A 121,896-nucleotide genomic window follows, 5' to 3' on the forward strand; every position below is an offset into this window, starting at 1 on the left:
AGATATACAGAGAGGAGGAGAGACAGAGATAAAGATCTCCTGTCTGATGATTCACTCCCCAAGTGACTGCAACGGCCGGTGCTATGCCAAGCCGAAGCCAGGATCCAGGAACCTCTTCCGGGTCTCCCACGCGGGTGCAGGGTCCCAAGGCTTTGGGCCATCCTCGACTGCTCTCCCAGGCCACAAGCAGGGAGCTGGATGGGAAGTGGAGCTGCCAGGATTAGAACCGGCGACCATATGGGATCCCGGCGCATTCAAGGTGAGGACTTTATCCTTTCCAATAAAAATAAAATAAATCTTAAAAATAATAATAACTACACCTCCAAGAGTGGGGAGATGCTGCTTAAAATAACCACAAAGGGATTCTTGCTGGAGCCAGGTCAAGGGTGCTGAAATATCACCTGAGGAATGAGACAATCAGGTAGGGTAAGATTCTGGCTAAACTGACTTAGCGACATTCTTGCTGGAATCGGATTCTTGAGACCTTTCTTAACGATAGGACCTGCATGAAGCAAAGCTAAGGGCCTGACTGGAATTTGATTAAAGAGAAAGAAGGAAAATCAGGAGCAGGTATTTGACCTCTTAGTAACCCGTGTTGGGGAGCCTGGGTTCCATTCCTGCTTCCTTGAGAGCAGACAGTGGGTGACACCTTCAGGGGCGGAATCCCTGCCGTCACCATGGAGATCTGGACCTCTGGGTGCTGGCTTTGCCCTGTCCGGACCTCTGGGTGTTGGCTTTACCCTGTCCCACACTTTACCATTACAGGCATTTAGGAAGTGAACCAGTGGGTGGGAGCTCTTTCTTTCTGTCCATCCGTCTCTGCCTCTTGACCTGTTCAAAAAAGGTCCAGAAAAATGAGTTTCTTTTTAGTAACTGAAGTTTTAGTATTTTATCTTACTTAAGAATGAGGTCATAGCTACTATTTAATTTGCAATGAATTTAAGGATTCGGGTTGCTCAAAAGAAAAGAAGAATTATTTTTGGGCAGATATGTGAGCACTTTCGATAAAACTATTATTTCAAGTAATTTCTGCATTAACTGTTTTTACAGCTGGTGTGTGGTGGATAAGTAGCACAAAGAGGCAACACAAGGTCTGTGGGTTTTTGCTTTACTGCTATACTTAACTGAAATCAAGTCATTCATTGTTTGACTGCTTGCTTTATGTGTGCATTTGCTTATCAACTGAATTTATAATGTTCACAATCTTAATTGTATTGTAAGGATAATTGCTACTCTGACCAATGAAGTGGGGGTAAGAATGGATATACAGGGATGGGCGCTTGGCCTGCCAATGAAAACAGCCACATACATGTCAGAGTGCCAGGATTTTATTTTTATTGGAAAGTCAGATTTACAGAGAAAGAAGAGACAGTGATAAAGATCTTCCAAACACTGATTCACTCCCCAAGTGACCACAAAGGCCGGAGCTGAGCCAAGGTGAAGCCGGGAACCAGGAGCTTCTTCTGAGTCTCCCATGTAGGCGGCAGGGTCCCAAGGTTTTGGATCATCCAGCTCCCTGTTTTCCCAGGCCACAAGCGGGGAGCTGGATGAGAAGTGGAGCTGCCGGGATAAGAACCGGTGCCGATATGGGATTCCAGTGCGTGCAAGGCAAGGACTTTAGCCACTAGGCTACTGCAATGGACTCACAAAACCCATTCTTTTTATGTAGGCTCACAAGGCAGACATTTGGCACAGCAACTAAAGGTACCACTTGGAAGTCTGCATCCCACATCAGAGAACCTGTGCAGTAGTCCCAGTCCAAATCCAATTCCAGTCTCCCACTAATGCGTATTCAAGGAGCTAATAGCTGCCATCGGGTTCCTGCCATCCCACATTGAGAGCAGCATTGCGTTCTGGGCTCCTAGCATGGGCCTGACCCAGACCTCACTGTTGCAGCCATCTGGGGAGTGAACCAGCACAGGCAAGATCTGTCTGTGTCTGTCTCTGTCGCTCTGCCTTTCAAACCATATTTTAAAGTTTATTTCACACACAAAACGATAAAGTTTATTTCAGAGCCAGGCAATTTTTTTTGCACCTTTTTTTTTCTTTTTATTGTATTGTTGTTGACAATCTTAACATAGTTAATTGCGGTTAAAAAAAAAAAAGGTTCAGGGGGTAGCGAAGTGGGTAATACTATTATGTCCATATTGCTTCCATCATGTATCTGAGGTAAAGGGGGATATTGAGGGAGAAGCCCCACCTGGTTTCCTGCCCACCCCAAGTCCCGGATGTGGGGCATGCTCTGAGATATTTGCTCAAGTGGTTTTAATAGTTCTCCAGTTATGAATTGCTGCCAGTTTCGCTCGATGAGGTCGTCCACTGATTGATATGGTCCATCATAAAGTCTCCGTTTCCCCATATTTTGCTGCCAACAATATACAGCTGAGATGAATGATTGACCTGTTCTGTCTTCTGTCTTTTCTTGGTTAGAGTTCTGAGTCCAGCAGTTCGATTGAGGAGATCTCCAAAGAAACTTTGAGGTATTCCCAGACCAGATTCTTGTATGTTCTAGCAAGCACGGGGCCCGCCACAGTCCATCACCACGATCAGCTGGTGGTTTCAATTGCTGGGTTGGTTCTGTTTTCAGTCCCGAGTTGCACTGGAACCAATGGGTGTTGCAGTCCAGCCTGGTTCGGCCCAGCACATACTCAGCCCTTATATCAACCAGTGGGAGCTGCAGCCTAGTCGGGGCGACCCACAATAACCCCCATCAGGCCCACCCGCTACCCTGGTTTGCCAGTATGTGTAGCAGTAGACCAGTCTGTCCCCCATCCCATCTGGTTCTTGTGCTTGTCAATGGGTATTAAAGCTTAGTTCCATCTAACCAACTCAACCATCCAGCCCTCACGGATGTTGTGGAGTGCCTCTCTGTCTAGCCACCCCAGCCCCCATCTTAGTTGTCATGCCCTCCCGCGGGAGTAGTGACCCAAGAGGGGGGAACCCACTATTTCCCTCCCAGGTCTCTCTCAGTCCCGGTTTATGCACTCTTTAGGTGGTTCTGTGATTTGACTTGACACAATTAGTCCCCAGTGCCAGCTTCTGCCAGCTGATGCTGCGGCAAAGCCCAAACATCCCTCACCCGCTCTAATTTATGCTTGCACCCACAGGAATAATCAGCCCAGCCTGGCTTTTCCCTGATCTAGTCCACATGCAGCACACAGGTGTTGCAGCCTTGCTTAGTCTTGTCTGTCCTCATCCCAGCCTACGCTCTCCAGTGGGAGTAGCTGTCTGGTGAGGGGACCAGCCCCTTAATCCCTCCGCCGGCTCTGCCCCTCCCTTCCTGGACCTCGCGTGTGCTGGTTGGGTGCTGCAGTCAAATCCAGTACAGGCAACCTCACCCTGGCATTTCATAATGTGTACTGGTTTTGTCGCAACCAAACCCGAGAGCCAGGCATTTTTAAATCCATGCACAATTCTGCAAAGGCAGAATTTTATCATATTTAATGCTAATAAAAGAGGGGCTAGCGCAGTAGCATATCAGGGTAACTCTTGGCCTGTAGCACTGATATTCCATATCGCTGCTGGTGAGTGCCTCAGCTGCTCCACTGCTTTTTTTTTTTTAAGATTTATTTATTTTTATTACAAAGTCAGATATATAGAGAGGAGGAGAGACAGAGAGGAAGATCTTCCGTCCAATGATTCACTCCCCAAGTGAGTGCAACGGCCAGTGCTGCGCCAAGCCGAAGCCAGGAACCTGGAACCTCCTCCAGGTCTCCCACGCGGGTGCAGGATCCCAAAGCATTGGGCCATCCTCGACTGCTTTCCCAGGTCACAAGCAGGGAGCTGGATGGGAAGTGGAGCAGCCTGGATTAGAACCGGTGCCCATATGGGATCCTGGCACGTTCAAGGCTAGGACTTTAGCTACTAGGCCACGCCGCTGGACCTGCTGCTCTACTTCTGATCCAGGGCCTTGCTTGTGGCCTGGAAAAGCAGTGTAGGAAGACATTGACGAAGCTCCTGGCTCCTGGCTGCAGACTCACTGAGCTCTGGTTGTTGCCATTATCTGGCGAGCAGATCAATGATGGAAGATCTCTCTGTCTCTCCTCCTTTCTCTATAAAATCTTCCTTTCAAATAAAAAAAAATCTTTAAAAAATTAGAAGATAGAATTTAGTTAGATTTAATTGCCAAAGATGTAATCCAAGTCTTGGGAACTTGAAAAACATTTCCGGAGTTAATTTCTGAGTAGTATAGAAATATTTAATTACGAAGAGCAATTTTTAAGAAATCTTTAAATCAATTTAAACAAAATTATGGTAAGGAATTTTATGAATGAATTTGGTCATATGACCCCAAAGTAGAAAAACTTCACATACATACATGGCATATATACTGGTCACCAGAAAGGCCTGGGGGCTTTCTTTCTACTAATGTTTTAGCTATCACTCAGCAAGACAACAGCAATGCGGTTTCATTGTTGTTCCCTTTACATTTTATGCATATTGTGCTTCTGCCAGATAGAACGAATTAAGTTTACCACTATCTGTGAAGGAGAGTCATATGATTTTTCTTTTAAAGCTTTTTTTTTCAAAAGGTTTCTTTATTTTTATTGAAAACAGAGATTTATGGAAAGGGCAGAAAAAGAAAGATCATCCTATCGTTGAGTCACTCCCTAGATGGCCAAAATGGTCAGATCCGAGCTGACCCAAAGCCAGGAGTCAGGAGCCTTCTTCGGGTTTTCCCAGGTAGGTGCAGGGTCCCAAGGCTTTGGGCTGTCCTCAACTGCTTTCCCAGGCCACAAGCAGGGAGCTGGATGGGAAGTAGAGCAGCTGGGATACGAACTGGCGCCATATGGGATCCTGGCACTTGCAGGGGAAGGATTAGCCAACTGACCCATTGTGCCAGGTCTGACTTGTAAGATTTTTCTTTTGACTTGATATGTACTTTCCTTAAAATTATTTTTTTTAAGATTTATTTTTTTTTATTACAAAGTCAGATATACAGAGAGGAGGAGAGACAGAGAGGAAGATCTTCCGTCCAATGATTCACTCCCCAAGTGAGTGCAACGGCCAGTGCTGCGCCAATCCGAAGCCAGGACCCAGGAACCTCTTTTGGGTCTCCCACGTGGGTGCAGGGTCCCAGTGCATTGGTCTGTCCTCAACTGCCTTCCCAGGCCACAAGCAGGGAGCTGGATGGGAAGTGGAGCTGCCAGGATTAGAACCGGCGCCCATATGAGATCCTGGCGCGTTCAAGGCGAGGACTTTAGCCGTTAGGCCACACCGCCGGGCCCATTTTTTTTTTTTTTATTTTACTTTCCTTAAAATTAAAAAATTTATTAATTTAGTTTATTCTCATTTTATGTGAAAGACAAAGACAGAGACTAACACGGAGAGATCTTCCATCTTCCAGCCACTACATCCCAAGTGTCCCCAGGATTGGACCAGACCAAAGCCAAGAGGCAGCACCTCCACTACTTGAGCAGCCACCTGCCACTTCCTCCGGTGCACACTAACAAGAAGCTGGAGAAGAAGCAGAGGTGGAGCCCAGCACAACAGCAGTGCCCTGACCCACTGTGCCTCAATACTCTGACCTACCTCACCTGCACTCTTCTCCTCTTTTAAAGATTTGTTTACTTACTTGAAAGTCAGAGTTAAAGAAAGAGGGAGACAGTGAGAGAGATCTTCCATGTGCAGTTTCACATCCCAGGTAGTCACAAAAGTTATGGCTGGACCGGGCAGAATCCAAGAGCCAAGAGCTTCATCAGGGCCTCCCACGTGGCTGCAGAGCCACAAGCACCTGACCCATCCATTCACTGTTTTCTCAGGCCATTAGCAGGAAGCTGGGTAAGAAACAGAGCAGCCAGTAGTTGAACCAGTGCCGGGCCACAGACACGGAACCTTATGGAGCCTGTGACATTTTCGTGAGACACCAAGGAGAGCTCAAGTAGCTGTCTGGAACAGGGAGAAGTTTGGAAGTACTCAGGAGGACTACTGCAAAGTCTGGGGCAGAAAAGGAGAGAGGGAGGGGTCTTTTTTTTTTTTTAAAAAAAAGAGTTATCCATTTTTATTAGAAAGTCAGATATACAGAGAGGAGGAGAGACAGAGAGGAAGATCTTCCATCCGATGATGTACTCCCCAAGCTGCCGCAATGGCTGGAGCTGAACCAATCTGAAGCCAGGAGTTTCTTCTAGGTCTCTCACTTGGGTGCAGGGTCCCAAGGCTTTGGGCTGTCCTCGACTGCTTTCCCAGGCTACACACAGGGAGCTGGATAGGAAGCCAACCCTCCAGGATTAGAACCAGCACCCATATGGGATCCTGGTGTGTTCAAGGTGAGGACTTTAGTCGCTATCACGCCAGGCCCAGGGAGGGGTCTTAGAGCAGAGGCAGCTAGGGGACATTTCTCTTGCTTGTAAAAATCACCAAAGTGTAAAACAACGAAAAAGGAAGTACAGCATATGGTTAGCAGGGCTCAAGGAATACTTTTCAGTCCACTGAGAAGTTCTCAGGGGAGGATCAAAAAGAGAACGAACAAAAACCCCTCACCAAAAGCCAGGAACTTTTTCTAGCCCAAGTACCAGAGAGTATAACTCCCCCGGAAACAAAGAGCCAGTGAAGTGGCCCTAGCGGCAGAGTGACACTTGAAAGAGGGAGGCAAGAACAGAGACTTCAAGCCCAGCAGGTGCAACTCTGCCTCACAGAGAGCACTCAGAATTCTCTCTCTTTTTAAAATTTTATTTTTGATGATGTGTACATAGCTGATTAGAGTGGGCAGTGTTGGGGATTAGGGGAAAGTGGGTGAGACCATTGTTTCCAAATTTTCTTTTTCTTCTTCCTGTGTCTGGGGGAAGAGGGGGAGATGGGTGAGAAGCCACACCCAGCCTCCCAAATGCCTCAGTACCCAGGGATGGGGACCAGCCACCTGATGTCATCCCAGGGTCCCTGATGTGGAGCATGCTCCAAGGGTTCTGCTCAAGTGGTTTCGGTAGTTCTGAAATGCTGCTGATGACAGACCCAAGGATGAGGACATAGTCCACCTTAAAGTCCCCATTCACCCAGAAATTTGCTGCCAACACTTGGTTGGGGTAGTTAACCCAATTAGTTATGCCCTCCTTCCTCTGCTGTGCTACCAGATGTCCTCTAGAACTTTCTTTTTTAAAAAAAAAATAGGTTTATTCACTGAAAAGTCAGACTGAAGAGCAAAAAGTAGAAAGAGAGAGAGCTCGTTCATGCACTGGTTCACCCCCCACGATGGCTGTGACTGCAGCCACTTGGACCAGGTTGACGCCAGGAGCCAAGAACTCCATCTAGGTCTCCTATGCAGGTGGAAGGCTGGCAGTACTTGGAACCATCCTCTGCTGCCTTTAAGGAGCATTAGCTAGAAGCTGTGCATCCTAAAATAGGATGTGGGGTGGGCCGAGCTGTAACTGGAAGCAGGTGGACCAGGCAGGGCCAAGCAAACCTCAACTCACAAGGAAGAACAGAAATCAGGATGGAGCACAGGTCATGCCAAGCTAAGCTCTTACACCAACTGGTCTGCACGAACCAGGGATACTACATCAATACAACATTGAAGACAAAAGCTGAGACAGGTGAGGGGTTATGCCATGTTGGGTTAGAGCAACCACTGGCATGCGCATAATCTATGGCTGGGAATAGATGTGGTTGGGGAGCTGTGAGAGTACACCCTTGCTGGGTTGGGGTTCCCCCTGGTGAGTGCAGGGGCCATACTGGGGGCTGCACTTTGGTCTGGATATGGCTGCAATCTCCCTTAGCACAAGTGTGAACTGGGGCTGGGCGCAGCTAACCAGGCTAGACGCCAGCACCATCTGGTGCTCTGGAGGACCAGGGTAGATGTGGGATGGACTAGGCTAGGTCTCTGGCCCCACTGAGCCATGTGAGCCATGTCTGGGTATGGACAAGACTTGACTGGGCTGAAACATCCAACAGGAAGAACCAGAATGGATTGAAGGCCAGTCACGAAAGGTCACTGTTCCTGCTAGGACAGGAGGAGGACTAAGTAGTCCTGGCCCATGGAACCACCGGTATGTGCGAGATCTGGCAATGGGAGAGGTTCTGATGGAGGAGCTTGGGAAACTCCTCTGGCAGGACACAGTCCTTACAGGTGAGCGCAAGAACCACGATAGGAGCAACCCAGACCAGGACTGGGAAAGGTACCGACCAGCATACATTTGGCATAGGTTGAGGGCAGACCAGGCTGAACCAGTTCACATCACCTGCTGGCAAATCTGAGCACCAGAATAGAGTGTGGGTCGGGCCAGGTATGGTTGCAGCACATACCAGTTTACATTACAGCTGGGATTGGATGCCTGCTGGGCTGGGCTGGCTATAACCCTCACTAGCGTCAGCTGGAATTGGGAGTGGGCTGGGCCAGTCTGGGCTACAACACCCATTGGCAAAATCCAAGGTGAGGTGAGCTGTACTAGACTGGGCCACAGTGCACAACCAGTACACGTGAAAACCAGGGAGGGAGGGGGCAAAGCCGACAGGGGGAATGTGGAGGGCTCCTCTGCTGGACAACCACTCCCACTGGACAGCATGAGTTGGGATGGGGGCAGAACAGACCAGGCAGTGCTACAACACCTGCAGGCCTAAAGTAAATCAGAACAGGGAAAAGCCAGATTGGGCTGACTGTTCTGACTGGTGCAAGCATAAATCAGAATGGGTGAGGATTGGTTGGGCTTTGCCATAGCTTCAGAAGGCAGAGGCTGGCACTGGAGGGCTAAATCTGTCAAGTTAAACTCCAGAACCACCTGAAGAATGCATAATCCGGGAAAAGGAGTGACCTAGAAGAGAAACAGTGGACACCTCCCTCTTGGGTGACCATTCCCAATGGAGAGCATGAAAACCAGGGCAGGGGAAGGGGTGGCTAGACAGAAAGGCACCAACTAGTATGTGTGTGGGCTGGATAAATGGGTTTGGTGGGGCTGCACTAGGCTTCAATGCCCATGACATGTATGAGAGCTAAATGGGATGTGGGACAGATTGAACAAGTCTGTGGTACATACTGGCAAGCATGGGAGTCAGGGCAGGGGGCAGGCCTGGTGAGAGTTATGGGGAGTCACCCCACTAGGCTGCAGCTCCCACTGGTTTGTGTGAGGGCCGAGTATAAAGTGGTTAGGATCGGGATGGACTACAACACCCATCAGTTCACATGGATGACAGGACTGGAAACAGAACTGACCCAGCATTTGCAACAACCAGTATATTCATAAGCTGATTGGGACGACTGACGGTGACGAACCCTGCGCTGGCAAGCACACACAAGAATCGGGTCTGGGATCACCACTGATGAAGCTTCTTTGGAGATCCCTCCAACTGAACTGCTCATCTCAGAATCCCAACCATGAAGAGACTATGTCAGCCAGTGGATTCTGAAGAGATTTCATCGCACTTGGAATGGCGAGATTGGCAGCAATTCAGAACTGTTCAACTGTCAAAGCTGCTTGAGCAGGACCCTCGGAGTGTGCCCCACATCAGGGACCTGGGATGGGTGGGAGGCTGGGTGGGGCTTTTCTCTTTATCTATTCCCTTACGCCAGATACAGAAAAAAAATGAGAAAAAAAAAAAGCAGACTTTCTTTTTTTTTTTTAAGATTTATTTATTTTTATTACAAAGTCAGATATACAGAGAGGAGGAGAGACAGAGAGGAAGATCTTCCATCTGATGATTCACTCCCCAAGTGAGCCGCAATGGCTGGTGCTGCGCCGATCCGATGCTGGGAACCAGGAACCTCTTCCAGGTCTCCCACGTGGGTGCAGTGTCCCAAGGCACTGGGCCGTCCTCGAATGCTTTTCAGGCCACAAGCAGGGAGCTGGATGGGAAGTGGAGCAGCCGGGATTAGAAGCGGCGCCCATATGGGATCCTGGGGTTTTTAAGGCTAGGACTTTAGCCGCTAGGCCACGCCTCCGGGCCCCCAGACTTTCTAAAATAAGGGCAAAATTTATTCACAAAAAGTTCATTACGCGTGGGAGACCCGGAAGAGGTTCCTGGGTCCCGGCATCGGATTGGAGCGCAGTGGCCCGTTGCGGCTCACGTGGGGAGTGAATCATCGGATGGAAGATCTTCCTCTCTGTCTCTCCTCCTCTGTATATCTGACTTTGTAATAAAAATAAATCTTTGAAAAAAAAAGTTCATTACTGCAATATTGGTAATAGTAGAAACTTTGAAGTAAACTAGATACATTTACATACATGTGTATATATAGAAGAAGTTAGCCAAAAATGCATGTCATGGAGAAACTATATACGAATTTCAAAATCTCTGCATCAAAATAAGCTTATTCTAAATTTATTTTCCCATGAACTATATAAATATAGATAGATAGATATATTCACTTGAAAAGTAAAGTGACAGAGAGAGCTATCTTCCTTCCATTGGTTAATTCCCCAAATACCCACAATGCCAGGGCTGGGCCATGTTGAAGCCAGGAGCCAAGAACTCCACCCAGGACTGCCAAATGGTGGCAGGGACCCAAAAACCTGAGCCATCTTCCACTGCCTTTCTGATGCATTGGATCAGCCGTGGAGGGGGCCAGGACTTGAACAAGACCTCCAACAATATGGGATGCAGGGGTTCCAAGTAGCAACTTACCTCACTGCACCACACTATCAACCTCTCCATGAATTTTTTTTTTAAGGTTTATTTATTTGAAAGTCAGAGTTGGAGAAAGAGAGAAGAAGGTGCAGAGACAGGCATATTCCAGTAAATGGTTCATTACCCAGTCGGCTGTAACAGCCTGGCCTGGGCCAGATCAAAGCTAGAAGTCAGGGGTTTCATTCAGTTCAGGAGTTTCACTCAGCCCTATCACTCAGGCACATGGGCTCAAATATTTAACACTTGGGACATCTTCTGCTTTCCCAGGCTGTTAGCAGGGAATTGGATCAGAAGTGGAGGAGCCAGAACACGAACCAGAGGCAATAATGGGATACCGGTGTCACGGGCAGGGGTCCCTCTGTGAACTTTTTGAAATACCTTCACAGCTAGGTGGCTTTCTGTGTAGTTCAAGACAATGCTGCAATGAATGTCCTGAAACCCATTCCCGGTATGCCAGGAGTCCACCTGATAGCCCTACTAAACACAGCAAGGTTGTTCTGCCCAGCTTGCTCACTCCTGTGACACAGGTATCCATTATGAACATGTTCCAGTAATTTGACACAAAAGCAACTGTACACCATTAAGCACTGATATTTATCTTATGCTTGTTTGCACCAATAAGTAAGCGAAAGTGGTTTAGAAGGACACACATAAAAGTTAGAGCTGGAAGTTCTAGTATAATGGCTAAGATGCCATCAGGGATACCCTATTGTCTCTTTATGACTCGCTGCCTTTCAAATAAAGAAAAAACAATTTTTTAAACACACAAAAAAAATAACCAAGCAAGAAAAGCTGGTGCAGGCCAACTGAAGCAGGAACTCGTTAAGGAAATCAACAATAAAAAACAAAAGCCACAACTTGCTATGTTGAGAAATTTTCAGTTCTGTGTTACAAAAGATGTTAAAATTAGGAAGTCATTGACATGCAGGATGTCTGCCTTTGAGATAAAACTAGAGCATGGATCCATAACCACCTGCACGGCCTTGAAGGAGTGGCAAAGTTAAAACACACGATACGGAATGCTCGTTGAAGATACTACGCATATGATACTTGGATCAGCCGAAATCAGGAATAAAAACGAAATTATCCAAGGAAGGATTCATGGAGGTGGATATACACAGGAAACCCCTAAGGTTCTTTTTTTTTTTTAAGCTTAATTTTATTTTCATCACAAAGTCAGATATACAGAGAGGAGGAGAGACAGAGAGGAAGATCTTCATCCGATGATTCACTCCCCAAGTGACTGCAATGGCCAGTGCTGTGCTGATCCGAAGTCAGGAGCCAGGAACTTCCTCCAGGTTTCCCACATGGCTGCACAGGGTTCCAAGGCTTTGGGCCGTCCTCGACTGCTTTCCCAGGCCACAAGCAGGGAGCTGGATGGGAAGTGGAGCTGCCAGGATTAGAAACCGGTGCTCATATGGGATGCTGGCGCATTCAAGGCGAGTTTTAGCCTCTAGGCCACTGTGCAGGGCCCACCCCTACGGTTCTTAAAGGTGTTATATCAGTACCAATTGCTAGCATGGGCTGAAAGGAGCAGAGAGGAGGTTGATCAAAGTGGATTCTCCAAGCTCCCTCAAACTCTGGGCTTGGTATCGTGGCGCAGTCAGTTAAGCCATCACTTGGGATTCCTTCATCCCCCATCAGAGTCCAAGCTCCGCTTCCAGTTCTAGCTTCCTGTGAATGTGCACCCAGGGAGGCTGCAGATGACAAAGCAAGTACTTTGGTCTCTGCAACATGGGAGACCTCAATGAAGTTCTCAGCTACTGACTTCAGCCTTGTCCAGGACTGATGGTTGTGGATCTTTGGGGAATGAACCAGCAGACAGAAGTTCTCGCTCTCTCTCTGTTGCTCTTTCAAATAAGTAAAGATAATTATTATTTTTTAAAGATTGTATTGTTATTGGAAAGCCGGATATACAGAGAGGAGGAGACACAGAGAGGAAGATCTTCCATCTGATGTTTCACTCCCCAAGTGAGCCGCAACGGGCCGATGCGCGCCGATCCGAAGCCGGGAACCTGGAACCTCTTTTGGGTCTCCCACGCGGGTGCAGGGTCCCAAAGCTTTGGGCCATGCTCAACTGCTTTCCCAGGCCACAAGCAGGGAGCTGGATGGGAAGTGGAACTGCCGGGATTAGAAGCGGCGCCCATATGGGATCCCGACACGTTCAAAGCGAGGACTTTAGCCGCTAAGCCACGCCACCGGGCCCCAGTAAAGATAATTATACTGAAAACAATCTATAGGCAGGCCACACAGCCATTTTGTTAGAATTGCATGCTATCTTCCAAGAAATAGGAAAAATCAGAGGAAGGAAGATGGTGCAGGTTGGGGGGAGCAAGTAGGGTTTGCTGAACCTACCAATTGATCCAAGGTCATGAACAGTAATGGAGTTGTCCAAGCTGAATTTCCAAATTGCTTGGGACCAATGATTCCCATCTCTACCCCTTTCATTCTCTTCCTTTTTGTTTTTTAAAAATAGTTATTTATTTTGATTGGAAAGGCAATTTATAGAGAGAAGGAGAGATAGAAAGAAAGGTCTTCCATCTGCTGATTCACTCCCCAAGTGGCTATAATAGCCGGAGCCAATCTGAAGCCAGGAGCCAGGAGCCAGGAGCTTCCCATGCAGGTGCAAGGTTCCAAGACTTTGGGTCATCCTCTACTGCTTTCCCAGGCTACAAACAGGGAGCTGGACTGGAAGTGTAACATACAGGAACCTGGCACTTGCAGGATTAATTAACCAATTGAGCCATCGCACTGGGCCCTCTCTTCCATTTTAATTCAGGATACATGTAACTGGCATCTTATGCCTACCCCAGTAGCGTGCTTTCGGAGTAGATTATCTTGTTCTTGAGCTTACACATACTCATGGAGCCCTACCCATAAAATCTTAAGTCTCACAGTTTCATGAGGAATTTTGCTCCAGAATGAATCATCTACAGGGACTCACTCATGTCTAGTTTAGTTCATGTCCATGATATAATATGGGACGCATGAGATGCAGATGAGACTGTGGACCAGAGCTGATACGTAAGATGAATGTGAAGTTTTACAAACCCACCAGCAGACTGTGATAGGCTGAACAATGATCCCCAAGAGACATGCTTGTTGAAATCCTCAGCACCTTACACATACATTCTTTATAAAGAAAAAGAGAATCTCCACATATGATTAATTTAACATCTTGAGACTTATCTAGGTCAAAACAATGTGATCACAACGGTCCATAAAAGAGGGAGGGAGAAGGTCAGTTAGAGGAAGACATAACAAGAGAATCAGGAAGGGGCTGGCTTTGTAATGTAGCAGGTAAAGTGGCTCTCTGAGGCTCTGGCATGCCCCGTGGGCACCAGTTCCAATCCCAGCTGCTGCATTTCTAGGCCAGCTCCTGCTAATAGCCAAGGAAAAGCAGTTGGGCAGACGGGTCAAGCACTTGGGCCTCTGTACCCATGTATAAGGTCTGGAGGAAGCTCCTGGATCCCACATTAGCTATGGTCATTGCAGCCATCTGGGGACAGAACCAGACCTCTCTCTTTCTCTGTAACTCTGACTTTCAAATAAACAAATCTTAAAAAAAAAAAAAAGAAGAAGCAGGAAGATTTGAATATGCTACATTGCTGGCCTTGAAGATGGTGGAAGGAAATACAAGCCAAACGATACAGGTGGCCTCTAAAACTCAGAAAAGATTCTTTTCCAGAAAATTTTCTATGGAGAAAGCCGTGCTGACCCATCTCAGACAGCTCCTTTCTGGAACTGCACACACTTGGAGTGGACACTCGGCAGTGGTTAAGACAACAGTTGGGATGTCCACAACCACATTGAAGCATGGGGTTTGAGTCCCAGCTCTACCATGTTCACCCCAACTCCCTGCTAACGCATCCCCTGGAGGCAACAGACAATAGTTGAAATGTTTGGATCATTGCCCTCATGGGGGACCCAGGTTAAGTTCAGGGATTTTGACGTCAGCCTGTCCCAGGTCTAGATACTGTTGGCATTTGAGTGAACCAATGGACAAAATCTCTCTCCCTGTCTACTTCTCTGCCTTTCAAATTAAAAAAAAAAAGTGAAGAATTGATTTTGAAAGATGTTATACTTACGTGGGTGCTTTAAAATTTTATGTATGTATTTGAAATGTGAAAGAGAATCCTCCATCCTCTGGTTCACTCAAATGTTCACTGTAACAGTTGGGTATAAGCCAGGCTGAAGCCAGAAGCTGGGAACTCCACATGGGCGGCAGGGACTCAGGTGCTTGGACACATCAGCAGCTGGATTGGAAGCAGGCAGCTGGTACTCCTCTATGGAAAGCAGCATCCTAAATGGTTGTGCTACAATGCCTAACAAAATTTATGTTAAGACCCTACATGTGTGGTAATTTTTTTTACAGTAGCAGTAATAACCGAAGACCAGGTCACACTGAACTTTGGTATAAACAGGTGCTTAGGTTAAGGACACAATCAACAATCAGTTAGTGAAACAGGATGTGGAGATATGATGATCAGCTCCATCAAATACAGGTAGCACAAGGAAGAACTACCCAGACTCTGTCACTTCCTGAGCTACGTGAGGCTCATCCCTTCTACTCCGCTCAGCCCTCTCAAGGCCAGGCCCAGGCAGGTGGATCGCAGTCCAGTTAAACAAGAACTTTCAACAGGAGTCGCCTAAAAATGGATTTCCCAATTAGATTGCTGGTGTGGCCAGTTGATGGGGGTGGTAAAGTGGGCATCACGGCAGTCTTCAATTCTGTTAGTGCCATATGGACTGCAATTTTCTTTTTTTAAGATTTATTTATTTTTATTGGAAAGGCAGATATACAGAGAGGAGAGACAGGAAGATCTTCCATCTGCTGATTCACTCCCCAACTGGCCACAACAGCCGCAGCTGAGCTGATCCAAAGCCAGGAGCTTCTTCTGGTTCTCCCACGTGGATGCAGGGTCCCAAGGCTTTGGGTTGTTCTCGACTTCTTTTCCAGGCCACAAGCAGGGAGCTGAATGGGAAGCAGGGCCACCAGGACACAAACCAGCACCCATATAAATATCGGCGCGTGCAAGACGAGGACTTCAGCCACTAGGATGCCATGCCAGGCCTGCAATTTTATTTTTTGTGTGGTTATTTGAAAGGCAGAAGAGAAAGAGATCTTCCATTCACTGGTTCACTTCCCCAAATGCCTGCCACAGCTGGGGCTGGGCCAGGTTGAAACCAGGACCCTGGAACTCTATCTAGTCTTCCATATGAGTGGCAGGTATCCAAGTACTGCTTTCCAGGGTGCACACTGCAAAAAGCTGGAATCAGAAGCTGGAGCTCAAAGCCAGGTATTCAGACATGCGATGTAGCCATTCCAAGCAGCACCTTAACCACCATGCCAAATCCATCCCCACCTGTCAATCATTAACACTCCGCATGAGGCCCTCCTTCATCGCCGATACCTGGATTTTAGGCTTTCTCTTTGGAACAGCACTTCCATCCCCAGTTCACTTCACACAGGAGACGCCTGGGGAGTAGTTTAAAGCACAGGTTCTGAACCAGCACTGTAGCAGAGTGGGTAAAGCTGCTACTTGAAGCACCAACAGCCTATATGACTGCTGGTTCAAGTCTTGGTTGAGCTCCCTGGAAATGCACAGAGGATGATCCTTGGGCCCTTGCATCCAAGTGGAGAACCCAGAAGAACCTCCTGGCTCCTGGCTTCAGACCAGTCTAGCTCTGGCCACTGATGCCATGTGGGGAGTGAGCCAGTGGATGGAAGCTCTTTTTCTGTGTGTGTGTGTCTCTGTAGCTGCCTTTCAAATAATTTTTAAAAGAAATTTAAAAAATGCAGATCCTGAACTAGGAAGTCAGGGTTGGCTCTGGTGAGGCTGAAGTTGATGGTCCACAGCTCCTTTAAGCAACAAAGTTCTAAAGATTGTCAAATGAGAGAGCACTTGTGGAAATATACTGCACGTCCCACACAGCCTCTGGTTCAGTTCTGGTGAGGCTTGAAAGTTTATATTTCTGATCAATGCCCTGATGACAGCGATGACATTCAAATGTTTTGTAACCCATAGTACTGACCTGTGTGGAATTTGGTATCATGTACCTGACCTGCACAATTTTATTTTCTTTAATATTTTAAAATCTTCACTTTTGAGGCATAACACACACTTAGAGAAAGACAGAGAGAAAGATTTTCATCTGCTGATTCACTCCCCAGTTTTCTGCAACAGAAGGGGGTGGGACATGGCAACTGCCAGGAGACAGGTACAGTAGTTTTCTGAGCCAGAGATGCAAGCACTTGAGGACTGCTCACCTGTGGCCTCCCACGGTGCACACCCAGGACTGCTAACCTGAGGACTGCTCACCTGTGGCCTCCCACAGTACACACCCAGGACTGCTCACCTGAGGACTGCTCACCTGCTGCTCCCACGGTGCACACCCAGGACTGCTAACCTGAGGACTGCTCACCTGTGGCCTCCCACAGTACACACCCAAGACTGCTCACCTGAGGACTGCTCACCTGTGGCCTCCCACGGTGCACACCCAGGACTGCTCACCTGAGGACTGCTCACCTGTGGCCTCCCACAGTACACACCCAGGACTGCACCTGAGGACTGCTCACCTGCTGCTCCCACAGTGCACACCCAGGACTGCACCTGAGGACTGCTCACCTGTGGCCTCCCACAGTACACACCCAGGACTGCTCACCTGAGGACTGCTCATCTGCTGCTCCCACGGTGCACACCCAGGACTGCACCTGAGGACTGCTCACCTGTGGCCTCCCACAGTACACACCCAGGACTGCACCTGAGGACTGCTCACCTGCTGCTCCCACAGTGCACACCCAGGACTGCACCTGAGGACTGCTCACCTGTGGCCTCCCACAGTACACACCCAGGACTGCTCACCTGAGGACTGCTCATCTGCTGCTCCCACAGTGCACCCCCAGGACTGCACCTGAGGACTGCTCACCTGTGGCCTCCCATGGAGCACACCCAGGACTGCTCACCTGAGGACTGCTCACCTGTGGCCTCCCACAGTACACACCCAGGACTGCTCACCTGAGGACTGCTCACCTGCTGCTCCCACGGTGCACACCCCAGGACTGCTCACCTGTGGCCTCCCACGGTGCACACCCAGGCCTGCACCTGAGGACTGCTCACCTGTGGCCTCCCACAGTGCACACCCAGGACTGCTCACCTGAGGACTGCTCATCTGCTGCTCCCACAGTGCACCCCCAGGACTGCACCTGAGGACTGCTCACCTGTGGCCTCCCATGGAGCACACCCAGGACTGCTCACCTGAGGACTGCTCACCTGTGGCCTCCCACGGTGCACACACAGGACTGCTCACCTGAGGACTGCTCACCTGTGGCCTCCCACGGTGCACACCCAGGACTGCTCACCTGTGGCCTCCCACGGTGCACACCCAGGACTGCTCACCTGAGGACTGCTCACCTGCTGCTCCCATGGTGCACACCCAGGAATATAGCTTTGCTAAGTTAGTACAGACTCCCTTGGGAGGATTACCCATTCCTGTGTTCACCATAACCATTGTTAATAAAAATTCCACGCATTCCTAAGTGGGACTTGAGCTAAGTATGTGTGAACCTGGTTTCCAGCCTTCTGCACGCTCTGTCGAGCCATCTCCATATGCAGGGCCCTTTGCAGACTCAGTGTGAGCACGTGTGCCTTACGCATCAGGCCCGGACAGGCACCACATCTCTCTTCTCAGCCAGGTTCATTGTGAGGGGATTTATCTGCCCCTCACTCTCTCACCAGGAGAAGGCGCTGCTTCTTCATCTTTGGTGGAAGCAAACTTAGTGCCTGGCATCACAGACTCCATGCCCCTTCACAGGTCAGAAGGACACCCCGTAGTGGTGCCTTGTGGGTTTCCAGAAAGGGGTGGGATGAACCAGGAGAATGAGAGCAAGGACAGCCCAGGAGACACCAGGAAGATGGCAGGATGGACAGCGAGTGACCAACTGGACTAACTGGGCCACCCAGGTGCCACTAGAGTACCAAGCTCAGCCCAGGCAGGCGTCACTGCCAGGCCCGGCAGACAAAGCGGTTGGAATCTGGACACATCAGAGGCTCCGATAGGAAACCCCCCTTGTAACTGTCCCTATTCTTCCTCAGTGGCCAGCCCCAGGGATCCAACAACTTCCCAAAGTAGGGCGGGCCCAGCTGGGGCAGCAAACACACAGCAGCCTGTAGTTGGGCCCACTTTATTAGGGAGCAGCCCCGCGGGATGTCTGGGCTTGCTGCGCCTGTAGCACAGCACGCAGCTGGCTGATCTGCCAGTCGACGCTGGAGCGCGCTGTGCCGCCCAGTGCGCTGTACTGTTCCACACTGTGCCCGTAGTCCCACACGTGGCCCACGTCGCCTGAGAACAGGGGGCTGCGGGAAAGGAGGAGAGAGGGAGGGGCTGTGTTCATAGTCCCCCGACTCCAGGTACTCAGGTGTGCTTTCCAGGAGGGCGGGGTGGGACTGCAGTACCTGATGCTCTGCAGCTCCTGCAGGGACAGCTGGTTGAGGGCGACCCCCTTGGTCTCGGCCATGAACACAGCTTTGCCAGAGGCCTCGTGCGCCTGGCGGAATGGCATCTGCGGTATGGGGTGTGGGCGCTGAGGGCAGCTTCCTCCATGTCTGCCTTGTCCCTATTTCCTGGCCTGGGGGACACTCCCGTGCCTGCCTCCAACCTCTCCCCACCCACTCCTCGGCTTCTCACTTACCCCCTTGCGGACCAGGTAGTAGGCAAGGTCAGTGGCCAGCATGTCAGGGCTAAGCGCCTGTGCCATGTTCTCACGGTGAATCTGGGGATGCCAGCCAGTGAGTGGTATGTGCTGGGGACCCTGGGGCCTGCAAGTGCTGGCCCCAGCAAAGTGCCAGGGGTGGAGGGGACTCCTTAGCTGGGATGTCTCCTGCTCTGGCCACCCAGCTATGCTCCAGTTTCTGCCTGCAGTACGTTCTAATGGAAGTAAAGTTTAGGTGCATTGCTGACTGTATCCTTTGTTTTCAAACAGCCCTTATCACAGGCATGCATTAGAATTCCTTGTTATTAAACATACAAGGAGCTGGACCCCATCTCCAGAGTCTCTAATTCAGTCATCTGGAGTGGGACCTAGGGTTGCCTCTGCCCCAGGTTCTTAGGGTAAAGCTGACACTGTTCTTCCCAGAACTAGGCTCTGGGAGCAGGCGCTTTAGAGACCACCGGAAATCAACAGGAGTGACGAGGACTAAAGAGGGCTAGTGACACGGCTTCCATCACTTGCAGTGCCGGCATCCCCTATGGGCTGGTTGCTCAACTTTGATTCAGTTCCCTGAGCAGTGCAAGACGGCCTAAGTGCTTGGGTCCCTACACCTATGTGGGAGGCCTGGAAGAAGCTTCCAGCCCCCAGTTTCAGCCTGGCACATTTGGGGAGCAAACCAGCAGATGGAAGAGTTTTCTCTTTCTCTCTCTCCATCTGTAACTCTGACTTTCAAATAAATAATATATCTTTGGTGTGCGAGAAGAGATAAAAATCATTTGTAGTAAGAAGGATCCAGAGTTGACTGTGGCTAAAGGCAGATGTGAGGTCCAGTACCTGCTGTGTACTTAGGGTTCCCTAACACATGATAGGAAGGAGGTCCCTGGCATCACTGGTGGGCGCAGTGGTGGTGTTTCCTCCCAGGACGCCCGCATCCCCCACTGGTGTGCCTGAGTCCCAGTTGTGACTCTGCTCCTGACTCTACTTCCTGCTGATGTGCACCCTGGGAGGCAGCAGGTAACTGCTCAAGGGCTGGAGTCCCTGCCTCCCATAGTGGAAGGACTTCTGGGTGGACTTCTCAGCTCCTGACCCTGGCCAGCTCTTCCGGGGATCTGGGGAGTAAACTTGCAGATGGAGATCTCTGCCTGCCTTTCAGTGGAAATCAAACTTTATGCAGAAGGAAATCTGCTTTGGCCAGCTGAGGGGACCCGGGCTTCCTGGAGTCCCATCCTCCTCCATTTTGTCCCTGTGTTGCTCCCCAGGAGCAGGGATAAGTACATACCCTGCTCCCAGCCCCAGCTCTCCCAGCCCCACCTCTGAGTCCTGCCAGGCCCACCCCGAGGGCAGGGACCCCAGGGAGCAGAAGGGGTAGGCAGCTTCTTGCCTGCAAAGTGGAGATGACGCCGGTGGCCACTTGCAGGACAGCACCCATGGTGTCTGACACTTCAAACACGGCTTCCTTGTCCTCCTGGGAGGCACAGGGCAGGAGGTGAGGGCCCCAAGCCCATGACCGTCCCCCACCGCAGGTAGTCCCATGTCCTACTGTCCTCCCAGGGGGACAAGAACTTCTCATGTCCACAGCAAGAGCCAGCAGGGAGCTCTGAATGTGACAAAGGGCTAGGTGCACAGGAAGAGAAGTCCCAGTGCCCTGGGGGCCCCAGCCTGGGTGTGTGTTTGCTGTGTAGAGGGGGGCGAGTCCTGCTCCCTGCACCCAGCTTCACACCTGTAAGTCCTTGTTGTAGGTGCTTGGAAGTCCCTTGAGGGTCATCAGGAGCCCGGCACACTGCAGGGAGAGTGAGAGCTCAGTAGCTGGGATCCAGAGCCAGTCTCTAAGTCAGCTGGGTCAGCCCAGGCCCCTCTTTGCACCCCGCTCACCCGCCCAAACACTCGCCCCGCCTTGCTGCGGATCAGCTCCAAGCTGTCGGGGTTTTTCTTCTGGGGCATCAAGCTGCTTCCGGTGCTGGGGACAGAGACACTGGCACTGAAGCAGTGGCTCACATGTGCCTGAGCTGGCCTGCTGGTTGGGGCAGGGCAGGCCCAGCAACATGACGACCAAGGGCCGGTGTGGGAAGGGCGGGGAGAACACCGGTGGGGCCAGATGATGGGTAACTCGGGCCCTACCTGTAGGCATCGGAGAGCTGCACAAAGCCAAATTCCTTGGTGCCGTAGATGATGAGGTCCTCGGCCACCCTGCTGAGGTGTGTCATGCACAGCGAGGCCCAGAACAGGAACTCAGCTTAGGAGGCGGGAGAGAGAAGAGAGCAGCTTCTCAGGTCTCCAGGCCTCTCCTGCTCCTCAGCCAGCCTGGAGAAGCTCCAGGTGGACCAGACAGGGCGTGGGAGGGAGCTGGAGAGAAGCTGGGCCTGGGGGTCCCAGGTGGGATCGGAGGACCAGGCCTCAGCACTCACCCACGAAGTCTCGCTCACTGGTAGCATCCATGCTGTTGAGGGTGATGGCCCCAAGACCCAGTTCTGCAGGTGTGGGTGGGAGCGGGAGAAGAAACTGGGCTGAACTAGGGGCAAGGGTACCCACAAGGCAGGTTCATCTGTGGGACTTGGCAGGTGCTGAGGGGGTTTCTCCCCAGGGACCAGGGGGTAGGGTTGCTCACCGGCTCGGAGTAGCTCCCGATCTATTCCCAGAGGATTGCCAGCAATGGCCCCGCTGGGGGGAGAGAGATCTCATCATGATAGGGCTTCCAAGCAGCAAAGGCCCAGAACAGACACCCATGCGCACCCAGAACCAGCTCTTGCTTGCCAAGGCTTTAGCTAGAAGTCAGCCCCTCTTCCTTGGCCCAGTCACCTTGGGTGCCAGGATACTTGTGTCCAAATAGGGCAGAGTGGGGTTGGGGCTGTGGGCAGCCCACTGGGCTCTCTCTGCTCAGACTCGATTGCACACTTGAATGTTCCCATGTTACAGGACCTAGGGGTTCCTACGGGGTCCTCCCCCAGAGATTTCCATCTTGCTCTGCCCTCCTGGTTTTTTCTCCTCAGTCAATCCACAAAGACTATGCTGTCTATGTAGCAGGGACCCCCCTGCCTCCCTCCCCCACGCACTCCTGAGCTCTGGAGCAAGCGGACCTCACTCACCTCCCCAGGGGCAGGACGCTGATGCGTTTCTGCACCTCCAGTAGCCTCTCAGAGTCTCGGCTCAGTGCCACGGCATGACTGTAGGGAAGCCATGGCTAGGACGGTCAAGGGCATCCAACCCCACCACTCCCCACGTCATTAAATGCACCCCACGCACCTCAGGATCCAGTGGCTCCAGCGGATGGGCTGGGCCCTCTGCAGGTGTGTGTACCCTGGGAAGAGGACGTCACGTTCTCTGTGTGGGTGAAAGAGAAGGGGCTGGGGTCAGGCAGGAGCTCAAATGCAGGCCTGCCTGTGACACCCGGGTCCCTTCAGGGAAGAGCAGGGCTGGCCTGCAGGTGTCTGCTGACCTAAGGGATCATGCAATCTCCCAGGGAACGTTGGATCCTCAGAGAAAAGAGACTGGAAGTGGGGGCAGTGGATGTGGGTCAGGGGCTAGGCCAGAGCCAAGGAGATTTCACCCTCAGATCATGCCCTTAGTCTGACGTTCTGCCACACCGGGCAGCTCCAAGCCAAGCTGAGAAAGGAGGCTTGTGGTAGATAAGATACCCCCTAGTGGTGGGCAGCCCTGCTTGTGAACATGAGGACCTCCTAGGACACCTCCATCACACCAGAAAGAAACCCTTTTCCCATGAGTACCGAACAGGCTCCCATCCCAGGATGCCAACTCTAGTCTCCCTGCAACATTTCCCCCAAAGGATTGCAATCTGTGAATTGGGAAGATGAGGGTCCAGCCACGTGGCCCTTGACCCACCGAGATGTCTCAACAGCTTCCTGGCAGGCTCAAAAGGCTAAGCACCCCCAACGACACCACAGCACAGAAGCCCAAGCTTGGAGAGATGCTGGCAGGAGGCTGTGCCCTGGGTGGGCAGGGATGGGGAGCTTGGGATAGGGCTTGTAAGTGCAGGCTAACTGATGAGTGGCTCTGGCTGCTCCAGGCTCAGCCAGGCCCTTTCCTGGGGCGTCTGGTCATGTGTCTGGTGCCTCCTGCATTTGAAACCTTAAAAGGGACAGCTTTTCCTACCCACTGAGCCAGGCCGGCCTTGGGTAGAGGAGGCTGCTGGGGAAAGCCCATCACAGGCTGCTGTGCCTTGCCAGGAGTTCCACAGCACCCTCTTCCCAGAACCTGGCTCTGTGACTCGAACCTCTAGATCTGGTATTCAGGCTGCTTGCCAGGGACAGAGGAGACCTCAGGTACACTGTGACCCTCTGCCAGTGGGGGTGCCTCTGGGAGACTCACGCCTCCGCCCGATCCACCATAGTTTTGATGAGCTCCAGGAGGAGGGTGGAGAGTTTTGAGCAGGTCTGCCGCATCCATAGTCTGAGGTCTGTGACCACCTACGGGGAAAGAGGAAGTGGCCCACAAAGATGGACAACCGTAGCTGCCCTGGGGAGCCAGGCCCCTTGCTTAGTCCTCATGGTTGCATGGGCTGAGCAGGCATGGAGCAGGACGGTGGAGCGGGAGGTGGCACCTGGTCATTCCGACTACGTCCCGTGTGCAGCTTCCCGGCAGTTTCCCCGATGAGTTCCTATGAGTGAAGGGAAGTCCTGGGTCAGGATCTGCCTGCCAGCCCCTGGCTGGGCTAAACAAAAGCCCTGCCACCCTCTGTCCCCATCCCAGGGCCCCTGGCCTGCCCACGTCTCTTGCGATCTCTGCAGAGGCCCCCAGTTCTGAGGTCCCGTCCACACAGTGCCAGTGGTGAAGGTAGCAGAATGATGGGGCTAGTGTTCAAAGCCGCTTAGGGCAAGGCACAGAGGGGAGGCTGGGGTGGGGGATGGGGACAGGAGTACCTTCAGGCGCCGCTCATTAGCCGTGTGGATGTCCTCGTCATTGGGGTTCAGTTTGAAGGTGCCCTGCGCCCACTCCTCAGCCACCTGCCAAGCAGAAGTGCCAACAACCCAGGGGTCAGGCCAAGAAGACCCATGCCTGTCCCCACCCTTCCTATAAAGGAGCTGAGTGCACAGCTCTTTTCAAGAGCCCAGGGGCCGTGAGGACCCTTGCCGGCTGAAGGAGGTGGGAGGTGGTCCCCTCAACCAGCATCTCAGGAAGCATGTGACCCTTGCTGGCTTAGGCCACTCCTACATGCACTTCTTGTTCAGGAACTTGACTGAAGCCTGTGGAGCCAGGGAGGGCTCTCGGGTGGGGCAGGGGACACACAGTGTACCTTGTCCAGGCCGCGCAGGATCTGGTCCGTCTCAGCCTTAGTGAGGAGGCCCGCCTTCTCCAGGCCCTTGCTGTAGGCTTTGCTGCCCTGCACATCCACTTCCCACAGGTTCCGGTCGTAGGCGATGGACGCATTGAATTTCTCCATGATGGGGTCCACTGCACCCACGAACCGGCCACCCCATAGCTTCCCGCTCTGGCCAAGAGAACAGGAGTGACCGATCACCATCCCTGCCCGATGCTCCTACGACAAGGCATCAGGTCTGACAGTGGTAGGGGACCATCGGGCAGGATTACTCTCTGTGGACAAGGCTGAGTGAGACTCTAAGGGTCAAGGAGTTGTCCCTGAGTCACCCAGGGAATGAGTAGCATGGCTACCCCTTGGTGGGTTCTTCTCCCAGGAAGATGGGGCAGGCACCCCTAGGAGCACGGCGGAACATCATGAACCCTCCTTGTCACCGCTGACCAAGATCAGAGAAATCACACTGGAATACAGGGTAGGGGAGCAGAGCCCCGGAAGCAGCTCCAGCGCCCAGGGCTGTAACCTAGGATTGCTGTGGCCATGATGATGACACCTGCAGTGATTGGCATGTCCTGCATTTTGGCTGTGTGCCAGGCACTGTGCCAGGCACCAACACTGTCCTGCCATACAGAGGGGAAACGGAGGCATGGAACATCACAGAGCTTGCACTTGATGGGACTGGGAGAGCCAAGACAGCCAGCCTCATGCTCCCCAGGGCTTCTGCTTGGTTCTGGGATCCTAGATTTGGACTTGCAGGAACAAGCCAAGAGGCACCTGACTCTCAGCACGATCTGCAGCTGCACTGTCGCTCCCACAGCTGCGGGGAGGCAAGGTCCCAACTGCCATCATGCGTTGGGCTCCGGAGGGCGCCCCTGACACTGCCTTCTGGGAGGTCACTGGCTGACCACATGCCCCTGGGAGCAAAGGCCAAACAGATGGGACAGAAGCCTCTGTGTTTGGAAAGAGGACACAGGCCATGGCATGGGGTAGATGAGAACACCTGGTGAGGAACTCGGGGCCCAAGAGTGCCCAGGGCAGGGAGGAGATGGGAGCAGGGGGGCAGGTAATGTCACAGGTGCTCTTTCTCTGGAGGGGGGTCCATGAGGTCACGGGGGCAGGCATCTTCTTCTGTTCCCCTGGTAATGTGGGGTCTCTTCTAAGCACTGCCCTTGGCCACAGTCTGTAACCTCTCTAAGCCTCAGGGGTGCCTCTCTGGGAAGCAGCGATAATCACAGTCCATTCTATTTGTGAGCACTCATTTGGGGATCATTTGCAAAGGGCAAACCTCCAGGGAAGTTCAGAACGCTCAGGGAAACACAATGAACAGATACACTTCGGCACCAAATAGTGACTTCCAGGCAATTTGTTTTTATAGTAAATATATTTGTGAAGAACTTTTAGAAGCTCCTTTGGATGTGTGGGTTTCCGATGAGTTTACATAAAAATTAACTGACTTCTTTTATTATTATTATTAATTACGTTGCATTATGTGACACAGATTCATAGGCTCTGGGATTCCCCCATTCCCTCCCTGTGCCCTCTCCCCCTTGATGGATTCCTCCTCCTTGTTGCAGTATTACAGTTCAAATTAAGTCTAGATTCTTTCGTTGCAATCATATACCAAGCATAGAGTCCAGCATCTTATTGTCCAGATAAACTCAACAGTTTCTTAGGGAGACCTTCTCTGGTCTGAAGGTACAGCTGGCAGAATATCGTCCCGATCAATTAGAAGCCCCAGCACAACATCAACAACAATTTACAACATTATAGAATTAATTGACATGGTATTGAGTAATCAATACGTTATAACAGTGCAAGTTCTTAACCACCTCCTGTGATTACTTCATGGACCCTTCATTTTTTGTTTGTACTCAGCACCAGCTGCTATATACCTTAATGTGGCTATAGGGTACTATTCAGCCGTCTCGTGTCTGTTTTCATTGTAGTATTTAGCTGTTCAAATGTCCAGGAAGCACATCACCAGCATTCAGCAGGGACTCCGAAAATGGCAGCCAGCACCAAGGGAAGGGCTGGTGTGGACATCAGCGCCATCCCTGAGTCCCTACTGCCCCCAGGAGCCCTGAAGAGAACCTCTGCCTCCCTCAGCCCTTCCCACGGGGCCACTCCTGGCACCACAGCTGCCATCAAGCCTGGATCTCTAGCAAAGCATCACGTGGGAGCCAACAGTCAGCCAGCCAGTCAGAACTGGGAGTCAGCAGGGGTCAGGGGGCCCCTCAGGAAAGAGCCAGGCTCCACCTCCCCCCAGCAGGCTGGGTTGTTTGTAATAACCACAACTGCTACTTAGCCAGTCAGCTGCAGCCAAACCAATTAATAGCAACCCACAGGACAGCCTAGGGCAAGCTGGGGTCACTGAAGGCAGGCCTCTGTGCTCTGAGACCCAGCTGACACCTCGCTGACAAGCTTAAAAGGATGCCAGATCAGAAGGAGATGCCTCCCTGTGGATGCTGAGCAGACAGGGCAGCCCAGGAAAGGGCACTGTGCCAAGCTGGTCAAGAGGGGGCGCGTGTAATGGCGTAGTAAGTTAATCATCTGCCTGTGGCACCAACATCCCACAACGGGCACTGGCTCAAGTCCTGGGTGCTCCACTTCCAATGCAGCTCTCTGCTGTTGGCCTAAGAAGGCTGCAGAGAATGGTCCAGGTCCCTGGGCCCCTGCACGCATGTGGGGGACCTGGAAGAAGCTCCAGGAGTACTGGTTGGGGCCGCGTGAGTGGACAAAGAAGCATGAATACTGTTGTTGTGAGCCACCATTTGTTGAGCACCTAGCATTGCTTGACCCTGTGTGTACTGGGCATGGAGCAATGGCTCAATTGGTTCTCCTGCAAACATTGGGATGCCATGTGTGTTCTGATTCATATCCCAGCTGTTCCACTTCCTATTCAACTCCCTGCTTGTGGCCTGGAAAGGAACAGGGGATGACCCAAAGCCTGTGACCCTGCACCTGTGTGGGAGACCTGGAAAAAGCTCCTGGCTCCTGGCTTCAGATCAGCTCAGCTCCGGCCACTGCGACCACCTGGGGAGTGAGTCAGCAGATGAAAGATGCTCTCTCTGTGTCTCTCCTCTCTGTAAATCTGACTTTCCAATGAAAATAAATAAATCTTTAAAAAAAAAAAGACAAGCTGTCCTGTGGGTTGCTATTAATTGGTCTGGCATAAAAAAAGTTTTGATGCATTTTTTTTAAAGCCGTGCAGTTTCTCCTTCCCATGCAATTGCCTATGAATTACAGCTCATGATTTCACCATTTTTTTTTCCCATTAACACTGTCTTCAGATTTCATTTCCCACGAACTCTCTGAAGCATTTGTATGTTGCATCCTCCTATGAGGCCAGCACTGTGAATTCCCCCTCCCCCATCTCAACAGATAGAGAAGCCCAGAGAGCTGTCAACGACTGCTTCAGACACCAAGCCTGCTTGGTTCCAAAGTCCAGGCCCTGCCCCCCAGGCCCTTCACCATGAGCCAAAAGCCAGCAGGGTGGCCTTCTTGCGCTGTTGATTCAGAAGAACTGAGAGACAGAGGCAGTGATCTGGCAGCTAATGAATGGGGGGGCTGCAAGGAGCTGAAACCCAGACGGCTTGCTTCACTTCACCAGCCTCGGGCAACCTGTTCCTTTAACCTTAGGGTTCAAAGCAATGACCTCATGCTCCAGCACCTACCGCAGGGAGTCAGAGAGCTGTTATTGTTCCCATTTGCCAGATAAATCAACCGAGGCCTAAGGAGGAGAGCCTGTGCCCCAGCCTCCTGCACACTCAGGGTGAGAAGCCAGGAGTTCTGGGTTCAAGGGAGCAGAGATCAGCAGTGCTGGTGAGACCCCCTAGCCGCCCCCCTCCCCATGGGCCAGCAGGGCTTCCAGGAGAGGTTCCCCACCTCCTGGCTCTTGGCACACACCACAGTGAATAAGGGGACCGCAGGGGCCAAGCACTTTCCTAGGCAAAGGGACAAATGCCGAGGCAGGAGCGGGTAACGCAGGGTGTGGAGGGGACAGCCTGGGTGGGCAGCTGATTTCCTTGTGCCCCAGCAGGGAGGCTTGGCCACTAGGAGGCGGCAGGAGAGGACGGACGGGGTCGCCGGTGCCTCCGGGCAGGTGCGTCCCGGCCAGCAGGCGCGTGGTGACCTCGTGCCTCAGGTCTCCGCCCTGGTCAGCTCCCAGGAGTCCCTCCCGCCTCGTTCCTAGACCCCGAGTCCCACTCACCTCCGATGCCATGTTGGCCGGCTCCTCCTCGTTCAAGAGTCTCGATCCGCCGGATCTGGAAGATGAAGACGGGACTAAGTCGACCTGTTCTGCTTGCAGAGTCTCCCTCCCGGTGCGGCCAGCTTCGGGCACTGCGAGGGGCCGAGCGCAGCGCCCCCGGGGAAGAAGGGCGTGGGCAGCGTCCGGTGCGCGCCACGGTCCACAGCTCCCGCCCGTCCTGCCGGTCCTGCCTGTCCCGCCCGGGCGGCCGGCCGCGCACTCACCGCCTCTGGGCCTCTCACGTCCTCCCTGGGCAGCAGCCCCGCGGGGCCCTTTCTGGACAGCGTGGCGTCAGCGGCCGCCCCGCTCTGTCCCGGCCCCTCGCTGCGACCATCCAATCCAAGGCGGCCTGACCGGGTGGGCGTTGCCTCCGCCCTCCAACCCCGGCTGTTGGGCGGGACCGTCTCCGGCCAGGGCAGCAGGCCGAGTGGCCCCAGAGCTGTGGTAGGGGAAGGTGAGGGTGGTGCCTCCGTGGCTTCCCTCCAGTCCTCAGAGGCCCCCAGCTCTGGAGAGGTGAACTGGATTGAAGGCGGGAATAAGCTGGGGCAAGATGGGGGAAGGGCCAGTTTTTGGTCCTAAAGGTCAAAGGCAACTAGGGGTTGGCAATGTGGTACATCAACTTAAGCTGCGACCCGCACCACTGGCATCTCATATTAAATAAATAAAATAAACTTTAAGAAACAGACAGGGTGGCATTTGCCAAACGGTTAAGATGCAGCATTTTATATAGGAATCCCTGATGCCAATGCTAGCTTCTGGACTAGTTTGCACTGTAGGAGGTAGCGAGTTCGGCTCAAGTGTTTAAATCTGTGCCACCAGGTGGGAAACCCAAAGTTCTAAGTTCTTAGCTTCTGCCTGGCCCAGCCCTGGCTGTCGGGGTATCTGGGTAACCTGGGGCATTTGACAAGTGATTAGTGGATGGAGGTTCTGTCTCTCTGCCTTCCAAATAAGATGAAAATACTTTTCCCCCCTAAAGAACAGTTAATATATTTTTAAATATATTTGTTTATTTTTATGGGAAAGGCAGAGTTATTGAGAAGGAAGGAGAAATAGAGAAAGATCTTCCATTCACTGCTTCACTACCCAAATGGCTACAACAGATGGAGTTGGGCCATTCTGAAGCCAGGAGCCAGGAGCCTCTTCTGGATCTCCCACACAGTTGCAGGGTCCCACGGCTTTGAGCCATCCTCCACTGCTTTCCCAGGCCACAAGCAGGGAGCCGGTTTGAAGTAGAGCTGCCGGGATTTGAACTGGCACCCATATGGGATGTCAGTGCCACAGGTGGAGGATTAGCGTGGATATCATGATGTTGTCCCCCAAAAGTTTATCTTTGAAAAATAAAATCAGTGTAAAGGATGGAGTGCTGGACAGCAGACCATGGAACACGGTAGCCCATTGGGGTCTGCAGAGGACATCCGGTACCATAGCAGAGAATGGAGAATAGAATATATGGACAACTACCCCAGCCAAACAATGACAGCAAATATCTGTGTAGCCAATGGACATTGAAAGGGATTCCTCATCCATAGATCAGCCAGATCAACAGCATTTCAGAACTATCGCGTCCACCTGGGCAGAGCCCTCACAGCATGTGCCACATTGTGACCCTGGGTTAACCCTGTCCTGGTGCTGGGTTTGTTGGGATGCTGGGTGTGGCCTATCCCCTTAACTCCTCCTACCTCCCAATATGGGAAGAAGAAATACAAAGTTTGGAAACAATGATCACACCCACTTCTCCCCAATCCTAGATCTTTCCCACTCTAATCAACTATGTAAACATTAGCTAAAATAATAAAAAAAATAAAATCAGAGAGATCAGAGAGGCACAAAAAAGAGTTTTTTTCTAAAAAAAGATTTCTTTATTGTTGAAAAGTCAGATACACAGAGAGAAGGAGAGATAGAGAGGAAGATCTTCCGTCCCCAAGTGGCCACAATAGCTGGAGCCAAGCCAATCTGAGACCAGGAGCCAAGAGCCTGATTCGGGTCTCCCACGTGGGCGCAAGGATCCCAAGGCTTTGGGCCTTGCTCTACTGTTTTCCCAGGCCACAAGCAGGAAGCTGGATGGGAAGCAGGGCAGCCAGGATTAGAACCGGCGTTCATATGGGATCTTGGCGCATTCAAGGCAAGGACTTTAGCCACTATGCCACTGCCCTGGGCCCAGGGTTTTTTGTTTGTTTGTTTGTTTGTTTTTAAGATTCATTTACTTTTATTTATTTGAAAGGCAGAGTGACAGAGAGAGAAACATATCTGATTCACTCGCCAAGTGGCCAGTGAAGAGCCAAGTCAAAGCCAGGAGCCAGGAGTTCCATCAAGTTCTGTCACAGGAGTGACAGGGAAGATGTACTTACGTCATCCTCTGTTGCCTGTCCGGGCACATTAGCACGGAACAGAACCAGAAGCAAAGCATCCGGGACTGGAACTGGTGCTCCAATATGGGATGCCAGAGTCACAGGCGTCAGCTCCACTTGTTGTATCACAGCCCTCACAAAAGGTAGTTTTTAGGTCCAGTGGAAGTACTGAGGATACAGAAGGGGACAGCAGAGAACCAAGGCTGAGATGCCCAGTGGGTTGAAGGTTTTTAATGTCTTCATCAACTCAGCAGTCTCCAAAGTACACCCAGGTTGTTGCCTGTTGTAAATGAGCCTGGGAGGTGAGTGTTTCAGAGGATAGGAGTCCCCCTCCCGCTGATGCACACTGTGGGAGGTAAGGGTGATGGCTCAATAGTTGGATCCCTGCCAACACAATGGGAGATTTGCAGTTCCCAGTCCCCAGCTTGAGCCACCATCCCAGAGGCCATCTGGGGCCCTTGGGGAGCCAATCAATAAATGGGACCTCTCTCCATCAAGTGGTGTCTCTGCAAATAGAATAGAATAGAATAGAATAGAATAGAATAGAATAGAATAGAATAGAATAGAATAGAATATCTTGCACCTGGCTTGCTGGCCCCTCACGGCCTATCTTGCTACTTCCCAGTCCTCCATGTATGTAAGCCAAGCACCATCAGCATTGGGCTAACTCCTGATGGATCCACATGTCCAGCTCTGGTTTCCATGGGATCCTGGGCACAGGAGCACCTGGCAGTCCTGCCCTCAGTGCTCCATACAGGAAGCAAAATAGCCTTCCAGGAAGCATGCCAAGAGTTAATAACCCAAGGGATCAAATTAATGAACATTAACTTAACAGCATCATTACCAAATACCATGTGACAATCACTTGCCTTTCTAGTCCCTGTAGTAGAAACAGAAGCTTAACTGGGGCATTTCCAGGGCAGTGGAGCTGCTGCGGCTTGGGTGCGCTTAGTTAGATGGCCAGTGTGTATATAGTGTTGTGCCGCAGTCTATCTGAAAGAATGCCACGAGGCAAGAGCCCCAATCCAGCTAGTTCCTAATGGGAACAAATTGGTGCAGACCCAGCCCCAGCAGAGAGCTTCTGGGCCAGAGCAACCAGAAGTTGTATCGAAGCTGCGTCACACCTTGGCACAACCTTGATAAGCCACTTGACTCCACCGAACTTCAGTGAAAATGGACAATGATACCCAGGCCCTGGATATTCAATGTATGAGATAGGTTATATATGTGCTATGTCTGATTGAAGCTACTCAGTTGCCAGGGTCCTTGCAGTAGGTGTGAATGACACAAAGGTGTGAAGAGAACAGCTCCCTGCATGGCAGGGCCCAGGGAGCTTCCAGCTGTTTGGCAGGGCCCAGCGGATTTCTCTCTGACCACCTTGATGCAGTCTCACCACCCTTTTGCATGGACACTCAAGCACCCCACTAAGAATCCTGTAATCTATTGAGGCATTGTTTGCCCCTGTGAGATGGCTTTGGCAAATAATATCAGCTTGAGAGTTAATGTTACTGATAATGTCCTGGTGAGTGGGCCTTTAACTGCACACAGGAGTACAATCAAGCCCATGCTGTTTCCAGACACCTTACTGTGTACCTACCCATTGCCATAAAATCTGCCCTGGACATTTAGCATGCTTTCTGGGAAATGGCTTGATAAGAATTTTACAAACTAATGGAAATGATGGGAGTATGGGTTAAAACTGCCATGACAAAAAATATAGCTACTGGGACCCTAAAAGCTATCTTGTTACTGGGACCCTAAAAGTTATTTTGTTACTGTGACCCTAAAGGCTATCGTGTTACTGGGACCCTAAAGGCTATCCTGCTAAAGCAAAAAATATAGTTACTGTGACCTTAAGGGTTAGCCTGTCCTTGCAACTCTTTAGAACATAGAAACTGTAGTTGCTTTAGCTGCTTTCATAATTTCTAACTAGAGGAAGTATAGGCTGATTTCATTAACATCACAAAGATATACTTTTGATTATTATTTGATCACTTATAAGGTTGTAGAACCTGCAGTTGTAGAGGAACTTAATGTTTGGAACCTTTTGTCTTAGATCTTTGTTTTTTCTCTTTTGATGTATTTCTCCCATTAAGTGATGGATAAGTTGTAGAATAAGAATTGTAGTAAGAGTGTATTACTGAATAAGATGTGTTGTCTACTGAGAAATTCTTGGCTGCAACGTTGGAATGGATAATGCCCTGTCTTGAGGTGAAACAATTTCTAGAATTATCTTTGGAAACACTCACTTGTCCATTGTAGAATTGAAACATAAATGGAGTAAACTTGGCTCATTGCTAATTACAATTCTTTCTGCCGTTATAACTTTTGCTTTACTTGTTCAGGTAACAAACTGTGTGAGCTTGCTGACCTAATGGCCTTTAGTGCCAATGGCCCGTAATCCCCATACACCAAGACCCCGGACTTACTAACCCATACATAATTCAAGGTAGGGGCCTGGTTGTCACAGGTGGCACCAAGGTTAGAGCCCAGACCTGAGGAGAGTGGATGAAGACTGGCAAACCAAGATAAGCAAGGAATGTGGGACCCTTCCTCAATCATTTCTCAAGAAGTTGTAAATTGTGCCCCCCTGAAGCTATGTCAAAATGCCCCTAAAAGAAAACTTTGTACTGCTTCTGTATAAATAAAGCGGACAGCTTTCTCGCAATGTCCACAATCATCAAGGAATCCTAGTGGTCCGTCTCTCTTTTCTTTCTCTCTTCTTCTTTCTACGCCTATCTCACGCACCCTTCCCGAGCTCCGAACTCTCGGCTGGAGCTGGACTCCGGCACTCAGTAAATCACTGTGGCTGTTATTAATAAAGGAAGTCCTAATAGGTCAGGGTAAATCTGATTTGGAACCATGATAATAATCAGGACTAGTACTTATTCAGTGTTTTTTCATTTAAAATTTCATTTAAAATTCTTTGTGTATTTGTTATTTATTGCTGTGTAACAAAACATCCCAAGTAGTAAAACAAGTGCCATACACTGGTTCTAATCCCAGTGGCCACGCTTCTCATCTAGCTCCCTGCTTGTCACCTGGGAAAGCAGTAGAGGACAGCTCAAGTCCTTGGGACCCTGCACCCAAATGGGAGACCCGGAAGAGGCTCCTGGCTCCTGGTTTCAAATTGGCACAGCTCCGGCTGTTGCAGTCACTTGTGGAGTGAACCATCAGATGGAAGATCTTCCTCTCTGTCTCTCCTCTCTGTATATCTGGCCTTGTAATAAAAATAAAATAAATCTTTAAGAAGAATGCCATAAATATTATAGCAGTTCTCCCTTGTCCAGGGAAGAAACATTCTTTTTTTTTTAAGATTTATTTATTTTTTTATTACAAAGTCAGATATACAGAGAGGAGAGACAAAGAGGAAGATCTTCCGTCCAGTGATTCACTCCCCAAGTGACCACAACGGCCGGTGCGCGCCGATCCGAAGCTGGGAACCAGGAACCTCTTCCGGGTCTCCCACTCGGGTGCAGGGTCCCAAGGCATTGGGGCATCCTTGACTGCTTTCCCAGGCCACAAGCAGGGAGCTGGATGGGAAGTGGAGCTGCCGGGATTAGAACCGGCGCCCATATGGGATCCTGGCGTGTTCAAGGCGAGGACTTTAGCCGCTAGGCTAGGCCACCGGGCCCCAGGGAAGAAACATTCTAAGACTTCCAGGGGATGCCTTAGACTACAGATGGTACTGAACCTAAGCTCGCATTATCCTATAACCTTTACTATTTGTACATGCCTGTAATGAACTGTAATTTTTAAATTAGGCACAGTAAATGATTAGCCACAGAGGCTGCTGTTGTGGCACAGCATGTTAGTTACCTCCCCTATCAGGGTGCCTGGCTTAAGTCCCAAACACTCTGCTCCTGTTGCAGGTTCCTGTTAAGGTACCCTTGGAGGCAGTAGAGACTGGCACAGGTGTGTAGCCCCTGCCACTCACAGGGGAGAGCCTAATGAGGTTCCTAATGAAGTACCTATGACTGCTGTGGACATTTGGGGAGTGAATCAGTGGATTAAAGATTTCTCTCTCTGATATTGCTATTTGAAGTAGATTAAAAAAAGAGAGATTAAAACAATATGCAGGGCTTGGCAGCGTGGCCTAGTGGCTAAGGTCCTTGCCTTGATCCCATATGGTTGCTGGTTCTAATCCTGGCAGCCCCACTTCCTCTCTATCTCTCCTCCTCTCAGTATATCTGACTTTGTAATAAAAGTAAAAATAAATTAAAAAAAAAAAAAAAAAAAAAAAACAAAAACAATATGCAATGATAAAACAATAATTTTAACAATAAACTGATTCTTGAAGGTTGGGAGTTTTCTTCTGTAATGTTCCCTTTGGTATTTTTTTTAAAGACTTATTTATTTTTATTACAAAGTCAGATATACAGAGAGAGAAGGAGAGACAGAGAAGAAGATCTTCCGTCCGATGATTCACTCCCCAAGTGAGCCGCAACGGGCCCGGTGCGCGCCGATCCGAAGCCAGGAACCAGGAACCTCTTCCAGGTCTCCCACGCGGGTGCAAGGTCCCAAAGCCTTGGGCCGTCCTCGACTGCTTTCCCAGGCCACAAGCAGGGAGCTGGATGGGAAGTGGAGCTGCCGGGATTAGAACCGGCCCCCATATGGGATCCCGGGGCGTTCAAGATGAGGACTTTAGCCACTAGGCCACGCTGCCGGGCCCTCCCTTTGGTATTTTGTGATCATAATTGACTGCACATCGCTAAAACTGCAGACAGGGCAACTGCGGAGCATGGAGACCTGCTTTCTGTCTCTGATAACCTGTGGGTTGGATGTGGTCAGTTAGGAGATTCCCGCGAGGTGTTTCTCATACAGTCGCAGGCAGACACTGGCCAGGGCCCAGCTCACTGCAGAGGCATCTTAAGTCCCATGTCTTGGGACTGCGCCCCTGCCAAACAGCCTCCTTAAGCATCTCCCACAATTCCTCCCGCTTACAGGTGCACTTTTATTCATCCTTTTGAAAGGTAGACATCATTATTACTAATTATTATTATTATTTTACAGATAATGAAATTTAGAAGATTGTATATGGTGAAGATGAAGGGGCTTTCCCAAGGTCTTGAAGCAGGTGGTGGTGGAAACAGAATTCTGCGCTGGAGCCTATGTCCCACTGCAGCCCCGCTGTTTAGAGGAACCAACTGTGTGGTGCAGTGAGCTAAGCTGCCACCTGGGAAACTAGCATTCCGTATCGGAGCACTATTTCGAGTCCTGGCTGCTCTGCTTCTGAGTGAGCTCCCTGCCAATGTGCCTGGGGAAGCAGAAGAAGACGGCCCAAGTACTTGGTTTCCTGCCATTCACATAGGAGACTCAAATGGATTTTTTGGCTCCTGGCTTTGGCCTGGCCCAACGCTGGCTATTACAGCCATATGGGAAATGAGTGAGCAGATGGACAATAACTCAAACCAGGTCTCCCGCTTGAGCTGTAGGAGAGTCAACTACTTGAACCATCACTGTTGCCTCCCAGGGCCCACATTAGCAGGAAGTCAGAGCCAGAGAGAGGCATGAAACTCAGGTGCTCCCAGGAGGGAAGCGGCCATTTCAACCAGAGTTTGAATTGCCAGGCTCAGGGACTAGCCCACACTTTTCTCATGTTGCTATGAGACCTGATCAAGCAAACCCCACAAACTTACTACCTCAAATTCTACAGATGCCCCTCGTGGCTCTCTTAGGGATAAGGTCAAGGTGTTGAAAAGATTGCCTTCCCTTGTGGGAGATCGCAGGGGAGAACTGATCCTCTTTGGTTTTCCAGTTTCTATAGACTGACTGTTTCCCTTGGCTCATAGCCCCTACCCTCACCTTGCAAAAAGCTACAATGGTGCATCTTGCTGACTGTTCTCTCAAGGTCATTTCTCCTCTTACCCTAAAATTAGTCAGGAAAGATTCTGTGCTATTAATGATCGGATACTAGGTTAAGTCCATCCAGAAAATGTAGGTTGAGCTTTCCATTTCAAGGTCCATACCCCTAATTACACCTTTGGCTTATGTATGGTTTGTATATGGTCCAGTGTGTCTCCAAGGGTCCTCAGTGTGGTGTTAAGAGGTGTGGCCTGGTGGGAGGAGGTTGAGGTCACGAGGTAAAGGGTTTAACATACTTCTGGAACTCAGTTAATTCCCACTGTGGCTTACTGTTGCACCATGAGATCCTTCCCTCTCACACACACTCCTACCACTGTAGTGTCATCTACATCGAGATCTTCATCAGAAGAGTCCCAAAAGGGCATTTGGGGCAGCAGCCAAGACATTGTTCAGGTGTTCACATGTCATGCTAGAGCATATGGGCTTGAGTCCTGGCTCCACTCTCAATTTCGGCTTTCCACTATTGCAGACCATGGGAAGCAATGGTAATGGCTCAATCCATTATATCCCTGCCACCCACGTGGGAGACACAGATTAAATAACTGGTTCCTGGATTCAGGTTAGCCTAGAACTAGCTCTTGAAAGTATTTACAGTATGAACTAGTGGGCAGGTGATCTTTGTCTCCCTACCTTTCAAATAATTTTTTTAATAAAAAGATAGCAACATGTAGTTTGAATTTTTAAACTGTAAACTAAACAATCCTCTTTTCCTTCTAAGATATCTAGCTTTGGGTATTTCATTATAGTAGTGGAAAATGGACTGGAAGAGCCCTATATGGTAACATACACACATCATACATGTATAACTGAATTATGCATGAAAAATTACTTCCTCTACGTATCTGACTGGCTCTGCCTAATTTTTTTTTATCACCTTGAGTAACAGCAGAACCTGGTTTTCAGAGTCCTGTGTGTGGAGGTCTTCCTGCTTTCCAGAAGATGTAGTCACCCACAAGCCTCTTTGAGAAACACTGAGATGGAGGACCACAGAGATAGATGCAGGTAGGTGTGGTCCAAGGCAGAGCATGGCTCTCTAAAAAACCCATGTTTTGTTCATGATTCCTCATTTTCATCGCTCTGAAAAATTCCTCCAGGACATTCTCTGTTTCTCCTTTACAGTACATGTTCTCTTCCAGCGGGCCACCATGGAGTCTGCTAGGCTTGGCCTTGGGCTGTGCTCCAAGTGTGAAAGCAAGGAGACAGACAGGCAGAGAGAAAAAATGGTGAGAGTTGGGAGAGGGAGAAACCATCCAACGCAGGTGGGCTATTAAGTCTCTTCATTCTTTTACGAGTTAGTTCAGATCTTCTGGACTGATCATTCCTAGCTTTTGAAACATTGGAAGGGGGGAGGCATTCAGAAGAAAACCCATGTCATTATTCACCTTCACAGTAGGAAGATACGAACACTGAGACCAAACATGTGAACTAGAAACAGGAAAGATGTATTTTCAGTCCCATGAGCCAAATGCAACTTAACGGACACATGTGAACATTTAAAAAGGAAATATTCAGTGCTTTCAAGATCATTTTATTGAAGAATACTTCAGTAACACGGAAAAGCATGAAGTCAATGAATGCAATTGCCTACAGATAACCATGTTTAGAGTTTTATGCTTACATCAATAGCTGCCTTTAACTCAAGGAAATTGAAGAGTTTTCAGATTTTATTTTCTACTTAAATTTAACATAAGCATATTCTTCTTTGAAATAATCATTGAATGAATTGGCTAATTAGACAAGCAGAGAGACAGAAATAGACTCTTCCCTCTGCTGATTCACGCCCCCAAAGCCAGGATCTAGGAGCACCACACTGATCCACCACGTGGGTTGCAGGAACCCAAATTCCACCTAGTCTGTGAGGCTTGGCCTTGGCCCTTGCTCCCAGTCTGCAACCCAGGCCATCATCTGTTGCCTTTCTAACTGCGTCAGCAGAGAGCAGTATCAGAAGCAGAGCAGCTGGTAGTCAAGTAGCACTCTGATATAGGAAACCAACATTGCCAATGACGGCTTAATGCGCTGCCCCATAGTGCTAGCCCCAAGCAAATAGTATTTAAAATCCTATGCCCAATGACTGCAAAAGATACACACGTACAGTGGTCTCTGTAATCCACAGCTTTGCTTTCCAACGTTCCAGTTACTTCTATGTCAATTGCAGTACAAAAATTTTAGATGGGAAGCTCCAGAAGTAAATAATTCCTCCATTTAAAAGTGTATGTCATTGTGATCAGCATGATGAAACAACACACTGTCCTACTATGTCTTGCTTAGGACATGACTCATCTCTTTGTCTAGTGTATTCACACTGTATATAGCCACTTGCCCATTACCCCCTTGGTAACCATCTCAATTGCCATTTGAGCTACTGCAGCGCCACGTTGCTTATGTTCAAGTAATCGCTATTTTCCTTAGTAACAACCTTGTGGTTAGCCCCCAACCACAAGAGCAGTGATTCTGGCATTTTAGAAGAGAAACTGTAAACTAGCTGTTTACCCAAAAAGTTGAATATTTTCTAACTTAAGAATTGGAAAGAAAAAAAAAAAGACCCAGGCTAAAGTTGCAATCTTCTAGCAGTGAAATTGCGGAGTACCTGCAACACAAGGATGGTGTCACAGCAAAATGACAGGTTAGCCCCTACACTGTTGGGAGACACCTCAATGGCAGTATGACAGACTTCTGAGGGTACTTGGAAGGAACATATTGAAAGACTGGAGTGGAGAACGAAGAGGGGTAAGATGGTGGGGAAACTCCAGTGCCTATTAAACTGTGTCATAAAATAAGGAATAACAAAAAAATGCACCAACGTACAATTTAAAAAAGAAAAAGAAAGAAATCCATATCAGTGTGGCTCCTCAAATTGCAAGTTATGACCACAGTGTGTGATAGAAAGGGCACTGAGGTAAGCAGGTACAGGAAAAATCTCAGCCTGTGGCCTGGGAAAGCAGTGGAAGACGGCCCAAAGCCTTGGGAGCCTGCACGCGCATGGGAGACCCAGAAGTTGTTCCTGGCTCCTGGCTTCAGATTGGCTCAGCCCCGGCCATATTGCTCACCTGGGGAGTGAATCATTGGATGGAAGATCCTCCTCTCTGTCTCTCCTCCTGTCTGTTTATCTGACTTTGCAATAAAAAAAAAAAATCTTCAAAAAAAGAATATGCCCATGCCTACAGCAAAACTAAGAAGTCGATTTTTGTTTTCTATTTTGAGAATTTGTTTTAAAAGATATTATAAGAATGAGGTGATTGTAGATTCATACAGGTGATCATTTAGGATGGAGGGAGTTGGGGTCGGGGCAGGTGGGTGAGCTAAGTGCTTCCATCTTCCCTGCTGTGTCCTTGGGAAGGGGAGAGCAAGGGGAATGCACACTGCTCCTTGCTGTCAGACTCCCTGAGCGCCAGGGGATAGAGACAGTTGTATGATGTCACTTTGGAGACCCTGAGGTGGGGAAGAATGTGCTGAGGGTGTTTGAGTGTCCTCATGGCACGAGAAACGAGAAACTCTTTCTTAGGCCTGCCGGCTGACCATGGCTACCTCCATGTGTCCAGAGACCTGGGTGCTTGCTGTAAAGCCTGGCCAGGAGTGTTGTTCAACCGGCTCTTCTTTCGCTCCTTTGCAGAGGTACTCAGAGCCTTCTGTTGGCATAGATGAGCTAGCTGTCATGTCTTCGTGTGCATCTGGGTCTGCTCTCTGTTCTAGCATGGGAGTCAGCAACTGAGGTGCCTAGTCCTGCAACATGTGCTCCAGGATGAGAACACCCGTCTGTGTGATCTTCCCTAAGCTGTGGATTGAGCTCAGCATTCTAGTTGAGGAGCCCTTTGAGAAGCCCAACTTAGTTGGGGCACACACTTGTGTGTATGCTGGCTGCTACAGGGCCAGGTGCAGCCCTCTCCCTGCAGCTCTCCATGCACGTACCAGTGGGTCGGTGGCCTGGCCAGCTCTGCCCCAACCCCAACCCTCAGATGAACCAGCAGGTGCTATAACCTAGGCCAGCCAGCCCTCCCCCATGGGCCACTCTTGCACATGCTGACTGGTGCTGTAATGTAACTGGGGCAACCCCAAAGAACCCTCTCTGGCCTGTTCCAGCCCTCGCTTTTGCACTCTGCAGCAGGTGCTGCAGTCTAGCCTGGCCAGTCACCCTGAGCACCCCTCTTGCACTCACTAGTAGGTGTTGTGGCCTTTTCAGGGAGTCTCCAAGGACCACTACCAGGCTTGTCCTCAGCTCCCGTGTGATGGTGGGTTGTGTGATCCACGTCGTCAGCTCACTCTCCCTCCCCAACTAAAGTCACAGCTCTCACTAGTGGGTGCTGAGGCCTAGGACAGCCTGGCCTGCACCCAGACCCACAAATCATGCTCTTTCAGCTCCTCTTCCTGTCACATTCCACCCACCCTCATGCAGAAAATTGCTTGCTCTTTGTCCTGTGAGTGGACCATTGGAGGTCCTACAGAAATTCTTCCTCCAGCCAGTTTTGGGAAATGAAAAATTTTATTAGAAATCTTTTAGTATTGTGATGTGTGTGACCAGTTTACAAATGTTATTAGTCTCTGAAAAGTCCATAGCACTTCCTGATGGATCTACTTTTGCTGTGTTGGTCCTTCGGTGTGCTCTTTTTGTTCCCATCTTGTGTTGACAGAATTGTTGAAATGGTAAATTCTTTTGTTATTTTTTGGAAATGGTAAATTCTTAGTACTACAGTACATGAGTTTTCTCTCTTTTGAGGTAGAGAGTTGAAACTCCCTTGGAATTCTGTTTGGTGGTCATTTAGAGTTTTTTCTGGGTTGATCCTGTGAGGCAGCGTTTTGGGCGCTTTGGTGGGGAGCGCGGGAGAGGCCGCTGCTGGCCTCGGGTCTCTTCTTGATCTTCAGAATCAGCCTCTTCACTCTCCTGTTCAGACTGGCTGTGGTGACACCGTCTGTGAAGGCATGATGGTCTGCGACCCTGACAAACTGACTGTCTCATGGGCTGGCCATGATCGCCTTCAGCCACACCCTGGGCACCCTGCATGTCTCCCTGCACAGGAGGGATGGAGTCCTGTGTTGGAGGCTGGTAGCAGCGTGGGAGCCTTCGCCGCCTGACTCGGCGCCAGCGAGGACGGCCTGGCCATCAGCTGCTCCATCTGAGCTATCGCTGTCAGTGGGGAGGCAGCCATGTGCGTAGTGGGGCCTAGGAGCCCTCCGCCGTGGGGAGCGCCGGGATCGGGTACGCTCAGGCACATACTTGCTGCCCTGGACAGCAACTCCCCCCGGGCCAGTGACATTGGCCGCTTCCACGCCCTTCTTGCCCTCCACCACGTCAAACTCAACTAGCTCACCATCTCCCACGCTGGGCAGGTACTTCCAGGGGTTGTTCTTTTGTATAGCTGATTGGTGGACAAAGATGTCATCCTGGGTATCTGTTGTGGTGATAAATCCGTAGCGCTCCTTGACGTTGAACCATTTCACTCTGCCCAGCACTTTGGTGGCGAGAATCTTCTTGTCTGCACTGGCATGTGCCAGCTCTGGGAGGCCCATGCCTGTGGTGGAGGGCTTGGGCTCGGCGGCCAGCTGCTGGATGTTGGCAGTGCCGCTCTCGGTGGTGATGGTGCTTGGGACTGGCTGCAGCAGGTGCGGCTCCCCACAGGGTGTCATGGTGCCCAGGCCAGCTGCGGTGGTGGCGCTGTTCGGGGCCCTCTGGGGTCTGCTCTCTGACCCTGCTGCTGAATCACCTCCAGCCCGTTCATCTTCTTTCTGCAGGGATTCAGGTTCTTCTGGTGACTGTGGGGCATGGTGGTGAAACCTCCCTACCTCCCGCCTTAACTCCTCTTGCAGATGCTCCACCTGGCTGGGTAGGACTTGCTCTTCGCAGTGCTTCTGTGCCAACAGCTGCCCGTCTTTCTGCTGCCATTCGGCCAGGAACTTCTGCAGGGTGAACATGATGTCATGGATGAGCTGCTGTGCTTTTTGGTCTTTTTCTTGGAGCAGCTGCTCACGAGTGTGGAGCTCCTCCTTGACTGCAGAGCACTCTTGTTCCTTCTCACGGATGGACATTCGAAGCTTTGACTTGGAATCTTCTGCAGCCATGATAGTTTGATGAGTGGTGTCCAATAGTTTCTCATTTTCTTCTTCTACATTCTGTAGCTTCGTTTTCATGGTAGACATTTCGTCTTCCAGTTTTTTCACACATTTATTCAAAGTTGTGTTTTCGTTTTTCTGCTTGTGAAGATTTTGCTTCACCAATCGTAACTGCCTGCTTTTGATTTTGAGGCAAATCATTTTCCTTTCCCCTGACTTCATTAAACGGGCTTGTTTTCGCTTGAGATCTTTTATTTGAGATGACATTTTTTGGTTTTGTGCCGCCAGGGAATGTGCAAGTGTCTCCACTTCATCTTGGAGGAGCCTGATGGTTTCATCTTTGTCCACTAAGGATTTTTTCAGGCTCTTCAGTTCTTCTTGGATGGATTTCAAAAGCTCCCTCCAAGTGAAAGGTGTTCTCACCTTCTGGGAGTCTTCTGATGAGATGGTGTTGGGAGCCTCTCCCACAAGTAAGGCATGTCCTGTGGTTGAAAAAGGCTGGTCATCAGTTTTGAGAATTTGGGGAACTTCCTTTGCCAACTCTGCTGGCAGTTTCTTGGTGGTGTGTTTCACTGCAGCGGATGGTACCTTGTTGGCGCTGGAATTGCTGTCCGTCGGATCAATGAGAGGCTTCCTTTTGTCTTGGTCGTTCAGCAGAGCTATGTGCCTTGTGTGGAGGTTTCTTGTTTTGGTGTCTTGCTCCTTGAACCTGTCCTGATCACCGGCTAATTGTTGGTCCTTCTGTTCCATCATCCGGAGCAGCGTTCGGAGCTCTGCAAGAAAAATCGCCATAGTCTCATCTTGATGTTTTCTCATGGCCCTCCTTGGCACCACTTTAACAAAATATGAGACATAGCTCCAAATTAGAGCCATGAGGTGTACGAGCAGTCCCAGGAAGTAGCGTACGCCAGAGCGTAGGCCAGCATCTCGCCAGGACATGTTGGCCTGCGGGTCGCTAAACTGGTCTGGAGCGCTTGGAAGACGCGTCCAGCTCAGTCGGACAGTCCCGCAAAGTGTCGCCAGAGCAAGGCATGCTGGGGCTTTATATAGGCAGCAGACAATGGGGTTGCCTGGAGACAGCAGGCCCAGTGTTCCGTCCTCTGCCCCTCTGAAGCCCATTGGCTCCTTGGCCCTCTTTGTGCCCCTCCCCCTCCCCAGGTGAGGCTCCCATCAGGCCTGAGAAGCCCCCAAATAAATCATCTTTCCCCCAGCATGTGCCTAAGCATCAGTATTAAAAATACAGGAGCTGGGGCTCGGCAGCGTGGCCTAGTGGCTAAGGTCCTCGCCTTGATCCCATATGGCCACTGGTTCTGATCCCGGCAGCTCCACTTCCTCTCTATCTCTCCTCCTCTCAGTATATCTGACTTTGTAATAAAAATAAAATAAATCTTTAAAAAAAAAATAAATAAAAATACAGGAGCTGGCCTTCTGGTGCCCTCAACCCACACCCCTTGCATGTACGGCCTACCCATGGTCAGGGCTGATGTCAGGCCATCCCTTCCTTTGCCCAGCCTGATCCCGATGGGCTGCCGCTGCTGCCTGAAGGAGCAGCTCAATTGCCTGAAGCAGCTGGTCGGGCAGACCAGAGGCAGGCGAGTGTGCTGGGCTCAGTCAGAGTCTCTCTAGGTCGTTGGCAGGACAGCAGTTCCTCGGGCCCAGCAGATCCCGAATGGGCACCAGCCATGCCCAAGGGCCCGTGGAGAATGGAGTTGGGCTTTTGCCCAGCTAGGGCCTGGGTGCCAAGCTCTGTGAGCCCCTGGGGAACAGCCATTGGTCTGTTGCCTCCACCTCACCTTCTGGGTGAGGCTGTCCATCATCCTAGATGCACGGAGCACTGCTCTAGTGACTAGCAGACCCCAAGCTTAGCCCACCTTCCCGGGCATGTAGTCAGCCTGGGCTCCCAGCCTTGGGCTAAGACTCTGTAACTTCTGCGCCCAGAGCTGTGCAGAGGAGACAGCACTGCCTTCCTGCCCTCTCTGCCCTGCCAAGCTCCTCTCCCCACTGCAGGGCCTGATGGCTGTAGGTAGCTAACTAGTCAGTAAAGCCCTCGGATTCATTCAGAGATTTCTGAGCTGCTGCTGTCCAACCCTGGGGTACGTAGGAACTTGACAGTGACTGCAAGTTCTTGACACTTATCAACTTGGAGGTGGAAGGGAAAGGATTGTGGGAGACCACCGTGGACTGGGCGACAATGCCTGCTTATCCACAGTGCTGTGGAGCTGCTGTGGTGCATGGGCAGGGATGTGACTGCTACTGGACGGAGAGAGCGCAGTGTGATGGCGAGAAGGCTGTTCATTGCATGGACTTCTCAAAGTGGTTGCCTGGGAGCCCTAACAGCCAGGCCAGGCGCTTCAAGGACTTCTTTGAATACTGCACTGTCCTGTGCCAATTTGTTGTCTGTTCTGCAAATACATAGGGAAATGTAAAAATGTTTAAATGTTCATTTTTTTTATTGGAAAGGTAGATATATCGAGAGGAGGAGAAACAGAGAAAAAGATCTTTCCACTGATTCACTCCCCAAGTGGCCACAATGGCCGGAACGGAGCTGATTCGAAGTCAGGAGCCAGGAGCTGTTTCTGGGTCTTCCGATGCTTTGGCCATCCCCTGCTTTTCCAGGCCACTGCCAGGGAAATGGAATGGTAGAGGAGCAGCCAGGACACAAACAGGCAGCCGTATGGGATCCTGCCACATGCAAGTGTGAGGATTTAACCACCGAGCCATCCTGCCAGGCACAAAATGTGTATTTTCACAACTTTTGCATAGGCAGCAGATAAGCAACTTGGAAACTAACTGCATAGGCTCTTTTTCAAATTTATTTTTATTACAAAGTCAGATATAAAGAGAGGAGGAGAGACAGAGAGGAAGATCTTCCGTCCAATGATTCACTCCCCAAGTGAGCGCAACGGCCGGTGCTGTGCCGATTCCAAGCCGGGAACCAGGAACCTCTTCCAGGTCTCCCACGCGGGTGCAGGGTCCCAAAGCTTTGGGCTGTCCTCGACTGCTTTCCCAGGCCACAAGCAGGGAGCTGGATGGGTATTGGTGCCCAACGTGGGGCGTGCAGACCACTGACAGAGAGAACGCCGTGCCATCATTCATGGAGAGGCCTCTCGTGGTGTTGAATTGAACAATGGTTGAGCAGTTTCACGGTTGACCCACCGGAAGTCGAGCTCGTCGGAACTATTCATGGCGCAAATCTTATGGAGCCAAGGTAAGATGGGACAAGCATTATCACAGCAAGAACTATTCTTGCAAGGTCTTATACTCCTTCAAGACATGAGGAATTAGGGTGAAAAAGAAAGACCTCAAAACCTTTTCGGATTTTGTTGGTCAGATTTATCCCTGGTATCCCCAGGATGGTTCTATTGATGAGAAAACTTGGTGTAGAGTAGGTGATTATTTTAAAGATTATTATGAGATTTTTGGGTCTGAGGAAATTCCTGTTACTGCCTTTAATTATTGGACTTTGATTTATGATATTTTAAAGATTAAGTCTCAACAACCAGATTTACAGGATCTGGCTTTTGAGGGAGAATGATCTCTTAAAAAAAGTCGTTCTCGGCTGTCCACACCCACCCCCTCACCTCCCCTGGTTCCCGACCATCTTCTGTCATTATAAATATGGAGGCAGAGTCAGATGCCAAACCCCGTGATCAATCTGTCCCACGTTGGGGGCCAACTGTCCCGTCCAGCAGGACAGTCAACAGGGGTCACAACCAACCTAGGAGAGAATGAAGGGACAAGAGACACAAAGAATGGACAGCAAGACAGTAAGTCTGATCAAGCTGTCAGTTTATTGATTTCAACTGAGGGTTTTTATATTTTTCAGTAACTAAGGCTCAGGGAGGGAAGGAGAAACTGGGACGCAAGCCATGGTCTCAAGACCGATTGTTCTTGAGCAGCCACCATATCAACAATAGTAACCACTATATTAATAACAGTATAGGTACAAGATGTTGGCAGGTACAACATAAATCACATTCTAAAACAGTTGCTAGAAACAATTGAAGCTAAGTGTGTGATTAGTTTCATAACCTCTTTCCCAAGCATCTAGCCAACTGGGGGTTTTCCACTGTCCCATAGGTCTATATTCAAAATGGCTTCAGTGTGACTATAGTACATGGCTCCTGATAACCGCACTGGGCCCCAAGGTGTTGACTGTTTAAGCAACTTGCTTGAGGGCCCGGCATGGTGGCCTAGCGGCTAATGTCCTCGTCTTGAGCCTGCCAGGATCCCATATGGGAGCCGATTCTGGTCCCAGCAGCTACACTTCCCATCCAGCTCCCTGCTTGTGGCCTGGGAAAGCAGTTGAGGATGTCCCAAGGCTTTGGGACCTTGCACCAGCATGGGAGACCCCTAGGAGGTTCCTGGTTCCTGGTTCCTGGCTTCAGATCGGCATAGCACCGGCCGTTGTGCTCACTTGGGGAGTGAATCATCCGACGGAAGATCTTCCTCTCTGTATCTCCTCCTCTGTGTATATTTGACTTTGTAATAAAAATAAATAAATCTTAAATAAAAAAAAAGAAACTTGCTTGAAACCACACAGCTAATATGTGACCCAATCTATATTTCACTCAGGCTGTCTGGCCAATGCTCCCTCCTATAATCACCCCACCTGACTGACTCATTCCTGTGTGTCCCCCAGGAGTACACAGAAATAATGGCTGTCACCAGGGCAACATAATTCCTGTTCCTGAAGGGTAATAACAGAGTCTCATCTATCTTCTCTCAAGGTCTTCATCTCTGAGATGCTTTGCTGTTCCCACTCTGTTTTCTGCGCAGGTCCTCTTGGACTGTACATAACAGAATATTGGCTTTTCTTCTTGGGTTTGCATCCTTATTCCTTCATGCCACATCATTTTTGAAAAATATATGCATTTGTTTGGAAGGCAGAGCAATAGAGAGAAGAAACAAGAGAAGAGGAGAAAACAGACAAGAGCGAAGACAGGAGAGCATTTCCAAGGGATGGCTCACTCACGACACGGTTTCAATAGATAAGTTTGGAACAAACCAGACCCACAAGCCAGTGGCATCACAAGGGAATGGTTATCATTGTTGCACTACAATGCTGGCCTGCAGACTGCACGTTTAGTCTACACCAGGAGCTGCACTGTCCCAGTCCCACACCTTTGTTTCCATTGCGGCTCAGCTTGTACCACCCCCTGCACAGGCCAGATTCGACCCCCTCTTGAGAGTCAATCCAGGCACCACCTTGTACTGTCACAATTTCCCAAACAGAAGTCCCTTCTCCTGCAACCACTTTCTCCTAGCTCTTTCTCTAACCTTCTTTTTCCCTGTCTACCTGATATTATGTGATCAGGGGACATGCCTAATGGAGACCCTGAGCTGTTTATTTTGGATTTCTATATTCAAGGCTGTTTTTTTTATTTTGAATGATGAGAAACATGACTGTAATAACTTCATATTTGATGGAGATACTATCTGATCACCACCAGTCACTTCACCACAGAAACAAGGTTTGAGGCTTATCTGTTAGCAGTAATCGTTCCTATCCCAGAGGATCATGGGTGAGCAAACACGTGGCTGGGTATCGTTTGAACCTGAACCCTGTCTAGTGCCTCACTGTAAAGCATGCCTGAGCCACTGCAGCCACCCGTTTCTCTTACCCTGCAACCTTGGCCTCGTGTGCTCCTCCCCACACCCAACTGGAACACCCCTGGCTTTGGGACGCCTCTCCACCTCATTAGTCATTGTCTCCTGGGCTCCATGGTGTCCCAACACAGCACATTGGAGTTATTTATGTCTAGAGCTTGTTTCGCAACTGGACTATTGGCCAGCAAGAGTGGAGGCTATTACTCACACTTGCATCATCAGACCCTGTTTGTTGACTGAATAACACAGCATCTTCAGCACTTTTTTGGTATGTGTATGTGCAACCTGTTCTTCTCAAGAGAAGTACAGGTCACTGTTCACACAAATCAAGCCAGGTGTGCATGGAATGGTGTTTATTTCAAAATAATTGATTTCAAAAGTTAGTTGTTCTTTTTTTTTTTTTCCTTGTTGTGGCCCAGCATTTCAAGCTGCTACCGGTAATGCTGGCATCCCATATGGGCCCTGGTTTGTGTCCATGTCCACTTCAGATCCCTGTTAATAAGCCTGGGAGAGCAGTGAAAGACAGCCCCAATCCTTGCCTCCTGCATCTACATGGGAGACCAGAATTGGGTTTCAGGGTATCAGATTTGACCTAGTCATTGCAGCCATTTGGGAAGTGAACAAGAGGGTGAGAGATTTTTTTCTCTCTTTGTTTTTTCCTCCCTCTTTAACCCTGACTTTCAAATAAATAATTTTTTAAAAGTATTGAGGGGGTAGCACAATAGCCTAGTGGCTAAAGTGCTCACTTTCAACGCAACGGGATCCCATACAAGCGTTGGTTCATATCCCAGCTGTTCCTCTTCCCATCCAGCTCCCTGCTTGTGGCCTGGAGAAACAGTCGAGGACAGCCCAAAGCCTTAGGACCCTGCACCTGCATGGGAGACCTGGAAGAGGCTTCTGGCTCCTAGCTTCAGATTGGCTCAGTTCCAGCCATTGCAGCCACTTGGGGAGTGAATCAACGGACAGAAGATCTCCTTCTCTGTCTCTCCTCCTCTTTGTATATCTGACTTTCCAATAAAAATAAATAAATCTTTTTTCTTAAAAAAAAAGTATTTTTGGGAGTTGGTGTTGTGGTGCAGTGGGGTAAGCTATAGCCTACAGTGCCATGGTCCCATATGAGCACTGGTTGGATTCATGCTACTCTACTTCCAGTATAGCTCTCCACGTTGACTTGGGAAAGCAGGGAAGATGGCATTAGTACCTGAGCCCCTGCCATCTGTGGGAGAATCCTGCATGGACTTCCAGGCTCCTGGTTTTGGCTTGGTCCATCTGTGGCCATCACGGTCATCGGGAAGTGACCCGGTGGATGAAAACTGATATCTTTATCTCTCCTCTTCTGTCCCTGTCACTCTGCCTCTTTTTTTGAAAGGTTTATTTTATTTTCATTGGAAAGTCAGACCTACAGAGTGAAGGAGAGACAGAGAGGAAGATCATCCCCAAGTAGCTGTAATGGCTAAAGCCGAGCTGATCCAGAGCCAGGAGCCAGGAGCCTCCTCTGGGTTTCCCTTGCAAGTGCAGGGTCCCAAGTCCCTGGGCTGTCCTCTATTGCTTTCCCAGGCCACAAGCAGAGAGCTGGATGGGAAGTGGAGCAGCCGGGGTTAGAACCTGTGCCCATATGGGATCCCAGAACATTCAAGGCAAGGACTTTAGCCACCAGGTCACTGTGCTGGGCCCTCACTCTACATTTCACAGAAATAAACTTTAAAAAGGAAGAGAGAATGAAAGGAAAAAAATGGATCACAGTTTAGCTAACTGCAAATTTTGTATCATTAGCTGTTAGTATTATGGAATAATGCAGGGTTCAGGAACAGCCTAGCAAGAGCAATGAATTTAGTAAATAATAACCAATATAGCATGGAAGTATAAAATAAGCAGAAAATTAGCAATTGACTTATCCTGCTGCTGTTAATATTCTGGTATATTGCCTTCTAGTCCTTAAGAAATATTTCAAGCAGATGGAACTGTATCATCAAATATTAATAACAAAAAACAAATGAATTGGGCCCGGCGGCATGGCATAGCGGCTGAAGTCCTCACCTTGAACGCCCTGGGATCCCATATGGGCGCCGGTTCTAATCCCGGCAGCTCCACTTCCCATCCAGCTCCCTACTTGTAGCCTGGGAAAGCAGTCGAGGATGGCCCAATGCCTTGGGACACTGCACCCGTGTGGGAGACCTGGAGGAGGTTCCTGGCTCCTGGCATCGGATTGGCGCGCACCAGCCCGTTGCGGCTCACTTGGGGAGTGAATCATCGGATGGAAGATCTTCCTCTCTGTCTCTCCTCCTCTCTGTGTATCTGACTTTGTAATAAACATAAATCTTAAAAAAAAAATGAATCTTAAAAACTAAAAATGAAGGGAAAAATAAAAACAAAAAATTTCAAATCGGCCAAAATGTATGGCTGGATGGCAAGCAGTGGACAGTCACTTTTCCAGTTCCACGTTTTATACAAGATATGAAATGGCTTTAACTTCCATACACCCAGGTAATTTTGTGTGTGTGTAACATCACATCAATTTGCATTTTTAAATCCTAAAAGTTTTTAACACTTCAAAAAAGCTTTTAATATTTCAAATACAGAATTGTATTCTGTGCTTGTGGCTCAGTAGTATCCACTGTTTGTGTGTGTGTGAATCCTGGGACATACCAAATGACGGTTTCTCCTGTCTGCATAGATTACACGGTAAGGCTCAAGCGTGACCAACCCTCCACTGTTGGGCATTGAGGTTGTTTCCATCACAAGCATCTTCAAGCACCTGGTAATGGACTTTTGGGGAAATTCATTCTTCTTTTCTCCTTCTCCTCTTCCTTTTTTTTTTTTTTTTGCCAAACATTTCCCAAGGAGGCTTGGAGACAGGGGCCAAGGGATTTTTATCCTCTTTCACAAGGTTAACACCTTCCATGACAACACACCTGGAGCAAGCGCACAAGGACGCGCAGCTGCGTTTTCAGACTTAAACGCGGGCCCCTCACCAGGCCAGATGGAACGACTCAGCCAAGCGGCACTATTACGGGGCGGGTTTCTTTACGACAGGCTCGCTTCCGGTTCCGCCCGCCACAGGCCTGCGCAGAAGTTCCGGGTCCTCCAAGCTCCCGGCGTGCCGCGCGCACTCCCGGCGCGGCGTGTGTCGGAAGCTGTGGTGGCGGCTGTGGCGTCTTCTTCTTCCGCAGCCGGGGTCGCCCAAAGCCAGGACGGCCATGGAAGTGTAAGCTTTGGGCCGAGATACTCCGCGGGGAACCGCGAGATGTAGACAGGCGATGCGGAGGGGCGGGGAGGAAAGGACTTTTCGCTCTGGGGCGCAGGCCTCAGTGACTGTTCCGTGAGCCCCCGTCGCTTCCTCCCATTCGTTTATTTCTAGTCCTTCCTGGGTCTCAGCGATCAGGCGAGCATGGCCGTGTCTCCGAGCGAGGATCTCGGAAACCCTGGAGCCTAGAAGTAGCTGGAGAAGAGACGGAGAAGGGTTGGAGCGGAGCCGTGCTTGGGGCGGGGGTGCTCCTGGAAAGGGCCGGTGTCGGGGTTCGCTGGGGCGCACTTAGCCCTTGAAGGGGTGAACGGTGTGTCGGGGCTGGATCTGCTGCGCGCGGAAGTACGGGGAGGAAAAGTTTTAATAACTCCACGTGGTCTTTTCGCTGTTTACTCGCTGTTCCGCGTGCAGGCGGAGGTTTGTGCTAACATCCTTGCGTGTGGCTTTTTACATGGGTGGTGTTAATTGGTAAGCATGCCTATGTTGTGTTTTCTGCGGCACCTGTAAAACATTTTCTTTAGGTGCTTTTTGCTTCATGATTAGTGATTGTGTGTGCTGGTGGCTTCCGTATTATTTTTAATAAAGATTTATTTATTTATCTGAAAGGCAGAGTTACAGAGGAGAAACAAATGGGCCGATCTGAAGTCAGGAGCTTCTTCATGGTCTGCTAGGTGGGTTCAGGGGTCCTGGCGCTTAGGTCATCCTCTGCTGCCTTCCAGGCCGTTAGCAGGGAGCTAGTCAGCCATGGAGCAGCCAGGACTCAAATGGGTCCCTTTGTGGGATGCCTGTGCTGCAGACAGACGCTCAGCCTGCTACACCAAGCTGGGGACCCCAGACTTTTTTTTTGAAGTAGCTATCGGCATATAAAGCTTTGATGATGGGTTCAGTATCTTACACTGTACACTCTGCTCTTATTCATTCTTTTACTGAAAGTTGACCCACTAGATTAAGTTAGTAGCCAACCCACTGGTGGAGTTTAATCTGCAGCTTGAAAAACATTCACGTGTATTATTCCAAGATAAGCCACCATCATTAACTTCCCTCCTTACCAGCGTATTCCCTATTAGTATACAAACAAGTTTAAAATTTGTACATTGTGTTGACCGCTTTTTGTGTCTGCAGTGAAATACCCAAGGCAACTAACTTTACAAAGAAAAACGGGTTCTTTATTCTCTAGTTCACAGTTGTGCAGGTTCACGGTCCAAGATGGAGCAGGCCCCACTGCTCCAGCTTCTGGGGTTGGCATTTGCGTTGGCAGGATTCTGAAGTGGCACAGAGCATCATGTTGCATGAGGCAGGAATGGGGTTTAGGTGGTCACTTAGAATGCTGATATTTCATTAAGACCAATCTAATGACCTAATCCACTATTTCCCGAAGGGTCTATCTTCAACTATCGCAACTGGATTCAGTTTCTACTCTTTTAGTGCCATTAACATAAGAGTTTGCGGACCAAACACTCAACGCATGAGCCTTTGGGAGACGCTCAACGTCCAAACTAATGTCTAAATTGTAGTATACACTTTTTCTGATTTTCTTTTCTTTTTAATTAGAAAAGCAGAGTTACAGAGATCTCTCATCTGCTGAGTCACTCCTTAAATAGCCCCAGTGGCCAGAGCTGGGCTGGTCTTCCAGCTCTCCTTCATGAGTGTAGGATTTCGGCCATCCTCCACTGTGCTCCCAAGCACATTCACAGGGAGCTGGATCAGAAGTAAAACAGCTAGTCTCGATTCAAGAATGGACTTGAGCTAGCACCCATATGGGATGTCAGGAGGATTAGCCTGGTTTTTTTTTTCCCCATGGCACCAGCCCCAGAATTCATCTTTTTTTTTTTTAAATAAAGATTTATTTTTTTTTTTAAGATTTATTTTATTTTATTACAAAGTCAGATATACAGAGAGGAGAGACAGAGAGAAAGATCTTCCGTCCGATTTTTTACTCCCCAAGTGACCGCAATGGGCCGGTGCACGCCGATCCAATGCTGGGAACCAGGAACCTCTTCCGGGTCTCCCACACGGGTGCAGGGTCCCAAAGCATTGGGCCATCCTCGACTGCTTTCCCAGGCCACAAGCAGGGAGCTGGATGGGAAGTGGAGCTGCCGGGATTAGAACCGGCGCCCATATGGGATCCCGGGGCTTTCAAGGTGAGGACTTTAGCCACTAGGCCATGCCGCCGGGCCCATAAAGATTTATTTTTATTACAAAGTCAGATATACAGAGAGGAGGAGAGACAGAGGAAGATCTTCCATCCGATGATTCACTCCCCAAGTGAGCCGCAACGGCCAGTGCTGCGCCAATCCAGTGCCGGGAACCAGGAACCTCTTCCAGGTCTCCCACACGGGTGCAGGGTCCCAAGGCTTTGGGCCGTCCTCGACTGCTTTCCCAGGCCACAAGCAGGGAGCTGGATGGGAAGTGGAGCTGCCGGGATTAGAACTGGTGCCCATATGGGATCCCAGGGCATTCAAGGTGAGGACTTTAGCCGCTAGGCCACGCCACCGGGCCCCAGAATTCATCTTTTAAAAAGATCTTGTCGCCACATTCATGCTTACCTGTTCCTACATTTCTGCCTCCCCTCACAGCAAAATGTTGTTTACCTCCTCGTTGCCTTGGCTTACCGCTGGACTCACTGTTGCTGCAGAAATGGCTGTTGTGGAAATCACTCTAGTCTCTGTCTTGTCAAATCTAAAACTGCTTTTCTGACCCTCCCTGTCTTGCTCCCTCAGCATCAGCTGACGCAGAAATGCTAGAAGCTCTCTTGACTGTGTGACAGGCACTCCTGCACTGCTGTCCATGTCGAGGACTTCCTGGGGCCCTTTCCTTTCTAGGCTGCCCTTCCTCTCATGTTGGGCATCAAAATGTGGAGGTTCTCTTAAGCCCTGGGAGCCTTCCTCTCCACTTTCTTTCCTTGTTCCCCAACAATACATTTCAGAACCCCTTTTCTCACTTATCCTGATGCTTAAAGCACCTTACCGTTAACCATGCGTGTCTCCCCTACGGGTGCAGCGACCCAGTTCATTTGGGTCATGTCCTCTGCTGCTTTCCCAGGCACAGCAGTGGGAGCTGGATCAGAGGTGGAGCAGCTGGGCCCGGTGTGATGGCTCAATGGCTAAATCCTCGCCTAGCGTGCGTCGGCATCCCATGTGGGCGCTGGTTTGTGGTCCAGCCGGTCCACTTCCCATCCAGCTCCCTGCTTGTGGCCTAGAATGGCAGTAGAGGACGGCGCAAAGCCTCAGGACGGAAAGTTGCTCCTGGCTTCAGATCAGCTCAGTTCTGGCCAGTCCAGCTGCTTAGGGAGTGAAGTAGTAGATGGAAAATCATCGTCTCTCTGTATTTCCTTCTCTCTGACTTTCCCATAAAAATAAATAAATCTTTAAAAAAAAGGAGGGGGAAGCAACCAGGACCCACATTCTCACCTCTTTGGAATGCCAACACTGCAGATGGCGGCTTTATGTACTACACCGTGACACGGGTCCCTTAAATTTTCTTGACCTTTTTTTTTTTTTTTTTTAAGATAAAGTCATCTTTAGATGAAAATATTATAAATGGGAAATGCACTCAGTATACCTAGTGTACACTGTGCCGTAACTTAGCAACAAAGGATGTTGCTGAGAATATTGATTATTTCCTGTTCTGGTTCTGAAACGGACTAGGAGATGCTTCTTGCTGTTGCTGTTGCCGTAGACAGAAGAAGATCCAGCCTGGGGAAAGATGAAATTCAGTATTTCAAGCATGGTTTCTCATGAATGTATATACTTTTTTCAGATTAGAAAGTTTGAAAAATTGTTAGCTTGAACCATTGTCAGCTGTGGATGGTCCTTATGTAAAGTGTTTGCCCATTTTAATGCCATGAGATTATTTTTATACTTGAAACATTTTGTGTTCATTTTTCTTTCTGAGCTTAATAGACGCAGGAACATGAACACTGTTGTATTTACCATCTTTTTGAAATAGTGTAAGGATGTAAGGATTTTTTTTTTTAATGTATGGTTTGTTTGTTTTTTTATCATCTTACTTGATTATGGTACAAAGGGTCAAGGGCTACAGGAAAGTGGGTGAGACTAATTGTTTCCGCATTAATATCATTTTATTTCCCCTGTATCTGGTGTCAGGGGAGAAACAAAGAGAAAAGCCCCACCCAGCCTCCCACCCATCCCAGGTCCCTGATGGGGGCACATTCCGAGGCTCCTGCTCAAGCAGTTTTGATAGTTCAACAATTCTGAATTGCTGCCAGTCTCGCCACTCCAAGCGCGATGAAATCTCTTCAGAATCCACTGGCTGACATAGTCTCTTCATGGTTGGGATTCTGAGATGAGCAGTTCAGTTGGAGGGATCTCCAAAGAAGCTTCATCAGTGGTGATCCCAGACCTGATTCGTATGTGTGCTTGCCAGTACAGAGTCCGGCACAGTCTGTTGCCCCAGTTAGCTTATGAATATACTGGTTGTTGCAATTGCTGGGTCAGTTCTTTTTCCAGCCCTGTCACCCACGTGAACTGATAGGTGTTGCCGTTCAGCCTAGTCCTGCCCACTTTATACTCGGCCCTCACGCAAACCAGTGGGAGCTGCAGCCTAGTTGGGGTGACTCCCCATAACCCCCTCCAGTCCTGCCCCCTACCCTGGTTCTCATGCTTGCCAGTATGTACCGCAGACTTGTTCAATCTGTCCCACATCCCATTTAGTTCTCGTACATGTCAATGGGCATTGGAAGCCTAGTGCAGCGCCACCAACCCATTTATCCAGCCCATACACATAGTGGAGCTTGCTATTTCTGTCTAGCCACCCCTTCCCCTGTCCTGGTTTTCATGCTCTCCAGTGGGAGTGGTAACCCGAGAGGGAGGTGCCCACTATTTCCCTCCTAGACCACTCCCACTCCTGGATTATGCATTCTTCAGGGGGTTCTGGAGTTTAACTTGACAGATTTAGCCCTCCAGTGCCAGCCTCTGCCAGCTGATGCTGCAGCAAAGCCCAACCAACCCTCACACATTCTGATTTATGCTTGCACCAGTAGGAACAGTCAGCCCAACCTGGCTTTTCCCTGTTCTAACTCACATGAGGCCCGCAGGTGTTGTAGCCCTGCCTGGTCTGGTCTGCCCCCATCCCAACTCATGCTGTGCCTGGGGAGTGGCTGTCCATCAGGGGAACCCACATTCCCCTTGCTGTCTTTGCCCCCGCCTTCCCTGGTTCTCACGTGTGCTGTTGGGTGCTGCGGCCACATCTGGTACAGCTCACCTCACCTTTGCATTCTGTAATGTGCACTGGTTTGTGTTGCAACCATACCTGGCCCGACCCAAACTCTATTCTGGTGCTCAGATTTGCCAGCAGGTGATGTGAACTGGTTCAGCCTGGTCTGCCCTCAACCTATGCTAAATGTATGCTGGTGGGTACCTTTCTCTGGCCTGGTCTGTGTTGCTCCCTATCGTGGTTCTTGCGCTCACCTGTAAGGACTGTGTCCTGCCAGAGGAGTTTCCCAAGCTCTTCCATCAGAACCTCTCCCATTGTCAGATCTTGCACGTACTGGTGAGTCCATGGGCCAGCCCTCCTTACCGGCCTTCAATCCATTCTGATCCTTACTGTTGGATGTTTCAGCCCAGCCAAGGCTTGTCCATACCCAGACACTGCTCACACATGGCTCATTAGGGGCAGAGACCTAGCCTAGTTCGTCCTACATCTACCCAGGTTCTGCAGAGCACCACATGGTGCTGGCGTCTAGCCTGGTTGGGTGCACCCAGCCCCAGTTCACACTTGTGCCAAAAGAGATTGCAGCCATATCCAGACTAGAGTGCAGCCCCCAGTATGGCCCCCGCACTCATCAGGGGGAACCCCAACCCAGCAAGGGTGTTCTTTCACAGCTCCCCACCTGAGCCTATTCCCAGCCCTAGATTATGCGTTATGCCAGTGGTTGCTCTGACCCAACTTGGCATAGCCCCTCACCTGTCTCAGCCTTTGCCTTCAATGCTGTGGCCTAGTATCCCTGGCTCGTGCAGACCAGTTGGTGTAAGAGCTTAGCTCGGCATGACCTGTGCTCCATCCTGATTTCTGTTCTTCCTTGTGAGTTGAGGTTTGCTTGGCCCTGCCTTCCATTTGTAGCTCGGCCCACCCCACATCCTATTTTAGGATAGGGTGCACTTCGGGTGCTGTTGCCTTGACCTACCCAGACTGTTGGTTCCTTTCCCCGTGAATGATGGCAGGTTCCATGGTCACACCTAACTCAGCCCTTCACCTCACCCCAGCTTGTGAGCTAACCAGTGGGACTTCTATTTCTTCAGGGTTGGGCCCACACTACCCCCACAGAATCTACACTTGGACCTGGTTCTCTTGCATGTTGGTTCATGTCTTGACCCTGCGAAGTGTGACCCATGCCCTGTTCCACCACTCAATCAGGTACTGGTACCTAGCCCTGCCAGACAGGCCCTCCTCCCTAACATTCATGTGGACTGGTGTATGGCAGTCAGTGATGCTCTGTGCTAACAGCCCATCTCAAGATTCCCATGTCGGTTGGTGAATCAGTCTGACCCAAATAGATCATATGGACTCTGCCCTCCAAACCCACAGATCTCAGTCCCCATACTTGCCAGAAAGTTCTGTGAGCCTGTTGCTGGTAATCATCCATAATTCATCCCTCACCTACACTCACACTGGCATGGGTGCCCTAGGCAGCAATTACATATCCTAAAAACCCCAGAGTTCACCTCTGGGTGGCCAGTAGGCAGAGCCTGGCACCTAGGACTGGGTCACTGCCTGGCAGCAGTGACTTTGGCCTGAGTCCCTAGCATTGGGTCCGGCCTGGCTGGGGCACCCCCTCAGTCGCCACACTGTAGGGAGCTGCTTTTACCCTGACCCCATGGCCCAAACCCTTTAAATGTATGTTTTGTTTGTATTAGAAAGGTAGTTACAGAGAGAGACAAAAATCTCCCATCAGCTCTTCACTGTCCATTTAGCAAAAACAAATGGAGCTGGGTGGATCAGGAGCCAGTAGAATCTTCCAGGGCTTCTGTGTAGTTGCAGCAGCCCTGAAACTCATAGCATCTTGTGTATTTTACTTCAGGCGATTAGCTGGAAAGTGAATCAGAAGCGGAGTGGCCAGTACATAATGCTTATAGTTTGCAGGCACAGTAGGAGGAGGCTTATACTACTCAAGTCGTAGACCCCAGGATTTCTTTGATTTTACAGATGGACATTCTGAGATTGAGAACAGTGGGTAATGTGACAATTCAGTAACGGGACCAGAGACAATACAGTTGTTTGCTAAACAAGAAGAGAATTCCACTGGGTCCAGTGTGGTGGTATAGCAAGGTATTCCTCCGCTGTGGCATTGGCATTCCATGTGAGCCCTGGTAGGGTTCTCAGGTGCTGCATTTCCTGTCCAGCACTCTGCTACAGCCCAGGAAAAGCAGCAGAGGAAGACTCAAGGGCTTGGACCCCTGCAGTCACATGGGAGACCCAGAAGAAGCTCCTGGCTGCTGGCTTCAGATTGGCTGTGTGGCCATTTGAGGAGTGAACTAGAAAATGGAAGATCTCTCTCCTTCTCTCTGCACATCTGCCTTTCAAATTTAAAAAAAAAAAAAAAGTTTTTTTTAATACTGCCACAGTTTAAACTGTTGATTGCGTCAACTATCAAGTTGTACTGTACCAAAAACATGACTTGAGTCAATAGCAGAAATTGAACAGGCAGAATTTGAGCAATTCTGCTTGTCATTGCGTTGGTAAGAGAGAACTGTGGCGTAACAGCCACTGTGTGTGTGGGCTCTTTGTGTACATTTGTGTGCTTTTAAGGAAAGTCAATAGATCATCTTGTTCTGTTTATTCGGAATCCAGTTTCCCAGTTTGTTTTGATCAGTTTATCTCAACAAGTTAAGCAGATGTTAACAGGTTAAATTTCAAATAGCAAGTCAGCTTCAGTCAGCTGAGGCAAAGTTTTTCAAATCCCTTTTTTACAAAGATTTATTTAATTTTTGTTTTTAATTGGAAAGGCAGATATACAGAGAGAAGGAGACAGAGAGAAAGATCCTCCTTTGCCGGCTCACTCCGCAGGTGGCTGCAGTGTCCCAGAGCTGTGCTGATCCGAAACCAGAAGCCAGATTCTTCTCCCAGGTCTCCCACGTGGGTGCAGGGTCCCAAAGCTTTGGCCCTTCATGTACTGCTCTCCCAGGCCACAAGCAGGGAACTGGATGGGAAGTGGAGCAGCCAGGATATGAACTGGTGGTGCCAATATAGGATTGTGGCATGTACAAGGCAAGAATTTAACCATTAGGCTATCACTCCATGCCCCAAATTTCTTTTTTTAAAAAAAGGTTTAATTTTGCCTGAAAGAGATAAAGAGAGAGGGGAAGGGAGGGAGAGAGAGTGTGAGGGTTATCTTCCATCCACTCTTCAAATGGTGATAACAGTAAGTGAGCTTTTCTCAGCCAGAGCCTGCAAGGTACAATGTAAATATCCATTGTTCCCTGGTTCTTACACACAGATTCATTGACTATATATGAAGGATTTTCCCTCCTTTGTTATGTCAGTTCTGGAAAAGAAGCTGATACTCTTCAGATTCTTAGCACTAGGAATATTGACTCAAGTAGTGGGGTAGTGACTTGGAAGGGCCAAAGACACCTTTCTTACTAAATGAAAGATTCTACTTGATGGAGGGGGGGGGCCGTGATTTAGGAATGTGGTTATAACAGTGGCACTTGGACTGGTTCCATCAGCCCTGAAGCAAAATAATGTTATGATTTTTTTTCCCCAGTGAGCTGTTCCGGGAAGGGATGTTTTAATGCCTGTGTTTTGGAGAGCACAGTGAGCTGTAACTCAATTTCAAACAAACAAAGAAGGAGGCCTTGTCGGTTGACTTCCTGATTAAGTGGACAAAGATGGCATGTGGTTGGATATGGTCATTTTTAATTTCAGATAAACTCACACTAATTGTGCATGGTACTTCCTTTGTTAAGTAACTTTCATTATTCTAATTTGAGAGGTGGAGAGAAAATGAGAGTTCGCTCCCCCTCTGGCTCACTTCCCAGAAGAAGCCGAGAACTTGGTGCAGGGCTTCCATCTGGGTGACTGGAACCCAAGTCCTTGGGCTATAACTGCTGCCTCCTCCATTTCGCATTAGCAGGAAGCTGGAATCCAGAGCTAGAAATTTGAATCCAGGGCCTCTGATATTGAATGCAAACATCTTAACTACTAGCCCGAATAGTCACACCAAGGGGTGTTGTGTGTGTTTCATTAGAAAGGCAGATATACAGACAGAAGTAGACAAAGGTCTTCCATCCGCTGGTTCACTCCCCAAGTGGCTGTAACGGCCAGAGCTCAGCTGATCAAAAGCTTCTGGGTCTCCCACATGGGTGCAGGTTCCCAGGGCCTTGGGACATCATCTGCTGCTTTCCCAGGCCACAAGCAGGGAGCTGGATGGGAAGTGGAGCTGCCAGGGTATGAACTAGCACCCATATGGGATGCAAGGCAAGGATTTAGTCACTAGGCTATCAGGCTGGGCCCCCACACCTGTTTTTTTTTTTTTTTTTTTTTTTTTTTTTGATACTGTGTTCTTTGTGATCTCAACACAGTAGTGATCATTTGGGTAGCATAAAACAGTGAAATCATAGTTGTTGAGTCACTCGTGGAGTTTGGTAAACTTTATATGTCGATTTGGTTGGCACGCTGACATCAGTGCACTGACATGAGGTTTAGATCCATCCTGTATGAACCATCTACTAATTTTGCTGTATTTATTGACTGGGAAAATTACCTTTCAAGTTGGCCACATGTGTTTGAAATTATGTGCCATCATTTTCATCATTTTAGCCCATTTCTGGTTTTAAGTATGCACATTTTATCAAAAGCATTCTACCTGAATTTTGAGGTTTCTAATGACTGGCTTCCATTCATCCAGTCCAGTCTCATTTTCCACCATTCTGTAGTTATTTATACGCCTCGGTTAGGTGTCTTACTGTGGGACCCTCAGAAGGTTACTAAGTCTCAATTTTATCATCTGTAAAGTAGGAACCACACTGATAGTTTCTCATAAGATTTTGGTAAGAATTAAGTGGGATGATGTCTTAAAAAAAATAATAATCTCCACTATTGGAAATCCTACTAAGCACCTAGAAATGTGATAAATTTAAAAGTTGCTGTCTCATTTCATCATCATAGTTTAATGAGGAGGTAGGAGGAGTTTGTGATGACGGTGGTAGCACAGGTAGTAATGGTGATGGCAATTACAGAACGCTTACTGTGTCACAGGCTCTTCACATGTGTTGTCCTGTGAACAGTCTGACAAGATTATACCATAATTGCCATTTATAGATGAGGAAATTTAAGCATATCCACCCTGCCAATTTCTAGTGGATCTGACTTTAGAATCCATGCTATGCTTCTAGATTGCGGTCTATCTCCATTTTTGTTGTAGCTCAGTGTAACACAGTGCCCCTTGTAGGAGGCAGAACTAGAATATGAACCCAGATTTGTCTGATTTCAAAACTCTTGTCAAACTGTATTCCCTCTAGACTGCTTTGGGGTGCAAGATAAAACAGATCAGTGATAGCTGAATATTAAATTACATGGCTATGCTTATATGAGTGCATACACACAGTGATGTGTTGCCTCGACAGCTGTTACACAGGGGTCCTAGGCTTTTAACCACTGCTTGAGTTCGTGAGCAGGAGCCTGTTGAGTTGATCTGGAAGCTGGGCACTTTCGGCTTTTGGTTCCTGAATGCTACTGGAACTGGCAGTGTGATGTTAAGACCAAGATTGTTCCTGTTGACTGAGCATAAGGAGTAGGTAGCAGACATGTCAGCAGCTAATGGGAGTCTGGTGGTATGGGAGGAGGAGATGGGTTTAGGATGTGGCAGCACTTTACTTCTCCAGTTATTTCTGGCTCCACTCTGGTTCACTGGCCCCTACACCCTTTGTTCTTCCTCCCAGAACTCATACCTTCTGCCTGTGTAGACTTGGAATGCATGTGCTTCATTACCTGCCTGCTGATGGCTATGGGATAGGTTATCCTTATAAAAAAGGAAATCTGATCTGAAATGATCTACAAGCTGCTCAGCCATGTGGTATTTAGGATGTTTCTCAGCTTTAGGGTATAATCTCTGAAATCCTGACCTGAGCTAGTGGGTCTTGGCAAAGGAATTAGGTTGTAGATATTTAATATCAGAAGTGGTATACGCCTGGACTGATGATTGCCGCTTTCTCTTTTGCAGAAAGGATGCCAACGCTGCCCTGCTCAGTAATTACGAGGTAAATAGCTCTGAAGTGCATGGTTGTTCCTCTCAGAAAAGTTGCCCTTTACTTTTGAAGACTGTTGAATTTGGTTAGAAGTGACTGAATCCATCTGTATGTTTCACCTTTAAAACATGACAGATGGGGACCTGGCACAATAGGCCAATGGCTGCAGTCCTCGCCTTTCATGTGCTGAGATCCCATATGGGTGCCAGTTCAAATCCCGGCAGCTCTACTTCAAACCAGCTCCCTGCTTGTGGCCTGGGAAAGCAGTCGAGGATGGACCAAAGCCTTGAACCCTGCACCACCGTTGGAGATCCAGAGGAAGCTCCTGGCTCCTGGCTTCAAGTTAGCAGCCACTTGGGGTGTGAATTAGTGAATGAAAGACCTTTTTCTCTGTCTCTTCTCTCTGTAAATATGACTTTTCGGGCCCAGTGCAGTGGCGTAGCGGCTAAAGTCCTTGCCTTGAACACTCCGGGATCCCATAGGGGCGCCGGTTCTAATCCCAGCGGCACCGCTTGCCATCCAGCTCCCTGCTTGTGGCCTGGGAAAGCAGTCGAGGACGGCCCAAAGCCTTGGGACCCTGCACCCGCATGGGAGACGCGGAAGAGCTCCTGGCTCCAGGATTCGGATTGGCGCAGCACCGGCTGTTGCAGTCACTTGGGGAGTGAATCATCAAACGGAAGATCCTTGTCTCTGTCTCTCCTTCTCTCTGTATATCTGACTTTGCAATAAAAACAAATAAATCTTTTAAAAAATATGACTTTTTAAATAAAAACATCTTGAAAAACAACAATAACACAAACATGACAGATGGGACCATCTGTTGGACCTTGAAAAATGCTATACTTGGTCAGTTACACGTAGTACTTCCTGGGAAGTGGGGAAGCTGAGGTAAGAACCCTCGCTGAGTCCCCAAGTCCTAGATGAACAGTGAGGATGTCTTCTTGGGAAGGAAACGTGTGTTTTGAACCATTTCCATCTGCAGATGACTTCTAGTAAGATGCTTATTTCTTTATAGCCATCGTTATCTATAAAATGCTTTTTTAATACATTGTCATTTTGATCTTTAGCGTCAGGTGTTAACATCCTTGTTTTGAAAGTAGAGGTTTAGCTGACTTACCGTTTTAAGTGGTTTAGTGGGCATGAAGAGTTGTAGCTTGGGAGACTTGCAGGGTAGACTTGCCGGGGAAAGAGGTTCAGGAGAGAGGAGACATTAATGAGACATTAATAGTACCTTAGATTTATTTATTTATATTGAAGGGCAGATTTATAGAGAGGAGTAGAGAGCGAGGGAGTGATCTCCCGTCTTCTGGTTCACTGCCCAAGTGGCCACAGCAGCCAGGGCTGCGCCCATCCGAAGCCAGGAGCTACTTCCGGGTCTCCCACACAGCTGCAGGGTCCCAAGGCTTTGTTCCGTCCTCAACTGCTTTCCCAGGCCACAAGCAGGGAGCTGGATGGAAAGTGGAGCAGTCGGGACTCAAACTGGTTCCCATGCCCATATGGGATCCCAGTAGATTCAAGTCAAGGATTTAGCCACTAGGTTATCATGCTAGACCCTTGCTTATTTTTTTTTTATTATTATTATTATTTTTTTTTTTTTGGCACAGTTACAAATAAATGTGAGACAGAAAGAGTTCTCCCATTCATTGGTTCACTCCCCAATAACTGCAGTTGGCTGTAGCTGGATCAGTCCGAAACTAGAAGTTTGTTTTGAGTTTTTCATATGGGTGCCGTCCTCTGCTGCCTTTCCAGGTCATTATCAGGTATCTGGGTCAGAAGTGGAGGTGCTGGAACTTGTGCTTGTGCCAATATGTGATACTTGTACCACAGACTCTTTTGCTGTGTTGTCCCCCCCCCCCCCCCCGCCCCGCTTACCAATTTCACAGAGTGTTTATTTATTTGGTACTAGCATCTGATAGAGTAATTTTAGGCATCAAAAGAACTGTGGATACACTCCCTGTTTGCCATATACCAGAGTGTTTGCCATATACCAGAGTCTGGACTCAAAAAGACATAACAGAGGTCTGAGTCTTCAATGTTTGCTTTCTAAGGAAAGTAGAATAAACATAGAGGATTGTATTTGTTTCTGTTGGTTCATTTTAAGTGGTTGCTTCTTATACCAGGAAAGACATGTTTGTTGATCCAGCCGTTGGAACCTCTTTTAGGAACGCCTGTCTCTTTTGGAATTTACCAGATATTTGGTCTTTTATCTTTCGAGCAAACCTTGCATTCATTGAGTTTCGTGTATTTGTAAAAGGAACAGCAGGCAGGGATGGGACTTCCACTGTGTCTAGTGGTGGTGTGAACCTGTGTTTTCTTTTGTTCTCTGGCAGAACCTTGAAACTGAAGAAATCTCTCCACCGTAGCATTCGTGTACAAATATTTGTCTTTTATTGAGAAAATGTAACTTTTTTTTCCTCTATGAAAACTTCGCTTTTGTCCCTTGCATCATAATTTTTCTTCTTGAGAAATTATTTTCATGTTGAGGAACATATCCCTTTTTCAAATGTGTGTTTATTTTAGCAAAATTTGCTTTGAAATCCAATGTATTTTTTTAAAAAGATTTATTTTTATTTTTATTACAAAGTCAGATATACAGAGAGGAGGAGAGATAGAGAGGAAGTGGAGCTGCAGGGATTAGAACCAGCGACCATATGGGATCCCGGCGCATTCAAGGCGAGGACCTTAGCCACTAGGTCACGCCGCCGGGCCCTCCAATGTATTTTTGATAGGAAACATTTGGTATATTTCAAGTAAAATAATGGATTTGAGTTATTCAAGTTAGATAAGAATATTTCTAAAAATCACATGCTTCTGGGATTCATATTTACTCCAAGAATTGAGAGGTGGGTTTGAGGAAAGAAAAGAGGTATTAAACCTCCTAAATTGTCTTCTAATACCATTGACTTTAGGTATGTTTCTCAAATGTATTTATAAAGTCTCTGCTATATCTCGTCCTAGGTGTTCCAGTTACTAACTGATCTGAAAGAGCAGCGCAAACAAAGTGGGAAGAATAAATTTAGTTCTGGGCAACAGAACTTGAATACGATCACCTATGAGGTAAGCCTGGGCTTCTGGAACTCTCCTTAGAGAACACTGCGGGTCACTGGTTTACTCTTTCTCTGCTGAGAAATGGCTGTCCAAACAAAGTCACCTGTTACCTCGTTTGAAGAGTGTTACCCAGTGTTTTTTGTCTTCATAAAATTGGGGGCAGTTTGGCCTAATGCAAGAGTTAGACAACCACAGAATTAGAAGAAATAGTCTTTGAATGCCCTCCTTTTTGAACACATTTGGGAACCCCCATTCTGAACCACTCTCGGATTCTATAGCTTTACTAGAACTCACGTGTTTCACTGAAAGCTGTTGTATTCATGATTATCGTACATCATGGGGGAAGGACATAGGTGTCGTTTGTTTTTTAAGATTTACTTGAAGGAGGCAAGTCAACCTAAAGAGTAGGAGAGACGGAAAAAGAAAGAGATTTTTCATTTGCTAGTTTACTCCCCAAATGGCCACAGTGGCCATAACCGGACAGACAAAAGCCACGAAGCTGGAGCTTCATCCCAGCTCTCCTGATGGATGACTGTGGCCTGAGTACTTAGGGCATCTGCTGCTTTCCTGGGTGCATTGGCAGGGAGTTGGATTGGAAGTGGAGCAGCTGGGGCTTGGACCTATGCTCATATGGAATGTCAGCCATTGTAAACTGTGCTTAACCTACTACCTGATGGTAATTTTAAATTATCTATTCATCCATCGGAGAGGCAAAGAAAGGCAGATCTGTTATCTTCTGGTTCACATCCCATATGATTACATTGGCTTACATTACATTATGATTATGATTATACATCATTGTGATTAATGATAACATTGCAATGACTTGATCCAGATTGAAGCCAGGAGCAAGGAACTCAACCCAGGTTTCCCACTTGGATGACTAGGACCCAACTACTTGAACCTTCACCTGCTACCTCCCAGGGTGTATGTTAGCAAGAAGCCAAACACCTACTACTGATTGGTTTTTGAGTATTTTCCTCATTTCTGCTTTGTCACTTCTCATCCATTTTTAAAATTAAGGTTTCTTTATTTTGGGCCTGGTACAGTAACCTAGCGGCTAAAGTCCTTGCTTTGCACACGCAGTTCTAATCCAGTGGCTCCACTTCCCATTCAGCTCCCTGCTTGTGGCCTGGGAAAGTAGTCGAGGACGGCCCAAAACCCTGGGACCCTGCACCATGTGGGAGACCCGGAAGAGGATCCTGGCTCCTGACTTTGGATCAGCTTAACTCTTTAAATCTGCCTTTCCAATAAAAATACATCTTTTTAAAAAAAGGTTTATTTCATATTTTAATTTTTTATTGGAAAATCAGATATACAGAGAGAAGGAGAGACAGAGGAAGATCTTCCATCTGCTTGTTCACTCCCCAAGTGGTTGCAATGGCCAGAGCTATGCCGATCCAAAGCCAGAAGCCTGGATCCTAGAGACTCTTCCGGGTCTCCCACGTGGTGCAGGGTCCCAGGGCTTTGGGCCATCCTCGACTACTTTCCCAGGCCACAAGCAGGGATCTGGATGGGAAGTGGAACAGCTGGGATATGAACCGGCGCCCATATGGAATCCCAACGCATGCAAGGTGAGGACTTTAAGCACTAGGCTACCACGCGGGGCCCTCATTTAAATTAGTCATAAATGAGTATATCCCTTTGGACTCGTGACTTTTTTTTTTATTTTATGCTTGCCTGTTGTTTTTTTCTTTTTGTATGTGTGTAGACGTTGAAGTACATATCAAAAACACCATGTCGGCACCAGAGTCCGGAGATTATCAGAGAATTTCTCACAGCAATGAAAAGCCACAAATTGACTAAGTAAGTAAAAATTATCTCCAGTAGGACAAAAGTGACGCATTATATCAATGATAGCTCAGTAACTGTGCATTTATATTTTGTTGGGTCTTGTTCTTTATAATTAGAATGCAGTACCTCTTAACACTGGTAATGGGGTGATAGATTAAATAACATAAGGAACCTTCTAGAACCAGAAATAGAACTTAATGGACTCTTTTGTGTTTTTTGTTGTTATTGCTTTCATTTTTACTATCTAATCTTGGAATCTCAGTTCATCCAACCTGCCCCATCTTCCCCTCAAAGTGTTCTGACTACATTGTGTGAAAATAGATTCACCAGTTCATACGCTTCTTCCAGTTTGCTCAGTGAAGTCATGAACGTTTGTGTTTGCGTGTGGTTCAGTGGCAGCAGGTCCACTCACATTGTAGTCATCACTGCCACCTGCCACAGAACGCTTGCCATCTTACAGAACCGGAACTGTGCCCATTCAACAGTAACCATACGTTCTCTGCTCCCAGTGTGTGGCAGCCACCATTCTGCTTTCTGTCTCTAATTTGAGTCTTCTAAGTTCTTCATGTAAGAAGAATCATGCAATATTTTGTCTCCTGGCGTTTGACATATTTCACTCAGGGGTCAACCGTGTCGTAGCCTCTGTGAGAATTTCCTCTTTTTCCTTCCTTTTTATGGTGGAGTTATAGCTAGGTCATGTGATTTATCTCACACTTTGTTAGTACATACTTGAGTTGCTTCTGCTGTTTGGCTGTGGCCAATAACGCCGCTGTGCACATGGAGACCCAGTCATCTCTTTGACACTCTGCTTTCAGTCCTTTGGGATCTGTAGAGATCAGATCAGTGGATCATTCTACTAGTTCAGTTTTTCATCTTTTTTTTTTTTTTTAAGATTTATTCATTTTATTACAGCCAGATATACAGAGAGGAGGAGAGACACAGAGGAAGATCCTCCATCCGATGATTCACTCCCCAAGTGAGCCGCAACGGGCCGATGCTGCGCCGATCCGATGCCGGGAACCTGGAACCTCTTCCGGGTCTCCCACGCGGGTGCAGTGTCCCAAGGCATTGGGCCGTCCTCGACTGCCTTCCCAGGCCACAAGCAGGGAGCTGGATGGGAAGTGGGGCTGCTGGGATTAGAACCGGCGCCCATATGGGATCCCGGGGCTTTCAAGGCGAGGACTTTAGCCACTAGGCCATGCTGCCAGGCCCTTTTCATCTTTTGAGAAAACATCCTACTGTTTTTCCTAGTGACTTGGTGTCCATCTCCACAGTCTTGTCAGTTTCGTATTATTTTCTGTGGTTTCAGCAGTAGTCATCTGATGAGTCTGCAGGGGTGTCTCACTGTGGTTGAACTTTGCACTTCCCCAGTAAGTACGGTTGCACAGCTTTTCATGTGCTTGGTAACTATTTGTATGTTTTCTTTGGACAAGTGTCTTTCAACCCCTTTGCCCATTTTTGAATGGGAATGTTTGTTTTTTTTATTGTTGAGTTTTAGGAAATTTTTTTTTTTATTTTCCTCATGTTAATCCTTTATCAAATAAAGGATTATTCTTTATTTATTTTTTTCTTTTCTTTTTCCCCCCTTAAGAGTATGTATTTGGAAGGCCAACTCAGAGAGAGGAAGCAATCTCCATTCACTAGCTCAGTCCCCAAATGGCTACCAACGCAGGGGCTAGGCCTTGCTGAAGCTGGAAGCCAGGAACTGCATCCCAGTCTCCTGCATAGCTAACAGAATACATCTATCATTGCTGCTGCTTTGCTATGCATTACCAGGGAGCTGAATCCGAAGCAGAGTTGCTGGAACTCAACAGTTCTCATTTGGCATGCTGACACTGCAGGGAGCAACAGCCGCTGGCCCCACTCCTGGTCTGCTGGTGCCAACACTCTGTTGAATGTACCCTTTGATACGTAAATTTTATTTATTAACATTTTATGATATGGTTGCATAGCCTCCTGGGATTTCCCTTTTTCCTTCCCCAATACCCATCCCCCCCCCCGCGGAGTTCCCCTATATCATTACTAAAGTATAGTTCTTCATACACAGTCATATGTCCATCACTGTGGGCATGGACAATGGCAGAGTCCAGCATCCTGTTGTCAAGATATAGTAAACAGTTTCATTGGGAGTCCATCTTTGTCTGGAAGTAGAGATGCATACTGCATTGTATCCTCACATCTGGATATGACAGGGTGTATAGTAACTATTGGATGTGCTGCTTATCCTGCCAACAGGCATACAAACATCTCACCAGGGAACAGTTACTATACATCCCCTTAAAAATGAAGTCACAATACGAAATCAACAACAGGAAGAAAAATAGAAATTTACAATGCCAAGAAGTTAAATAACGTGTTACTAAATATGACAGTCACCATTACACAGCTACTATACATCCCCTTAAAATCCACAAAACAAAATCAACAAGAAGAAAAAAGTAATCAACAACACGGTGACGTTAAATAACATGCTACTAAATGACTAACGTGCCGCTGAAGAAATGTAAAAGAAAATCAAGAATCTTCTTGAAGAAAATGCTGCTACTGTATGATCTATGAGTCATTGAATAATCAGAAAAGGTGTTGTGAACAGATGAAACTAACAAAAACATCAAAATTCATGAGTTATGGTTTCTGCTGATTTTTGTTGGTGAAATGTGTTTCCTATACACAACAAATAGATGGGTTTTGTTTTTTTAATCCAGTCTACTAATCTATGACGTTTGATTGAGCTTAAGCTATTTACATTCAGGGTTAATATGAATGGGTGGTAATTTGGTCCTGTCATTTTAGAAATGGGTTGTTCATTGATTCAGTCTTCTGTTGCTATTTTACTGGGATGTCCTTCACATTTGCCTTTGGTTTTGGTGGGTGCTATTTTTTTTCTCTACCAAGAGAACATCTAAATATCCTTTGTAGGGTGAGTTTGGAAGGGGCATATTCTTTGAACTTTTCTTTACTGTGGAAGAATTTTATTTCATTTTCAAAGACAGAGAAAAGCTTTGCAGGGTACGTTATCCTGGACTGACAGTTTTTTGTTTTTAGAATCTAGAATGTGTCACTTCATTCTCTTTGGAGTTTCCTGTGAGAGATCTCCTGTGAGTTTAATTGGCATTCCTGTATATGTCAATTGATTTTTTTCACGTGCACATTGAAGGATCTTTTCCTTATGTGCAATTGAAGAGAGCTTGATGATCAAGTGTCGTGGTGAAGATCGCTTTTGGTCAGGCCTGTTAGGAGTTCTGTGCACCTCCTGGATGTTGTTTCCCAATTCTTTCTCTCGATTAGGGAAATTTTCCTGATTATTTCATTGAATACATTTTTTAAAATTTATTTGTTTTTATTACAAAGTCAGATATACAGAGAGGAGGAGAGACAGAGAGGAAGATCTTCCCATCCGCTGATTCACTCCCCAAGTGACTGCAACGGCCGGTGCTGCGCCGATCCAGAGCCGGGAACCAGGAACCTCTTCCAGGTCTCCCACACGAGTGCAGGGTCCCAAGGCATTGAGGCGTCCTGGACTGCTTTTCCCAGGCCACAAGCAGGGAGCTGTATGGGAAGTGGAGCAGCCGGGATTAGAACCGGCGCCCCTATGGGATCCTGGCGCGTTCAAGGCGAGGACTTTAGCCGCTAGGCCATGCCGCCGGGCCCCATTGAATACATTTTTAAATCCAGTTTCTGCTTTTGCACCTTCTGTGACTCCCATAATTCTTATATTTGGCCTTTTGATAGTGTCTTTCAATTCTTGAATACTTTTTTTGGCCTGATCCAGCTCTGCTTCCAGCTTTTTGTTTGTATCCCTCTAGTGACAAGAAATATCTTGTGGCCAGGTGCAATAGCATAGTGGTTAAAGTCCTCGCCTTGAATGCGCTGGCATCCCATATGAGCATTGGTTCTAGTCCCGGCTGCTCCACTTCCCATCCAGCTCCCTGCTTGTGGCCTGGGAAAGCAGTCGAGGACGGCCCAAAGCCTTGGGACCCTGCACCGTGTGGGAGACCTGGAGGAGATTCCTAGCTCCAGGCTTCTGGCTTCGGATCGGCACAGCACCAACCGTTGCACTCACTTGGAGAGTGAACCATTGGATGGAAGATCTTCCTCTCTGTCTCTCCTCCTCTCTGTATATCTGACTTTGTAATAAAAATAAAATAAATCTTTAAAAAAAAAAGAAATATCTTCTAATTCTGAGATTCTTCTGCTTGCTTCATTCCGTTTTGGAGTCTCTCCACTGTACTTTAATTTGCTCCACTGTATTCTTCATTTTTGATATATATGCTTTCATTTCATTCACTTCCTGTGTGACATGTTCCTTAAACTCCTTGAATGCCTGTATTACGTGTTTCTCGTTATTGGTAAGAAGCTTTATAACAAGTGTTTTGAAATCTGTATCCCCCATTTTCTCAGTGTCTTCCTCAGTGAACTCTGAGGTTGGCATAGGCTTTTGCTCCTTTGCAGGGGAGTCTTCAGTAATATTCATTGTGCCTCTGTCTCTTCTTTTGCTCTTTGTCGTTGTACTTCTGGTTAGCAAAGTCTTCTGCTTGGGGCAGGTTTCTGAGCTGTATCACCCACAGGTCTACGGTTTGATTTTACTTATTGCAGTTGGTACATGACTCTTTGTTTGCAGCCAATTGTGCTACTCCCTCCAGCGAGTTCCAGGTCTGGGTCCTTATTATGTTAGATTTCTGCTATGATCTCTGTAACCCCAGCTCCTGGCTCACCAGTTTCCACCTCCTGTAATCCCATGCTGAGGATACACCGTTGTCTATGCAACCATTCTCCCACTTCCGGTTCCCGCAGTTTCCAGGATTGGGAAGACACCAGGGCCCTTGCCACCTGAGCTGTCATTGCTGTCTCAATCAGGAGCTGAGCTGGGACTGCCAGTCAGTCACTGCCATAGAAGATAAGGCTTCCCAGAGGGTGTCCTTTCTCTCTTTTTAAAATTTATTTATTACTATTGGAAAGGTAAATTTATAGAGAGAAGGAGAGACAGAGAAGGATCTTCCAGCCACTGGCTGTATTTCCCAAGTAACCACAATGGGTAGAGCTGAGCTGATCCAAAACCAGGAGCCTGGACCTTCTTCCTGGTGTCCCTGTGGACGCAGGGTCCCAAGGCTTTGGGCCATCCTCTACTGCTCTCCCAGGCCACAAGCAGGGAGCTGGAAGGGAAGTGTTTCAGCTGGGATACGAACTGGTGTCTTTATGGGATCCCAGCGCATGGAAGGCAAGGACTTTAGCCACTAGGCTACCACACCAGGCCCATCGACACAGTTTTAACTGGGCATATATTTTCATTTCTGCTGGATGTTTACCTAGGACAGGAATTTCTAGCTAATATGGTAAGAAAGAGTTTAACTTTGCAAGAAGCTCCCAAACTTTTTAAGCAACTGCACATTTCTCCATCTGCCTCAGCAGTGGAAAGCTGTGCTTATCCGTAGCCTTGAGAATACTTGGTATTTCAGTATATGTCTTGGTATGTTTATGTTTTATTAGTGTGAAGTGTTGTCTCCATTTGGATTGTTTGCATTTCTGTAATAACAAATGGCATCGGCCATCTTTCTATATTTATTATTTATCTTGGATGAAATATCTGTTGTGATATTTTGCTTACTTATTGGATTGCTTATCTGCCAGTGTCTGCTTTAGCTGGAAGCTGGAGCCAGAGCCAGGCTTCACATCCGGGTGCCCCGACGTGGGCCAGGATTCGTACGTGGGTCTGTGTGTGTCCGTGTACTTGGGTCATCTTTGTAAGACAGTCTTTTGGCCATTGAATCAGCTCTTAATTCTGTATCTTGGTTTATTTGTCTGTATTTCTCTTTTTGCCAATACCACATTGTCTTAATCACTGCTCTTTCCTAAGTTTGTTGCTAAAATAGTGTGAGGCTCTCAACCTTTCAAAATTTTTTTTGTTTTGACTTTTTTTTTTTTCTTTTTCTAAGCATTTATTTATTTATATTCTATTTGAAAAGCAGGTTTACAGAGAAAAGGAGAGATAAAGATCTTCCATCCACTGGTTCACTCACCATATGGCTGAATTGGCTGTAGCTGAAATCAGAAGTTGCCTCCGATTCTCCCACGTGGGTGCTTTCCCAGGTCATACACAAGGAGCTGGATTGAAAGTGAAGCAGCTGGGACTTGAACCGGTGCCCATATGGGCTTCCAGCACTGTAGGCATAGGATTAACTTGCTGGACCACTGCCCAGGCTCCTTGCCTATTACTGTTTTATGTACAAGTAGAGCAAATCCTATTGGAATTCTGCTTGGGATTGCATTACATGGAGAATGTTTGGATAGAACTGACCTTTTTGTTTCTGTTTTAAGATTTGCTTTATTTATTTGATAGAATTACAGAAGAGAGGAGGGGAGAGACAGAGAAAGAAAATTCTTCCATCCCCTGGTTCATTCTCCTAGGTGTCTGCATTGCCCAGCACTGGGCCAGACCTGACTAGTTGTGGGTCTCCATGTAGGTAGCTGGAACCCAGACACTTGGACCGACTTTGAGAGAGAGAGACACACACACACACACCCACACCCCACCCTGCCGGCTGACAGGGAGCTGAGTTGGAAGTGGAGCAGCTGTGACACAAACCATCGTGTCACAATTGGGATGCTGGCATTGCGGGTGGTGGCTTTACTTGCTGTGTCACAGTGCTGACTCAATAGCATTTACATCTTAAGCTCTTAAATATTTTAAAGACAACAAAAATAGTCTTGTGTTTACCCAGGATGTACATTTCTTTTGCTGAAGTTTTCTGAAGTCTTCTGTTGCTCTCCACTTCAACCTAAAGAACTTCCTTTAGCACTTACTTCTTGTACGGCAGGTCTAGCGCCTTCATATTCTTAGTTGTTTTGAAAATATCTGATCCTCGGGCTGGTGCTGTGGTGTAGCAGGTGGCCTGCAGCGCCAGCATCTCATTTTGTATTGGTTTGGGTCCCAGCTGCCCCACTTCCAGCCCATCTCCCTGCTAGTGTGCTTCAGGAAACTGCAGATGACAGTCCAAATGCTTGGGCCCATGCCACCCTTGGGGGAGACCCAGAAGAAGCTCCTGGCTTTGGTTTGGGTCAACACAGCTGTTGGGGTCATTTGGGAAGTCAACCAGTAGGAGGAAGGTCTCTTTTTGGCTAAATCTGTAACTCTTTTGAATAAAGAAGTTTTAACAAAAGGAATAGGAAGAAACCAATGACGATTAAGTATATAATACTGTTTTCTTTCAATTGCTTTTAGGATTTTTCTCTTATCTTACATAATTTGATAATGTAGTGTTTTAGCTTTTATTTTTTTAATCTTTTTGTAGTTTCTTGAAGATGTAAATCTGTGTATCCTAAATTTGTGAAATCTTCAAGTTCATAGATTCTGTATTCTGATAGTAAGCCTACCCGTGAGGTGTGTGTGTTTGTTTGTGATTGCTTTTCAATACTAAGGTTTCCATTTGTTCAGTTTTTTTTAGCCTTTTTCTTAGAACTGCATGTATCCCATTGCCCCATGTTGTAAAGCCAACAATTTGGTGATTCTAGTTTCTGGGTCATAATGGACTTGGCATTTGTTCATTATGTTTCCCTTGAAAATGAGTCGTAGTTTCCCGATTGAAGTGATCCTGGGTTTCCTGGGAGGTTTGAGTATTCCATTGCCCAGATTCCGCATCTTGTTAAAAAGCCTCTGGATAATGTTGATTTGTTTGTTTGTTTGTTTGTTTGTTTATCTGGCAGTTCGCTTGGTCTTGTCTTTATGGGCAAGGATTTCAATGTCAATTTGATTTTTTAAAAATTTTGGCCGTGCTATTTTGGGTCCTCTGTGCATAGGCAGCTAGCACAGTGGTTGGCTTGCACATTTCTTGGGGTCTTAGCTGTGCCAGTCTGTTTGATGTTTGCCGTCTGGGGATTGTCCTGCACATAAATAGCTCAGGGTAAACCTAGGATTTGTGTTGATGTGCATTGTGGCACAGTGGGTTAAGCTTCTACTTGCGTTACCAGCATCCCATGTCAGAGTGCTGGTTTGAGTTCCAACCCAGCTTCCTGCTAATATTCTTGGGAAGGCAGCAGAGGATGGCCCAAGTACTTATCCCCCTGCCATCCACAGGGGAAAGCGGCGAGGCTCAGAAGCAGCAGGCATTTGGGAAGTGAGCCAGCGAACGGAAGGTCAGTCCGCCTACCTCACTCCCCACTGTGACTGCTGTTTAAACAAATGAACAAATGTATGTACGCATTTTCTAAACCCAGGATTTATGTTGACTGATAAGCGCATGTGAGAAATTCTTTAATTCTCCTTTCTGGTATTCTTCTCAATCTCTGTGGCCCACCTAGGAATGCCCCTCCTCCCTCCCTTGTTTTTGGGCCTCTCCCTACAAATACTTGGTTTTTCTCAGTTTTAACTGTGCTGTGTGTGTGTGTGATTGTCACTTGGGACAAAATAGGGAGAGAAGAAAGCGGAAAGGAAAAGAGAGGGCTATTTGGTACTCTGAAGCGGGAGGATGCCCAAGCTAGCCGCACCTGCTGCTGGCCCTGCTCCCAAGGAGCTGCCCTGGAGCTGTAAGCCTCACACAGATTTCCAGATCTCAGGGGTTCCTGTTCTTGATCTTCTAGTTAGGAAGTTGGTTGGTTCCTCTTGGAGGTTTAGCTGCTGTGCAGCCACTGCTACAGCTCTGCCAAGGCCTGCCCTAGGCACCAAGCCCTGAAAGAAGAGGGAAGAAGTTTCCAAGACCTTCTGTCCAGTTTCCTTTTAAGCTGTTTTTTTTTTTTTATATAAATATTTTTTTTTATTATTATTGGAAAGCCAGATATACAGAGAGGAGGAGAGACAGAGAGGAAGATCTTCCATCCAATGGTTCACTCCCCAAGTGAGCCGCAACGGGCCGGTGTGCCGATCCGATGCCAGGAACCAGGAACCTCTTCCGGGTCTCCCACGCGGGTGCAGGGTCCCAAAGCTTTGGGCCGTCCTCAACTGCATTCCCAGGCCACAAGCAGGGAGCTGGATGGGAAGTGGAGCTGCTGGGATTAGAACCGGCGCCCATATGGGATCCCGGGGCTTTCAAGGCGAGGACTTTAGCCGCTAGGCCATGCCGCTGGGCCCGAGCTGTTTTTTTTTTAAAGTGTTAATTTTCTTCCCTAGTCTACCTGCTTGTATTTATTTTTCAAAGTCCTCAGATTATTTTTTTTTTTTTCAAAATTTTATCCAGCAATTTTAAATTATAGTCAGATATGCTTTAGTGGTCTTACTCCATGTTATTTACAACAGAAATCCTAATTTTTAAAATGTGTTTATTTCAGAAGGAAAGTCGAAGGATTCCCTCTCTGCTGGTTCACTCTCCGTGTGTCTGCAATAGCTGTGGTTGGCCAGATGGAGTCAGAAGGCAGGAACTCTGCTCGGCTTTCTTTCCCTGTGGGCAGTAGGAATGCGGTCACTTGACCCGTCATTGTGGCCATGCGGGCAGCTGGGGTCTGGAACCAGCACTTGGGCACCTGACTCGGGCATTCTAATATCGTTGTTCATGTTCCAACTAGTGTCTTACTCTAATTGCCTATCTGGTGCGTGGTTGATTTTCTTCAATATTTCTTTATTTATTATTTGAAAGAGTTCCAGAGAGGGAGGGAGGGAGGGATACCGAGGAACTGCAGTCTCCTGGTACGTTTCACGAACAGCCACTGCTACCAGAGTTGTGCCACTTCCAAGCCAGGAGCCAGGAACTTTATCCATTCCTCCGCATGGGTGCAGGGGCCCGAGCACTTGGATCATTCTCTGCTGCTTTCCCAGGCACATGAGCAGGAGGCTGGATTGGAAGTGGAGCAGCCAGGACTAGAACTAGTACTCCTAGGAGATGCTGGCACCGTACACTGTGGCTTAGTGCACTGTGCCACAGTGCTGAGCTCTCGTGGCTGATTTGTTAAGGCACTTCTCAGCAGTTTGAGTTCATGTTTGGCATCCTAACCATTGTCTCTTTCTGTCCACATTTGTAGTGGACCTGGCTGTGTTCAGTAAACCTACAAATAGGAATTGCCGAGCGGATTTATGGTATGGATTTATGATCTATAAAGCAGATTGTAATCCTTTCAGGCAAGGATTAAGTTCAGCTCCCTTTTCCCATTTGCAATCCCCAAATTGAGAATTTTTAAAATCCTTTGTGACCTTTCAATCTCTCCCTTTTTTTTTATTAAGTAGTTGATTCCTTGACTGGCAGGAGCAAGAGCTGCAGGCAGTGTTATACAGCATCCAGTAGAGGGAGCCAGCAGGCTGTTGTCAGTGTGGGCCCTGGCTGCTCCAGCTGGTAGCGGCTATTTGGAATTAAAGCAGCCTTGGTGCCTGGCGACCCAGGAAGCTCTTTACCAGATAACTGGACCAGCTTTGCTAGCCAGTGTTTTTCTTTTTTTAAAAAAAAGATTTATTTTTATTTGTAAGGGAGATTTTCAGAGGAAGAAGAGTCAGAGATTTTCTTCCAGCCTCTGGTTCACTTCCCAATTGGCCACCACAGCTGGAGCTGGGCTAGTGTGAAGCCAGGAACCTGGAGCTTTTGCTGAGTCTCCCACATGGGTACAGGAGCCCAAGGAACAGGGCTTTCTTTCACTGCTTTCCCAAGCACATTGGCAGAGAGCTGAATCAGAAGTGGGACAGCTAGGATGCCAGTGTGCCCATATGGGATGCTGGCACTGCAGGCTGAAGTTTAACCTGCAGCACAGCACTGGCCTCACTGGTGCAGTTTGAGACAAGAACCACACAGGGCACACCAAAAAACAAAAACAAAACAAAAGAAAACAAACAAGCAAAAACCTTGGAAAGAACGGGGAGGGAAGGAAAACTTTAAAAAAAACCTCAATTGTGATTTATTTAAAGATTTAATTGACAAAGTTACAAAGAGATCAGATTTCTGTGGGAGCAGTGAATGATGGCAAGCTGGACAATAAAGTGACCAGATGACCATATTATTTTTTATTTAAAGATTTATTTTTATTTGCAAGGCAGATACACAAAGAGGAGGAGAGACAGAGAGGAAGATTTTCCATTCGATGGTTCGCTCCCCAAGCAGCGAACCTGCAGCTGGAGCTGAGCCAATCTGAAGCCAGGAGCCTCTTTTGGGTCTCACACAGGTTCAGGGACCCAAGGCTTTGGGCCATGCTCGACTGCTTTCCCAGGCCACAAGCAGAGAGCTAGATGGGAAGCGGGGCTGCCGGGATACGAACCAGCGCCCATATGGGATTCCGGCGTGTTCAAGGCGAGGACTTTAACCACTCTATCACCATGCCGGGCCCCAGATGTCTATCTTTTAAAAGCTACTTTGTAGGGCTGGCATTGTGAGTAAAGCTGCTGCCTGGCGTTCCACATGAACACCACTTGGAGTCTTTGCTGCTCCACTTCCAATCCCGTTTCCTGCTAACGTGCCGGGAAAAGCAGCAGAAGGCGGCCACATGCTTGGGTTCCTGCCACCCACGTAAAAGATGGAGGCGGAGCTCCAGGCTCCTGGCTCCAGCCTGGCCCAGCACTGGCCATTGCGGCCATTTGGAGAGTTAACCATTGATGTAAGTTCTCTTACCCTCTCCCCCCACTCCCCACTGGCTCTGTAACTCGGCCTTTCAAATAAGATGAATCTTCCAAATAGGAGATACTTTGTGAGAGTCAAAGTAGATTGCGAAAGGAGCTGACCTCTAAGGATTGAAGCCATGACCCTGTCACGAGGAGGTTGAGTGGCCCACTGAAGTGGTGAGGAGAGGAACAGATGTCTGGAAATCGAACCATTAGACATGCTTGGTGAGTACAGGCAGTGGGTGAGGAGGAGGACAGACACCGCTCAGGCTGTTGGCCTGGAGGTTTGGCTCTTCACCAAAGCGGAGGCCACTGGGCCCTCATGAGAATAGTCTTGTCACTTGGTACTGAGCTGAGTGCAGTGAGTCGGGGGCCAGCGCTGTGTCACTGTGTGTTAGGCCTCAGCCTGCAGGACCACGTGAGTGCTAGTTCACCTCCTGGCTGCTCCACTTCCACTCCAGCAGCAGATGACCCAAGTGCTTGGGCCCCTGTACCCACATGGGAGACCTGGAAGAAGCTCCTGGCCTCCTTCTGACCCATTTGGGGAGTACAGAGTGGATGGAAGACCGCCATCTCTGTAACTCTGCCTTCCAGATAAATGAATGATAAACAAATCTCGTAAGTAAATAAATCTTTGGGAGGAACATAAAGATGAAGTGGAGGGAAGAAAGAAGAAACCGAGGGGTCAGAGGATGTTTGTGGGGTATGCGGTTCTGTGAGTTTACCCCAGTGGTGCTGGTCGGGGAGCTTGCTTGGTTGTCTTGACCCAGAGTTGGGGTGTTGGCAGGAAGTGGTAGTGAATGCTTTTGTTGTTAGAAGGCTCATGAGATGGCCTGGAGTGATGGCTCAGTGGGTAAATCCTCACCTTGCAAGCGCCACGATCCCAGATGGGTGCTGGTCTGTGTCGAGGATGGCTTAAAGCCCTGGGACTCTGCACCCATGAGGGAGGCCCAGAAGAAGCTCCCGGCTCCTGGCTTTGGATCGGCTCAGCTCCAGCCATTGCAGCCACTTGGGGGAGTGAAGATGTTTCTCTCTTTCTCTCCTTCTCTTTGTAAGTCTATTCTGCCTCTCCAATAGAAATAAATAAACCTTTTAAAAAAAAAAGCTCACGAGCTCCTTTGTGTGACTAAGGACATTTCCGGTAGTTCAGAGCCTGGCAGAACAACTTCTGACAAGCTGCGCTCCGGAGCTTTGATCCAGAGCCAAGATGCTCATTCATTTCACTGTTGGTCCCTATTTCTACACTTCGCTCTGTTCTGTGTTGCTGTTGGAGGGAGATGGTTAGTGGACACCTGTAATTTTGTTTAGCGTGGAGGTTCAGGCTTTCCTACGCAGGCCGTGCCTGGGGCAGCGCAGTCCCCCTCGCCTCCTAACCAGGTTCTTTATGCCATTTGCTGCTTGTTATCCCATTTCACATCCAGACCTCCCAGGCTGTTCCTTCCTGTCTGCTTCCCTCAGAAGACTGTTCACATTGAATCCATCTCCCTTGGACTCCTTTCAGATTGGCTCCCCCCCCCCCCCCCCCCCCCCGCACGTCACTGTGGTCTCAGTGAAACAAAAGCCCCATTCTGGGGACCCTTGGCCTGAGGGCCTCAGGTCCTTCCTTTTCCCTGCTGTACTTTCAGCCTCCCGCCACTTGGGGTCCCCCTAGTCAGCAGACACTAAATCGCGGCCCTCCTCTGAGGCAGGAGCCCCTTTCTTCCTGCAGTCAGTCCTCAGTCCTTAGCATCCACTCCTCAGCGCGGCTGTCATTCTGCTGCTTGCACACACACACACCACCAGTAAGCAAAAATCTTTGTTGGCAATAGTCTGTTTTCTAATCTGCTACCATAAAGAAAAAAACTCCTCTATTATAGAAAGTTAAAATTTCTCAAAACTCATAAACATGGATTATAAACAGCAATCAAGAGAAATGTAAAAAAGCAGGAAGGTATAGGATTAAATCACGGTTGCATAAAGTTAGTTGGAGCACACACAGAACTGCCCTGTGGCAGCAGGGTCTTGTTTGTTAACTAAGCTAACAGGTCAAGTCTGAAGTAACATTTTTAAAAATCCAGGTCCGGAGCAGTAGCCTAGTAGCTAAAGTCCTTTCCTTGCATGCACCAGAATCCCATATGGGCGCTGGTTCTAATTCCAGCTGCTCCACTTCCCATCCAGCTCCCTGCCTGTGGCCTGGGAAAGCAGTCGAGGACAGCTCAAAGCCTTGGGACCCTGCACCCACGTGAGAGACCCAAAAGCAGCTCCTGGCTTCTGATTGGCTCAGCTCTGGCTGTTCAGCCGCTTGGGAAGTGAACCAGCAGACGGAAGATTTTTCTCTCTGTGTCTCCTCTCTGTATATCTGACTTTCCAACTTAAAAATTTTTTAAAAAAAATTTTTTTTTAAATCTGTGTTTCAAAGAAAAACGGAGTGTTCCATTCCCTGTATTATTCCCTAATGTTCATCCACGATCCCTACATGGCGGCACTTGGAGGTGGACAATTAACAAGTTCACCCATCGCACTGGGCCCTATCAGCCATTTTTAAACAAAGACCAGCCAGGATAATTTTGTTAACTTTTTATTTTCTTCGTATTTTTCTAATAAAAATGGCTATGACAAAACCTTTTTTAAAACTGTGTCTAGGGTGTGTCTCTGCATCTCATGTTGGAATGCTGTTTGAGTTCTGGGTGCTAGAATTCTCTTTCTACTCCCTGCTAATTCATCGTGAGAGTGAGCTTGGGTCTCTGCCACCCAGCTGGGAAGCCTGGTTGAAATTCCAGGCTCCTGGTCCAGCCCAAGCTGCTGCTGACATTTGGGAAGGGAACCAGCAGTTGGAAGATCTCCCCGTGCCACTCTGTCTGCCAAGTAGATGAAAATAAATAAGTTAGCTTTAAGATAATAAAGCCTTGCGTCTCTTATTGCTTCCTATTTTTTTTTTCTAGCTTCATTTCTTACTGTTACATCTGTGCGTTCTTTAGAATTTTGGTTCACATGTATACCCTTAGGTGAGAATGCCTGCTGTACCCTCTGCTGGTCCCATCCTCTCTCGTTTTACAGTTGAATAAACTAAGGGTGCTGTTCCAGGAGTTCTCGCATTTTCTATCTGACAGGGTCTTTTCTAGCAGCCTGGGTCAAGGCTCCCAGTCCTTGGGACCACCGGAAGTTGAAATGCTTTTTTTACTTGTCTTTTGACAGGGCCGAGAAGCTTCAGCTGCTGAACCACAGGCCTGTGACGGCTGTTGAGATCCAGCTGGTGAGTGGAGGAGCCCTGGGCCCTCGGGGGTCCTTGCCTGGTCGGCCGTGTAGAGAAGACAGAGCAGCCGAAACCTTTCCCGACCACCTCCCTGTGCGGATGAAGCGAGAGCTCTCGTTGAGCTGGTCGGAGTTAGTGTGGACCTAGCGAAGGTAGAAGACTAGAGGAATTGAATTCTTCCCAGGAGTTTGGGTCCGTGACTTGGCAGCTGTCTGCCCTGCAGTCCTGGGTCACTCTGGCCTTGCTTTGCTGTAGGGCTCGTTGCCAACCAGATGTTGTATGGAAACATTAAGCTGTGTGTGCCTGGAGTGGAACCCATCCCCTCCCCCCCAGCCTCCCCTCCTCTCTCTCTGCTCCCTTGGTTAGTTCCCGGAGCACACGCGCTCCCCCACGCGCTCTCTGCCTCTCTCGCCACCTCAGGACCCATGCTCTTCCTCTGTCTTACCTCACGTTTGCCTGTGTCTGCTTGCTCTTTATTCTCTCCTGTACCGTAGTTATCCATTCACCATCCTCCCGGCCTGCAGGCTGGCTCTTTGCGCCCATGCCACAGCCACCATAGTCCACAGTCCGTGCAGGTGTTGGACTGGTGCTGATGTGGGGTGCCTGCCTTGCAGGTGGCCCCTTGACTTACTGCAGCACAGCTGCTGCTTCCATAGTTCTCTTTAGAACCACAGACATAATGCTTTGTCTCTCTCCCTGGAACCTCTGGGTGGAGCCTCAGCCCACCTGTGAGGTCCTGAATGGCATCCCGGCAAAAGGCATCGGAGTTGGGGAGAGGCAGGCCGAGTGGAAGGCCTGTGCTAATAGGAGAACAGAGCCGCTGGCTGCTCGGCGCACACGGTGGCAGCTCCCCGTGTCGTTCTGGGCAGAGCAGCCGACTCCCAGGTCTAAGAAGCTTTGGCCTGCAGAAGTAATAGAATAGAACAAAGCTGCTTCCAAAGTCAGTTTTAGAAATATTTAGTTCTTTGTCAACTTTTCTTTAGAAAAGCGTAGAGGAGAATGGTCAGAAATTTCTATCTATTTTTTGTCCAGGGGTCATGGAATATTTAATTCTCGGCTAAAACCATCATTGTCTTCCTGGAGTTGTTCTCAGCCCTCCAAAATGCACCCAAAATTAAATTAGAACAATTCCTTCCATAAAGGGTTCTTTTTGAGGGGAGCTAGCCAGAAGGCAGAAACAACTCTCTCACCCCTTTCCCCGCCCCCCCCCCCTTTTTTTTTTTTGATGTGTTCATTGTTCTGATGCTTTCAACTGTGTTGGGGAATCAGCTCAGAGGAGAGAAAAAAAGCAAACAGAACAGCAAGAAACTAATCCTTGTCCCTCTGGGTTAAAAGATCACATGTCACGTCTCCTCCAGCTTTAACCAACAACATACGTGATCCGTGGCTTAAGGACAGTTGGAGAGAAGAGATGAGGAGGTTTAGTGTGACCTCACCCCAGAGCCTGTGCGAGCTCTGAGCTCACCAGGTCAGCTGCACTGCAAGTGCTTGGTGTAAGGCCAGCGAAGCCCCGTGGAAGTGGTTCTCGCTCTTCCCAGGCTCGCCTCCACGTAGGCCTGCAAGGAGCTGTCTGCCTGCTTCAGGTCACTTTGTTGCCGAAGCTGTGCCCTAGCCTGGTGTTACAGTCCCTGCAGAGAACACCCGGGATTGAGCCCCGGTTGTGGAAGCAGTTTTTGGCCGCAATGAATGAGAAGACCCGTGTTGTGTCAGGAGTCTGGGGGTGTGACCTTGGCCATCTCTGTTCCAGCCCGTAGAGGGAAGGAGTCAGACTTGACATCCTTCTCAGTGTTGTAAGCCTAGCCTTATCATCTTGATTCACTTACCATCTGCCAGGATTCCTCCCGTTGGTGCCACTTGCCAGATTTCAGAGATGGCCACCAGGACAACTGCCTTAGAGCAGGCCTGTGGCAGAGCGGTGTCCGGTAGGTGATTGGTGTCATCACCTATCGGACAAGCGAAGGACAAGTGAAGTCATATAGCAGTCTGCCCACTGCTTTGTAAAAGCTGGTTGACTAGGCCTGGCAAGGTGGCTCAGTTGGCTAACACTCCACCTTATAAGTGCCCAGGTCCCATATGGATGTTGGTTCATGTCCCAGCTGTTCCTCGTCCCATCCAGAGCCCTGCTTGTGGCAAGAGAAAGGAATGGAGGTTGACCCAAAGGCTTGGGACCCTGCAGCTACAAGGGAGACCCAGAGGAAGTTCCTGGCTTCTGGTTTTGGATCAGCCTAGCTCTAGCCTTTGCAGCCATTTGGGGATTGGATAAAAGATCTTTATGTATCCCTCTCTGGAAATCTGTCTTTCCAAGAATCTTTTTAAAAAAAAAAAAAAAAAAAAGATGGTTGACCGACCACGTTAATTCTTAGAAATTGGCCATGAGGTTGTTTCCTGGGACTGTATCCGAAACCATGGCACAGTGTGGGATTGCTTCTGGCCCTCAGGGCCACACTCGGTTCTGCACTGCTGAGGTCACATAGAGTGTTAAAAGGTGTGTTTCAGACAGTAGCCAACCTGCTTGGCAGTTCCATCTCTATACCTCGGGCTGTCTTGTGAGGGCTAAGAGAATGAACGGAGGCAGAGGGAGTGCGGCCCAGGCGGCAGGGGGCTCTCCCCTCGAGGGCTGCTGGAGTGACAGTGGTGGTGAGAACCAGAAGAGAAGCCATGTGGCATGTAGTAGGCAGTCACAAGAGGATTCATTTATTTTTAAAAAAAAATCACCAGTACATTTTTAAAAAGATGTATCCGTTTACCTGAGTTACAGAGAGGAGATCTCTTCCATCCTCTGGTTCACTCCCCAATTGCCCTCAAATAGCCAGGGCCAGACTAGTTCAAAGCCAAGATCCGGGACCTTCTGGGTCTCGCCTCTGGGTACTTGGGTCCTCCTCTGCCCCTTTCCCAGGCACATTAGCAGAGAGCAGGACTTGAACCAGCACCTTGTGTGAGTTGCTGTTACTGCAAGCGGTGGTTTCACCACTGGCCCACCCCCCCACCCTGAAGACCTATTCATGTTCTTCAGATACGCCGCCATAAAATGCAAAAGTATGGAAAGTGTCATTTTATTTCCCAGAGGTGAGTTTTCTTTGCAAATGAAATGTATTCACACCTGTCTGTACATGAAAGGGTTTAGGCCTTTGCGGGGTGTGTTTTTCCTTTAAAATGCCTGTCTTGCAGCTCCGGGCTTTTTTCAGCAACCCACTCTGAGTAATTGCCTTGGCTCAGCCTGGCTTTTGAGCTTGTTCCACTCCCTGTGGAGCCAAGATGGAGAGGACCTAGGAAGCAGGCAAGGCTTGGGATGCAGGCGCAGAATTCTGTGTGCTGGGAGTCAGGGCTGTGACTGTGCGGCTCGTTTATAACCCCTGCAAGGTTTGCCTTCGTCCTGCAGATAGTGGAAGAGAGTGAAGAGCGGCTCACGGAGGAGCAGATTGAAGCCCTTCTCCACACGGTCACCAGTATTCTGCCAGCGGACCCGGAGGCTGAGCAGAAGCAGAACACAAGCGACGTGGCGATGGACGAAGAGGAGCCAGCCTAGAAGAGTGCATCTGGCCCCGCGTGTAATGGTGGCTTAGCAGCTGCTTCCTGGACATTCACAAGCTTGTTTGTTTGTTTTTTACCCTTTATCCCAACAGGCTGGATCTTGTGGTCGGTTGGGGAAAAAAAAAAATGACAAAAATAAGCAGAAAGAAATACTTGTGCTCTGGGGAGAAGCAGCAGTGAAGGCAGACCCAGGTGGTCGGGGCAGAGAACTAAAGCGGGAAGGACAATGGCCTTGGAGCCCCGTGTGGTAGACATGTTCCTCCTGTGGCCTGTGCCGCAGTCACAGGGAGGGCTCTGTACGCAGATGGCGAAATGCTTGTGCTGCTTTGATGGGCTCCGTGCTAATTAGTTTCATCTGCTTTCCTAGGAAGTTCCTGGGGAAAGGCAGGGCTCAGAGCTCTGTTGGGAAGGAGCTGAACCATGGGAATCTCGTTAGAGGGCTGAAAGCGCCCAGAGCAGGGAATAGTTCCGCTGAGCCGCTGACCTTGGCTCGCCTCAGAAGACCTCTTAGGAAACTGCAGAGCGTGGCCAGCCCGCTCAGGGCCACGCCTGTCAGATCAGGTGCACGCACAATGGACAATGGTTCGCATCTCTAAAGTGAATGTGGTCGTGTCCCTCTTCTCACGGACTAACAGGAATTTGCATTTGCTCACTGTTGCAATATTTTATCTGGGTTTTTTTTTTTTCTTTTTTATGTTTCATCTTTTTTTTTTTCTTTTTTAATTTAAAACATTAAGAGAATGACCATGTAAAGATGATTTTAATATTCAGGCTGTGGGAGAATCCACACATGTGGTCCTAGGAATATTGCTGAAAAAAATTCCATTTCCCACATTCCCTGTGCCTGTTTGGGCAAGAAAAACACCCAGACACTCTAATTGGTAAGATTATTTTCAGTGCTGCTATTCATTGGACTACTCTGGACCCCCAGTTTATTTCAACCCTCCCTAACACCTCACCCCAACTCCCACACAATCGATTACTGTCATTTCCTCCTTAGCCTCTTCATCCAAAAATCAACTGGAGTCTGTTTACAGGCAACATTAAAAGGAACTGGAGATTGCATCCCTAGATCCCTCCTGGGTGTTGGGAGTTTGACCAGCTGTTCATCGAGCCGTTGGGGTAGCTGTATACCAGTGACATTTTGGTTTCTCGAACTGCAAGTGTTTGTTCAATGATTTTTTTTTGTTTGTTTTTGACAGATATGGTTTGACCCAGTCAATAATAGTTTGTTTCCAGGTAACTGCCAATTTGAGACATTTTATAAGTGTCTGATGGGTTTCTATTGTCACAAGTAGAAATAAAGGAAATCTGGCTTAAGACTAAAATATGTGGGTTGTGTTTTTTTGTTTTTGTTTTGTTTTGTTTTTCCTCAGTTCTTTATTGGATTTCAAGAAAATTTGGCTCTGTGATTGGGACCTGGATGTAGCCTCAGTGTCTAAGCAGGCTCTGGACCATTTTACCTTTGTAAGAAACATACTTGTGGGCCCGGCGGCGTGGCCTAGCGGCTAAAGTCCTCGCCTTGAAAGCCCCGGGATCCCATATGGGCGCCGGTTCTAATCCCGGCAGCTCCACTTCCCATCCAGCTCCCTGCTTGTGGCCTGGGAAAGCAGTCGAGGACGGCCCAGTGCATTGGGACACTGCACCCGCGTGGGAGACCTGGAAGAGGTTCCAGGTTCCCGGCTTCGGATCGGCGCGCATCGGCCCGTTGCGGCTCACTTGGGGAGTGAATCATCGGACGGAAGATCTTCCTCTCTGTCTCTCCTCTGTATATATCTGGCTGTAATAAAATGAATAAATCTTTAAAAAAAAAAAAACATACTTGTATGATGTTCCTGTCACGTTAATAACAAACATTTTGGAACTAAGAAGTCATAATTTACACAAGCAACTTCACCAGGATGACATCTGGGAATAGCAGCCAGGGAATCTGGGAAAGTGCCTCCTTTATATCCTTCTGTATGGTTTTAATTTTTGGTGATGTAACTATCTTTAAAAAGAAAGCAGTGTGCCTGTTTGCAGGCTGTGCTTGCACTGGACAGTTAAATATGCCTGAGTCCTGGCGCCCGAGCCCCAGTTCTGTCACCCTGACCTCATGCCAGAGGCTGGAGCAGGAAGGCAGTTAGTTGTAGTTGTTGTTGTTTGTTTTTGTTTGTTTCGTTCTGTTTTTATGATTTATTTTTATTTGAAAGGTAGAGTTTCAGAGAGGACAAGATCTCTCATACACTGGTTCACTCTCCAAATGGCCGCAATAGCCAGAGCTGGGCCAGTCCGAAACCAGGAGCCAGGAGCTTCCTCCAGGTCTCCTGTGTGTGTGCAGGAATTCAGGCACTTCTGTTGTCTTTGGTGCTTTCCTAGGCTATCAGCAGGAAGCAGGTTCAGTTGTGGAGCATCTGGGATTTGAACCAGTGCCAGGGTGGGATGTTGGTGCCACAGGCCAAGGCTTAACCATCAGTGTCCTGTTTTGCTCTTTTACGATCTATTGATTGGAGCTGATGTTGTGGAGTGAGTCAAGCTACTGCCTGTATTGGCAACATCCTATATGGGCAACTGTTCCTGTCCCAGCTGCTCTGTTTCTGACCCAGCTGCCTGCTAATGACCTGGGGAAAGCAGATGACCAAAATGTTTAGGCCCCTACCACCACATGGGAGACCCTGATTAAGCTCCTGGCTTTGACCTGGCCCAGTACTGGTAATTTCAACCACTTGGGGAGTGAACAGTAAGATGGAAGATCTCTGTCTCTCCTAAATTCTTAACTGTCTCGGGCCCGGTGGCGTGGCCTATCGGCTAAAGTCCTCACCTTGAGTGCGCCAGGAAAAACTTCCGTGCGATGATTCACTCCCCAAGTGACCACAATGGCTGGTGCTGTGCCTATCCAAAGCCAGGAGCCAGGAATTTGCTCCAGGTCTCCCACGCAGGTGCAGAGTTCCAAGGCTTTGGGCCGTCCTCAACTGCTTTCCCAGGCCACGGGCAGGGAGGTAGATTGGACGTGGGGCTGCCAGGATTAGAACCGGTGCCCATATCAGATCTTGGTGCATTCAAGGCAAGGACTTTAGCCACTAGGCCACGGTGCTGGGCCCGCTGGCTCACTTCTTAAATGACTACTAAGAGTCAGGGCTCGGCCAGACCAAAACAATCTTGTTCCTACATAGATAATGGGCCCCATTTCCCAGGCCTTATTTCACCCCCCAAATTTAATTTTTACTATGGTTGAGAGATGCATGCCCATGTGGGCCTCTGATGATGGTGGGTCAGGTATGGAGGAAAGTGGGTGGAACATATGTTTTAGTCTTTTTTTTTTTTTTCCTTCCTGTGTCCAGAGGGGAAGGGGGCCTCTCATTGCTGTCAAGCTACATGAGCACCCAGGGAGGGGGACAGTCCTCCAATGCCCTAGAGACCCTGTTGTAGGGAAGAGTGTTCTGAGGTTGTGCTTGAGTGGTGTTCATAGCCAAGGGACATCATTGTTGATTTTGTTGCTTTGATGATTTTTGTTGAATTTTTTTCCCCAGGTCTTCAGCTCAAGACCACCGTAGTGCATCCACAGACCCTGTAACCTGTTGCGTAGCTTAGCCAGAATTGTTCAACCTGTTCTGCTTTCCATCCTCTGACATCTGCTGTCCTAGATGAGCTGACTGTCATGACCCCCATGTGCATCTGGACATGCTGGCCACTGAACAGGCATCAGCAACCAGGGAGGTTCACTCCTAATACACAAAGTTGCACAATACACCCTGTGATTTTTTTTCTTTGGCGAAGTTCTGAGTCCTGCAGTCTAGCTGGAGAGTCCCCCAAGAAACCACCTGGAGTGTCCTAATACTTGACTCTCTGCACCAGCCGGTGCCTGCACCAGCCGCACCAGCCGATCCACAAACCAGTGGCTGCAGCGTGGTCGGTTCTGCTTCAGCTGCATATCTCAAACATGAGTACTATAGCCAGACCCGGCCAGCCCACCACAGACCAGTCTTCAGGCATACCAGCAGGTGCCATAGCCTAGTTGGGGTAACCCCCAGGAGACCAGCTCCTAGCCTCAGTTTTTGCACATGCCAGCCTCTGCTGCGGCCTAGCCCGGCCTGGCACACTCCCAGACCATCCTGCCCCAGTACTACCTCGCATGCTCACCAGTGGAAGCAATAGTTCTGCAGGTGAGTTCTGAAAGTTCCCCTATCAGACCCACTCTAAAGCCTTGCATGTGTCATCAGGTGCTGTGGCTCAGTAAAGATCTCCTGTCCCCAGTCTTGGCACTGACCAGCAGGTGCTACAACCTGGCTTGGCCTGGCGCCCCCCAGCCCCCGTCCCAGCTCTCACCTATGAGTGCAGCAACCTAGCCCAGTCTGACCCACCCTTAGTTCTCATGTGAATTGGCAGGTATTGCTGTCCAACCCTGCCTGGCTGAACTCGTGCCAGTGTGTACTGTGGACTGACGCTGCCCAGCCCACCCCAAAAACAGTTCAGATACATACCAATAGGTGCTGTGACCCAGTCTGGCCTAGCCTGTTAACCACCAGCCCTGGCTCTTGTCCTCACCAGTAGCAGCTGTGCCTAGCAGGGGAGTTTCCCAAATTCCCATAGCCGACCCACTTTGAACCCCAGATCTGTGTGTGCTGGTAGATGCTGCTGTCCAGACTGAAATGGCCTGTCAGTTGTGGCACTCATGGGTGAGTATTGTCCAGCCCAACTGTCCACACCCATTCTAGCTTTCACCAATGGGTGCTATAGCCTAATCCAGCCTGGCCCAGCTCTCAAGTGACCAGTGGGTGTTGTGGCCTAGCCTGACCTGTCCCACACCCATTCTGGCTCTCTGGAGCACCAGTGGGTGCTGGAGCCCAGCCCAGTTTGGCCCACCCCAAGACACAGCCCACATGCATGGGAATGTGTGCTACAGCCTTTCCTAGTTTGGTCCCGACTCTTGCATTTACCAGTGGGAGCTGCAGCCCAGTGAGGTAGTCCACAGAGTTCTCCTATCAGGCCTATTCCTAGCTCTGGGCCTTGCACATGCTGGCAGTACTTTGACTCAACCTGGCTTGGCCCACTTCCAGTCCCAGCTCTTGTTGGGTATTGCAGCCCAGACGGGCACAGCCCACACCCTGTTCTGGCTCTCGTGCAGAACATGGGTGCTAAGGCCTGGCCCAGCCTAGCCTGTCCCCAGACCCGGCCCACACCAATGCTGAGGAGTGCTGCAGCCTTGCCTGACCTGCCCCCTACAATCCTGGCTGCTGTGCTCCCCAGAGGGAGATACAGCCTAGTAGAGTTCCCCTACCAGAGTCTTCTCCCAGTTCCACATCTCACAAATGCCAGTGAGTGCAGCAACCCAGTTGCATGTGCTAGCTGTTACTGCAGCCTGGTCCCACCTGGCTTCTCCCAGCCCCAGGGCCCAGAGTGTCAGTGAGTTCCACGATCCAGCCTGGCTTGGCCAGTCACCACGCCCAGCTCTTCACGTAAACTAGTGGGTGCTGCAGTCTCACAAGTAGAGCCCACGATTCTCCTACAGAATCTGTCCCCAAATCCAGTTCTCTCATTTTCTGGTAGGTGCTGTGGCCCATCCTTACATGGCCCACCCTTGCTCTGACACTCGCAGGCAAGTTTGGTGGCTTAGCCCAGCAGGCATGCTTCCTAGCCCAGGTCTCCCATGTAGGCAGGAGACCCAGTCATGCTGGCCTGACCCAGTCATGGTCTCTGGTTTCCCGCCTCTAAATCACTGTCTCAGCTCCCTTACCTACCTGCAAGTGCAGTCACCAAGTACCAGGAAGACCCTAGAAACCATTGCTTCCCTGTCAAACACGCTGTTAGCCACTCCCACTCCAATGTGCCCCCAGACAATCTGGAGCCTCCCCAACCTGGAGGCTAGCATGGTGTCCCGAGCCCTAGGGACATCTGGAGCTTACGCAGGCACATTTGCAGGGAACTGAATTGGCAGCAAAACATCCAGAACAACAAGGACCCCACAACGCGATGCCAGTATCACAAGCAGCAGGTTATCCCACTGTGCCACATGCAAGGCCCTACACTGGTCTTTTTAATTTTTGAGTTTTAAGAATTCTTGGGCATGGACATTAAGATACTTCTTGAACCTTGCATCCCATTTGGGAATGCCTACATTCAGTCCCCGCTCTGCTTCTGATTCTGCTTCCTGCTAATGCTCATCCCAGAAAGCTGAAGTAATGACTCAGGTATTTGGATCCCTGCCACTCGTTCTGGGTTTAAAGCTTGGGCCTGACCCACTCTCAGCTTTCAATACACTTTTTTTTTTCTTAGAAAGTTTTAATGTTTGTTTATTTGAAATGCAGAGTGGCAAGCAAGAGATGGCGAGAAATCTTCCATCCTCTGTTTCACTCCCCAGATGGCCCTCAACAGCTGGGTCTGAGCCAGGCTGAAGGCGTAGTTGAGAATGTCAACATACCTCCCATGTGAGTGGCAGGAGCCCTAGCCATTGGCCCACCTTCAGCTGCTTTTCCTGGATCATTAGCAGTAACTGGACAGATGTAAAATAGCCTGGTTTGAGTCCTGGCTTTCCAAATCCAGCTTCCAGGTAACGCTCACCTTAGGAGGTAGCACATGAAGGCTCAAGCAATTGGATCCTTCCAATCCATACGTGTCCAGGTTATTCATTGCATGTCTCCTAGGATAACTTATATTGTCGGGGAAGCTGGGACATAGGTCTTCAGCTTAATGGATGGACTTAAGGATGATGACCATTTGTTCCTCTTTGGATTGGTTGGATTATGATTGGTTGGATTGCCATATGGACTTGTGATTTGCTATTTCTAGTATGCTCTATTATCACCAAGCTTGGTTAATAAAGACTCCTTAGACACGTCTGATGTGATCTTGCTCGCACCCCGCAACAGGAGATCTGTTTTTCAAAAAAGATAAGGGGGGGAAAATCTCCAATTATTAACCTAACCTGAAGAGGCAAAAAAAATTGGAGAGCAAACTAAACCCAAAACTGATAGAAATAATAGAGTTTTTGTTTTTATCTTTTTGAAGAGTAGATAAATAAGGGGCCAGTGTCGTGTGTAACAGGTTGATCCTCTACCTGTGGCACCATCATTCCATGTGGGCACAGTTCAAGTCCTAACTGCTCTACTTCCAATCCAGCCCCTTGCCAATGGCCTGGAAAAGCAGTGGAGGATGGCCCAAGGTCCTGGACTTCTGCACCCACATGGGAGACCCAAAAGGAAACTCCTGCCTCCTGGCTTTAGACTGGTCCACTGTCCACTGTGGCTATTTGGGGAGTGAGCCAGCAGATGGAAGATCTTTCTCCATCTCTCCCTCTCTGTGTGACTTTCAAATAAAATAAAAACTTTAAAAAGGTTAACTAAATTAAAAATGGCCAAACAATAAGAAAGACAACAAAACCAAAAATTAGTTCTTCATAAAGATCAACAATTTTGCCTCCATTTGGTTGACTTAGAAAAAAAAAAAGCCTCGATTTACTAAAACCAGAAACAAAAGTAGGCACATTATTAGTACTTTTCTAGAAATGGAAGAAGTAACTTGAACAAGGTGTTTGGCAGAGCAGTTGCATGCAGCACTTGGGGTGCCCAGGGACCCCTTGCACTCATGTGGGAGTCAGTTGAGTAGTAGGCTCCTGGCCAAGACCCAGCTCCACCCTGCCTATTGTGGCCATTTGGTGAGTGAACCAACACAGGGAGAATCCCTCTCTGATTCTCTGCCTTTTATGGCTGATCCCTCTGAGGAGACTGGGACCCAAAGTGTGACCACCCTGCCAAGAAAGATCGGATACAGAGGATGCAAGTCCAGTGAAGCAATGCACACTCTACTGAACTCAACGAGGTGTATATATACTAAGCAGGTTACCTAGGCAACCACGGAAAGCCCCTCTAAAGATAGCCAACAAGGAAATGAAGTAACAGCAAAGGAATAAGCCTGTTTTTCAGGAACAGATTCTAACAATCAAACCGATTAACTGAGGAAGGGGCTATGATCAGCTACAAGCAACTAATGAGAAAGGAGGCACGGGGAGACACTGCTGATTCCCAGCCATGCCTGGCTGGGAATTAATTTTATCTGAAGGATTTTACAAAGAGGAAAGGAGAGAGAAGGAGGTTTTTTTTTTTTAATCCACTCGTTCACTCCCCAAATTACATCAATGGCTAAAACTGAACAGATTCAAAGCTGGGAGCCAGAAGCTTCTTCCTGACTCCCCCTTGTGGGTGTAGGGTCCCGAGGACTTGGGCTGTTCTCCGTTGCATTCCCAGGCCATAAACTGAGAGCTGGATCACAAGTGGTACAGCTGGAATACAAACCAGTGCCCATATGTGATACCAGCACTAACAAGTGGAGGATTGGCTTGCTATGCCACCATATCAGCCCCATGAAAACAAATGTATGAGGATCAAGACTGGTGTGGTAGATTCTACCACGGTTTACAAGGCCAACATCTTCAATAGGGTTGCCAATTTCAGTCTCTACTGCTCCTCTTGCAGTCAAGTTCCCTGCCAATCCACCTGAGAGGGTGGTCCCTGCCACCCTCGCTGGAGGCCAGGATGCAGTTACTGCTGGGCTCCAGACTTCTTCCGACCCTATCCTTGAATGATGCAGCCTTTTGAGCAGTGCAGCAACAGATGAAGGGTGTGTCTGTGTTGTTCTGTCTTTCACATATTAAAAGAATATTATCAGTAGTTATACACTGATAGATTGAATATTCAAGATGAGCAAATTTATCTACCAAGACAAATCATGAAAAATCGGAAAAGACCAAGGCTAAACTCCTTCAAAGATTCTTTATTTTTATTGGAAAGGCAGATTTACAGAGAGAAGGAGAGAGAGAAAAAGATTTTCCATCAACTGTTTCACTCCCCAAGCAGCCACAATGGGCATAGCTGAGCTGATCCGAAGCCAGGAGCCAGGAGCTTCTCCCGGGTCTCCCACACACGTGCAGGTCCCAAGGCTCTGGGCCATCCTGCCTGCTTTCCTAGGTCACAAGCAGGGGTATGGATGGGAAGTGGAGAGTTGAGACATGAACCAACCCCTATATGGGATCCTGGTGGGTGCAAGGTAAGGATTTAGCCACTGAGCTGTTGTGCTGGGCGCTAAACTCTTCCAAAATATTGAAGAGAGGAAATATCCTCCAACTCATTTAATGAGGCCATTTTCACTCTGATACCAAACTCAGATAAAGACACTACAATTGTGAAAACTAAAGGCAAAAAAAATCCCTTATGAATATTGATGTGTATGTTGAACAACATATACTGCCCTATATTAGAATTGGAGGTGGAGTGGCTAGCACTTGAACCCATGTCCATATCGGATGCCAGTGCCTCAGGCGGAGGCTTAGCATGCTGTGCCATGGTGCTGGCTGTGTGCCCTGTGACAAAGGGAGTTTTATTCCTGGAATGCAACAATGACAACAAATAGAATTTTAAAAAAAGCAGTGCTTGTACCACACAACACTAGCAAAAAGATGAAAACACCCACACAGTCATCTCCATTGATGTGGAAAAAGCATAAACACAATTCAACACCTCATTTAAATAAATTAAGGAAAGTACCTTAGCCTCACAAAAATAGGAGGAAAGAAAATGGACTCATGTGGAGGAACTAAGAAGGCCTTTTCTCCAAGGTCATGAGCTAAACAAGCATGACTGTCCATGCCACTTTTGTTCAATGTAGACACTAAGAACTGAAGTTCTCTGGAGAGTTTTTGAAGCAATAAAGGGAAGTAAAAAGACATCCACACTGAAATAATCTTGTGTGCAGAAGCCCCTGTGGATCAATTTCTCTCTCTCTCTCTCTCTCTCTCTCTCTCTCTCTGGCTCTGGCCTCGGTTAGTCTTGGTCATTTTCGCCATCTGGATAAAGGTGAGAGGGTTGTAGACCCACAAGGGTTTCACTCCACCCAATTAGGACGCACTGGGTCAGGGATGGGAAGAAGTGTGTGAGATAAATGTTTCAGTTTTCCATGGGCTTGGGGGTGGGGCAGAAAACGCACGGCTGCTTGCTGTCACACTACATCAGCATGCTAGGACGGAGACAGTCGTTTGAGGTCCCGAATGTGGGGAAGAATGTTCCAGGAGTGGTACTTGAGTGGTCTCGAGTGCTCTGAGAGGAAGTTGGTAGCTTTGTTACACCAGAGGTGGGAAACTCTAAGACCTATTGGCTGCCCGTGTCTCCCATCCAAGTACGAACCAGGCCCGACCCTGCTTAGCTTCCGAGATCAGATGAGATTGGGCGCGTTCAGGGTGGTATAGCCATAGACATCTGCCCCTGTCTACCTCAGTGTGCCCACAGGCTTGTTGTATAGAGCCTTGCCTGCAGCAGTTTCCAAACTATCCCTTCCATCTTCCGTTGGCTTAAATGAGCTGGCTGTCTTGTGTTTCGTGTTCATCTGGGTATGTTCTCCATTCTTACACGGGAATCAGCAACTTAGGTGGCCCAGTCCTGTGACATATGCTCCAGGATCAGATATCACAGGTCTAAGTGAATTTTCCTGAGGTCAGAGATCAAGCACAGTAGGCTAGTTGGGGAGAGGCCGAAGAAACTTCACCTGAAGGTCTTAGATCTTGCTTGTGTGTGTGCGCCAGCTGGTTCAGGATTGAGCCTACACCAGCAATGCACATAGCAGTGGGTACAGCTGCCTGATCAGTCCCACCCCCAGCCCTGACTCTCCCTCACACCAGCAGATGCTGTAGCCTAGACCAGCCCAGCCCACCCTCAGGCCAAGTTCCTGAGTACCCTGGCAGGTGCTGCAGCCAAGCAGCTCCCAGCCTCAATTCTTGTGTGTACCAGTAGTGCTGTTGCTTAGCCGGGCCCAGCTGGCCCTCAGCCCCAGTTTCCATGTGCATTGGTGGGTGCTGCGGCCTAGTCAGGGCAACCCATACGAATTCCTACATGCCTGCCCCCAACCATGGTTCTTCTGTGTACCAGCAGTGCTATGGTCTAGCCCAGCCTGACCCACACCCAACCATGACTCTTGTGCACCTAAAGGTACTGCATCCTTTTTTAAAAAAAATTTATTTATTTTTATTACAAAGTCAGATATACAGAGAGGAGGAGAGATAGAGAGGAAAATCTTCCGTCCAATGATTTACTCCCCAAGTAACTGCAACGGCCAGTGCTGTGCCAATCTGAAGCCAGGAGGCAGGAACCTCTTCCAGGTCTCCCACGCGGGTGCAGGGTCCCAAGGCTTTGGGCCGTCCTCGACTGCTTTCCCAGGCCACAAGCAGGGATGCTGGATGGGAAGTGGAGCTGCCGGGATTAGAACCGGCGCTCATATGGGATCCCGGTGCTAGGCCACGCCACCGGGCCCAGGGGTACTGCATCCTAACAGGGGTGTCCCAAATATTTCTTAACTAGGTTCGCCCCCAACTCCAGTTCTCATGCATTTCTGTAGGTGCTATAGTCCAGCCTAGTGTGGCCTGCCCCCAACCCCAGCACTCACTGGCTGGTGCTATAACCTATCCCAGCCCAGCCTGCCCCCAGTCCTACTCTTGCATGCACGAGTGTATTCCCAAAGGTTCTCTACCAGATATACTCCAGCCCTGGTTCTCCTGCACGCAGGTGGGTGCTGCGACCCACTCCCAGCCCCAACACTTGCCCATGGGTGTTATGGCCTGATAGAGCTGGCATTCTATATGGGTGCCAGTTTGTGTCCTGGATGCTCTGCTTCCCGTTCAGCTCCCTGCTTATCGTCTGTGAAACAGCAGAAGATAAACCAAAAGACCTTGGACCCCTGAACCTGTGTGGCAACCCAGATTAAGCTCTCAGCTACTGGCTGCAGATTGACTCAGCTGTAGCCACTGTGGCCATTTGGGGAGTGAACCAGTGGACGGAAGATTTGCTCTGTCTGTCTGTCTGTCTCTCTCTCTCTCTCTCTCTCTCTCTCTCTCTGGCCTGGCACAACAGCCTAGTGGCTAAATCCTTGCCTTGCATCCACTAAGATCCCATATGGGCACTGGTTAGTATCCCAGCTGTTTTTCTTCCCTTCCAGCTCCCTGTTTGTGGCCTGGGAAAGTGGTGGAGGATGACCCCAAGGCCTTGGGACCCTGCACCCACGTGGGAGAACTGGAGGAAGCTCTTGACTCCTGGCTTCAGATCGGCTCAGTCAAGCCTTTGTGGCTGCTTGGGGAGTGAACCAGCAAACGGAAGATGTTTCTCTCCACATCTCCTTCTCCATGTATATCTGCCTTTCCAATAAAATAAATAAGTGAATAAATCTTTTTTTTAAAAAAAAGGATACCTCTTTCTCTTTTCTGCTTTTTGCAAATCTGCCTTTGAAGCAAAAATAATTTTTTTAAGAATGCACTTCAAAACCACAAGTTCCACAACAATGACTTACTTTTTCAGAAACGCTGAAAAGTACTAAGTGTTCCTGAAGAGACAGAAAAATTACAACTGCTATGCCCACGGAAATGTAATGACCACTGTGGAAATTAATATGATTGTTCCTGAAAGTAACAGCCATGGAATTACCATATGCTATAATCATTCCACTTGTGGAATTCCTAAAGGAATTCAAAGTAGCGACTTGTGAAGATATATACTCATGTTACAAAATTGTTATCTGCAAAAGCCAAAAGGTAGAAACAGCTCACAAATCCTGGCAGGTACATGGATGGACACAATTAGTGCAGGGGCCAGTGTTGTGATGTAGTGGGATAAGAAGTTTGGCATCCCCTACTGGACTGCTGCTCCGTTTCCAATCCAGCGTCCCGCTCACGCACCCTGAAAGGTGGCAGAAGATGGCCCCTGAGCCAAGCCAGACACCAAGACGTTCTTGGCTCCCGGCTTCAGCCTGTCCCAGAGCTCTGTGCAGCAACCATTTAGGGAGAGGAACAGCGGAAGGAAAGTACCCTCCTCCTCTTTCTCTCTGTCTCTGTCCCTTCTCTTTCCTTGTTGTTCTAACCTCTCGAGTAAATGCATCTTTTTTTTTTTAATTTATTTTATTCTTATTACAAAGTCAGACATACTGAGAGGAGGAGAGAGAGAGAGGAAGTGGGCTGCCGGGATTAGAACCAGCAGCCATATGGAATCAAGGCGAGGACCTTAGCCACTAGGCCACGCTGCCGATCCCGAGTAAATGCATCTTTAATCAAATTATAGGATGTTTAAAAGAATATTGTTGTGGGCCCGGCGGCGTGGCCTAGCGGCTAAAGTCCTCGCCTTGAAAGCCCCGGGATCCCATATGGGCGCCGGTTCTAATCCCAGCAGCTCCACTTCCCATCCAGCTCCCTGCTTGTGGCCTGGGAAAGCAGTCGAGGATGGCCCAATGCATTGGGACACTGCACCCGCGTGGGAGACCTGGAAGAGGTTCCAGGTTCCCGGCATCGGATCGGCACGCATCGGCCTGTTGTGGCTCACTTGGGGAGTGAATCATCGGATGGAAGATCTTCCTCTCTGTCTCTCTTCCTCTCTGTATATCTGGCTGTAATAAAATGAATAAATCTTAAAAAAAAAAAAAAAGAATATTGTTGTGCCTTAAAAATTAACGAAATTCTCACAGGTGCTACACAATGAAATGAAGTGAAATATGCCAGATACAAAAAGAGAAAAATTTTTGCCTAATTCCACCAAAATGGTCAAATTCATAAAGACAAAATAGAATCGGTGGATTCCAGAGGTTGGGAAGGGGGGCAAGTGGAGTGAGTGTTCCAGGGGTGTAGAGTTTGTGTCTGGGAAGATGAATAAGACATGGAGATGAAGGTGGCAATTGCATGACAGTGTGAACATGCCTGATGCTGAGCAACTAGACACCTACAGTGTTGAACGCAGCAAATTTGTGTCATGTGTATTTTGTCACGGTTAAAAACAAAAATAGACAAGTTTGGAAAGGTAGAAGGAGCAGACACATTAACAAGGAGTGTTGGTGTGATCATTAACACTGAACTCAGCTGTGGCTTGACGCTGTGGAACCAGGACTTGTTCTATCACAATGCCAAGAACATGCTGATTGGCCCTCTGAACTGTGTATATACAGAATCAGATCACAACAGTGTGAAGTGAAATATTCAATACAGCAATATGCACAGGTTCTTCAAAAACCTAGTGGAAATGTACATTGTGAGAAGACTGCATGGCTTTCTGAAATTTTTGGTGGCAAGATAAACTTGTCTTTAAATTCCATTTTAGGGCCCGGCGGCGTGGCCTAGTGGCTAAAGTTCTCGCCTTCAACCCCCCGGGATCCCATATGGGCGCCGGTTCTAATCCCGGCAGCTCCACTTCCCATCCAGCTCCCTGCTTGTGGCCTGGGAAAGCAGTCGAGGACGGCCCAATGTGTTGGGACCCTGCACCCGCGTGGGAGACTCGGAGGAAGTTCCTGGTTCCTGGCTTCGGATCGGCGCGCACCAACCGTTGCAGCTCACTTGGGGAGTGAAACATCAGACGGAAGATCTTCCTCTCTGTCTCTCCTCCTCTCTGTGTATCTGCCTTTCCAATAAAAATAAATAAATTCCATTTTAGAAAAAGATTTACTTTTTATTTATGTAAAAGAATTACAAAGAAGAAGAGAGACAGAGAGAATCTTCCGCAAATGGCTGTAATAGCCCGGGCTGGGTCAGACCCAAGCCAAGAGCTTCTTTCAGTTTTCTCACATGGGTATAGCAGCCCAAGCAGTTGGGCCATCTTTCAGTATTTTCCCAGGCACATTAGCAAAGATTGAAGTGGAGCAGCTGGGACGTGAACCTGTGCTTACATGGGTTGGTGCAGAGGTCTGACACATTACCCCGCGATGCTGACCTCCCCGCCCCACCACCAAATAGGGAGGTATCAGTCACGGGGCACAAAGGGTAGGCAAGGTGAATAGCCTTCCGCTGCAGCAGCCACAGAATAGGGGGAGTTCTGTGCCATCCCATGGTGCTGGAACTTAGCATGGTCATAGGGTGACCAGGCACCTGGCAAGCCCAGAGTGTGCCTCTCCAAGACATCTACTTCAAGTGAAACATGATCTGAGAGGTGTGTGACTACATCACAGGGCCTTGGAACTGCTCCAGTTCTCCAAGGACAAACAAGCCCTGAAGTTGATCAAAAACAGGCTCAAAATGGGAGGGGCAGTGTAGAGTAGTGGGTGGCACCATGGCACGGCAGGCTAAGTCTTCACTTATAGCACTGGCGGAGCACAACATGGGTACTGGTGTGTGTCCTAGCTGCTCTGCTTCGAATCCAGCTCCCTGTTAATGCTCCTAAGAAAACAGCAGAGGATGTTCCAAATCCTTGGACCCCACAAGGGTGACCCAGAGGTGGCTCCCAGCTCCCAGCTTTGGACCAGGTCACCGCATTGTGGCCATGTAGAGAGTGAAGCAATGAATGGGAGATTCTCTCTTTCTCTCTCAATTTCCTTTCTGTGTAATGCTGCCTTTCAAATAAAAAAAATAAATCTTTTTAAAAATATTTTTTTTAAAAAAGCAACAACACTGGGACACACACACATGTACGCCAAGATCATAGGAGAGGAGCTGAGCAAGGGCTTGCCCGCTACAAGGTGGGTGGCCCCAAGCGTTGAGCCCCTCTCCCTCTTTGGTTGTTTTTTTTTTTTTTTTTTTTTTTTTTTTAAATTGCATTTCATTTTTAAAAAAATTAATTACATTGCATTATGTCATACATTTTTTTATGCACTGGGATTCCCCCCACCCTCCCCCCACGGCGAATTGCTCCACCTTGTTGCATTTCCATAGTTCAAATTCAGTTGACATTCTTTCATTGGAGGTATTTACCAAGCATAAAGTCCAGCATCTTATTGTCCTGGTAAGTTCAATGGGTTCTTGGTGAGACCATCTCTGGTCTGAAGGTAGAGCCGGCAGAGTATCATCCCAATCAATTAAAAGCCCCAACATAATATTTCCAACCATTTACAACATTATGGCATTAATTAACATGGTATTGATTAACCAATATGTTAATAGGAAAATGCAGGTTCTCAACCACAACCTATGACTTCTTCATAGACATTTCAATTTTGGTTTACATTCAACCATGTTCTATACACCTTAAAATGGCTTAGATGGCTATTCAGCTGTCTCTTGTCTATTTCAATGTTACTATTTAGCAGTTTATAGCATTGAAGCATGTTTTCGCTGAACCTGGCTGTTTTTCAGGTGGTCTAACTCTATAATTCTAACAGATATATGTCAACAGTATAGGTGAGCATGTTTAGGACCTCTCCCTCTTTGTACATATTGAGTCCTTTAGGGAGATTAAAAAAATGATGAATGAGTCCTAGAGAGGTGCTGCGTACAGCACAGAGCCCACAGTTAAAACTGAACTGTTACCCAAAGCATCTGCTGAGATGAGGGTGGCTCTTAGGTTGATGGTCTCATCCATAAAGTAACACAAATCAAGAGAGTGGACAGAACTTGGGAGAAGTTCTGAGTAGGTTTGTGATATACATTGTGATGATGGGTTCACAAACATATTTATCTTGAAACGCACCAAGTTGTGTACATTAAGTATAGTTTTTTGTGGGCCAATCACACCACCGTACGGTAGTTTACCAATATAGTGGGTCTGAGCTCTCTTGGGAGGCCTGTGCATCTGGTGTCCTATTATCTTGTGTCCTATTGTCCTTGTAGGGACCAGGTTTGCTCTTTATTTCTTTTTAAGAATGACTTACTGGGGCCTGAATCATGGCATAGCACTTTAAGCCTCCATCTGTGGTGCCGGCATCCCATATGGACTCTGGTTCAGACCCAACTGCTCCACTTCAGATGCAGCTCCCTGCTAATGGAAAAGCAGTGAAAGACGGCCCAGCTGCTTGGACCCCTGCACCCACATGTGGGACCGAGAAGGAGTTTCAGACCAGCCTAGCTCCAGCTCTTGCGGCCTTTTAGAGTGACCCAGCACATGAGAGGCCTCTCCTTTCTCTCTTTACCTCCCTCTTTGTGTGTGGGTGTGTGGGTGTCTCCTTCTGCTTCCATTGTAACTCTTTCAAATAAAAATAAGTCTTAACAAAAAAGCTTAGTATGTCACTTAGCCTCAATAATTTTTTGTGTGTGTGTGGGATTCATTTTCTGCAGCTTGTAGAAGTGTGTGGCTCTGAATGGTTTTTCTAACTTCAAAAAAAAAAAATCCCCCTTTTGTTGTTTTCCTATAATAGTCAAAACTGAGATGGCTACTGTCTCTGTTCCCCTTCCACACTTTGAGGCCAGAGATCGACAAACGCTACCTCTTCCTCCTTGTTGGCTCTATGTATTTGTTTCTTTGCATTTGCGTATCTGAAGGAAAGAGGTCTCCCATGTGCTGGTTCACTCCAAGGGCCTGGCACTTGACACAGGTCTCCTACCTGGGCAGCAAGGACTCAGTAACTTGGATCTTCACTGTTGCCTCCCAGGGCGGCCATTTTAGCAAGAACCTAGAGTCAGAGTTGTCCTAACTGATGTGTTAGCCATAGCACCAAACACCTGCCGCCACCTGTTCTGTTCTGCTAGGGGACTACAGCCACGCCTGCTGATTTTCATACTGCTTATGATGGCTCTTAGGGCCAATGAGTTGAGTTCAGGAGTTATAACACAGATTTGATGCACTGCAGGTCAATGGTATTTTCTTTTCTTTTTTTTTTTTAATTTATTCATTTTTTTTATTACAGCCAGATATACACAGAGGAGGAGAGACAGAGAGGAAGATCTTCCGTCTGATGATTCATTCCCCAAATGAGCCGCAACGGGCCGGTGCGCACCGATCCGAAGCCGGGAACCAGGAACCTCTTCCGGGTCTCCCACGCAGGCGCAGGGTCCCAAAGCATTGGGCCGTCCTGGACTGCTTTCCCAGGCCACAAGCAGGGAGCTGGATGGGAAGTGGAGCTGCCGGGTTTAGAACCGGCGCCCATATGGGATCCCGGGGCTTTCAAGGCGAGGACTTTAGCTGCTAGGCCACGCCGCCGGGCCCAGGTCAATGCTATTTTCAAACTAGCTCTTTAAAGCCCTTGCCTCGACTTTTCTTTTTCATTTTCTGGCATTGTCCTTGTTCTTTTCAATTTGCATATTGCTTCCAGCTGTTTCTTCTTGGTGGGGTGCTGTCCTGGAAGAAAGCCCTCAGCAGTTCAACTTTGAGAGTTCATAAGATTGCTGTGGTCTATTCCAGACCTTAGCACAAGCCCTTTGCCCTCATCCATGTTTTTTTTTTTTTTTTAAGATTTATTTTATTTTTATTACAAAGTCAGATATACTGAGAGGAGGAGAGATAGAGAGGAAGTGGAGCTGCCGGGATTAGAACCAGAGGCCATATGGGATCAAGGCGAGGACCTTAGCCACCAGGCCACGCCGCCGAGCCCCATCCATGTTTTTAAACATACTAGTGAAATCTGTGCAACACACGGTCACTTGGACCATTTGAGGCTTCCGTTCAGCTGCATTAGATACTGTGCAAATTTCAACTTTGTACACTCACATTTCCAGAGATTTTTCTGTCCGATTGAAACTATTCACATGATAAAAACAGTAGCATTCCATTTTCCAACCCCAACCCATGCTAACCTGGATCCTCATGTATTTGCCCATTCTTTGTACCTTGTGCAAGGAGAATCATACAGTGTTTCTCCATTTGCTTCTGACTGTGTTAATAAGGAAAGTGTTTTTAAAGATTCACTCATATCAGCAGGCGGGGCTAGGATGCAACACTTGCTGGCGAGGGCTGAGGCCGGCGGGGCAGGGCATGCCAGACTGGGCCGCAGTACCTGTCAGCACATACAAGATCCGGGGCTAGAAGTGGGCCTTGTAGGGGAACTTTGGGGACTCTTCAGTATTTAGGCACTGCTCTTGCTGGTGAGCATGAGAGCTGAAACTGAAAGCAGGCCAGGCAGGGCAGGGCTACAGCACACACTGATGTACATGAAAGCCGAAATAGGTGCAGGGCAAACTGAGTTAATTCGCATCACCTGTCTATAGGTTCACATGAGAGGTGGGTCCGGGGGCAGGCAAGGTTGGACTAGACTGTAGCACCCACTGGCAAGTGCCAGGACTAGGGATGGGTCATGTCAGACTTGGGCCATAGCACCTGCTGGCATGCACAAGAGCTGAGGCTGGGAATGGGCCTGGTAGAAGAACTTTGGAGATTCTCTTGCTAGAATACATCTTCCACTGGTGAGCATGAAAACCAGGACTGAAAACAGGCCAGACTGGACAAGGTAACAGCACCCATTGGCATGTGTGTGGTATGGATCTGGGGACAGGTCATACTGAGTTAAGCCCCAGTACCCATGGGTGTATGTGAAAGCCAGATGGGATACAGGATGGGTTGGAGTAGGTTACAGTAACTGCCAGCACGTGCCAAAATCAAGGCTGAGGGTAGAATTGGTAGGGTTATTGGGGATCACCCCAACTAGGCTGTAGCACCCACTGGGGTGTATGAGGGCTGGGCGTGACAAGCTGGGCTAGGTCATAGTACCTACCAGTTCACACGAGAGATAAGGCTGTGGCAGAACTTACCAGGTAGCTGCATCCTCTGGTGTGTGAATTGGCTGGTGATGGACCAAACCTGATCCTGCACTGGCTGGCACACACAAGAGTCAAGTCTGAGGTAAATAAACCAGGTGAGGTTTATTGGGGGACTCCCCAACTAGACTGCTGGACTCAAACCCCAGTCTCAGAAAAATCACAAGATAAGTGCTCCTCTCTAGGAGTATAAATATCATGACTGGGCCTCTTCAATTGCGGATGCGTGTGCAATAGAGAACATACCCAAATGCACGTGACAGACTTGACAGCCAGCTCATCTAAGCCAACAGAGAACATCAAGTACCTCATTAAAATATGGGAAGCAGGGCTTGGCGTGATAGCTCAGTGGCTAAAGTCCTCACCTTGAATGCGCCATGATCCCATATGGGTGCCGTTTCTAATCCCAGTGGCCGTGTTTTCCATACAACTCCCTGTTTGTGGCCTGGGAAAGCAGGCACAAAGCCTTGGGACCTTGCACCCACGTGGGAGACCTGGAAGACGCTCCAGGCTGCTAGCTTCGGATCAGCTCCAGCCATTGCGACTGCTTGGGGAGTGAATCATCAGATGGAAGTTCTTCCTCTCTGTCTCTCCTCCTCTCTGTATATCTGCCTTTCCAATAAAAATAAATAAATCTTTAAAAAAAATATCTGGAAAGCAGAACAGGTTAAACAATTCTCCTGGCTATGCTTTCCAGCAAATGTCTAGGGTTGTGGATAGTAGACCTGGTCAGACGATGGCAATGAAGCCAACAATGTCTCAGAACTATCAAGCACACTCAAGCAGCACCTTTAGAACATTCTTCCCCACATTAGGATCTCTAAGGCAACATCAAATGGCCCTCTCCATCCTCAGGCACTGATGCAGTTTGGCAGGAAGAAGTGGGCTCCCTCCTCATTGGCTCTCCTCATCTGCATAAACAGGAAGAAGAAAAAAAGAACTGAAATATTTGTCCCACTCACCTTCCTCCTCATCTTGACCCTCCTCATCAGAGGCCCACAGGGGCATGCATCCCTTTCAACTATGCAAACAATATTAAAAATAAAAATGTAAAAATTGGAGCATATCAGTCCTTTTATTATGGTTGAATAGCATTGCATCGCGCCTGTAGACCACGTTTTGTTTATCTGCCCGTCTATTAGTGAACACGTGGCTTGTTCCCACCTTTTGGCTGATGGAGATAATGCTGTGATGAAAACTGACATACTAGCATTTGCTTGAGTCTGATTTAGCTCATTTGAGTAGATACCTAGAAATGGATTGCTGAATCACTGTGCAATTCTCTAACTTTTTGAAGGAATGCCCAACTGTGTTCCACGGTAATAACACCATTTTGGGCTCCCCCCGGTCACATACAATGTGGTTCCAATTTCCCCACATATTTGCCAACATTTGTGATTTTTCTTTTCTTTTTTTTTTTTTTTTTTTTAGATTTCTCTCTCTCTTTTAATAGTAACTATCTTAATGGCTGTGAACTGGTATCTCACCATGGTTTTAATTTGTATTTTTCTAGTTTTTTTTTTTTTTAAGATTCGTTTATTTATTGGAAAGACTGAGAGAGCGAAAAAAGAGAGAGGTCTTCCACCTACAGATTTGCTCTGCAAACACCTGCAAACAGCCAAGACCAGGCCAGATCAAATCAGGGTCCAGGAATTCCATCCAGGTCTCCCACAAAGGGTGGCAGTGATTCAGGTACATCCTCTACTGCTTATCAGGCGTATTAGCAGGAAGCTGGATCCAAAATGGAGCAGCTGGAACAGAAACCAGTATGGGATCCCAAGCTGCGTTCCTTCCTGAGGTTCTCCAATCACCCTGGCTAAATCAGCGGTAGGACCCGCTGACTCTGAGGAGTGGCCTGTGTGGTGCTGAGTAGGACGGGTACTCTGAGGATGCTCAGCAGGTCATTCCCCAGAGTTCCCCAGGTTGCCCCCCGTTAAACACATGCAGCATCACACATCTGCAGTGTCCGGGTTGGTAGCTGGTATCACAGACGTTCCCAGATATCCTTTCGCCAGGCAGGGAAGGGGTTCTTGACACGCTCTGGGTTTAACGCTTGCGTTGTTCCCTTTGTGGGGCCTCAGCTGGAAGGGCAGAGCATGAGCCGGGTGGGGTCCTGGAGCGGGAAGCCAGAGCCCTGAGTCATTAAGGAGCCCTGAGGAGTCACAACCAGGGCAGGGCATGCACACCAGGCAGAAGAAAACTAGAGGGCGGGGTCCCGGGATGGGGTTCACTTCCGGGACTGCAGCCAGGCACAAGCCCCAGGGAAGCAAGTTCACACGCCAAGAACTGAGGCAGGAGCTTGAAGGGAGCGCTGCAGGTCTGCCTGAGCCTGCCTCCGCCTGGCTGGGGGTTGCGCACTGGGACAGGCAGTGCCCTCTGCGGCCGCACCTGATCAATGAGAGGTCACCTCCCCGTGACTGCTGGATCAGCCCCTGTGCTGTCTCGTTCTGAGACTTTCACCAAGTGACTTCGTTATTTTTTTTTTCTTTTGTAAATTATTCAGAAGTAATTGTAAACTTACAAATAATTGCAAACATGAAAATAACACAATATAAAAACACATTTGCCCCTAAAGCCATCTTAAAGTGAATTAAATACACCATGGCCTCTCACTCCCAAATACGTCATCATCTAATTTTTGCTGTTTGTTTTTCCTTTGAAACTAATTAGTCGTGTAGGAGGCCATGCAAATACTGTGTCTTCTACCTAAATTGCACGCCAGAACTTGCATCCACTGATGACTTTTGCCTAATCCAATCTTCACCATCATGCTTGCAAAATGAGGATTTGCTAACTCTAGCACCCTCACCGTGTTTGCCAGCTTGCCCTCAGCGTTCACCCTTCCTTCTCTCCAGTGATCTGTTAGCATAAATCAAAGTACTCACCGACAGGGGCCAGCGTTGCAGCCCAGGGGGTTAGGCTGCCTGACTGCAGCGCTGGCATCCCATACAGGCCCAGCTTTGAGTCCTGTCGCTCCACTTCTGAAGCAGCTCCTTGCTAATACACCTGGGAGAGCAGCAGAGAATGGCCTGAGCGCTTGGGTTTCCATCATCCACCTGGGAAACCTAGATGGTTTTTTAGGATCCTGGCTTTGGCTGGACCAATCCCTGGACCTTGGTGGAAAATGTCCCTCTCTATCTCTCTGCTTTTCAAATAAATAAATGTTAGACTTCATGAAAAATGGAATCCAAATATGTTTATTTTGCTGTGAAAAAAAATTTGAAATCTATGCATATTTTGAAAATTTGATATTCAGAGTCTCATGGTATTGAGTTATAGTCTTATCATAAAAAATAATTTTTTTAACTTCTACATTACAAACAGCACACCACATAGTATAACACTAAATGTCTGTTTCTCAGAGTGGGATCCAACATACAGCGACCACCACTATAATCAGAGCTTTTTTTAAACAATTTTTTTTTTAAAAATTCACTTCTTTTAATTGTTATGATTTTATGATACAGTTCCATAGGCTCTGGGATTTCCCTTATCCCCTCCCCAATTCCCTCCCCCCTGAGTTCCCCTATATCATTATTACAATATAGTTCTTCATACACAGTCATATGTCCATCAGCGTGGGCATGGACAATGGCAGAGAGTCCAGCATCCTATTGTCAAGACATGGTAAACAGTTTCGTTGGGAGTCCATCTTTGTCTGGAAGTAGAAATGCATACCGCATTGTATCCTCACATCTGGATATGATAGTCTCCATTACACAGTTACTGTACATCCCCTCAAATGAAAAGCCACAAAACAAAATCAACAACAGGAAGAAAAAAGAATTAACAACACCATGAAGTTAAGTAACATGCTACTGAATGACTAATGTGTCGCTGACGAAATGAAAAAGAAAATCAAGACCCTTCTTGAAGACAGTGCTGCTGCTGTATGATCTATGAGTCATTGAAGAAATTAATGAGTAAAAAGTTTTGAAGAGATGAAACTGACAAAAAACCCATCAAAATCCATGAGATACAGTTTTCACTGATCTTTGTTGATGAAATGTGTCTCCTGTAGCCAACAAACAGATGGGCTTTGTTTTTTAATCCAATCTACTAATCTACGACGTTTGATTGATGAGTTTAAGCCATTTACATTCAGGGTTAATATGAATGGGTGTTAACTTGGTCCTGTCATTTTAGCAATGGGTTGTTCATTGATTTAGTTTTCTGTTGTTACTTTACTGAGATGTTCTTTGCATTTACCTTTGGTTTTGGTGGGTGCTATTTTTGGTGGGTGCTATGTCCCAAGAGAACATCTTGAAGTATCCTTTGTAGGGTGAGCTTGGAAGAGGCATATTCTTTTAACCTTTCTTTATTGTGGAAGAATTTTATTTCATTTTCAAAGACAAAGGAAAGTTTTGCTGGGTACGTTATCCTGGGCCAACAATTTTTTCTTTTAGAATCTGGAATATGTCACTCCATTCTCTTCTTGTCTGTAGAGTTTCCTGTGAGAGATCTTCTGTGAGTTTAATTGGCATTCCTTTATATGTCAGTTGATGTTTTTCACGTGCACATTTAAGGATCTTTTCCTTATGTTCAACTGAAGAGAGCTTGCAGGGTCCCAAGGCTTTTGGCCATCCTTTATAACTTTCCCAGGCCACAAGCACGGAGCTCGAGGAATGGGAAGTGGAGGAACTGGGACATGAACTGGTGTCCATATGAGATCCCAATGCCTGAAAGCAGGATTAGCCAATTAAGCCACTGTACCAGGCCCTATAGTTCTATTTTAAAAAATGGTTTATAGTTTACTGTTTAAATTATTTTGATGTTAAAATTCTCCTCGTGTAGGCCCGGCGTGATGGGCTAGCGGCTAAAGCCCTCACCTTGAACGTGCCTGGGATCCCATATGGGCGCCGGTTCTAATCCCAGTGGCCCTGCTTCCCATCCAGCTCCCTGCTGTGGCCTGGGAAAGCAGTAGAGGACGGCCCAACACCTGGGTACCGTGCTCCTGTTTGAGCGACCTGGAGGAGGTTCCTGGCTCCTGGCTTCAGATTGGCTGAGCTCCAGTCGTTGCAGCCTCTTGGGGAGTGAATCATCAGACGGAGTATCTTCCTCTCTGTCTCTCCTCCTCTCTGTATGTCTGACTTTGCAATAAAAATAAATAAGTCTTTAAAACATTATCCTAGAGTTACCAGTGGGGAATCGCTATAACCCCATTTTTTTAAAGTTACATCCTTGCTTGTCCGTTTCATGTCTTCATGTCTTCTACTATCCTTGAATACCAACCATTTCTCTAATAGGTTCCGGGTCCTGATGATGCTGAGTGATATCAGAGATTAAGCTTGTGGTATTAGAGGCTTTATTCCTCACTTCATTTAACCGAGAAAGAATATGCATTGTGTAACATACAATATGTACTCATGCATATTCATAGTATGTGTAAGTGACATAAACATACAAATATGCATATATATATTAAGTATCATATATTAACACCTTCTATGGGATTCTATTTTTTCAAATATTTATTTATTTATTTGGAAGGCAGAAACATACGTACTTGAGCCATCACTTGCTGCTCCCCAAAACCATCAGCAGGAAGCTAATGGAAATTAGAGCAGCCAGGACTCAAACTGGTGCTGCAATGTGAGATGCCCAACATTCCGAGTAGCAGATTAACCTGCTGTGCCACTATACCAGTCCCTCCAGAGGGTGATTTCTTGCTCTGCCATTCCGTATTTTACATTCTTCCTTTCTTTCTATGTGAGAAATGTGGCTTCCAACACATCAACAGACTCGCTTAGAATAACATTGTGGACTAGCTAGTGCTACATGCAGTGCTGGCATCCTGTATTGGCACCAGTTCAGGTCTTTGCTGCTCACTTCCAAATCTCTAAGGAGCCTGGGAAAGCAACAGAGGATGACCCAAGTGCTTGGACCCTGTGGAAGACTCCAAAGAAGCTCCTGGCTCAGCCTGGCCATTGCAGCCATCTGAAGAGTCAATCAGTAAATAGAAAACTTCTCTCCAATTAACTTTCAAAGTAATTTTTACAAACACATTAGTTTGGGTCTGGTGTGGTAGCCTAGTGACTAAAGTCCTTGCCTTGCATGCGTCAAGATCCCATATGGGTGCTGGTTCTAATTCCAGCTGTTCCACTTCCCATCCAGCTCCCTGCTTGTAACCTGGGAAAGCATTTGAGGATGACCCAAAGCCTTGGGACCCTGCACCTGTGTGAGAGACCCAGAAGAAGCTCCTGGCTTCAGATCATCTGAGCTCTGGCTGTTGTGGCCACTTGGAGAGTGAACCGGCAGACAGAAAATCTTTCTCTCTGTTTCTCCTTTCTGTAGATCTGATTGTCCAATGGAAAATAAATCATCTTTTTTGAAAACACACATTAGTTTATGCCTACGTTATACTTCTGGATGTCTATACCGTTGCAAGCATCAGAGCTGTTCAAAAGAATCCAGGCTTTGTTGGCAGTTTTTTTAAAAAAAGATTTTTATTTATTTATTATTGGTATATGTGCTGCCGAAGCGAGCACAGATTTTTATTTATTTATTATTGGAAAGTCAGATATACAGAGAGGAGGAGAGACAGAGAGGAAGATTTTCTGTCTGCTGATTCACTCCCCAAGTGAGCTGCAATGGCTGGAGCTGAGCCAATCCGAAGCTAGGAGCCAGGAGTTTCTTCTGGTTCTCCCACGCGGGTGCAGGGTCCCAAAGCTTTGGGATATCATCGACTGCTTTCCCAGGCCACAGCAGGAGCTGGATGGGAAGCAGGGCTGCTGGGATAAGAACCGGCGCCAATATGGGATCCCAGGCATGCAAGGCGAGGACCTTAACCACTATGCTATCATGACGGGCCCTTTCGGCAGTTCTTGCTCTCCAACACTACCTTTTGCCCCCCGCTGATGTGATATAGGCAAATACTGTATTAGATACTTGAATTTATTTTTTTTTCTTCCAGTGTGGCTGAGGTATTCATCTGAAATATAATTAATTTTATTGTTTCCATTTTAGTTTGCCACGTTTCCTCTCTTACCGATTTATTTATCCTTTTTTTTTTTTTTAAAGATTTGCGATGCTTTCAGAAGTTGAAACTATACAAAAAGGGTACTTCAAAAAGTTGCGGGTAACTGGAATTAAATACATATTTTGATGCTAAAAAACCCTCTGAAATCTGCCTACAACTTTACACAATACCTGTTTCCAAGACCTGGAAACAGGCTATCGATTTCATATAAATCCCATATAAATTTATCTCTTGATTGCATTTTATGAGTTTCTTATGTTTCTCTTCCATTGCTTTATTATTGTATTTGAAAGACAGAGACAAAGAAAACGAGAGAGACACAGGTTTCCATTTGCTGAATCCGTGCCACAGCCAGGACTGGGCCAGGCTGCAATCAGAAGCCCAGAACTCGCTGGAGACTCGCTCATAAGTGGAAGGGACTTAAATATTTTATATACCACCTCCTGCCTCCCAAGATGCTCATTAGCAGGAAACTGATTCCGAAGTAAGAGCCAGGACCCAAACCAGGCACTCCAACACGAGATATGAACAATTCCACCAGTGACTTTGATCACCATGCCAAAGCCTGCTCCTTCCGTGAGCTTTTGAAGTCCCCTCCTATTAAGAGTGCTGTGGCTCGCTTCTACTCCCCTCTGCCCATTTTGGGTAAGCAACCACCCTGTTTTCTAGTTCATTCTTATGCTCCATTTCGTAACGATAAGCAAAAGCCTTTCAAAATGCATTTACTTATTTGAGTGACAGGGAAAGAAAGAGGGAGAGTACATGTACTGTCATTTGCTGGTTCACTTTTTTAAAAAAAGATTTATTTATTTTTATTGGAAAGACAGATCAGATTTATAGAGAGAAAGAGAAAGAGAAAGATCTTCCATCCACTGGTTCACTCCACAAATAGCCACAATAGCCAGAGCTAAGCCAATCCAAAGCTAGGAGCCAGGAGCCTCTTCCAGGTCTCCCACGCAGGTGCACAGTCCCAAGGCTTTGGGACATCTCCCAGACCACAATCAGGGGGCTGGAAGACAAGTGGAGCAGCCAGGACACAAACTAGCACCCTTATGGCACCAGGAGCTTGAAGGGTGATGATTTAGCCATGGAGCCAACTTGATGGGCCAGTAGCAGTCCTGGGTCAAGCCACAAGCCAACACTGGGAACCAGGAACTCAACTGAACTCTCCCATGTAGGTGGCAGTGGTTCAACAACTTGAACCATTGTTGCTACTTCAGTAGCAGGCCGGAATGAGGAACAAAGCTGAACCCTAACACAGGCAGCTGGGACCCTAACACAGGCAGTTGGGGGTCCTAACACAGGTAGCTGTGATACAGGATGTGGCATCCCAATTGGATTCTTAACCACTACAACAATGTCTACACTTCCTGTCTTTCTTTTTCTTCTCTTTTTTTTTTTTTGACATATCTTCTTTTTATTATTATTTTATGATACAGTTCCACAGTTCCCTTCACGCACTCTAAACCCCCTTCCCCCACTGATTTCCCCATATCACAATTGTAGGCCCCGGTATCCCAAGGGTTAACTCCACAGCTTACCTTGTTTCTAAGGGGTAACAGAATGGGCACTCTTGGCCTGATACATTTAGCCCCTGGCTTGAATGCAAGTTCCTCTTCCCTGCTTCCCCTTTGTTAAGATGCCCCCAGGGGAGCTTAGGAGTTGCTTGAACATTGGGATAATACTGGGAGGGACTAGGCAGACTATAAAAGATGCAGGCTGACCCCAAATAAACGGCACTCTGTTTACAAGAGTGACCCACTGCGTGTTGTCTTGTGTTGTCTTGTGTGTTGTCTTTTTTTAACCCTAGTCCCTCCGCTCGGCTCGGGGTACGGGGCGACGCGGGCGTTACCGGCACACAATAATATAATCTTTCATAAATGTGAAAGAACATTTCATATGCTTTTCTGCATTTTAACTTCCTCATTTAATATAATCTGGAAATTATTCCATACCAGTTCATAGAAACATTCCTCTTTTCTTTTTACAGCTTAAATGTGTATCACATTAATATAGTCAATCTTCTCCACCTGGTGTCTTTATTTTCCAGCTTTAAAGTGATGTTGGAATGAAATCTTGTAATACTTTTTTTTTTATTGTCGATGGCAAATCTTCAGGACAAATTCTTGCAAGCAGGACCACTGGATCAAGCAAAGAGGGTGTTCCTTTTTTATGAACACCTAGCAAAACTTCACAAACTTAGTTTAAGGCAACATCCCCAGTTCCACAGGTCAGAAGTCTGAGTAGGTTTGGCTGTGTTCGCCACACCCAAGATTATCACAAAGCATAGATCAAGGGGTCAGCGGGGCTGTTATCCGAAAGTGCTGGGAAGAATTCACATCCAAGAAAATCTAACAGTGGAACTTAATTCCCTCCCATTGTTGCTGGCTGTCAGCTGCCTGGGGGTGGGGGGCTGCCCTTCATTGCTAGTCAGGGGCCTCCTCTGTCTCCAAGCCAGGGATCCAGCCAGGGCTCCAACCTCAGGCTTGGCACTTCTCACTTCTGCTCAAGATGAACGGAATTGAGCACTGAAGCGATAAGGACGTATTTTATTTATGAATGTGAGAGACAGGGCACTTCTAACTATTGCTTTTTGGTGAATTACCTGGTTTTGCCCTCTACCGGTTCTTAGTGGTTGTAAAATCAATTTGTGTGAATCTCTGCATACTAAAGATATGCACACTTAAATCTGTGATGTTTATTGCAGATTTTCCCTCGTAGTTTGCTTTTAATTCTATTTGGCGAGCACATAAGGTAACGCCTCATAGGTAAAGTTATACAACTTTTTGCTTGTGAGTTGTTTCAAAGTTACTCAGTTTAGTTTGTTCTTTTCCATCATGGGATTTGAAAATATTTTCCTGGAGTATTTTAGTAAATTTTAAAAGCTAATTTAAGTCTTTCATGCATCTGTTATTAATTCTTAAATGTGCTTATTTGGTTCTTTTTTTTTTGTATTTGAAAGCCAGACAGACAGGGAAAGAGATATTTTTATTTGCTGGTTCACTTCCCAAAGCCCTGCATCAGCCAAGGCTAGGCCAAAGCCAGGGGCCAGGACTTTTATCTAAGTTTCCCAGGTGGGTGGCAGGAACTCTACTTCCCAGATGTGTATTAGCAGGAAGCTGAATCAGAAGCAGAGGCAGGAGTCAAATCCAGGCACTCTGTTAGGGAATGAAGGTGTCTTAAACAGTAGCTTAGTTTACTGTGCCACAAAGCATGCCCTCATCTGTATTTAATTTTTTTAAAGAGTTATTTTATTTTTATCACAAAGTCAAATATACAGAGAGGAGGAGAGACAGAGAGGAAGTGGAGCTGCCGGGATTAGAACCGGCAACACATCTAACGCACAGACGTGGAACTTTGAGTTTAGAAAGAAAGAATAAGGGCCTGGCACAGTAGCCTGGTGGCTAAAGTCCTTGCCTTGTACGCACTGGGATCTCATACGGGCACTGGTACTAATCCCAGCTGTTCCACTTCCCAGGTAATTCACCAAAAAGCAAATGCAAATTTGCAATGAAATTTTATCAATAAAATAGAAGTTTTAAATGTATATATTTATTTATTTAATAAGCAGAGTTGCAGAGAGAGAGGGAGAGATCTTCCATCTGCTGGTTTGCTCCCTAAATAGCTGAAATGACCAGGGCTGAGCCAGGACAAAGTCAAGAACCAGGAGCTTCTTTTGGGTCTCCCAAATGGGTGGCAGGAACCCAAAATTTAAGCCGTCTTTTACTGGCTTTCCAGTAGAAAGCACGGAGCTGGATCAGAAATGGAGTCTTCAAGACTCACCAGTGCCCACATGGAACACCGGTTGTTGCAAGTGGCAGCTTTATGTGCTATGCCACAGCACCCGCTCGTACAAAATTTATTGCTTAGACCCCTGCACCTGGAAGAAGCTCCTGACTCCTGGCTTTGGACTGGTGCGGCTCCAGTCATTGTGACCATTTGGGGAGTGAACCAGCAGATAGAAGATTGCTTTATCTTTTCCTCTATTTGTAACTAAGCCTTTAAAGATAAATACATCTGAGAGACAGAGACAGAGAGAGAGAAACTGGAAGCAAAAAAAAAAAAAAGAAAGAAAGAAAGAAAAGAAAAAAAGAAAGGAAAAAGAAATCAAGAGCCTGGGCTGGCCTCGTTGACACCATGTTCAAACAACTTGGGGTGGGCCTGGCGACGTGGCCTAGTGGCTAAAGTCCTCGCCTTGAACGCCCCGGGATCCCATATGGGCACCGGTTCTAATCCCGGCAGCTCCACTTCCCATCCAGCTCCCTGCTTGTGGCCTGGGAAAGCAGCCAGGGATGGCCCAATGCATTGGGACACTGCACCCACGTGGGAGACCCGGAAGAGGTTCCTGGTTCCTGGCATCGGATCGGCGCGCACCGGCCCGTTGCGGCTCACCTGGGGAGTGAATCATCGGACGGAAGATCTTCCTCTCTTTCTCTCCTCCTCTGTGTATATCTGGCTGTAATAAAATGAATAAATCTTTAAAAAACAAACAAACAAACAAAAAACAACTTGGGGTTAGGCCCTAGGTCTGAATGAGATCTTGAGTGAAGTCAGAATGGAGGGTCCAAGATCTATAAATTCTGAAACGCAAGAATCTTCCAGATGTTGTGCTCCCAGTTAGGAGCCTTGATCTCACTGTACTGGGTGCTCAGATGCCTCACCAAATGAATTCTTCATGAATTACAAAATCTCTTGACGTACAACGCTGGAGGAGTGAGCCTTGGCCGTATGTCAGAGCGCAGCGGGAGGGGTGTCGTGTCACCCTCTGGAGGCACATGCGTCTCCTTGGCCTCTGAACTCGGAGAAGCGTGGTCTTTCTGGAAGTGACCAGAATGTTCCTCTCTTGCCTGGCGAGGAACCAGGGAGCTGCCCTTCTTTGTCCTCACACCCCGCACGGCGCACACGCTGCTGAAACTCCTACCACCAAACGCATGCGCAGCTTTCCTCCCAAGCTTGCCTAATCCCTGCGTGTCCTCAGGCAAGAAGGGCTGGAAAAAGTGAGAGGACAGGATTTCTTGGAGAGCATTCTGGCTTGCATCCCCATTAATGACTAAAATGTGTCCTCATGTGGCTATTCCCCAACAAAGAGCACATTCCTAAGCTATGTTAACTCATCACTTCAGCAATTCTAGGATCTCTGTTTCCAGTTCCTGAAATCCAGACCCTTTTTCTCCCGGAGGATCCAGCTGAGACGCTCTTGACCAGAGGCCCTATTAACCACAAATAAATCCATTTGTATCTATATATCTATAGCTTTCCAACATTCACTATTTATCATTATAAGCTAGAAATAGACAGTGTAAGATACATTACAAAGTGTTTTAACCTTGATTGAGGAAGTTTGGCATACAATAAAAACTTTATGGTCTGTTAAAGTTTAGTGGCCAGGACTTCCTTGGAGATGTCAGGATAGCATTGAAATGATTGCCTTGTAGACTTTAAAATGAAAAACAAAACATTTTATTTATTTTGATTGTAAAGTCAGATATACAGAGAGGAGGAGAGACAGAGAGGAAGATCTTCCATCCAATGGTTCACTACTCAAGTGGCTGGAGCTGTGCCAATGCGAAGCCAGGAGCCAGGAGCTTCTTCTGGGTCTCTCATGTGGGCACAGGGTCTCAAGGCTTTGGGCCGTCCTCGACTGCTTTCCCAGGCCACAAGCAGGGAGCTGGATGGGAAGCAGGGCTGCAGGGATTAGAACCGGCAACCATATGGGATCCTGATGCATTCAAGGCGAGAACTTCAGCCGCGAGGCTATCGTGCCAGGCCCGCCTTGTAGTCTTTGAAGCAGCTTTTCTTGGTTGCCTCTCAAGAGTCACAGGAACAGGTCATTTTGGGCTATCCCCAGAAGAAACTACAGGGTCTTTATTATCCTATGTCAGTGGATTTTCTGTTTCTTCATAAAGAAGCTCTCAAGTAACTAGTTGCAGTATGATGAATATCTGACCCAAACTAACGATTCTCCAACTTTGGCCCAGGTAACCATTCCCACTTTTATCTCAATCGTATTGAGTTTGTGAATGTAATCTCTTTTGTTGGTATATTTTCTGCCCCATTGGTTATTTGAGTAATGACATCAATGGCTATACCAATTGTGATAACAGTTCACAGCTGTGCATCAACCTCACGAATCAGCCTGGAGTCAACCTGGTAAGAGATTAAAAAAAAAAAAAAGTAAATATAACCTTTGAGAAGTACACTGGGTCTGATCTATATATGTATGAAAGCGAAGCCATGTTTTGTGATGTCTGCTGCCTATTTCAGAGTTTCTGGTCTGAGTCCTGGCTTCCCTGCCTCCTATCTACCTTCCTTGATGGCAGGAAGCAGCAGAAAATGGCCCAAGTGCTCGAGTTCCTACTACCCATGTGGGAGACCCAGATGGAGCTCCTGGTTCCTGGTTTCAGCCTGGCCCTGCTCCTGCTGCTGCAGCCATGTGGGGAGTGAACCAGCAAATGGAAGATCTCTATCTTCATTTCAATTAAATAAATATTGTTTAAAGAACCCTGTTAACTTCAAAGTTTTTTTTTTCTTATTAAAAAAAGGGGGGTTGCATGCAAGCCGAGCCTCTCCCTGAGAAATGCAGCTCAGACAATTTTGCAAAGCAGCAAAATTCATTGAGAAGACAGGTAAAGAGACCAACCACCTCGGGTCAACTCTCCCTCAGAGAGTGATCCCAGGGTGAGAGTTAGATGTTTTTGTTTTGTTTTGTTTTGTTTTAAGATTTATTCATTTTATTACAGCCAGATATACACAGAGGAAGAGAGACAGAGAGGAAGATCTTCCATCCGATGATTCACTCCCCAAGTGAGCGGCAACGGGCCCGTACGCGCCAATCTGAAGCCGGGAACCTGGAACCTCTTCCAGGTCTCCCATGCGGGTGCAGGGTCCCAAGGCATTGGGCCATCCCTGGCTGCTTTCCCAGGCCACAAGCAGGGAGCTGGATGGGAAGTGGAGCTGCTGGGATTAGAACCGGCGGATCCCGGGGCTTTCAAGGCGAGGACTTTAGCCGCTAGGCCACGCCGCCGGGCCCGAGTTAGATGGGTTTTTACCGAAAGAATGAGTTATACAAGCATGGGAACCAGGTGAGTTGGTGGGCTGGAGCAGGCTGCCATGGGGACAGTGGGTGGGCCTGAGCAGCCACAGGACGCAGTCACACCAACAATGAGGGAATAAATCATACAATATTGATTCCTGGAACCCAGGATTACTGGCAGGGCATGTTATTCCTTGTGATTTGGCTCAAAAAGCAGCAAACTGGCAAGGCATTGTGTATAGAAGAGTAAAGAACAGTTGGCAAACTTCTGCAGGCCTGAGCCACAGTGACTCCATTTTGTGACCGGAATTTACAGAAGAATTTATTTTGATTGCTGTCCTTGACTGCTTTCCCAGGGCACAGGCAGGGAGCTGGATGGGAAGTGGAGCAGCCACGTGAGATCCCGCGTGCGTGAGGGGGAGGATTAGCCAATCGAGCCATTATGCCGGGCCCTTAGAAGCTTATTTTTAAAAAAGAGTTGAACTTAGCAAAGTTGAGAACTATCTGCATATAGAACATGTCCCTTCCCATAACTGTAGCATCCCCAAAGTTCTTCCCTCTAATATCGTCCAAATTTGGAACCTTACCCGCCTACCACTATAACATTCCCTGCCTCATGAGACAGGATCATTATCAAGGAAGGCTGTTGGAGTGGATAGTGTTTGTATTACTTTTTTTCTTTGTTGCACATATTTGTTACTTTTTAATGAAAAGAATATCAGCCAATATCCATTTAAAAACAGACCCATATGAGCGCCGGTTCTAATCCCGGCAGCTCCACTTCCCATCCAGCTCCCTGCTTGTGGCCTGGGAAAGCAGTCGAGGACGGCCCAAAGCTTTGGGACGCTGCACCCGCGTGGGAGACCTGGAAGAGGTTCCTGGTTCCCGGCTTCGGATCGGCGCAGAACCGGCTGTTGCGGCTCACTTGGGGAGTGAATCATTGGACGGAAGATCTTCCTCTCTGTCTCTCCTCCTCTCTGTATATCTGACTTTGTAATAAAATAAATAAATCTTTAAAAAAAAAAACAGACCCATAGTAGTAATAAATGTTTTATGATAGGTCTGGTGAAATAGCCTAATGGCTAAAGTCCTAGTGTCGTATGTACTGGGATCCCATATGGGCGCTGGTTCTAATCCCAGCAGCCCTGCTTTGCATCTAGCTCCCTGCTTGTGGTCTGGGAAGACAGTCGACAGCAGCCCAAAGCCTTGGGACCCAGGACCCTGAACCTGCGTGGGAGACCTGGAAGAGGATCCTGGCTCCTGGTTTCAGATCAGCTCAGCTCTAGCCATTGCGGCTGCCTGGGGAGTGAATCGACAGGTGGAAGATTTTGCTCTCTGTCTCTCCTCCTCTGTGTATATCTGACTCTCAGATACAAACTAATAAATCTTAAAAACATGTTTTATGACAAAGTCACATAGGTAGTATCTAAATAGCTAAAGCATTTCTCTCCATTTGGCAAGAGGTGGGGGATATTTCGACATCTTAATTTATGCAGCACTTGTGAATTAGGCCTGTAACAGCAGTAATCATGTGGCTCATCTTGATAACAAATAGGATAATTAAGTTCTAAACAAAGTGTAGTCCACACATAAAGATGAGACAAGTGCTCATACTAGCTAAAGCCTACAGGAGACTGACGGTGAGAGTTCCTCTTGTTGACTTATCTGTTCCAAACTGAGGCTGCAGATTTCCTGCAGATAAGAGAGAGAAAAAAAAAAGGTGCCTTCCAGTAGTCCACCTGTCTTGGCAAAGGCTGTATCGTAGGGGCACCGTGGAGTGCAGAGCACAGCCTAACAAACTTGCTACAGCCACGTGACCAAAATATTCAGAAAAAAAAAAACCCTTAAGTAACTTTATTAGTTAGGCATTCCACTGAGATTAACTTTAAACACGATTTTTTTTTTATTGATTACATTGCATTATGTGACACGGTTTTATAGGCACTGGGATTCCCCCCACCCTTCCCCAAACTGCACCCCCACAATAGTGGATTCCTCCACCTTGTTGCATTGCCACAGTTCAAATTCAGTTGAGATTCTTTCATTGCAAGCATCTACCTGGCAAAAAGTCCAGCATCTTATTGTCCAGATAAGTTCATCAGTTTCTTGGGGAGACCATCTCTGGTCTGAAGGTAGCGCCGGCAGAGTAGTTCTGATAGATCAACAGATCTGAATTGCTGCCACTCTCATCACTCCAAGCACGATGTGGTAGTTGGAGAATATAGTCCATCATAGAGTCTCTGTTTGCCCAGCATTTTCATTGCCAACATATGGCTGAGGTGGTTGATTGACTTGTTCTG

General features: G+C 48.0%; 2 protein-coding genes across 3 annotated transcripts; one reads left to right on the forward strand and one right to left on the reverse strand.

Annotated features, from left to right (window-relative positions):
- Window positions 1–18,720: 18,720 nt before the first annotated feature.
- ASL (argininosuccinate lyase) lies at window positions 18,721–29,097 on the reverse strand. The gene is made up of 17 exons (XM_058680539.1): window positions 29,004–29,097; window positions 28,741–28,795; window positions 24,510–24,704; window positions 24,136–24,219; window positions 23,817–23,873; window positions 23,585–23,682; window positions 22,502–22,579; window positions 22,345–22,422; window positions 21,867–21,919; window positions 21,667–21,729; window positions 21,380–21,494; window positions 21,134–21,218; window positions 20,982–21,041; window positions 20,643–20,726; window positions 19,244–19,324; window positions 19,008–19,114; window positions 18,721–18,908 (listed from the first exon to the last, which is right to left on the reverse strand). The coding sequence occupies exons 2-17, from the start codon at window positions 28,750–28,752 to the stop codon at window positions 18,740–18,742; spliced, it is 1,419 nt and encodes a 472-aa protein (XP_058536522.1). The 5' UTR covers window positions 28,753–28,795; window positions 29,004–29,097; the 3' UTR covers window positions 18,721–18,739.
- A 22,650-nt stretch (window positions 29,098–51,747) lies between these two features.
- CRCP (CGRP receptor component) lies at window positions 51,748–108,239 on the forward strand. Of its 2 annotated transcripts, XR_009247579.1 has the most exons (7): window positions 51,748–51,849; window positions 63,071–63,107; window positions 66,054–66,152; window positions 67,855–67,949; window positions 82,615–82,672; window positions 86,052–86,269; window positions 108,226–108,239. XR_009247579.1 is itself a non-coding variant. In XM_058680824.1 (6 exons), exons 1-6 carry the CDS (start codon window positions 51,842–51,844, stop codon window positions 86,196–86,198), a joined length of 444 nt encoding a protein of 147 aa, XP_058536807.1. In that variant the 5' UTR covers window positions 51,749–51,841; the 3' UTR covers window positions 86,199–86,318. The 2 variants fall into 2 exon arrangements, 1 of the variants encoding a protein (XP_058536807.1); XM_058680824.1 differs by lacking the exon at window positions 108,226–108,239 and having other exon boundaries at window positions 51,749–51,849; window positions 86,052–86,318.
- The last annotated feature ends 13,657 nt before the right edge of the window (window positions 108,240–121,896 follow it).

Source organism: Ochotona princeps, chromosome 24 (assembly GCF_030435755.1).
Source record: "Ochotona princeps isolate mOchPri1 chromosome 24, mOchPri1.hap1, whole genome shotgun sequence".
Lineage (NCBI taxonomy): Eukaryota > Metazoa > Chordata > Mammalia > Lagomorpha > Ochotonidae > Ochotona > Ochotona princeps.

Excerpts from the sequence above, each read along its gene's own strand:
- ASL (XM_058680539.1), bottom strand. Across the intron at positions 21,495-21,666 it reads CAGTGAGCGAGACTTCGTGG|CTGAGTTCCTGTTCTGGGCC; the intron begins GTGAGTGCTGAG and ends CCGCCTCCTAAG. Across the intron at positions 20,727-20,981 it reads CCTACAACAAGGACTTACAG|GAGGACAAGGAAGCCGTGTT; the intron begins GTGTGAAGCTGG and ends TGTGCCTCCCAG.
- CRCP (XM_058680824.1), top strand. Across the intron at positions 66,153-67,854 it reads TGAATACGATCACCTATGAG|ACGTTGAAGTACATATCAAA; the intron begins GTAAGCCTGGGC and ends GTATGTGTGTAG. Across the intron at positions 67,950-82,614 it reads AAAAGCCACAAATTGACTAA|GGCCGAGAAGCTTCAGCTGC; the intron begins GTAAGTAAAAAT and ends GTCTTTTGACAG.